This window comes from Crassostrea angulata, chromosome 8 (genome assembly GCF_025612915.1).
Source record: "Crassostrea angulata isolate pt1a10 chromosome 8, ASM2561291v2, whole genome shotgun sequence".
NCBI lineage: Eukaryota > Metazoa > Mollusca > Bivalvia > Ostreida > Ostreidae > Magallana > Magallana angulata.
The window spans coordinates 19,120,506-19,264,684 of NC_069118.1; the positions used below are offsets into that span (position 1 = coordinate 19,120,506).

At 34.0% G+C, this 144,179-nt stretch overlaps 10 protein-coding genes, 1 long non-coding RNA gene and 2 pseudogenes across 12 annotated transcripts; 8 read left to right on the top strand and 5 right to left on the bottom strand.

Moving 5' to 3' along the window:
* Nucleotides 1–592: 592 nt before the first annotated feature.
* LOC128160750 (uncharacterized) lies at nucleotides 593–21,736 on the top strand. The gene is made up of 14 exons (XM_052824091.1): nucleotides 593–637; nucleotides 13,268–13,400; nucleotides 13,569–13,649; nucleotides 13,755–14,023; nucleotides 15,342–15,485; nucleotides 15,593–15,664; nucleotides 16,242–16,328; nucleotides 16,808–16,894; nucleotides 17,004–17,141; nucleotides 17,307–17,359; nucleotides 18,869–19,757; nucleotides 20,069–20,678; nucleotides 20,909–20,965; nucleotides 21,271–21,736. Exons 1-11 carry the CDS (start codon nucleotides 593–595, stop codon nucleotides 18,882–18,884), a joined length of 1,125 nt encoding a protein of 374 aa, XP_052680051.1. The 3' UTR covers nucleotides 18,885–19,757; nucleotides 20,069–20,678; nucleotides 20,909–20,965; nucleotides 21,271–21,736.
* Nucleotides 21,737–25,368: 3,632 nt separating this feature from the next.
* LOC128161424 (coadhesin-like) lies at nucleotides 25,369–35,292 on the bottom strand. Its single transcript, XM_052824705.1, has 13 exons — nucleotides 34,917–35,292; nucleotides 33,362–33,498; nucleotides 33,007–33,109; nucleotides 31,891–32,037; nucleotides 31,404–31,574; nucleotides 30,745–30,915; nucleotides 30,439–30,612; nucleotides 30,055–30,231; nucleotides 27,727–27,858; nucleotides 26,868–26,939; nucleotides 26,176–26,246; nucleotides 25,859–25,902; nucleotides 25,369–25,738 (listed from the first exon to the last, which is right to left on the bottom strand). The coding sequence occupies exons 1-12, from the start codon at nucleotides 34,981–34,983 to the stop codon at nucleotides 25,879–25,881; spliced, it is 1,446 nt and encodes a 481-aa protein (XP_052680665.1). The 5' UTR covers nucleotides 34,984–35,292; the 3' UTR covers nucleotides 25,369–25,738; nucleotides 25,859–25,878.
* A 2,840-nt stretch (nucleotides 35,293–38,132) lies between these two features.
* LOC128161436 (zinc finger CCCH domain-containing protein 13-like) lies at nucleotides 38,133–63,509 on the bottom strand. The gene is made up of 23 exons (XM_052824717.1): nucleotides 63,361–63,509; nucleotides 61,320–61,372; nucleotides 60,355–60,380; nucleotides 59,753–59,794; nucleotides 57,242–57,551; nucleotides 55,368–55,563; nucleotides 54,842–54,919; nucleotides 54,049–54,534; nucleotides 52,788–53,314; nucleotides 52,461–52,561; nucleotides 52,052–52,063; nucleotides 47,980–48,177; nucleotides 46,157–46,229; nucleotides 45,485–45,716; nucleotides 44,845–44,932; nucleotides 44,361–44,522; nucleotides 43,807–43,951; nucleotides 43,361–43,390; nucleotides 42,405–42,458; nucleotides 41,608–41,883; nucleotides 39,316–40,241; nucleotides 38,587–38,673; nucleotides 38,133–38,275 (listed from the first exon to the last, which is right to left on the bottom strand). The coding sequence occupies exons 1-23, from the start codon at nucleotides 63,369–63,371 to the stop codon at nucleotides 38,219–38,221; spliced, it is 4,170 nt and encodes a 1,389-aa protein (XP_052680677.1). The 5' UTR covers nucleotides 63,372–63,509; the 3' UTR covers nucleotides 38,133–38,218.
* A 1,198-nt stretch (nucleotides 63,510–64,707) lies between these two features.
* LOC128161425 (uncharacterized) lies at nucleotides 64,708–70,472 on the top strand. 2 transcript variants are annotated; one of them, XM_052824706.1, is made up of 7 exons: nucleotides 64,708–64,986; nucleotides 65,249–65,392; nucleotides 67,210–67,436; nucleotides 67,649–67,705; nucleotides 67,943–67,988; nucleotides 69,080–69,316; nucleotides 69,764–70,472. In XM_052824706.1, the coding sequence occupies exons 1-7, from the start codon at nucleotides 64,881–64,883 to the stop codon at nucleotides 70,216–70,218; spliced, it is 1,272 nt and encodes a 423-aa protein (XP_052680666.1). In that variant the 5' UTR covers nucleotides 64,708–64,880; the 3' UTR covers nucleotides 70,219–70,472. The 2 variants fall into 2 exon arrangements, with proteins under 2 accessions (XP_052680666.1, XP_052680667.1); XM_052824707.1 differs by having other exon boundaries at nucleotides 64,709–64,986; nucleotides 69,080–69,310.
* A 961-nt stretch (nucleotides 70,473–71,433) lies between these two features.
* LOC128161428 (store-operated calcium entry regulator STIMATE-like) lies at nucleotides 71,434–79,215 on the bottom strand. The gene is made up of 7 exons (XM_052824711.1): nucleotides 78,867–79,215; nucleotides 77,052–77,100; nucleotides 76,699–76,794; nucleotides 75,985–76,106; nucleotides 75,590–75,702; nucleotides 75,035–75,118; nucleotides 71,434–74,611 (listed from the first exon to the last, which is right to left on the bottom strand). Exons 1-7 carry the CDS (start codon nucleotides 79,033–79,035, stop codon nucleotides 74,372–74,374), a joined length of 873 nt encoding a protein of 290 aa, XP_052680671.1. The 5' UTR covers nucleotides 79,036–79,215; the 3' UTR covers nucleotides 71,434–74,371.
* A 66-nt stretch (nucleotides 79,216–79,281) lies between these two features.
* Nucleotides 79,282–96,728, top strand: LOC128161415 (scm-like with four MBT domains protein 1). Its single transcript, XM_052824696.1, has 20 exons — nucleotides 79,282–79,302; nucleotides 79,499–79,606; nucleotides 80,787–80,863; nucleotides 84,069–84,532; nucleotides 84,751–84,948; nucleotides 85,297–85,617; nucleotides 85,706–85,803; nucleotides 87,041–87,281; nucleotides 87,487–87,575; nucleotides 87,867–88,107; nucleotides 88,333–88,433; nucleotides 91,188–91,437; nucleotides 91,929–92,005; nucleotides 92,190–92,461; nucleotides 92,584–92,636; nucleotides 92,762–92,999; nucleotides 93,477–93,652; nucleotides 94,209–94,645; nucleotides 94,933–95,082; nucleotides 95,635–96,728. The coding sequence occupies exons 3-20, from the start codon at nucleotides 80,841–80,843 to the stop codon at nucleotides 95,773–95,775; spliced, it is 3,570 nt and encodes a 1,189-aa protein (XP_052680656.1). The 5' UTR covers nucleotides 79,282–79,302; nucleotides 79,499–79,606; nucleotides 80,787–80,840; the 3' UTR covers nucleotides 95,776–96,728.
* On the bottom strand, nucleotides 86,080–86,938 carry LOC128161438 (uncharacterized). Its single transcript, XR_008240370.1, has 3 exons — nucleotides 86,503–86,938; nucleotides 86,274–86,387; nucleotides 86,080–86,167 (listed from the first exon to the last, which is right to left on the bottom strand). It is a non-coding gene; the product is annotated as an uncharacterized LOC128161438 (long non-coding RNA).
* A 396-nt stretch (nucleotides 96,729–97,124) lies between the features above and the next one.
* Nucleotides 97,125–101,333, top strand: LOC128161431 (cerebellin-3-like). The gene is made up of 2 exons (XM_052824713.1): nucleotides 97,125–97,522; nucleotides 100,858–101,333. The coding sequence occupies exons 1-2, from the start codon at nucleotides 97,174–97,176 to the stop codon at nucleotides 101,268–101,270; spliced, it is 762 nt and encodes a 253-aa protein (XP_052680673.1). The 5' UTR covers nucleotides 97,125–97,173; the 3' UTR covers nucleotides 101,271–101,333.
* A 1,858-nt stretch (nucleotides 101,334–103,191) lies between these two features.
* LOC128160751 (uncharacterized) lies at nucleotides 103,192–105,164 on the top strand (annotated as a pseudogene).
* Nucleotides 105,165–107,263: 2,099 nt separating this feature from the next.
* On the top strand, nucleotides 107,264–109,387 carry LOC128161417 (uncharacterized). The gene has a single exon (XM_052824699.1). It carries the CDS (start codon nucleotides 107,326–107,328, stop codon nucleotides 109,327–109,329), a length of 2,004 nt encoding a protein of 667 aa, XP_052680659.1. The 5' UTR covers nucleotides 107,264–107,325; the 3' UTR covers nucleotides 109,330–109,387.
* Nucleotides 109,388–120,476: 11,089 nt separating this feature from the next.
* On the top strand, nucleotides 120,477–122,150 carry LOC128161429 (uncharacterized; annotated as a pseudogene).
* A 5,178-nt stretch (nucleotides 122,151–127,328) lies between these two features.
* On the top strand, nucleotides 127,329–129,408 carry LOC128161419 (uncharacterized). Its single transcript, XM_052824701.1, has one exon. It carries the CDS (start codon nucleotides 127,402–127,404, stop codon nucleotides 129,388–129,390), a length of 1,989 nt encoding a protein of 662 aa, XP_052680661.1. The 5' UTR covers nucleotides 127,329–127,401; the 3' UTR covers nucleotides 129,391–129,408.
* Nucleotides 129,409–131,528: 2,120 nt separating this feature from the next.
* On the bottom strand, nucleotides 131,529–134,571 carry LOC128160752 (uncharacterized protein K02A2.6-like). Its single transcript, XM_052824093.1, has 3 exons — nucleotides 134,523–134,571; nucleotides 133,875–134,213; nucleotides 131,529–133,696 (listed from the first exon to the last, which is right to left on the bottom strand). The coding sequence occupies exons 1-3, from the start codon at nucleotides 134,569–134,571 to the stop codon at nucleotides 131,529–131,531; spliced, it is 2,556 nt and encodes an 851-aa protein (XP_052680053.1).
* Between the last annotated feature and the right edge of the window lie 9,608 nt (nucleotides 134,572–144,179).

A 144,179-nucleotide genomic window follows, 5' to 3' on the forward strand; every position in this document is an offset into this window, starting at 1 on the left:
AATTTTCGCCAAAGACCGACAGAGGATTTAAAGAAACAGTACGGCGCATCTAATAAAAAAAACCGACTTGAAAAAATTTTCCGATCGGGTTCGGTAATTTTGTACTACTCATGAATGTATAAACTTTCAGAAAATTACAAAGTTCTCCATTAAATAAATCTAATTATTTCATTAAAATTAATAATTACGTATAACCTGTCACATAAATACATCGCACGTGTTACGGGGTCAGCCTTCTATACTATTACGCATGCGTATTTACTGTAAACAAAACACATGCAGGGCTCGCGAAGATTCTCCTGTACATGTTTGTTGATAAAAATATGTCTTTTCTACTTCTCCGAGGTAATAGTTGTTCAAAGTTTTTAAAATAACCACAATTATAATTTTGTAAGCATGTATTCTGGGTGCTAATCATAGGAGTTGACTACAAGCTAAGTTTATTTTGGTAAGTGAGGCCCTTTGAGGGGTTATTTGACTCACTTATGTTTGAGCGTTTTAAAATGAACCGAAATTGGAAAACCATTAATAGATTATCGAGAAAGTGATCATGTGTTCCGTTTAGAGAGTCCTTTATACCTCGTATACCACGATGATCGCATTCGGCACACCTCGGCAGATTCGTACCTCATTTGATGTAGGATACCGGAATTGGCCGAGGTGCGCCGAATGGTAGGATACCGGAATCGGCCGAGGTGCGCCGAATGCGATGATCGGAGTCGGGTGAATATCTCGTGTCAATTACTGTCAATCAAAATCCACGTGGTACAAATAAACGATATAAGATTATTCCGGTTTGTACGACTCTTAAATTTCCGGAAGCTCATAATTACATTAATTAGGTACGTGAAAGGGATTTTTATTTATTTCAACTGTTACAATCAACGTTATTTCTTATTTCCTAACGGAACAATGGGTAAATCTGAAGTTATTCACGCATGTGTTTTCAGCTGAACTGTCTCTTTAAGCTATATAGTTCATTCAATAATATTTTTTGTTTTTCAATTATCTTTTTCTTTCTTTTTCTATCTTTTGATTTTTTTTATGAGGACATTATATACCGTGAAATTTCTTATTTTCATTAATAGCACTTCAAGAAATAACTATCATTAATTGAAAACTGCACTTTCACCTGGATTATTTACTTTATATTCATTTTCAGTTTCTGAAATAATATTTTTTTATTAGTAAAACATAATCATAATCCTTAAGGAGGGAATTATTAAATCGCCAAAAGCCCTTCCCTTTTTATTAAATCATCAATTTGTAATTCTAAAAATAGTAATGAGTGATCAGTCCTATATCCTGGGAGTATTTTACTTGAGATACAATGGACATAAGTTCCTCAGAAATTAAAAAAAAATCAAGCCGGGCCTGTTTTATTGGATTTCTCCTTTGTCATGTATACATTTTATCATTTGGGTTATAGATTCTCTATGGGTCGATTAAATTAAATTGCAAGTACATTCTTAATGTCAATTTGATTACAACAAATATCGATTTAAATTTGTAAAGTATTTTTTTTCTTGTGTTCAATTCTAAATTCGAAGTATTGGGATTTGTGATGTTTATATGGTTTTAAAATCAAACATTGTATTTTATAAAAAAAAACAAAAACATTCTTTTTAAGCCTGTTGTGGCAATAAAGAATTAATTGTGAAAAATATCCAAATGAGATAACGCATGCAATCAATCGCGGATCTATCATGGAGTGAAATTTGAGTAACTGTTATCTATTCATAAATATACCTTTCCCTTTGTACAAGACAATAATTTACTTTAGTTATAATTGCTTAATTATTTTATTAACTCTTACCCTCACCTTTGATTTAATTGACTCACTTATATTGAAGTTTTACTCAATGACATATGTCACTCGTGCTTAAGTGCTAATTTCTATTGTTTTCAATTCTTATTTATATTGTGTTATACACCATTGTCGAGAGAGAGGAATTAGGTTTCGGATTGTTCGGGTGTAGTTTTTGGATTCCCAGAAATCACCCATACCGACCTAAAGATCAAATAAAGTGCTTTTTACCATCTAAAGCATTTTAGTTTTATTGTCGCCGGATATATAGAAACACCATAATTTCCCCGGTGATAGATCTAAGGGATGGGGAATTCAAACTAATTAAGGTCACTTATTAAATTTACCTATTATAGGCCTCGGTCCCCCTTCCCATAAATATCCACGTACTCCCCCCAAATCCCGGATAAAATTTTCTAAATTCACGCATGTGATAAGATGTGCCTTTTTCAGACCAATGGTTAATAATTAATTTCTCATGGTGATAGAGACCGTGATGAATAATTTTCTATCTCCCATTAAAATTTACTGGTATCAATTTCTGTTTACAATTTTGTACGAGTTTTTTTTTCATTTAGATTGATATCGTTCCTATTCAGTCATGGTTAAACAATTCACTTTAATAAAAGAAATATATATCTTATCTTTTTTTATTTGAAAAATAAAAAAAAAAACCAGACTGAAATAATGATGATAGGCAATGACAAGTGATTAGAAAAGCGAACTCAAGTTGGTTATTCGTACAAGCTAGGTTATACGATAAAAAAATCTAAATACCAAGCAGGCAATTTAATCCCCCCCTCCCCCATCACCATCATCCCTGTATCCACCCTAAGAAAAAAGAATAGACCTGAAACAAGTAAACATAGAATATGAAAAAAATTTAGTCAATATTCTACGGGGTCATTTTTCTACAACCCACACGGAGAAAAATGACCCTAAGGCCATAATTTCTACGATGTAATCCATGTATTCTGCAACTGAGTGGGTCATTTTTGTACGTAGAATAATGACACTCGGTCAATATTTTATGGAAGTCACTTTTCGTCGTTACACCGGGCTCTTTTGTTGTGTCTTAAATTATGCATATTGTGTAGTAAAGACTGAAAAGAGCTCTCTCTCTCTCTCTCTCTCTCTCTCTCTCTCTCTCTCTCTCTCTCTCTCTCTCTCTCTCTCTCTCTCTCATGCTTTTAATGTCGGCAAAGCGTCAGAGAGCAACCAAATTTTGTAAGCGGCTATAAACAAAAATATGTCTGTCTAGTAGAAAAAAGTTCAACATTTGCTGCCTTGAATTTTGCAACAAGCATTATACAAATTTTTATCGTAATTAAAAAAAAGAAAGAAACAAAATGCCAACACTTTTGTTTGGTATAGCGAAAGCCTTTATTTTGACGCTGTTTTGTGTTTTTTGTTTACTTTTGAAGTTGTGCTCTTTATAGTAACATTGGCGATTTGCCTGCCCGGCTAAAAATGAAAGGTTTCATTCTGCAGTACGCCTCTGTTTTCCAGGGGAATTATTTCAATTACAGAATCATTTTAAGTATATCAACAACTCATTATTTAATGCCAGACATTCCAGGTCTCGTTGGTTTTACTATTAATCGGTTGCCTAAAATGAAAAAGTATTTACTTACATGTATCATCATGCCTGATAAAAAGATGAGTTATAAAATCAACGGAATATGGATATCTTATATACACTGAACATATCAATTTTTAGGGGTAATATTTATGATTTGTTATACTTTCATGTTAAATACTAAAATCTGATTGGTTAAGACGCAGTTAATAATATTTACTATTACCCTCAGCGTTAGCAACGCACTTGGCAACGGGTAACATTAAAAAATGTTACATGCGCGAAAATTATGCGCGTACGGTTCGCTGTAGAATTCACGTTATTCCTATATAAAAGCAGTAAAATTTTCTTGAAAATTTTAAAAAAGACATTCAGTATAACAAAATAAATAGTGCCTGTTTGGGAGGATAACAGTTGAAATTGACACCCCTCGAAAACCATTGTCAACCTCCGCTTCGCGTCGGTTGACAATGGTTTTCTCGGGGTGTCAATTTCAACTGTTACCCTCCCAAACAGGCACTATTTATATAGTAGTAAATAGTGATTCGATCTGTGTCTTTTACAGGGAAAGTACTATCATCTGCATGTTGTATGAAATATACACTATCAGAATTAGCTGCAGATCTGTAGCTCTCTGGTTGAAAAAATTCGGATAGACAAACCAGAGAGCTACAGTTCCAAGCGTTGTAAAAACCTCCGATTTACGCCGCCGTTTTTGTGTCGCTCGCTTCGGGAATTATATCCGACTTTAAAAGCATTCAACCGCCTAAAAAATTGGATTTATTAATTAAACATATAGTTTAACCTAACTCTGCTAACTTTGTTTTCCTTTCAATGGTTCACAACGGCCATCCTTCGCCTTGGAATGTCATCGTTTTAAAAAACTCGCCTTATGACAACCATGTTTACCTAGTAGCGAGATCTCGGGTGCGTCGATTTACCCAAATGGACCCAAATGGACCCAAATTCAAGCAGAAAACAATTATAATAAAATCCTAATAATTTAGGGAAATTTGGAAAACTAAAAGCTGAAGGTCCAAAACAATAATTAAAATTATTTCAGTATATCTTTAAAAATTGTTTTTGAAAAATAAAGATGAGCATTTTATCTCGATTTGTAAAAGTATATAATGTATGTAATTATATTCAAATAATATAAATACATATATTATATAAAAATAAAACAACTTTTTAAAATAATTTTAATTATTGTTATGGACCTTTGGCTTTTATTTTTCCAAATTTCCCTAAATTATTAGGATTTTATTATAACTGTTTTCCGCTTGAATTTGGGTCCATTTGGGTAAATCGACGCACCCGAGATCTCGCTACTAGGTAAACATGGTTGTCATAAGGCGAGTTTTTTAAAACGATGACATTCCAAGGCGAAGGATGGCCGTTGTGAACCATTGAAAGGAAAACAAAGTTAGCAGAGTTAGGGTAAACTATATGTTTAATTAATAAATCCAATTTTTTAGGCGGTTGAATGCTTTTAAAGTCGGATATAATTCCCGAAGCGAGCGACACAAAAACGGCGGCGTAAATCGGAGGTTTTTACAACGCTTGGAACTGTAGCTCTCTGGTTTGTCTATCCGAATTTTTTCAACCAGAGAGCTACAGATCTGCAGCTATATCAGAATCATTAGTTTTTGTTGATAAAATTTCCATTACAAATAGAAATAAAATAGCTGAGGCAGGAAATCCTTATAAATACCTCTAAACATCCTTCAATTTAATTCTCATGTTTTCTTTTTTATAGAAATAGAATATTTTTATAGCAATATGGATTTGTATACAAAATTTTGATCCATTTAACAAAGTTGTCGCGGAAATGAAATTTCCTCATTGACTGCAGCAGAAACTCCATTCAACAGAATCAAATGCCTTCTGAAAGTCAGCAAATAAGAGGATTCCTGATTCATTGCTTTTTCCCAAATAATCTAAAATAAGTCTAGCGTTGGTTCCTATATAACGCCCATTAATATATCCAGACTGTCCGGGGTTGATTAATTTGTCTATAATGTTTTTTAAACGTTGAGAAAAAACAAATGCAATAATTTTGTATTCACAATTTGTTTTATTATAACTCAATATGATTACTCTATATAACGCGACATCTGATTGGTTCTAGACAATCACGTGACAGGCGAACAAAACGTCGTGTCTCCCTGGGAATCGAATAATTATCGTGTCTTACTCTTCGGAAATCTCGGGTTTTTTCATCCCAAAGGTATGAAAAAGCCAATGAGCATGCGATAATGACAAATACTTAAATTCTCTTTATGATACAAAAAACAAATTTAACTACATTTCATTCGAATCAGAGATATACAAAATAATATTTATTTATGTCTCTGTTCGAACGTATGAAAACAAAGATAGACAATCAGAAAAAAACCCAAAATCACGACGTTATTGCTTTCGACAAGTCAAAAAATTATTAATTTTTTTTCCCGACGTATGTTAATCAGTGGCGTCGGAAGCATATTGGAAGTAGGGGGGGGGGGGGGGGGGGGGCAGACTAATCCTCAGAAATCTTGAGAAGCAAAACGTGTTTTCTATAACCGTGTTTTACTGTATTAGTAGTGCAGAATTTTTGAAACATGCCATTGATTTTTCTGTACTAGAATTTAGTAAGAAATAATCAGACATATTCACATTTTAAACTGTCTTTGTCTGTGATGGCATCACGAATCAATTTTGAAGCCTTTAGCACATTAATTTCAGAAAAGATGCGCAACACAAAAAAACGTGTCTATAAACATAACCGAAATTAAAACGGTGTTGGCTGCGCCGCATAATACATGCAGTACATAGCATGTGCTACATGAGAAAATATAGTGGTTTAAAATGTTGTTTTAAAGTGTACAAATTGGGAATAATATAGATAAAAGTATTAAGAAATCATTCTTTGAATGTTATAAGATGATAATTTCAGTCGGAGCGTGGTCAAATCTATCATAAAGGCCTTCGGGAATGTTTTACTGCTGACTTACAGCCTGTAAAAAAAAATCGAAAATTAAAACGATTATTTACAAAGTATAAGTCAATCATATCCCGGAGTACCCAAACTCCGTCACCATAAGCAGAAAACCTCCCGCGTTTCTCTGTGAATTATTTTTTGTGGTTTTTATCATTTGCATTCACTAAATATAATCTGAAATAATATAATTTATAAAATTATTTAAAAAAATATTTTTATTTTTTTCAAATAAGCCCTCCGAATACGACGTTTATCACGCGTGCTTATTATATCTTACGTACCTAACACCGTCACCCACATGCTCTATGATATGGCAGGGAATGAAGACACATTAACAATTTAGTTAAAACCCCATTTGTATCTTGGCCAAGTTATAATAAGTAAAAATGGTGCATACAATTTAAATTGTATTTAATTTCATCGAAATGAAAGGATCGCCAGAATAAAAAATGGGTCCATGTAACAACAATCACAATGGTCTTTTCAGAATGTATGGATGCTATTTGATTTATATCCTTACATATTTCAAATATTTTATATCATTAATTAATATAATATGTAAACGGTGTGACCGTTGGACCGAGCGCAGATTTAACACATTGCAGTTTGATTTTTGTATAATAAAATCTATTTAAAACGCACACAGTAGGATCCGCCAGCATGATTGCCTTCTCAAATCAACTAAATGTCGCGTGCTCAGTCTACATTATGACGTCATATTTCAGACGTAAAACGTCTTCAATCGGCAATCCTCGGCTGATGTGCGCGAGACATCCGAGTAGTTCCGAGTGAAAACGTCTTCGGAAATAGCCGAAGAGACTTACGTGATTCGGAATTTTTTAAAAATTCTTCTTTCATTGTTCATCAATTTAATTCATATGAATGCCAATGTAATAAAATTGAATACTTTATTCAGAATCTTAAAGATCAGTTCCTTGGCGTTAATGTTTTCATTTTCCATCTGATAATTTGATAAGACATACATAGAACAAGTCGTGTTTCTTGATTGAAGCACTATTAAAACTTATTTGTTTTCTTTTTTAATTTCTTTTAATTCAAATTACCTTCTATTGAAACATTGGAACTTATTAAAACGAGTTTAGGGGCAATAAACATCGATAACTACCAGTCAATCAATGATCGAACTAACTTTTTAAAAACAAAATGGCGGCCAATATGGCGGCGCCCATGGCTGGAAGAAAATTTTTTGGGCCTTAGTACCCCTGATTCAACTTTCATTTTTCACTGATTTTCTTATATATACGTGTTACCATTAATCCTCGCTTTTCGAGGCAGGCTTCGCCCGCCTCTCGCTGCGCTCGGTATTACTTATTATATTATTTATTTATTACATTTTTAGAAATGTAGCATATTCTAAATAGCGATATACCGGATATATCTATACTGTGAATAAGGCAAAAGTATCGGCATGAGCGATTTGACGTTATCATCAATAGTAGTGCATAAAGGCTATTGCGGACTGAAAAAAATGTATTAATTAACTTAATCAAAAATGTATTACATGTGAAATGTTTCATCTTGACCTCTCTAAAAATGGCTGACCACCGTAAATGATCGAATGGGCCCGCATGTCAGAAATATCGATATTTTAGTGCACCCGTGAAAAAGTTTTAGCTGATTTCACACAATTAATGGTGCATAAAATGAACAAGGTTTAATTCTGTTATTTTTTGACACATTCTTAAATTTAACCGTTGCAAATATGTTGACATTTGATTAAAAAATTTTGACATGTAAAAAATGACGTCATAATCGTACTTGATTTCAAACGGCGAAGAGTTTCCCGAAAGTGACGGAGTTAGGGTAGTGACGGAGTTAGGGGGCTATGCGATATTCAAGGAATAGATTCTTGAAAATGAACGTAAATATAAGAAAATCATGGAAAAAAGTATAAAACGGTAAAAAAAAAATGACAAAAATAAGAAAACTTAGGACCCGAAAATTTACCGGAAAATGATTTTTTATTAATTGAAATAAAAAGTCAATAATAAAAGTGTAACGGTAATATTAAGAATTATATACGAAGATTTTAAAAATATAATTGACACAGAAAGTTTTAAAGGATTTTTATAAGAAGTTACTAGAATGCCAGGCTGCCACGTTATGCATGTTTTAGACAGTATTCAGGCCTTTTCTTGTGATAACTAAAACTCTTTATAAAAACCATGGTCTTGATTTGCGGAACTCGTCATACCAATCAAAATATTAATGCTCTGATAGGAATAAACTTAAATTATGAATAAATCAATGGGGTGGAACTTCATAAAGTTATCAACACTGACTGTATTATCTCACATTCAGAATAAATCGAAAACACATCTACAGGCAATGTATAAGGGATCAAGGTATTAACACTTTAATCTAAACAGTAACTACTTTATTCTTGCTAATGCATGTACTGAATGCAAATTCAAATTATCGCGCCAAGTGACTTACTTGATGATGTCACACAACGGCAGCCTACATGCACTAAGTGTTGAAGCCATGATATTTATTGTGAGGATTTATCATCACTGAAATTACTGTAAGTACATTTTCATGCTGAATGACAATAGGTTCTTTTATCCATAATATGAAGAGTTTTCAGGAAATGTTGCTTAATACTTCATTAAGAGAGAAGCATACGACATGATAAAAATAGAGAGAAAAAAAACATGGGACCACCACGGGGATACCCACGGGTGATTGCGTCTTTTATGAGTAAAAGACGCGATCACCCGTGGGTATCCTACAATGGGTGTTATAATGCCAACGACAAACAGTGATATCAACGATCAAGATTCATGGCAAAATGTTGAAATAGTAAAATCCATCCCCTTATATAAAATCTCTTCAATGGCTATTTGGGCAAACGTGCACAGCCACTATAGCTATAGAACAAACTACTTTTTATAGACACGTTGATAACTGAATTGAGTTTTCAAGATCTATATAAAATAATGATGAGAATTTTCCTTTTAAAAATTGTGTGTGTGTGGGTATAAAGTGTGTGTGTTTGTGTGTGTACAAAGAAGAGAAAGCCCTTCCAACCCAACGAGCGCCCTCCGGTTCCGACGATATATACTTTTATTTAATTTTTTTTAAAAACGTTTGTTCATTTGTTCTCCTTTGCCAAAAAGGGTAGAACAGAGTTATCTCCCGCATCATTGTTCTACATCTATTCAGAACCCCTCTTATTTAAGCGAAGACTGTAGTGGTTCCAGTGTAGGGTAAGAGAGTTCCGAAATGTAAGTCTCTATGACGCATCCATGGTGACGTCATAATCAGCCATTTTATAAACACACAATGGTAAGTATTTTATACTTTTCCTTGTTTCGAAGCATATTGTTAAATAAGGATCGGTTTACATCAATTAAGCACTACTCATTAAGAACCAGTGAAAATAAAAGACGTTTTACATTCGTCATTAATGTCAAAATAATTTTTCAGTGACAAGAAAAATATCCTGTTCCTATAGTGATAAAAATCTTATAACTACGAGACCCTAACTGATTGTAATAAGGTGTTTTTTGAAGGATTTTTAAAAATTGTTTGATGGCAAATGTAGCTAACAGCGCCCGAATACCATGATGTTTTCTAGTGTTTGGGGTAAATTAACCCCCCCCCCCCCCCTCCCCATCCCGAACTGTAAAACAATCGTAATGAGTATAGTTTATATGGCTTTGTAAAGGTGTCGTTTTGTGTCGAGGTAAATTTACCTTAAGCAATTTCAACATAGGCATTATCTGTATATTTTTATGGTTCGACTTTGTTAATGCGTGGTCTTGTGTCATAGTGATTTACCCTAAATAATTGCAAGTTTGCAACACAGTCATTTTCTACATATATTTATGGCATGCGAAGGTGTGGTCTTGTGTTGGGGTATGTGCTTAACCCCCTACCCCCCCCCCCCCCCAAAAAAAAAAATTGCAATTGCAGCACAGTCATTTTCTGTTTAGTTTTAAAGCTTCGAGATTGTAAAGATGTTGTCTAGTGATAGGATAAATTTACCCCCCCCCCCCCCTCCCCGAATTACAAAACAATAGTGATCTGTATACTTTTAAGGTTTCGACTTTGTAAAGGTGTTGTCTTGTGTCGGAGTAAATAACTAAATTTACTCCTAAGAATTGCAACACAGTCTTTATACATGTATATATTGCAAGTTTTACTTGTATATTCTATTTACACCCTGTTCCAATTTGAAATTGAGATGCTTTGTTAGTTTTTGGGGTTCATTTCCACTCAAATGAGTTTTTTGATTTCTTGTTACGTGTGTTCTGCAGTAAATAAAGCTAAAAACTGTGTAATCGCTTTCATCGTTCAAAACAGAAAAACGGATTTTCTGTTATATTAATGAACGCATTATATATAAAAATCGATGTTAATATATTGGTACTTATTACCAAAAAAAAACTTGCAAAAATAATTTATTATGAGAGACTTCTGGTTGTATTTGATCACGCCCCAACCGGAATTATCACCTCATAATACTAAAAGAATGATTGCTTATTGAAACCAGCGTCATTTTTCACATGTTTTAATGCAACAACAAATAGTTACGTCCTACCGAAAGTCAAAGCTCTTGTTAAAATGGTTCTAAAATTGTATAGCACACCTGTCGATACTGATATTATGGATAAAAGTTATAATTTACCTTTTTAGAATTTTAAAATTTAACAATATTTAACCACAAAATATTTTTAAAATTATTTGAAAGGTGAAAGAATAATTAATAAAAGGCTCAGCGGAATTGGAACTTATAACTTACAGATCCTAATACTCAAACCCATTACGGTACGCTGTTTGGCGACAACTTTCCAGATATAAGGAATAAGGAATCATTCTTTGAGTATTATGAGATGATAATTTCGGTCGGGGCGTGATCAAATCCAATAAAGCCTGAAGGGCTTTATGATAGATTTGATCAGGCTCCGACCGAAATTATCACCTCATAATATTCAAAGAATAATTCCTTATTACTTATATTTATATTATTTTAAGCCATTGTACAATTAAATATTTAAATATAAATAGGCACACCCCGCTGGCGCCCCAATTTGAAGTTAACTTATGGGTAACATAGTACAAAATCGACATGTAGTGTTATCACAGGCAAAGACACTGGAAAATATTAATATAAACATCTCACAATTAATATGGAGATGTCCCATACCCCATAAAACTTGACGGAAATATCTTACATAATCATATCTACATAAATAGATCTATATCTAATTCTATCATTTATCATTCAGCGTTTATGGAATTTCAATTTAAAAAAATATATAATGTAATACTTATCTCAGAGTTTTTAAAAAAATATATATTTATATACATCTGTATGAAGTAGTATATAAAAGAGGCGTATAAAAAGTGTGCATGGCTTTGAGATGAAGATATAAAAAAAACCCTGAACAAACTATAAAACAATTCAGATAGGATCAAGTAATCAATTTGATACTTAAATTCAAGTTATAACCACTGTTCAAAAATTATAAGTGATAAACTACACTACATTTGTTTCTGTGGAATACCGGTATGCTACATAAATGTACTTGTAATATCGCAGACTACTTCAAAATTATGTTTTGTTTGGTGTGGTTTTTGGGAGTTAATTTTAATCAACTCTCCTATGCACCTACTCGGGCAAAGCGAAAGTGAAACAGTGTTTGGACCTAAGCACAAATCAATACCGCTGACAACACTTGGTTCTTGAAAATAATCGATGAATTCGATGCTATGTATTCTGAAGCATTGATTTTCAAGAAAAATTATTTATTAAATTGTACAAACAGTTTAGATATTTTTTAAAGTCGTATATATTCCTAAACTAAAGTTCAATGCAATCGCAACTTCTTGGGCATTTCCGGCAAGCTCGTTTTCCGAGCTTGCCGGAAAGGCCCGAGAAGTTGCGATTGAAGTTCAATGTAGTCTCGTTCAACCAGACGCTTGGCTGTCTCCGTTAATATGCACTCGGAACTACTCGGATGTCTCGCGCACTCGACATTAACTTGGAGCGTAGCGGAATCAGCCGAGGATTGCCGATTGGTTAATATGCGACAAAACAGTCTCTCTTGCTTGTCGGAGATATACGGAGACAACCGAGCGTTTGGTTGAACAAGACAAGAGTTCAATCTTGCCTGTATTCATACAATTTCTCAGAAATACTCGATTACTGATACTACTTGCCATGCAAAATCACATATCGTTGATTTTGAGTAAATAATAATCGATAAAATCAACTCCCGTCAGTACTTCAGTACTTTGATTTTAACGAGTGTGCGTTGACGGCGAGTGGAATAGCGCTATACGTGGCAATGGAAATAATTAACCATTGAATCGTTATTTTTTGAGAGATGTGGTCTCATAACTGCAACGGTGTGTGCAATAACGAAAAATTGTTTGCACACACCGTATCAGCCATTAGACCACATCTTTAAAAAAAATAATGATTCAAATTTTTGTTTGCTTTTCAAGATTTCTGATGATCAGTCTACCCCCCCCCCCCCCAAACTTTCAATTTGCTTTCGATGCCACTGTAACTGTTAAAATATATTTACACCAATAAAAATATTGTTCAGGCAGCGTAGGCATAATATCAGGTCGTGATCCGATTTGAAGTCGCGAGGAGAGTCAGACATGTTCCTCGAGAAAGACTGAAGAAAAATTGAATGTATCATGCAGTATAAGTATATATATATATATATATATATATATATATATATATATATATATATATATATATATATATATATAGGTGGATATACAATACTAGTATTACACAAACTCATTAGCTCACACCATCAGTCTTGACATAAATCATTTGGAATTGTTACATTATCTACCATTATAAGAAGAACAGTTGTGTGCTTATGTGAACCCAATTTGCAATTGTTAGGATGAACAAGTCAGTGAGAAAAGCAGAGAACCCGGCAACGGAGAAGCGACAAGCAAGGAGGAGGACAAGAGGGAAGACAATAGAGGCGGAGATGAAAGTAAAGATAATTGCAAGGAGGCAGTGATTGAGGAAGGTAAGAAGGCAGAACACATCCTAAACGACGCGATAAAGAGCAATTAGACAATATGTTTCATCAATTCAAACTTTATGGTTCAAGTCTTGATTAACAAATTTAAAATTTAAGTACATGTACATGTATAGTGGTTCTTTTGATCCTATATTTCATATTAATATGCCATAGGAGATGATCATCAACTCTCATCAGGAGATGATAGTTACGTCACCTGTGTAGAAGTTCTAAGCGATGATGAGAGCAAAACAGGTAAGCTTTCATTAAAAAAAGTTTGGTTTTCACTTTGCATAGAGTTTTTAATAATTAGGAATTTTAAAAAAAAAAAAAAACTTATTAACTATAATGTATATTTAGCAAAAGACAATGAAATCACTAGGGAGGAAAGTGCTGGCTCCACCGCTAGTTATGAGCTTGGTGAATCAAGCAAGGGAGAATGTGGAACCGGTGGTGAAAAGGGGGATGAGGACGGAACACAACCGAAAGAAATGCCCATAAAGGGAATTCTTGCAGTTAAACTAAAGACCGAAAAGAAGAATGTACAAAGCGATTTTCTCGAAGTACGACCTGAAAATATTGGTATGGTTACAAGGAACAAGAGCGTGACCCTTAATGTCAGAGAGAAGGTAAGAATCGAGCAGCCATTATGATGAAAAAAGGCGAGTCTTCTTCTTAGGCTTCTTAGACTTCTTAGTACAAAACTATTTAACATAAATTCTTATTGTGAGTCTAAACTAGTAAAGATTTTATATTTTACTTGCTTTAAACTAACTCATGATATCCAACAAACCACACATGTATACCATTGTCATATGTAATGTTTTGATACTGCAAAATATTGAATTCCGGTTCAGAATAGTATGCAAAATTCTGTACCTACAATACATTGAACCCCCTGTAAAATATTAAACCCGGAGTTCAAAATATTATGGCTACGAAATAATGAACGATTTTAGTTTATTTTTTGAAAGGGGGGGGGGGGCAAAATATTCAAATCACTTTAATTTCAGAACAGATTAAGGGGCCTCGAAGGGCAACAGGAAGATTGTAAAATAAACACACATGGTACCCCAAAAATTAAAATTCCCATACACACACCTCTATTTCTTACCGATATTGATTGTAGTTCATTGCTCTGTATAAAAATTGACAGGTTTATCTATTGTTCGAAATCTTCAGCGGCCTTAGAAAAATCACGGTCTGTACGAAATAATTACCACCCAAATTCCCATAACATACGATTTGGCTGTTTCTTTTATCTATTACGTACTGATGAACATTAGCAATAATTTAGTTGATTATACTTACTTTTTAAGATCAGTTTAATATTACTTTTTAAAAAGAAGGATGTCAATATAAAACAGGCAGGTACCATCGTTTTGGGGAGTTGGGGAGGGGGGCAGACTTATCGAGTAAAATTTAAAGCAAAAAAAAGAGGAAAAACAAGGAAATTTACATTTTTCAAAAATCGTGATTTCAAATCCTTATCCGTGGGAGGGAGAGTGAAGAGTGAATTGTTCCTGTATATATAACTTCAGTTTCTAATTTTAAGGCTAATTTCCTTGCTTTCACTTTAATTTTTTACATGCTTACCAAAAATGGGGAGGGGGGGGGGGGTAACTCCATGTTAGTTCACTTTTTTATAGTCAATTTAAGAACACTTTTTGCTGAGAGATAAAGTGGTGGGGGGGGGGGGGGCATGCTTCGTGCCTGTTAAACTTTCAATCTTTTTTCCCATGACAAATGAAAATCAGAAAATATTTGTTTGATATGTCACGACCATAATATATTGAACCCGGGGTGAGATATATATACAAAAATATGATGATGTTACACCGACACCACACATACATTTTATACGTTTTAGTCAAAATCTTAAAATGGCTTTTTCGCTTAATTCAACTCTCCTTAAACACATGTATACACTTGTCAAACTATGAAAAGGACTCAAAGAAAAAAGAGGAAGACGATGTCCCCCCAAAATCCTGCATGGTGGTCGAGTCTAAAAATAAAAAAGAAGAGCCAGAAACCGCCTCCCCCGGGAAAGAGTTCCTGAAAAATGTAGAGGCCGGCCTTCAAGAAGACATTGTAAGTATTGATAACAACAGTCATTTAGTTTAAGTGCCTTAACAAAAGGTTTAAATCAATTAAATTCTTTTCATAATTCAGTTGACTGGGGTTTTTTTTCGTTACAGAAATTCACACCAAAACGAGGCGACCAGCACAGGTCACATTTCCGACACCAGCAGACTGTGGGCCAGATAGCAGTATGTTGACTTTCGGTTTTCATTAAAAATATTGTCTGTTTTAACATTTGTTGTATAAATTGGATTACCGCGGAGTTTAAGGTGGCTGGATGGTCAACAGATTACCCATCAGATTTACCTCTAAATCCAAGCTATGGTTTGTTTAGGCAAACTTATATTTGGAGGAAGAAAAAAATCTATATATTTTACCTTTTAAATCTGGGCATTTTCAATATTTTTACATAAACACTACGGCCAACGCGGTTGGCTGTAGTGTAAATCTTCTTTAAAGGAGATCAATACTGTATATAAATGGCCACAGCTAGCGAACTCTCTTAATACTCCAAAAAAGCAACGTTATCTTTAGGTATCTCTCAACATTTAAGTTGTGCATCCATGAATTCCTGACCTAAGTATTCTTGAAATCATAAGTCAACATTTTAACATTTTAATCCACTGATATACCCATGTACAAATGCTTATAAAACCTCAATGTTGATCAATAAACAAATGAAATATTGGCTGAATGAAATAAAGAATGGTAAATTTCTGGAAAAAAAAATTAACAAATTGCTTTCACCAAAAATTCTTTTAACAGGAAACCAGAGAGTGGCAACTGGATACGGATGATATCCGGTACGGGGTTCACAGAACCTACTCGGACCAATCCCCACAAGAAGAACCGGTATGTAAAAATTTTAAAGTAATGAAAAATTATATATATATATATATATATATATATATATATATATATATATATATATATATATATATATGTATATATATGTATATATATATATATCCCCTAACATGTGGCGAATTTGAAAAAGTGTAAAATGCTTTATAAGATACTTAGCGGACAGGTGAAATGTGTTCATGTAATAAGTCAATATATACAAATAGATATAGAGTTATGTCCATCCAACCAAAGTTCCCAAGATAATTATTGGATTTGACTCGGTCTTTGTACCACGTGACCAACCAGCTAATCCACTGATGCAAAGTGATGCATGTATGATTATGTCCCTTTTTCACAACGAAAAAAAAACTATAAAAAAAATCTCTCATATTTATAGATAAAATTAAAGAAGTAGTCAGGAATACCTGACTCCAACTGTTAATTATGTTTATGTATGGTGCACCATTGTTGTGTTTTGTACTTAGGGTTGCTGGACCATATGCAAGGTGTTGGGAATGGACCTGTGCTGCTGTTGCCTCTGTACGTCGCCTCCAGATCCATATTTTATAGAGGTATTTAATTTTACTTTGGTATGTAAGCAACAGTCATATACCTTGATCTTGATACAAAAAAATAGACATCAGATGCCAGGTACTAGCATTTCTTCTTTATCGTGACCAGGAGGTAGAGGGTGATGAACAGGCAGCATGGCAAGAGGAGAGGAGAGAAAATGAAGAAGTGATACCAGATGACAAAGCCATGGACGATATCTCGTTCAATGCGACCACTGAAATAGAGAATAAACCAAAACGTGTTGGGGTACATCATTACTTCGCTATATATTCAATTCTATTATTCATATTACTATAATAGTTTCACATCAATTTAGTGATAGGTCCTACATGTATGATTCTAATAATAAACAGTGCACAGTTTTGGGAATGATTTTTGAAATTAATATTTAACATTTGATTTTGTTTTCAGAGGATGAAGAGAATAAGACGTTTTTTTCGACGTCTCTTCTGCTGCACATCAGGGTAAGGAAATGTTTCTTAGCAATTAAATCAAAGTACAATCATGAGCTCTGATGAGCTCGATTTTTTATTACCACCACCATTGAAACTTTATCTATCACCCCCCCCCCCCCCCCCCCCCCCCCAAAAAAATACATATATATATAATTTGTTTGAATTGCTTATGGGAGATGCCTTAATCCTAGTCAATCATGCCCACTCAATGCTCATGGCAGATTGAAGTCATAGTAATTAGATTGTGACTCCTTAAGTCCATGTAAACTCATATCCAGGCAACACAATGCCTGCATGGCCTGCATTGTCAACCTACATTGTATCTGTAAAGGTAGAGATAGGGGTTTATTGTCTTGCTCGCAAAGTAATTTGCCTCGCACGACTTCTACACATTACCCCTGGCGAGACATGTACAACCCGTAGCATCGTCAACTCCATTGGGAGTATACAAGCAGATCGAGCTGGCTAATTACGCACTATATATAGCCAGCTCGTCCGAGTCTCTGAGAAGCTAACCTGTCTGATCACTGTGTCCCATGCCACTTGATTACATATACTTGAAGGTCAACACACTTGTAACAGAATCAGAATTAAAATAGGCCAATTACTCTGGTTTCATTTATATTCGTGGCCATTCATTTTGGTGGATTCAATAAAAATCACGGTTTCAATGAGATGTAAATTTAAGGTCAATGGTCCTATCGATACAAAATGTTAATAAAAATTGCACTACAATAAACATTTAGTTTCGTCGATCATCTTATGACGAAATCGACCAACATTGATATTCAACGAATAATGATGAAACCACAGTACATTGTTTTGACGACTGGTTAGGAAAAACAAAGGTTTAAGTTTTTCCCCAATAGGTTGTAGCATTTGTTGCTGTCTTGTCCGATCATTCGTACACACCATCACGATATGTACCGGCAGTTGTAGAGTTGTAGAATAGCACCAGCCATGTAAACCAATGACAATACCGTACCTGAATTGTCAATGCGTATTAGAATTTCGTCCCAGCTCTTTCACTTTTGAAGGGATTGGGGAAAACAATACAGGTGGAACTATGTCTATGTAAACCCCCTCCTGACCAACAAGGTATAGACAGCTTCAGCTGTAGTAACCTTTAGCTAACACTAATTTGTGATAACCTTAATAGCATGTAACAGGAGCAACACTGCTGCCTGTCTTAGACAGAGGTACAGGGTCTGACTTGGCAGAATTTTAACTAGAGAGCATTTTACCAAAGTTCACTAAGGCAGCAGTGGACAGAGGCTGACCAATTCTGCTCCTTGCGAGTACTTGAGTTCTATAATAGAGCAGGCATCCTGTAGCATATAGAATACATCTTCTTGTGACCATCCTGAGCAAACAAGTTACATTTCATTGTGCTCATCCAAAAAAAAGTTTTTTTTTTGCCAAAATCACTGAGACAGGCCTTCTATGGAAAAAATGCTCTGTGTTAGATTATTTGAATAACAGTTGTTTATATGATTTTTCAATTTTTTAAAATTTCAGATGTCGGGAGGATTAAAAACACTCATTATAAAATCAACGGCGCATGTGTGATATAAACTATTACGTGAAAACAATGATTAATTTTTTTTGCTGCATTTTTTATGTTGATGAAAAATCGATGAATTCAATAGTGATTTATCTTATCATACCGGAGAAATTTGTTGAGAACAAAATTATACATCAAACTGCCATGGTGGATTCAGCTCCAAAGAAAAGCTTGAGATTGAGATTGGGGTGGAATGAAGATCAACAATACTTTTGAGGCAGCAACTGAAAACAACCGTGAAGAAGTGAACATTTGCAGATTGAAATTATTTGAATCAACAGATTTCCGTCTGGACTCCGTGTAAAAAATGTTGACCACAAATAAACCAGTGTTTATGTCAACACTGTTCATTGAAATATATCACACATGCGCCTGATAAATTATAATTGAAAATTCAACTATTGATAAAAAAAACATCTAAGGATAAAAATCAATGTCTTCAGTATCGCCTCAGTCTATTAAACCACCGATGTCATCATTAGTAAAGCATCCAAACAACCTCCAACTTCAAGAACAGAATTCTGTTCTACTCTTTGTATGGGATGTCCTTTCAAATGGACGTTCGAATGTTGAACGATGGCTTAATTAACCCTTAATTATGAGAGCTCCCAACATACAAATGTTATGATACATGTATATGATATAAAGACCACTCCATGATGAGAGATCAGGAGAACTGGTTTTTACAAAACGATCTACTGAACAAAACTACATGAAATCCAAAAGTCTGGATTGGATGAAAATCCTAACAAGTGCAGTAGCTGTCACTATGATGTGTACTTACACATGCATAAGACATACACATCTTAATGAATTCATCTCAGGAGACCTGATGTGTTTATGGTAAGAATTATATCCAACTGTAGCATTTAAGGTGGTTTTTTTTCAAACTGATCATCTGTCAAAGGCATGCATTTTAACAGATATTTTTCAAAAAAAATTGATGCGCATTATTTAATGAAGAATGAAGTCGTAGTAAATATATAATATCCCTCTTGTCTTTGCACCCATGTTACTTTATAGCATCATGAAAATTTAATAATAATGTATAATCATTAACGTATGTCAACAAGTTTTGTCTCTATTTTTTAAGCCTGGCACTGCTGATATGTATATTATAAGGACCTGAATCAAAAAAATGTTCAACCTTTCAGCCAGCACCATTCAAAGCCTGGAACTAGTTTCTGAGACCATCCCATGAAAAGTCCTTCTCCACAACTTGAATTTGATGAGCCTCTGACTAGCTGTAAGCTAGAATGGACTCTATTTCTTAAGGAATTCAAATTTTATTTATTTTAATGTTTGCATGAAAATCAAGATGATCCCATCTGATAGAGTTATTCAAAAAGGACCCTTTGACCGCTTTGCCATTAAGTTGTTTCTTGTTAATTAATTAGTTAATAACATGTAAATCGTTAACTAACAATTGTTATAAGTTTCTAATTTAGGCAGTACTTTGACCGTACGTGGAACAGGAGCCAAAGCAAGCACATCAGGCTGGTTCAGTGCTCAAACACTGAATAGAAAGAGATTACCATTACAATTATAGTATAGGGTGTTGGCTATTGATAGAAATAGGACGCGTGTTTATAGCATCAATTTTCATGAATGTTTGAGTACATTGTATTGATATTGCAACTATTTTTTCTCCAGGCACTCCATCATGCTGATGCAAACCATTTTTGTCCGTTTATTGTGCTCATACACATGATGAAATGCCACTTAGATAATAAAGGTGCTTGACGTCCATAAAAATCCCCAAAGGTACATAAAGCTACCACCCAGTCGTAATGTGGAGGTGGCTCCCTTACTCAGAAAAACGCCACTGCCACAATTTGGGTCACTATAAACGAACTGTTGACAAAGCTAAGGCAGTGAAATTATTGATGATGAAATATAATTATCATTATCAGTTGTGTGTGAATACTCTTAAATACTTCAGTAGATAGTTTTCTTCACAATTCTCTTACATATTGGACTTGATAATTTAACAGGAATGACAGCAGAAGAATCCACTAGATGGAGTTATAGCACTAATTAGAGATGCTGAGGTATTCATCATTATTAAGATTCAAATATTTTCAATATGCAAATATATATACATTATAATTAAACTACGATAAACTGTAATACTATTTTCAATGAAAGACGTGCTGATAACATGTAAATCCTTTACCATAATGCTAAGGGATTATCATTTTCGATACAATTTGATTTACTGTTACGCAAGATATAAAGCAAATTAAAATTACATATAGTAAAATTAAGAGAAACTTTGATACTATTTCAATGATAGAAGTGCAGAAAACATGTAACATTTATACAATTTATACTTCTTTTTTATTGTTTGCTGCAGTGATTGGGGGTCGGTCTGTCAAGATCAACATTGATGGGCGCCAGACAGAGATCTGTGAGAGTGGGGACTACACTAAATGAAGCAAAACCACTGCAGCGTGTTCAAGCTATACCGTTTATATATATTTATGTAAGATTTGTAATAATGCTGATGGTAGTGTTGATTTGGATGCGGTAATTGTCCGCTCCAATATATTTATGTTTAAACTGCAAATGTTATGTTGATGGGAGTGTTGATTCGGGTGCGGAAATTGTCCGCTCCAATATATTTATGTAAGTTTTGTAATTATGTATTTATGTAACTAATAGATTTGTAATGTTATTCTGTATTTATTAAATTTTATTTATATATTTATTAAAATTAATGATTCTCTTAAGAATTAAAGATTGTTTACGTAAAAGAAACCTTTTCTCATTGCATGTCAGAATCATTGGAAGTTGGACTGTTGGAAGTGTAATAGTTTGTATGTTAGGTCCGTGTAACTATTTAATAGGCTCAGTACTGCCATACACCTTCTTGCACAAGCTAGTGGTTAACCCTTTAGATCAATCTGTAGAGTGTTTTATAAACTGAAGGATCCTAGGTTCCAGCCTAACTCATTCCTCCTCCTTTATTTTATTGGGGCCCAGTAAAATAACCCACGTGAAGTGGCCAAGTGAGTCTTGTGTGAGATTTATAAGGGATAAAAATCTCAAAAGAAAAGTTGGGAGAGTGTAATAGTGTGTATGTCAAGTATATAAAAGGCTCAGTACTGCCACCCTCCTACTAGCATTAGCTTGTGGGTTAACCTGTAGAGAATTGGTTTTCACAGAAGGGTCTTGGGTTCGAACCTAGTTCATTCCTCCTCTCCTACAATTACAGTATAATTCTATGAAATTTACTTTCCATTTTTGACAATATATCAAATACAATACTGCATTATTAATAGAATATAATTTGATTTTATGAATTTTAACTGTTAACTTTGTTTGCATTGCAAAATACAGTGCATAGTAAAAAGTTGACAGAAGAAATTCGGACTAAGACCCTTTATCTTTTATATGGTCCACAACATTATGAATTTTGGTTCTCATTCAAAACATTATGGTAATCAATGTTTACATTCTTAATATCGGAAAATTGACAATGTTTTTTTTTAGTACACTTTTAATATATGTTTTTTGCAGATTGAAACTTTTCTCCTAATATGGGTATAAGGGCAATATATGAGTGTTATAAGGGAAAGTAAAATCTTTTAATATTTTGTAATGATAAGAATAACTAATTGTGTTCACATTATTATGTGGGTTTTATATAATATTCATTTGACACACTTTTTGAAGTTTTTAAACAATGGCATAAGTTATTTTATGGAAATGTCAACATCTTGCTTTCATGAAAACTGTACTACTTTTGGGGCCCCATATCTTACTTACATGGACCACATCCATATATAATTAAACCACTATATCTAATATTAGTAATAAAAATGATATGGGGAGATTGTCTTATTTTAAAACTCCAGGAGCCATCATCCTTAAGATAGTGATTGGAAAAGGACCCGGGCTATCAAATGAAATCACCCACTTCCTTAGAAATTTTTGATACTCTTTGTACATTTTACCAGTTCAGGAATAAAGTTTGAAAGATATATCACATTATAATTATGTATGATATCTTCTTTATGGACTATTTAAAATGCGTTCACGCACTGAGGTACATGCATTATATACAAAAATTAAAAACATGATTTGAACCAGAGAATATCTGGAATTAAAATAATATTCTGTAGTTTCATTGAAATTCTTAACCGTCAGTATTTAGTAAAACTCATAGTAAGAAGAAAGGTTAAGTTAATTTAAAGACATTTGGCCTAATAATGCATTATCAGATATAATATGTCATTGACCGTTTGATTTCATATATGAAACAAGCAACCGGTAATCCATAAAAATTTATTAGGTGTTTTCACATGATGAGATCACACTATGAATAATTTTGAGGAGGTCTTAAATGGACACGTCTCCTTTTGAAGTTCAGTAATTTGGCAGTTGGATAGCGATGGTCAAGGCGCTCGTACCACCGACTCCCCAACCTCGTAGAATATTGTTATAAGTTTGCGGAGTTTTTATAAATCTTATAAAACGGATAATGACTTAAGCATTTTCCGTGGGTCACAATTATCTTTTTTTCTACAATTTACAATGAAGAGTTTATGCTATACCGCCAATGTCAGCGTTCGCCTTTTTCATATTTTTAGCAGGTCACTTTTCTAAGTTAACACTGTTTCAAATTGAACAAACTTGCTTGGAATGTCCACAACTCTAAGTGTTTGGGTAAAGTCGCTGCAGACAGACAGACAAGCTGACAAACAGACACAGAGACAGACGGTGTGGAGATTTTACCGAAAACAAACATTAAATCTAATAAAAAACTAGTTATCACAATTAAAATAACCTCTTCAGTCACACAAACAAACCCTATATGACACGGAAGCCTTCCTGTATGGCGTTTCCTTACTATGTGTAAAATTGTTGTTGCCCCTAGTTTCCTTATAAATTTTAAATGAACGTCATGCTTGCGGAAATCATAGAAGGTGTACGTGATATTTTTCCATGCATAAAACATAATTAGTGTTTCATCATCTATTTTTTTTATATACATGTCTATGGCATCAAAAGAGAACAGTTTACAATAAATTACTCTGATTAAGCACGCATTTATAAATGGAAAACATAGTAACCGTTATTAAAAAAATACTACTTAAAATACTACTTAAAATTAAAATACTACTTAAAATACTACTTAAAATCTTTAGTAATAATTATTGTTTAAGCAATGAAAAATCACGAAATACTAACACAACATTTTTTTGCTAATTAGTTCTAAACGTAAAGTCATTTGTCCTTTCTACCATATCAAGTTCGTTAAGGTCGAGGTCTTTCAAAGGTTTGTTGGCAATATCCAACAAAGGGTTAAATCCCAATACGGTCTCGTAGCAGAGTTCCAGGTCCAGCAACACGCCGTAGACGGCAGGAGCCGGGAGTTCCTTGTCACTCTTTAGGTGGGCTATGAACCGCTTCAGAATATATCCAGAAATGTGAGGCAGACTTCTATTAACGAACCCGTACGTTCCACTCTTTCTCACGAACTCCGAATAAAGTTTTACGGAATGGCAGTTGGTTAAATTCATCCCGGATAATGTTTGTCCCCCCTTTTCTCTTGAAAACACAACAAACGCGGAATATTTACTCTAACCACCCCTGATATGGATGATTGGTAGGAACACGTGAAACCACGGAGATTCAAGTTATGTTGTTTATATTATAAACAGGCCACCTTCGGCGAGTTGCACCGTACAGGTCCTCTATAAGGATGTAAATATATTTACAAACCGGTACCTACATGCATTAACCACAAAGGGTATATCCTTTGGCTATAATATAAACAAGTTTCCTGTTTAAATTGCAGGTTGTATAACTAGAAGGATATTATTAATACTGATGTTTAAATAATTGTTTCCACGTCAGCTGTTTTGCAAAACAATGACAGAAAACCTTCCATTCAAGACTGAACGTCTAATTTTGAATTAATGTTTATGATATTATCGGATTGTTACATGTAGTAAAATTGATGTCCATTGTGAAATGGGGAAAACAATTAGGAATACGGGGATAATGCAAATAGCAAACGTTTTGAAAAGCATTATCATTGTAGCCTTTTTTCCTTTGTTTCTAAAAAGATAATTGTAAAGATGAGCATAAGAAATAGCATACTGCGTACTTTTAATATGAACCATTCTTTTTTCACGCGCACGACTTTTTGACATTGCGTGCATGTTTTATTTTGATATAAGTGTTCCGTTCCCATCGGTATTTGTATGACTAATGCAATAATCAAAAGAGACGGGCTCCTTAACTTTAGTTCGAAATTTTAAAAATACATGGGAATAAAGTCTCATCGGGATTTCCACTACGCCCTTAAAATATGCAATATGTTCCTTAATTGATATAGCTATAATTTCATTTTTTCCCCCTCTTCCTTATTTACATAATTAGTTATAATTAGGTTACAGTTTCTAACGAAGTGATATTAATTAAAATTAAAAATAATTTTTATAAAAAGGGTTTATTAGCAAAAACAGCATATAAAACACAATATAATAAACACGGAACGTATATATACAACCACGAACAAAATATGTACACCTCAATATATACGTACAAACACACAATACAATGTATTCATGATCTGATGAAGCATTATTTGTCGCGATTAAACTTTATTTGACACGGTATATATTTTATATACATTCATGAATCATTATAACAATTCGTACTTCTCCATGCAGCATGAATATAGGTCTTTTTGAAACCACCAGGAGTTTGTAGTGTTCACCAACATGGTCACTTATAATTTTCTGTCCCCAAAATGTTCTTTGAAACTTTCAAGTACACATTTTTCTTCTGTTTTGTCTTTTTCAATCAAACTGAAAAGGGCAAATGTAAATTGATTTTTTAAAAGGTTAGTGTTGCTCGGTTAAGAAACTTATGAGCATTGATAATAATTCTTTGATTAAAAATATTGACTCATATTTATTTTGGTTTACCTGTTGGTTGCCAGTTTCTCTCACGATATCACGACCTTCATATCCTTCAAAGCAAATTCGTCATATTTTAATCAAGATACTTTTTATTTTAAACCCATAATCATTCGGATATACATATGTTTAGCAATATGAGCCTCTTAATTTTACAAAGCCATTACACGTTGAAATACTAGCATTAGGTAGCAAAGATCCAACTATATTTTATTATTATGTTTAAGGAGGTTATTGTTGGATCTTTGGATGCAAGGAAATTGAATTGTGACTAATCGCTCTGTAAAGAAATTTGCTTAACCTCTGTCAACGCTTTAGGTCCTGACCTCATCATTTTTCCCGGCATCCTCTGTTGTGTTCACTGACGTACTGTAGGAATCTTCATCTTTTCTTCCTCCTTCAACAAAAACAACGGAACACATTAAAAATCACGAATTAAATTTTAAGCAATCTAATACACTGAAGCATCGGCTGTTGATCTACAAGTCATGAATTTTGAACTTAGTGTGCCCCCCCCCTTTTTTTACCGTATTAGGAATAATCAAAATGCTATTATTTTAAAATAGTGCACAATTTGTGGATATATTTTAAATATGATGTACTTTCCTTCACGTTAATATTCTAGGGTGTTACAGATCGAATCTTTTCCTCTCCAAGATCAGTGTTTAAATTTGGATTGTTAGGTAAGGAAATTAATAATTTTCAATATTTTCCAAAAAGTATTTATATTGTAATACATCTCTAATTAATTTCATTTTAAAAAATATGTACACATGTTCATGCATACATATCGCCTCCGTTGTTCATAAAATAATTGTAAAGGTAAACTTTCGTATCACGTTCGTGAGAGGTCCAAAAAAAATTATTTCCAGTATCCTAGTAACCAGTGCGCGGCTGTTTGGGCGACTATTTTTCTCATTTGCACTAAACTATATTAGTAGATATAGCTGTGCTTTGCATCATTCACGTTTTATGAGTATTCCATTAAAACTCACTGTTACATTAATACTTGACTTACTCTGACCCACGAAGGCGCCGTAAGGGTTACAGGGCTGAACATTCACGCACTCCCGGGCCTCGTACTTGCTTCCTACAAAAGGATAGAAAAAGTATACTCCAATCAATGTATACACTTACCAAAACTTCTAAGGGTTCACCCTGATAAATAAAATAATTTGAAAATAACTAGATAAAATTTTCTTTAAAAAATTAACATTTTGTACCCGATATGTCTTATCATTCATAGCACAGATGAAACACCAGCTTTAAAAGTGAAACACTTAAAATGGACAGAATGATCATTGAGGAAAGATCCAGAGCCGTTGGAATGTCGGTGCTTGGATAGTTCCTACATCAGATTGTACTCACTTTAAATCTGCTATTCATTCCGTCCTCATCGTTGTTTTAAATACAAGTATTTAGCAATAAAAAGTTATGTAGACATATTTTTTGGGTCTCTGTAAGTGTTTCTATCGGCAACCTAAAACAATCTGATGTCAACCAAGCAATGAATTGTTTGTGATAACAAGCAAAGGTCAAGGTATCGCGGGTCTCAACCAAAGGTCAAGGTCTCGGGTTGTCATTAGCGGTCAATATTGCTACATCGGTCTTATAATTTTGAGAGTTCGGTGGAAATCGGCCATCCCAACGGCATGACAACCAAATGTGTTTGTTCCATATAGTTAAAACATTTCATTGGGTGAACACTAAGAACCTTGGTTCATTGTACAATACATTCGAACACACCGTGTCGTACATATTCATTTATTTTTGGGATTGAGCACCCCTATAGCTATGCTCCTCTTATTAAAAAAGACCAAAATGAAATGGAGGATTCAAATAAAGACGGAAAGTATTATAAGTGGGAAACATCTCACCATCGCACTCGCTGCCACCTGCCTGGGGCCCCGGGCACTGACACGACCTCTGGCGCACCTGCATGGAGTTGAGGCCCGTGCACGTGGCCGTACACTGTGACCACTCGTTCCAATTACACCACTCACCAGACTCTATCAATAAATCAAACATAATAATTGAAGCATCAACTCCCTTTTAATATATTAACTTCAGGAAATTCAAAGATCTCCATTTCCTTTTCTCCACCATGTGATTTGGTGACAACACCAATAGGTATACCCTGATGTGGTGTGTTTAATTTACTTAGATTTTTAATCATCATTCTATATATTAGCTTTTAATCTTCTCTCAAAATATGATAATTGATATTTCTATTGAAAGCAAAATTAACCAAACATAAAAGAGAAACCCCGTTTGTCTGTCGCCAAAAGCAATGCTAGTAAATTGGAACAACGCGCACTGAGTATTTATGCTTTATGTATCAATGTATAATATATTGTTTACCATGTCATTAGTTGTACATGTGTAGTCGGAATGGTCTTTTAAAAAACCCTTTGACTCTGAAACATTATACTTTATATTGATTTTTCAGTTATTTTAAATTCGTAACTAGATTGAGGCCTATGGGCCAGAACGTTTACCTGAAACCACCATGGACGTTTCATATGTACCATATTTCCAAAGGTACGGTAATTTGTACATCCATCAAGTAAAATGGAGTCTTCTAAATTTTGGGTCTACTTGGTCAGTGTAAGACACGTAATGTCTTATATATATATATATATATATATATATATATATATATATATATATATATATATATATATTTTTATAACTAGACCTTTATTTAAGGAGTGACTTTGAAGACATGTGTATGATAAAGCATGTAGCTTAGCGTTTTTACAAGTAGATAAAATGCAGGTCTTAAATTGTCAACACTCAGGTGGGAAGGAACATAAAGATAAATTCAGACTGATCTTTTCGTCATGATATTAGCAATAGTTGTCATAGATACATATTACATGTACAGATAAGAAACATCACTATCAAAGATGTACATGTAACTATGGACAGAGTTATCTATTCTTTATCTTAAATGAAAGAGAAAACAAATTTTAACCATTTTTATTCATTTCATCATAAAAAATCACATAAAAATTTACATATTATGTACCACGATCGTTTATCATGTTATTTTTATTTTATATGGAATATTGTGCGTCAGATTGTGGAGTAAAATATTGAGCATATTCCAAAATGGAAAGGTTTGCAGGAGCTAGGTTAATTTCGTGAAATAGTTAATCGAATAGTAATTTTTCATGATTTGAGTTTTAGGGTATCCATAAAACTTATGAAAGTAATTCTACATAATAGTTAATCAGTCAATTAACTAATTAATTAATTATTTATTTATTAAAAAACAAATCGGTTTTATCTGAGTGGGTAAGGGATGGAACAAAGACCAAAATAATCCAGTATGGCTGATACAGGAATACTTTATAGAATGTGAAGACATCGTGTAGTTTTATTGCATATAAACATAGGCATCGGTATTATTATTCATATCCAAATTCAGGCACGTTGCATCTTTTTGAAAGTTTGGAGAGGGGGGGGGGGGGGGGGGGGGCGGGGGCAACCTCATTCAAAAAACTTTGACGAGCAAAAAGAAAAAAGGAAAAAAGAAAATTCCGAAATCTTGAAAAGTGGGGTAGGGGGGACTCCACTATAGTTCAATTTTATATGGGTAAAATTCAGATAAATGTTTGCACCAACAAAAAGGAAAGTGGAAAGCCAGGACCCCATCACCCCTCCCCCCGCCGCGATGCCACGTGCCTGAAGTCTACAATATTCAAAAAAATAATGTGAAGTTTGAAAACAGGTACCCCAATACAGTTGGTCCGAAAGGTTACAGTTAAATTGCATGTATGTATCAGTAGATAATGAATGCTCCAAAGAAGAAACTGTCATTTCGGGGTGGGGTGCAAACTAGATAGGATAAAAACAAACGGTTTATATAGCTTCAGTAAAGAAAATACATGCAAGGCACTTACCGATTTTTATTTAAAAATCAAAGTTCCCCTGACAGGGACTTTGGTATTTGTGAATGTGTTGGATAGTACACTGTATATAGTCTACAACATCCATGTTTGTTAGTGGTTAATTTTTTTTTAAAAAAATACTGAGAAAAAAATACTAAGAAATATATTACAATGAAATCAATAACAACAATAACAAACAACAACAAAAAAACAACAAACAGGCAGATAACTTAGCACTGACTAGTGCAAATATCAAGGTCAAAGATTGCAGCAGGTGGCACAACATCCAACACAACACTCATCGCTTACTGGGACAATTCTCGTCGTTCACACACGTTTCCCTGCTGTACGATCGACCGACACACGGCCGACCGCCATTTCTTGGCCGAGGATTCGTGCAGCTGCGCGATCGAATGGAAGTTCCGGTTTCACATCGAGGCGCGTTGCAACGTCCTTGTAGCGTCCAAGAGGTCCATCCGCCATGCACTGGAAAATTAAGATATTACATGTATAAACACAAAACACTTTTTAAGAAATTTTGGTTCTTTTTTTCCCCCTTTAACAACTTATAAAATTTGAGACTTAAAAATAACACATTATAGAAATCATATTTCATATGCTAAAAAAATAAACTTGTAACCGCTGAACCTAAATAAAGTGTGGTTGTATTTTTAGTAACTATATAGTTTCTACCTGGACATTGCTTGTTTGCTGTACAATCCCTGGTATCAGTGGCGGATCCCTCACACTCCCGGCCACCAAACAGGGGGCGGGGACTGTCACAAGTGCGCGTGCGCGTCACCACGCCTGTATCGCACGTGACGGAGCATTCACTCCAGGGTCCCCACATGGACCATCCGCCATGTACTGAGAAAAATATACACAACTAAAAGTTGAGATTTTCAATTATTACTGTCTCGTAAATATAATCCTAGTGCATTTCAAGACCTTACATCATCAATTTAAAATTATTTTTTAAGAAAAGATGTATTGACTTACATGGGCAGTTTTTATTTTTGCAGCGTTTTTCCTCGTAAGGAGGCCCATTGCATTGTTTTCCGCCAAACTGTGCCGGGGGGTTGTCGCACGTTCTGGTTCTCACCATGGTTCCTGACCCACAGGTGGCGCTACACAGCGTAAACTGTGACCACGTGCCCCAATGTCCATCAACTATCGTAAAGAAAATACAACAAATGAAAAATCAACAAAAATTGAAACCAATCATAAATACATCCTAAAACGCAAAACAAATGATCATAACCATTGTATACTCATTTTGTTACCGAACTTTGTTTTGTTAAAAAAATATCTACAAATAGATATCAGTAATCTAACAAAATTAGTGTACTATGTGACATGATATATAAACTCTTGAAAAGATAATTCAAAAATCAGTTCCCCGAACTTGGGTATTTGAAACCCATTCATGACATTTCGCTACCACTTTTAACATAATTGGCACATATAAGGGAAGCATGACAATAATTGACCTCTTATTGCTTTTCATAATATTGTGTGGGCAATTAATTTAGAGACCTAAATAAATTACAAAGAATAGAGGAAGTAGAGAGCTAAAATTTTGCACGAAATTGCTTCGTTTCCAAAAAAAAAAAAACAACCTATAGTCAACTCATGACGTCATTCAGAAAAATGGATACCTTTGCATGGCTCTTCGTTACAGGGTTCCTCCTTCACCCCTGGCCCCGGGCAGTTTTTGCCGCCGTGTGTGGGTGGGGGGTAATTACATCGGCGGACCCTGGTTCTTGTTCCTCCGCCACAGTCAGCCGAGCACTTGCTCCACCCCATCCAGTTACCCCAATTCCCGTCCACTGCAATAATAGATTTCATTCTTTATAAATCCAATAAAACTAGCTAAAATATAATATCATTATACATAGAAATTTCATAACGTTTTAAAAAAGGCAAGTTTATATCATTGGTGTACGTTCCTATATCCGGAAGATAATTAATGAAAAATGTAAAAAAAAAAAAAAAAAAAAAAAGAAAAAAAAAAAAAAAAAGAAGATATACATTTAAAACCCATTCATTAAGACTGTATGCAATGTTTTATAATGAGTTGACCATTCCCCGATATCTTAAATTATTATCGAGATTTAATCAGGGTCAGGGTGGGCTCGCACTCACTCGGGCAGTAGAAGTTGACCAGGCAGGGCTGGGACTGGACGTAGTTGAAGTGGTTCTTGTCACAGTCGTCACACAGCCTGTATCTGTTCCGCCAACCGTATCCACACGTCACGGTGCACGGGTTCCAGCGGCCCCACTCCGGCAGCCCTACAGGAATATACCAAACATATAATAATGATGTTCAATATTACTTATTAGGTTTGTTACTGGATGTTTAAAGAAATTTGTGGGGTCGGTAAAGTCCATAGAAGGCGAGGCGGAGCCGAGCCTTCTATGGACTTTAACGACCCCACAAATTTCTTTAAACAGTCAGTAACAAACCTAATAAGTGTTTTGTTTTGTCGAGGACCTAAAGTTTGATATGTAAACAAACGTTTGTGTAGAAAATCAGTTCAAATAACGTTACGTCCGCCATGTTGCGCTATAAATTTTGACGCTTGCCTTTTGAAGAAATTTGTAAGGCAGCCACGTGACGCGTTTCATCCAATGACGTCGAGACATTCTAGTCCGAGGCAAAACAATAACAGTTCTAGGTCCACATATGTTTATGGTATATTTGCAAACCAAAAGTATCGTTAGAACCGCTCAAAAATCTCTTGCTTTGAGAACATGGAACTTAAGAGGCCTAAGGGCTGGGTGTTTGTGGCCATTTTTAGACTGTATTGGTCTATTTTAAAAGAAGATCTCTGACTTTATAGAAATATAAGATAATACCCAAAATTGATTTCTATTGGTGACTGTTCTTTCAATATATTATTTTTTCTTTTTAACGACGGAATAATTACGAATCTTCGGCTCTACCATGGAATTATGACAAAAAATGTTACTGTGTTTTCATCAATATTCGTTGAATATTATTAATAGTTTTCGTGGATTTCTTTGTTGAGTTGTTCTACAAAACTTAACTGAAGTTCAACATCTTATTATATTGTTTTGATAGGATCAATGATCACAAATTTACATATCCTTAAAACTGTGATTTTGACTAAGCCCACTAAAATTGGTGCCTATATATTAATGACACCGCAGTATTCAATTTCAGATATTTCAAAGAATTTTTTTTAAATCGCTTCGATGGTACTGGCAGATTAAAAAGCTTGTAAACTTAGTGCGTACCTGTCGTCACTTCCGGCGTGGGCGGGAATGTCGGTGCCAAGGTTGTCTTTTTTAAAACGCTGCAGGACATGCATTGGAATTTGTTTTTTCCACCAAGTTTGACCTATGGATTCAAAGTAAAGGATTGTTAAAAGCTTTTTAAAGTACTCACTCACCATGCAGTACATTCAAAAGATTTTTGGGTTTTAAATCACCGAATTCGATAAATGGAATTCTCAGAAAGTGCATTCAAAAGATGTTTGGGTTTTAAATCACCGAATTCGATAAATGGAATTCTCAGAAAGTAATAACCGTCTATGATAAATGTTCAGGAAAAAAAATGATATTATTATGATGTATCAATAAAACGGCTTACCATTGACATGGCGAACCCTTTGCCCTTTTTAGCGCAGCAAGTTTCTGGTGAGTTGAATTTTTTCCTGTTCTTCAATGGACCTTTGCAAAATTCCTTACCCTTCCTCTCCCGATATTTTCGGAAACAAGTAAACTGTGCTGTTGAAACAATGAAATAAAAATTATTAAATATTATAAAATTTCCAATTTCAGGTTCGTATTTTCAGTTTACAACTGACTAATTTTTAAAGAATGCATAAATAAATTTTTCTCGTTCGTAAAGAAATTCACATTATTGGTCTCAAGTTCATTTTCCTACTTAATATGTAAGATTACATGTACATATCAAGAGTGCCAATATATTTTATGAGAAAAAAAATCTAAATTCAGGTTCCCATGTAAACTCTTAATTGTGAACAGCTATATCAAATCATGCATTGTCCCGGCTGATATTAACTATTGAAAAGTAACATGTCAAAAGCCAAGTTCTCAATCTATTGTCTACAAAATCTCAAAATGATTATCAAAACACTACTGGGACCGTTTTCGGAGGTTAGCAAAGTCTTCAATACAAATATCACATCGCTTGCACACGAACAAAACGGCAGCCATTAATGCGTGTTGAGTCACAACAGCGAGTCGCCAGTGTGATTGCAGGGAATGGTTAAGGGACCATTCTGACAGTTAGCACAATTGTCTACAATTACAAGGAATCGACCCCTGGAGCCTAATTCAGGAAATCTCAGACAATCAAGGATATAATGTCCCGTCAAAACTCGCCATCGATTTTACATTTATACAAATCGCTCGTCTTTGAGAAGTTTTGCCCCCGACAAATTGAATGATCTTGAGATGAAATGTTCCATGGATTTGATATATCGGAATAAAGTTTTCGTTCCTCAAATGTCTATCATTACCAAAGAATAATACTCCAATATGAAATTTGGATTTTATCATTTAAATACCTAAACTTATACCACAGATATGCAACCAATGTATTAATTATCTGCTATACTCCTGGTAAAGCTCACTGCATAAAAGCACTCTACAACCCTCCAAAGAGCACGCAAACTCCTTGCGCACTATTTTACGCCAAGAAGAAAATTGGCTTTGACAGAATCTTGTGTGTCCCTCTGACGTAATATAGGGCAGGGTTGAGACAGACGTTTGGATGCGTTTGTCTATTGTCTGTGCCAGACGTTGTACAGAACAACAGATGCCCCTTCGCGCTTTGATGTCAGACACTGTTGGGATTCACCAGACTAAACTACAGATTTTCAGAAATAAACATTTAGTGTGCGATATTTGGTTTCCAATGTCTTTTTTTTCTTCTTTCCTTCCGTTTCGCCCTTTTAATTATTTTTCTAGCACTATGATTTTTTCATCATAATGTTTGTGCCATTCCATTATATCTATATGATTTTGAAATAAAACAAATTTTGACGCTAGATATTTCATCTTTTCATAAGAAGCGGGTACGTTGAGATAGAGAGAGAGAGAGAGAGAGACAAAGAAAGAGAGGACAAAAAGATTTTTTTAACGAAGATACAGCTAGTATAACGTTTTCTTTTACTTACCATCAGTCGCAATAAGTTCCAAAGACACAAGTACCAGAGCGAACACATAAAACTCAAAATTCTTCATCTTTTTGGGAGAATATTTTTGGAACTACCGCAGTGTTTCAATATCTAGAGAAACTGAACAAACAGATCGATGCAACACGGACGGCATCAGCGATTATCGGAAACCGTTTTTCTATCCAAAACTTCCCCCTGGGAATTCTCGATTTCTGTGAAAAATATCTACGTGTTAATTTCCCTCCGCAACTAACAATGGTTATTATTTAAAATGCATGAATGGGGTAGATGGAGTCCGCGCTGTAAATAAATATATTCCATTTGCGTGCGGGGGCGGTGTATATACTTATATATTTGTCTACCACGTATTTACGATTTTCTCAGACCCCTTCAATGAATCATTTTACGAGATTACTATCCCCCAAGTGTTTGAGTTTTGGGTCAGTAATCGGTTGTTTTTCAATGTACGAATACATGTACCTGGGGACTATAGGTGCATTAACTGCCGGTTAAATACCACAGGTGTCAAATCTCTGAAAAATAATGTGCATATTGTCCTCTATCACCTCTCGCCAAACCAAGATATCACAACCATCATATTTTATGTAAATCAATTAGGTCATTTGTTTTGATCGAATAAACAAGCTTCATATAGTGCACTGCACGGAATTAAATTCCTCTCTGATCAGGATAACAATGAGATCAAATCTTGTTGAAATAGTTTGAATACGTGAAAAATGTTGTTGACCGTCGATCGGTGTATTATAGGACGATGCTCTCAATGATATTGTTCGTCATATATGGAAGTAAATCATCCAGTTTATCTATTTTTGAGTATGTTAATCAAGAGTTTGTTAAAAAAAAGTAGTTTGTAAAGTGAAATCTTGTCAGATTATAAAATCCACAGATGAACTGTAGAATAGTTAGGGTCATTAATTTAGACACAATTCTGTACGGTGACATGTAGTTACCAGCATCCTATACCATTTAATTAAACAATTTGCAACCCCCTTAACCTTTCAAAGGCCCATTAACACTCCTAGTAGAGAAGATGAATTGTTGAAGCTATATGGTGAAACCTCGTCTTGGTGCATGCATGGTGCAGGTTCAGTATCGAATGACAGACTGGGTGGGTTATAGGCAAGTCGTGTTTCTTTCATGCCCGTAGCATGCAAAGAGGGACGGCCTGTCCCCCTCCCTTTATGTGCAAATCGATAACAAGTCATTATCATTTTTAACATTTCAAAATGTTTCAAATTTAAAGGAAACTGGCTCATCTTCATTTTTATGGTGTGGAAATGGATATATTCATGTATGAAACAGAAAAGGAATCGACTAACGATCAAGGTTTCTGAGTTTTTGGCGAAATTGGCCTTTTGGTTTATTTTCTGTCAACCCCCCCCCCCCCCCCCCCCCGACTACCACTCTAAAACTGATTCTATAGGTACCTTTCTTTGACTGATGTCTCTACTCTGCAAATATGGGAAATATACTTGACATGCATGTGAAAGAAATTCAACAGAGACCAATTTTTTGCCAAAACTTAAGAACTATTTAAAATGAATTTTTACGAAATTATTAATAACATGCATACCGATAAACATATAAATATAACATATCTAGAATACGAAGTAACTATGAATGGTACATGTATCATCGTCTTTGCAATATTTACATACATGTATCTAATAACAAGTGTCTACTTTCTATCAGTTTGTCCCGAGGGCGTCGTAGATTTTCGTCTTTCTCAAGATTTATTCATATAGTATTCCATTAAAATACCTCGGTCGTTTGGAATTATACTTGATGGAGAATTTCAACTTTTAGGGTGGTAAATGTAATGACATTTGACAGGATTGCAAAGGGGAAAAAACCCATTCAAATGATATTTCAAACTTTTCAAATATTCTATTCCCACGAATGTCATTCACTATTGCGTGTGAGTTTTAAAGTGTATAAGGTATAACAATTACGGTAAGACTTCTCCATGTATTGCTGCGATTCTGCGGAACATCCACTTCCGATATCTGGGGACAGTTCGTGTCCCTTCAACACCGTACCCCAAACAAACGGGGACAAGAATACCAGTCTCGTGCAGGAAATACTCCATCACGCGAATTTAGACAGACACTGAAATCCGACGCCATATTGTGGGATGTGGTGACTGTCTGTTAATCAGTTAAGAGGCACACCGACTCTGTCTTACACATAGGACACTGACAACTGATATACACTCCTTATAAAGACGTAAATGGAGAGATGGATTATGGAAATATACATAAGGAAGATCTACAAGGGGGCGTGCGGTTTAAAAAGTTTAACCTTGTAATTTCAGATGCACCCAGAATTTTTTTTTTTACTGAAGTTTCAACTTTAGAGCATAAAAATAAACCGCAGGAAATGTGCCGATCCATGCATCGTAAAACATGTACCCTTGTGTAAAAAGCTTGGACAAAAAAGTATTTAATATATTGAGCAAATTATATCTTCATGAAAACTCATCTTATTTAGAATAAACTATTTTTGGGATTGACTTTCCTAGGATATATGTACCTATCAAATTTCAACTGGTATGGAGTCTGATATAGCTATAAAAACACCAAAAGACAATTATCTAGTGGAGAAATAATTTAATATCATACCTATATACAGTATGTAAACAAATTAGCTGACATTTCTCCAATAATGGAGAAAAAAATCTAACAAAAGAATTCTTTATATTACTCAACTAAATATAACAAAATATCATGCTTCTAATTGTCTCTTATCCACAGCCACATATAAATATATACATATCTGTAACTGTCTGTGTGGATCTGTTTGACTCATTTCTTTAAATGAACATCTGTGTTACAAAACACCTAACTCAAAAATATCAAAAAATCTAATTTTTACATTCCAGATGTGCATGTTATTTTAAAAAAAACACAATACAGGAAAATAAAAACAAAGTTAAATGCATTCTTATCTATACAGAAATCCAGTTTCACAAGAAGTTTAACCTATATTCAGACTCTCTGATATCAAAATATAAGTACATAAGTAAAAGTATTGTGTAATAATAATGATATAGATCAGTTTCTCAGATTTGGCACAAAGAAGCATTTGTTGAAAAAAAATGCTAACGGTAAATTATTTTGAAACAAAAGTTAAATGTTAAAGCTAGTTGGCAAGAGCATTTTCCTCTCTTTAAGACACTTAACATTTACACTCTTTAATGAAGTCACAATAAATACATTCTGTATAAAAGTATAAACTCTAGTCCTATTGTCCATTGTACGAGGATTCAGTTACAAGTGTCTCTATTCCAGATCTGTAGGGGAGAAGGTCTCCAGTTCTCGCTGTCTCTGCATTAAGTTCTATTAAAGTAAAAAAAAAATTAATGCATTAAATAATAGATTATAATTCCAATTATGTACTTTGAAAAAAATATTAACAAAGATTCCCTGAGTTCTAAAATCTGCAAAGCTCAATGATTAATCCTAGTAGAGTATCTACTAATGAAAACTTGAATACTATACAGTTGTCAGCTGCCATGAATGAGTATTGGACAATTCTAACTTTTGCTGCACAGAAGGATTTTCCAAATTGATTAAAAATTGAACAGTCCTTTTTGCTTGATCAGGACTGGATGCAGTAAATGTTGAACATTAAGGGCATTGACACTCACCTCCCTCATTGTTGAGAGTTGTTGTAGAATGGCGTCCTGCCTCTGGGTTGGATGATCTGTGACTAGTGAGGGGTCCAGGATGGGGTCCTGAAACCATACAGTAATAATTCAATATCCTAATGTTGCCTAGCTTCATCATCACCTCATATAATAAACATCCCCACTCTCCATCAACATGAAAGGACTATTCGTTCATATAAGTGAAATTAATGAATTTTTTCATTCAAGAGTTGCTACCTCAAAACACAAGCTGACTTAAAACACATAAACAACATTTAAATATAAAATAATATACATGTATATAGTTAATCAGAATAGGGGAATGACCACAAGTACCGTACATGTAGACTCAAACACAAGACCCTTCAGTTTGTTTAAAACTAAAGCTCTACTGACTGAGCTAAAAGGATTAACACATTGGCTAATGCTTGTAGGAGTGTGGCTGTACTAAGCCCATTACACACACTATAACACTCCTCCCTCTTTTCTTTTGAGATTTCTATTCCATTAGAAATCTCACAAGTGACTCTTCATTCTACTTTACATGGGTTATTTTGTTGGGCGCTATACAAACCTACTGACTGAACTGAAGGAATAACTCAATTGCTAGTGCTAGTGGGAGCATGAGTATAAACACTATCACCGTGACAGTAGAAAGAACTATATACATGTGTTAACTTTATTTTTGATAATTCACAGATTGTACCTACACATAACTACACTACTTACTTTTCGCCTCTGTTCGTTAGGCATCCTCATCCTGTCCTGGTAGTTGTCTACCCTGTTGCCATAGTTACCAGGCTTCATGCCCTTGATGTAAGCTTTCCTGGCATTGGCCACTTGGGTTGCCTCTCTCGAGAGAGGCATGGGAGAGGTGGCCTTCGCAGGGTCCAGAATATCGACCGTTCTGTGATATGCCACAAACTGACTGTTACCCACTGGGATTTCTAGTGGATCAGTATCATTATACTTGCTCACTATTCTAGTTCCCAATCCCGCTGGATCATAGTCTATGGGCAAATAGTTGGAATTCCTGTCGGAGCCCCTATACCTCAGTGCGGGGATAGGCGGAGATCTTCTCCCTGAGGGTGCGGGGGATATAGAATGATGGCTGACAGGGGACTTCCTGTTTATGGGGGACTCTGCCCTTTCGATTGTTCTAGTGGCAGTTCTAGATTCACTCCTGTCGGGGGAGTGGGACTTGGCCCTCCTCACACTGTAAGCACTGTATTCCTTCATCGTGCTCCTGGGCGTGCGGCCTCCGTCGGACACAGGGGAGTGATCTCGGGAATGTCCTGGGGTCCTGGTGTGCCTCTCTGTGGGTATAATGTCCCGATTTTTCTCCACCATTTCCCTTAGTTGCTGTTCCCGATGTTGTCGACGAATCCTACTCTCCTCTTTCTTCTTCTCATACAGTGGATCCCTCTCCGACTGCTTTATGGGTTTTTTCAGTGCCTTGTTCTGGTAGTTCCAGAGTTTCTTCCCTTTGTTTTTCTCAGCCTTTCTCTTCTTTGGATTTTCTGGCGGTTCCCGGTTTTTCTGGAGCTCCTCTTTGGGAGCACTCTTGACTCGGACTCTTTTGTTGTTTACAAACTTGTACAGTATGCCCGCATCTGTGACCTCCCTCTTGGTTTCTATGGGAATCCCAGGCCCCTCTAAAATGACAACAAGATATATGGACATGATTTGTGTGTCTCTAATATTCATTATTGAGCATTTTAAGAGGAAAAAATTCATACAATTTGAAAAATATATTAATTAACATTTATGTTTCAACACTGGATGCATTCATTTTAATTATGATTTTAATAAAGAATTTTATTTATCATTCTTCTACAAATCCAGATAGATGAATTCAAACATGTAATATTATATGTGTTATTTTAACCAATGGCAGTTTGATAGACACAAAAAACAAATACATAAACACCTGCACACTTCATTAATTGTGGAATATTACTTGTGCATGAAAAAACTACACTAAGTCTGGCCTTAACAATGAAAAATTCTGACAAATAGCCATGTTCTTACTTATTTCTTCACTTCAAAGTACTAGTAAGGTTTTCTTTTTTAAATGAATTATAATTTAACAGATCAAATTAACCACAACAAGTCAGCTTTTTTTTTTAAATCATCCATATGGTATGAAAACGGCCAAATAGATCACTTTTTAAGACAATTAAGACAGGTTTAAATGTTCATGCTAAATAACAGTATTGCAAGTGCAAGTTCTTTGATAAAGCAAAGAGAAATAACACAAAAAGCACTACTTGAATACAGTGAAGCTCATTCATTGCAAAGAGAAACTGAATTTTTCTTAACTATTACTAGTAAACACCTAGCGTTTTAAAAATATTTACCAGTACATGTATATATTTACCGGGTATTCATAAAGACTTACAGGAAATTCTTAATAAAATACATAAATTTTTTGTGCTTTTCCCTACCTCTATCTAGACAAATTCAATTCATACTACATGTGCTCATAAATTCCCATCAAAAAAAGTTTGTTATAATTATCTGACTGTTTAATTTTTTACAAGTCTTAGAAATTGTATAGAATGATGTTAGGGCCTATAAAATTTCTCTGTATCTGTTATGTATTATATCAAGCCTCAAGAATTGTAAAAATGAGGTTTACTGTTCATCCACACAAACACAAAACAGAAATTTCTAAAAGTCATGCATCAACACCTGTCTCTTTTAATCTATATTTCAAGCAAAACCCTTGTGCTATGTACACTTTTCCTATTTGCATGTTGTTTTCAACATCAGCAAACTTAAAACTTTTTGCCAATGTTTCATAATTATTGCAATAAATTTACACTCCAATACATTTCATGCAATAAAGGCTAACTGAAAGAAAAACTTAGGAGGGGAAAAAAAATAACTTCAGAGATGAATAATAATGTAAAAGAAAAAGAAGACTCAAGTATAGAAAATTTTTGAATAAAAATGGACACAGAAAAGCCTTTGTTTTGGTCAGAGAAAACAACATGCAGATGAGTAATCTATACACACCATCTCTGTCAGTGTCCACCTCATCACCAACTTTCATACCAGTTTGAGTGCCGAACTCTGCCGTGTGGCCGTGGTGCCTGTACTTGTTGGGGGTCAGCACCCGGTTCTCTGTGTAGTGAGGTTCATGGTACGAGTCCTTCTGTGTATACTGAGCCGTTGGGGGTCCTAACAGGCGGGGGGACAACTCTAGGTCTAAGCCGGGGACCTGAGAGGGTACGATATGGGTCGGGTCTCCTCTTGGGTCTCTAAATTCGCCCCCTCTTGGAGTGATTTTTGCTGGAAAAGTATAAAATTTTAATCAACGCTACAACATTAACACATTTATTCATCAAACTTATAAATTGCTAGGCATACTTTAATTGACTGCGGAGAATTCTGCTTTCGGGCGGGTGCATGGTTATGGGAGTCAAAAAGGGATTATAGTGAAGCTGCACACACAATTTCTCTTTTAACAAATGGGGAAGGCTTAAGATTTGAAACTTCAAGGATTAAGCAAGATATGACAGAAAGTACAGAGTAAGTGAAAGATATAATTGAGATTTCAGCATTGTCTCCAGAAAAGTTGGCTCAAAATAAACCAATCATGAAAATTATTTCAATAAACCTGGCCTTCCATGCAAAGTTCATTTATTAGGAGAAACACTCTGAAAAAAAATGATTAAATTGTGATCTGGGATTTTTTTCTGTGTAAAAACTTTACACTTTGTTTTGCATGCAGTGTCCTCAACTGGTTGAAATGGTAAACAGAGTGCTTTCAGCTCATAGGGTGAAATCATAACAAACCATGCAGTGTATACCTATAGATTGTGTATTCCGTAGTGTCTCATGACCTTGCCGATTTGTTGGAGCCTCTAGAACAAATAATGGGTCTACATGTTACAGCATAATAAGTTTTAGATTTTTTTATAGAAATCTAGTTACCATATAAAATCTGGAGCATTAAATTTTTTTTAATAACACCCTGTTTTGGGTTGACTATGAACTCAATCAAGATATCTCCTATAAAGCAAATTTGTATGTATGAATTTCACTAATAAATCTTTGAATCTGAAAACACTTCAAGCCTTAGTGATGCTCAAAGATTCCAAAATACAAACATGAAGTTCAATTACACAAAAAATAAATAAATAAATGTACAAGTCATGTACACATGTAAACAAACAGCATGCACATCACATGCACATGGCCAGCATCAACAAGACTATAAATCTATCTACTCATCAATCTGCAATGTTAACATCATACGCAATATCTATAACTATGCATGGGACCAAATTATGTTTTAACATTTCCATTTGTTAATTCCAATGTTACTGACATAAGCATATCTATAACTATGCATGGGGCCAAAAATAAATAGTTTCAATCTGATTCCAGAGATTAGTAGGTAAAGAGTACGTATAATATATACATCTAATACATGTACATGAATCTGTAAAAATGTATTTATAATTGACTGATTTCTGGGATGGGGCACTAACACACAGCATGACCAGTCTATATGACCCCTCAGTTCTATCAAGCATGCATTAGTGTGACTACTAGTCGTCAACTCTCCAGCCAATTCAATCGCTATTATCAAATGAACAAAACAGTGACTCAAAATCTAATTAAATGCTATAATTTGAAAATCTCTATAATTATAGTTTAAACGTTTCTACGTGTATACATATGAATATGAAAATGATTTAAGAATTTTGTAATAAATATCATGCAGATATATGTATATGTGCCAGCCATGCAGACTCTATACCTCTCTCTGTAGATTCTCCACCCAGAACAGCTGGAACGAACATCATTCAAATTCCAACTTAGTATTGTTAATGACTCAAATCACTTATCAATTGTTTATTTAAGGAAAACAATTTCTGGATTTAAGATTTCTGAATGAGTGTTAAAAAACTTTCTAGCCAAGGGATAACAAAATACAGCCTTTAAATACTTTCAAAACAAAAATAACAAATTCTGAATTTTTCTCTAAAAGAGTAACTTATTACTCTGAACATCTTTGTGTCCTTAAATTACAATACATTCTTCAAGTACAAATTTAAATCAACAAACAGTTGCAAAATACAAAAACATGTATATATCTTGCATGGAATACTATTTGGCCTCTTGGTCCATCATATTTCTCACTGAGGAATACCTGTCAACTACATGTATCACTACAGCCCAAGAACTACACTCCTCTATAATTACCTGCCAGGTGGGCCTTCAGTTGGGTGGTGTCATGGCCGCCCTGCTCCAGGTGCTGCATTTTGCGTGAGTATTTTTCCCTCATGGCCTTCTCATGCGCCTCATCCATGGCCGCCTTCAGCCTCTCTACCTCTTCCTGTCTCTTCATCTGATGAACAAATCAAAATCATATTATTTTCTTGATCACAAACCAATCAGCATTCTAGATATATGGAATATTAAAGGATAGGTTATGAACACATTTAAAATGCGCACTTATTGATATCAGACCAAAGGTTATATACTTAATGCCACAGTTATCTTGGGGTTTTTTTCATTTTTTTTTTTTATTTTTTTTTGGGGGGGGGGGGGGTGTTTATTCTTCAAAATAAATATACCAAAAATCCATGAATACATTTACTGTTATGAACATTACTAGAATTTACTGATATTTAATGAGCCCTGGTATGAATTTATGACATTACAAATTTTTTTCTTCTAAAGATTAACCCCAAAACTACAAATACACTCTCCATTGAATGATTTTTTTTAACAGTAAGAATTCTGCCTGGCCTTACCTCTCTGACTTTGAGCTTGCTCTGGTCCACTTCAAACTGTCTCTGGAGGCGGTCACGCTCCGCCTGAAGCTTGCGCTCCTCCTCAGCATCCTCCGCCATCTTGCGTTCACGCTCCAGTTGTTTTTGTCTTTGTTTCTCTTGAACCTGCTCCATTACAGCTTTCTATAAAAAACGCCAAATAGAAATATGTTGGATTATAAGAGTTATTTCCCTTTAAATAGTTTTTTTTTTTTGCTTACATTTAGATATTACTGGTACACATCTAGAAACCTCTCCAAAATTTACATAAAACAAAAATTATATTTTCATTTGGTATAAACATAAGCTCTGAATTTTATATTCTATCTTACACACTCATTGATCACTGATGGATAAATATTCTTTTTCAATTCAGAACTTAAATTGAGGATTATTTCCAATTCTATTAAACCAAAGAGATACTTTAATGAGAATGTCACACAAAAAAACTACAACAATGGTGTACCTGATGCTCTAACTGCCTCAGTCTCTTGTCCTCCAACTCTTTCTTTGTGACTGGATCCATGTAAACATTCTGGCCGCGGATGTAAGTTCTATAAAGTGACAAAAACAATTCAGATCATAAATTCATCTGTACATGAAATATCCATTTTACCAAAGATAATTTTCATATGTCCTTTCAAACCTCTTGTTTATCATTAAACTCACAATCAAAGTCTATTGCAATATACAAAAACATTTCAAATTTATGCTTTATTATGCGAGCAAAAATACTTTTCGGCAATGATAAATGAAGTTGTACATAGATACTGGGTAAAAAAAGAATAAAGATAAATGCATTTATATGAACAATAGTATTATGAACACATATTACCAATAAATTAAATCCCTAAAGACAACTATTAGTTACTGTTTAGGCCCCTTCTTCAAAATTCAGATAAAAACATTTAGACCAGCTTATTGGTGAGTTTATAATGTGAACTATTTAAAATAAGAATCAACTGTTACTTCAACCTGCAATTTGGACTTGTGTGCATTTCATTCATTTTATAAAGCCCTTCACCTGCTTAAATCCCTGATGAACATAAACTGTTGCTGAATTATGTACAATACGTTGAGGGGAGGTAACTGTCAGTTTTACATACTTGTCTTCGTCATCGTCGTCCTGTGACTGACCCACATTGACCGGGGCGCTACTGATACGGGCCGCCTCCACCCCGCCCCCCACATCATCCCGGTGGACGGACTCCGGGGGCTGTTCAGGTAGCCGCGCAGGTCTGTAGTCATTGCTAAACTTGTCCGCCCAGGTGTTGGTGCCCTTCAACGTGTTCTCATAGTCTTTGATCTGTTGTTCACGCTTTTCCTCTCTTTGTCTTTCTGTAGTTGAAGAATGTACAAGAGTTTAGAAGACAGATTAGATTGTTACAACATTAACAATTGCTTGTGGTAACAAAACTTTACAGTGATATATTTCCAGTCTCAGAAAATTCAATGTAAAGACTTGCTAATCAAACATTTCAGGGTTAAATGTGTGCCTATTCCATCTCAGTTGTCATATATAATGCAGGGTTGTCTCTAAGACCCGGGAGGCGGGGAATTTCCCCGCCTAAAGTGACGTAATGACCCGGCTATTATTGCATTTTAAACACAATCTAGCTATAAGCTAGACCCCTAGAACCCCTTCTACTTTTTTATTTCTCCCTTCTACTTCAATTTTTAGAGACAACCCTGATAATGCAAAGATAATTTATTGATCACTGATCTAACAAACAATTTTTTCCCCACTTTTACATGTTCAATGCCCACCAGGTACTTACCAAGATCCTTCAGCCATTGTTGGCGCTCCTGTTCTTTAGTATTCTCAAATCTATCAGAATCTGGAGCAATTTGCTGAAATACATAATACATATAGCTGATTGATACATGTAACTTACATTCAAGCAATCATCTTTAAATGCTATTAATAGCGAGCGCAGCTCGCCGGCGCGCAGCGCCGGCGCGAAGCGAGCTCTACCGGCAAGGCGTGTGTGAATAGAAAATTCGGACTAGTTGCACATTCATTCAACGGATTTTTTTGGCGTCAGTAAATCGGACCAGTAATGCATCGTTTTAATCGTCCCAGTAGTTCCCTGTAATCATGGCAATTTTTATCACTTCACACTCTCACGAGAATCAGCAAGACAAATTTAGACAGTAAAAACAATAACGATGTAAGCGACATACACAGTCAATGTTACCTCTAAAGTTCACCTCAGTACACTTTCAATCAAAAATAATCGTGTGACGTCACAAACGTTTACACATTGATCCGATATATTTTTTCGGAGTCAGTAAATTTTGACCCACAATTCATAGTACCAATGGTTTCCAACCTCACGTTCCAACATCACGTTCTCCCGAGAATCAAAGTAAAACCTTTGAAAAGCTTATAAGATGTGTAATTTTAAGAACATCATGCTTTTTAAGTAAATAAAACAGTATACTTCGCATACTTTTATTTCTCAGGGAGTTTTAAAGAGTAAGACGACACTTAGCCAACGTCAGCTTTGACGTCACAATAAGCACTGATAAGGGGAAATTACTCTAATTGAAGTTATTGTAAATCTGCTGAAATGACCAAAATCCTCTTAAAATCTTGCAAAGGCTAAGATAAAGAACAGCTGACGAATAAGGACATTTCTTCAGATACAGAAAACAGTTGTAAATTGCACTAATTTGGATGAATGCTCACAAATATTTTATTCACTATAATTACGGTAATTTCCTGAAACGTATAACGTCATACGTAGCAGCACCTTTTTTTAAAGGGGGTGGGTGGGTGGATGGCAGCCTCATCCAAAAAATCTTTGCAAGCAAAAAGAAAAATAAATCATGAAAATTCTAATCCTTCAGCTCTTTAGCAGTTCAATGGTTTCTTTATTTTCACTTCCATTTATTACATGCGGGGGGGGGGGCAACACCATGTTCTTTTAACATGGTAAGGAAATATTTTTAAGCGTAAATTAAAGATAAAATTAAACATTAATTATTTTTTTTTTAAGTGGAGGGGCAAATCCATGGTAAGTCGATTTTCTATGTATAAATTGACAAAAATGAAAAAAATTTTAGCATGGGGGGAGCTCTATGATGAGTCAAGTTTTATATGTAAGTTTAAGAAAAAATGTCTACTGCAAAAAAAAGGGGGAAATCAATCAATCCATCATAATCACAATCACTTTAAAAGAGGAGATGCAGTGCAATGAATATTTATATATTAAAATCTTTATTATTTAACAACATTGTATCTGAGATTAAACTATTGTTCTACATATAAATAAATAAATTATAACAAATCTTATAAACTATGAATAATGAAAATTTACTGAAAAATAGGTATGTTTTATTTTTTGGCATTCAAATTTCACGTTATTTATTTTATTTTATTAATTTATTATAATTCATTGTTTGATCACATGCTGTGCTCGCCCCAACGGTCGCACCGTAAAACATATTATTTGGGGGCAAAAATACAAGAAACCTACCAAACCATTAAATTCGACATTAATAATAAATAATTTCAGCAGTTGACAAAATACCTGTAAGCATTTAAAATCTATTATAAAAGATCTTAGAAACTACCCAAATACACTTTCCTACTAACCCCGAAAATAAAAGAACTTCTCATGGCCGCTGGAACATTACGATTGGACTGACTTGGAGCGAGCTGTTCATTCCTCTGGACCTCCTCCCTCTGACTCTCCTTTCTCTCCCGTCTGCTTTTGGTGGCCTCAGATGCATTCTGGGAACTATTTTGATTGATGGTGTCCAATTCTTCATTAATTGTATCTGGATAATTTTCCTGTTTGATGAAAAAGAATGACTTTTACTAAATGTTCAATAAAAGTACAAAATTGCTAACATCTTTATTAATCCAATCTATGTACAGTTTTCAACGTTTCTATTTAATGTACTTATGTCAAATTTCTTATAAATTTTCACAAATATCAATAAAAACGAAATTGAAGCACTGTTTTTTGTAGCTAAGACTTTTTACAGTACAAATGACCAAGTGTACAATTCAGTTATACATGCAACATGATTTTATACAAAAATGGTATGTGTCAACAACAAAAGATATTAATTTAAAAGCATATTTTCTGCAGCAATTTGTTAAAATGTTCTGATATTGCCTTGAAGGTTTTTTTTGGTACAACCGGTAAACAGCATTGTATTGATGCAAATTCTTTATGGTGTAGAAGTTTTGAATGAAAAGCTAATACTTGTATATGTGGCAATAATTTAATTCTGGTTGTAACGTGCTTTCTGATTGGCTAAAAAATTATTTTATATCGTATAAAGAATGTTGCCTATGTCATAGTAAGACAAACGTCAAAAATGTATCAATATGCCAATACATTACGTTTGAATTTTGTACAATTTTACGTCATTTTAAAGGTCAATTGACCGTTATTATCTACAATGAAGAGAAAAAAAATTAAATTATAAGCAATGAATTCAATATTTATTTGTTTTATATGATATAAAATGGTTTGGGGCAGTTTATGCTTTATAAATTCTTTATGGCATAGAAGTTTTGAATGAAAAGCTAATACTTGTATATGTGGCAAAGAATACATGCAAGCTTCTTTTATGGCAAGAAACACCAGTGTAATTCTTATATGTGTAAAATGTATGTAAACATCTATGAACCAAAAATAAGTTCAATTAAAATGAATAAAAGAAAATGCATATTGTATATGCCTATCAAAATGTCTCCAGCATTTCTATTCAAATACTTTCAACCTACATGTTTCAGGTACTTTAGAGAGTCTTCATACTTAGAACTCCACAAAGAGCAACTCTCAAATTAATAGGTTAATTGGCTTTTGTGTGATAAAGCAATCAATAATATCTATTAAACTGTGTTACAATGGTAGAATCTCTTTCCACAGGGGGAATGTTCCAAGTAGCAGATATGATTGTGCTGGCAAACATTTCATACTTCAAAGAACATGCACCACACATATGTGCAAAATAAATGCAAAATTGCTAATTGTGACTTGTAAATTATAGAAAACAGTCTCTGTAATACATGTTGGAATTATCAAGAGAGATCTTGGATATTGATCACCAAGTCAAAACCTGCCATGAGAGTTAATTATTTAATGTTTACTATTTCAATACTCTTTCATTATTTAAATGATACTTTGCAGGAGCACTGCATGCATGGAGTGTATTTCAGAAAGTCCAATATAATGATGCGATGCCAGCCCATTGTATATCAAAGAATGTACTATACACATTGATAGATTAACTCCAGTGCTACCTTCCATTAGGAAAAAGCACAGTATTGCTTACTTTTTTCCATACAAATGTTGAACAATCTTATAGTAAGCGAGTCAAAACTAATGTTGTGATGGATTATTAACTTTGAATTATATTTCTTCGTTATCTGCATCCATAAATATGCAGCTTCTGTGGAATAACTAGAATTCATTTACATCCTCGATGAAAACAAATTTTGAGAGGGTTACTGTAGAAGCAAAAATATTCGTTGGGGTAAAATTTTGTGGTTTTTAAACCAAATACAATTTCATTGGGAGATAATTCGTAACATCGTACTAGTATTCTCTAAAATGTATTCCATATCAACTCTGTATATATGAATACCTGGGTTAAAAATTTGTCATGGATTTAATTTTGTTGATAAATACTTCCAACAAAATTAAATCCTCAATGAATATTTCTGCTTCCACAGTATCTTTCTACTGAAACTAATAACTGTCGCATCCACGAATTACATCCCTACGAATGAGTACAGAAACCAAAACCCACAAAAATTGGCCCCCGCGAATTTAAATCATTCCACAGTATCATGTTGCCAGTACAGTCCATTCATAATATTCCTTTCAAATCTAAAAGTTCTCTTGACACAGATATTGACCCCTGGCTATCACTAATCTACTATATCCTTACTTGTACTCATTTTTAAAGGATGATTAAGGTACTAAACAAACTATCTTGGTGCGCTCATAAAAATGATAGCCAGAGTTCAACTACTGTCCAAAAAATGACACATAACAACGTATTAAAAGGTAGCAAATTTTATTTATTTACTTTCATATTGGATTTTTTACTAATGAATAACAATTAAAAACTGGATTTCATGATGTTCTTCTAATACTGAAGGTTTACATGAACACCAAACACAATTGACAAGCTTATATATAAAAAGATGTACAAAATAAATCCAGTGATACTGAACTCTGGCTATCAATACTCATGCACTGCAACAATTCCAATGCATATAAACACCGAAAATAATGAGAAATCACATAAAGCATCTAAAATAAAATACAAATAAAGTTCTTTATCTCGAATGTTGGAGGGAATATTTTATTACTTGTAGAAGAAGCTCAAAAGAAATGATATTCTTCAATATCCCACGACAATCACAGACAGCCCCTCAAATCAATATGCAGCCCAAACCATCACAACGATATCCAAGAATAAAGAACATTAAGTACATGGGTTTTTTTTCTTCAGATAGTCTCTTAAATGTCAAATAACAATATTCTCTACCAATAATGGCAGACAGCAAAGCATTTGCATCAAGACAAAACAGTTTCCCGAACGTTTAATAACATTCCTTCCCTATTATCTAAATTTAAATATAACCAACATGCCAAATGTACACCAAACTTTTCTGTACATTTTGCTTCCTATACCTTGAGCATTTTTAGTCTCTGACTGCATTTGCTGAGACATTTCTAAAGACTAAAGAGAGGCTGTATAAAAACTTACTATATATACCATAAAAAAATTCAGATATAAAGAAAAAAAATAATGAATAAATTATGCAAAACAATGATGAAGGTGCATAATATAAATAAGTGAATGTTTGATATATAAATGATATGAATGTACAACCAAGACAACTGACAGTCCATCTTATTGAACCATAAGAACATATTGAGCAAGCGGAAACCTCCTGATTAATAGGATATACCAATACATGTACATATACATGTAGGCTCTCTCCTACAAAACCACAGCATGTAAAACTACGGTACTTCGAAAGAAAAATCATCATACTGGAAGTTCACAAAAAAATAATACAGTACAATAAATCTTCTAAAGACTGAATATGTCTAAAAATTGTCTAAAAAGTGAACATTCAAATACAAGTAACATTATAAATGTCTTGTGATTTGTGCAAACTCATATTTTTTATTTTTTTAAATTATAACATTCGTGTTCTATAAGGATGTTTGTTTTTTACTGACTACGATTTACAACCTTGACACATACAAGAGTTTTTAAAAAGTTTATTCTTAATGAGAGCTTTTTTGTACGTTTCTACAATGTAAAAGTAGGGTTTTAATGATTGCATTTCAATTGTTTCCATCGCAATGTGTAATGTTCGGTATCTGGCTAAATGCTACGATAATAAACAAAAACTGATCAGGAACCTCAATCAAAAGACCTAATGGCACGTCAGGCTTTGTATTGTTAAGTAAAAAATGTCTTTGCAGTAGTTTCAATGCTGTATAAACTTCAAAATGACTACTACATCATTCACTGAGTGCAGAAAAAAAAACCTATTAGTTACTTAAAGAAAGACAGAGGCAAAAGCTTGAGAGATTGTAGTTGAACCACAATGAGGCACATCAATAAGCTCTTTAAGGCTGTAAACTAATAGGTTATAGACAGAATTACAGCATCAGGTTTACCTTGTTGACCACCTATTATCATAATAAGAAAAGTGCGTGAAAAAGAATTCCAAAAAGTTGCGGAGAAAAATGTTTTCACTAATCATTGATTATTTTTTTATAATTACATACTAGGGAATTGCTTGACAATAATTTTCCAACCAATAACACTTGTTTTCGCTTCTCGTAATCATTTTGACTACTATAACTACTAGCCAATCTACTGGTAATTTTTAGAAAATCAGCCCAAAATGTCAAAATTTTTAAGGGGGATAATCATCTTCATCAATACACAAATATTAAATGCATACTCCCCACTGCTCAACATTAACAATATTCCGTCCCTACTCTGAGATCATTCCAACACCTAACAGGTACAGGTACGTATTCAGTCCATGTACATCATACGACCATTAGAACATTTAAACACCTGTCTAGCTCTGTAGTCCGCTGCTAGTTTCCCAGACTTTGACCTCAGGGGTGCTCCTGCACCGGGCCTTCCCCACGGAGTGTATCCCACCTGTGACTCAGCTGTAAATGAATAAATTCCAATCATCAGATTCTCTAAGCAGAAAATTATCCACATGTATAATGTGCATCAAATCAAAATCAATCAATTTTTCAGTGAACCATATTGCTTATGAAATGAGCATGAGCATCAATACAATATTGTAAAGCTTTTATTAACTAGTTTTATTAACTACATTTACTAGTTTTCATAAATTCTATGTACAAAAAGACAATATCTGTATGTTACCTCTTTCTTTCTCCCACTGCAGCTTCTTTTTCTCTGCTAGTGTCATGTTAGTTGGCGGCCTTTTGCTAGCACCTGTTGCGACGCTGGTACTGCTGACCTTGTCTTCCTGTCGAGTGGGCGGAGAAGGTGACCTTCTGTGTGACCTGTGTCTCGACCTGTCAGCCGAGTCATCTCGAGACCTCTCCCTTGAGCTCCTCCTCTCTCTCGAGTGCGAGTCCCTATGATGTCTCCTCTCCCTTGAGCGTGAATCCCTGCGATCATCAGAGTGTGACCTACGTCGTCTGTCTCTTGACCTTGACCCATTTCTTTCATAAGACGGAGATCTCCTGTCATGTCGTCTGTCCCTTGACCTTTCTCTTCGATCTCGAGATCCACTACGTCTTCTATCTCGGGAACCATCCCTAGATCTGGGAGGGGAGTAGCTTGGACTACGGCGTCTGCTTTCCCTTTTCTTTGTTGTCTGTAACTTCTCTGTTTCTTCCTTCACCATTTCTCTCCATCTTGATTTTCCATCCTCCTCCTTTTTCCTTCAATGAAAATTCAAACTTATTGCTCAACGCTTTTTAAAATACAATTTTTTTTTATAACTTCTCAAACACTCATCAATTTAATCAAGTTTTTAAGCTTTTGAAAATCTTTCATGCATAGTTCCAATAAAATTATCTATTCCGTTTTGAGTTAGATTATAGACGTATTTCATCATTATCAATACAAGAAATAATAAACAGCAAGCCAAATATCTGCAGTGCTACACATGTGAAAACTACAAGTATAAATATTGTGTACAGTACAGTGTATATATATATAGAGATCAAAGATGTGCCTCCACCAATAAACAACACAGACTCTGTAGTAAAAAAAATACAGAAAGATAAAAATCAGAAAACATGCCCATATCCAAAAACACAGAAAAATAAATATGCTGAAATGAAGAAAAAGGCACAAAAGAAGCTAAAGTGCTTAGGGGGAAAATTACCATGAGAATGTGTACAGAGTCAGAAAGAGCTTGAACATAGCATAGCTATTTGTTACATGCAAAGAAATAGAAATAGATAATTCTAGCAAATAAAGTCTGCAGCTATGACAAAGGATGATCTATGAAGAATGACGAATCTCCACACTGATGACTGTCACACTGATGTAAGGGAACTAGTAGAGAAACACAGACTGCACAGCATACTAGTGACAACAGGTGCTACACAGGTGCTACAGCAAGGCAACTACACAAGGCTGTGGTATGATGCTGCAGAAACAGCCTTACTTTTCTGCCTCTGCAATAACCTTCTCCCTGGCGATCATTAACCTCCTGCGCTCCGCCTTAGTCATGTGCTTCCACGGCAAGGTCACTGGAATACCAGCCAGTTCTCGTGGTGAGACAGGATCAATGTTAGGGTCAGGGGAGAGGTGGTTGGTGGAGGGCTCAGACTTTTTAGTGTCCCTCGTTTCACTGTCTTTGACCTTCGCCTCCCTGAATTTGTCACTCTCACGGCTCTTTTGTAGCTGAGACTCTGCCTTGAGGCGCAAGTCCTTGAGAATTCTGTCTGTAGAGTCTTCCTGTTTCTTTTTACGATCGTAATCAGGGTCGAAGCTGGGATTTCGGTCCCGCTCGCGACCATGATTACGATCTCTGTTGTGTGAGCGTTTGTACCTTTCTCGAGAGTGGTCCCTGTCCTCGGAGTCTTCCCTTGATTTTTTGTTTCGTCGATGATTTCTTTCTTCTGATTGGTCGTGATCACTTCTTCTATCTCTGCAAACAGTATTTTCACATGAAGGAGAGATTGAAATAAGTAAGTGTTACCATCTAACACTGAAGCTTAAGAAGGGGTACATATGTGATAAACATTAAAAATAATTTTTCTATAGCAGACACTGTACACAAATGTTGTATCCAGAAAATGTTGTATTCAGAAAATTAATTGAACTTAAAAATTTTTTGCAACACAACATACTGTAAATGCATATTATACAGACAATTTTACTTAAAATAATTTGGACATAAAAAGCAGCACATGTACACAAAACCTGTCTAATTGCAAAAACCAAGCACTGTATACCGTTCTTGTGAGCTATCTCGAGACCTTCTGTGACGGTAATCTCGTTCATCTGAGGAATCTCGCTCTACTCTCTTCTCTCTGTGTGCAAAATTTGTCAACACAAACTACTCAATCAAGCCGATAAACAATAAGTGTGCATCAAAACTGTCTACTCAGTGTAAAAGGTTAATGATTACAGTGTAGGGACAACTGTACATTGAAAAATTACTGGGTTATCATTGGATCAGAAAATAGTGTTTTAGGTATCATGCATTAAAATCATTAAATATAAAAAGTCCCAATAACAAAGTGTGGGCTTGTTAAATCAAGACAGGTTAAAGAAATCACTTAAATATGACTTTCAAAATGAAATCAAATAATAATAAGGTATAGTTTGGTTTAATCAAGACTGGTTAAACAAATTATTTGAGTAACTAAGGCTTTTTAAAAAATGAAATCAAATTTGTTGGAGATGTTACTTTGTTGGTGATTAACAAAGGACATGCAGTGAGAGTTAAAGCTAGTTCCATTCTACAACATTATGTACCTGTCTTTCTTGGATCTATTGGTTGAATCTCCTCCCATCAGAGCATAAATACTGTCATCCTCCTTCTTTCGGCGGTCTTTGCGGGACTTGGAATGACCGTTTTCTTTCTCTGAGCGATCTCTGTGGTGTTTTTCTGTTTCGTCGTCATAATCCTTCCTCCTTGGCGATTCTATCAACACTTCATGATGCTTTGAATCTTTAAAAAACAAAATCAAAACAAACAAGTGAAAAGCTGTCAATGTGACAGCAAACCGGGTTTTCTTTTATGTAAACTGTATCCATAATCCATGTCAACCCTTATCCAGTGAAATGGAGTACCCTACATGAATATGCAACATTTTGCCAAAAAATGACTAAGTTCAAAAGCTAGCATTTTTTCGATAAATTATCGGAAATCAAAATCCTAGCAATATGCACACCTCTGATATATGTACAATTGATCTGCAAAAGAACAACTTCCTATCTTGAGAACTGTAGGAGGAGTTATCCGTACAATGAGGGTACCCTATATGCAACATTTTGCCAAAAAATGACTAAGTTCAAAAGCTGGTATTTTTTCGATAAATTATCAGAAATCAAAATCCTAGCAATATGCACACCTCTGATATATGTACAATTGATCTGCAAAAGAACAACTTCCTATCTTGAGAACTGTAGGAGGAATTATCCGTACAATGAGGGTACCCTATATGCAACATTTTGCCAAAAAATGACTAAGTTCAAAAGCTGGTATTTTTTCGATAAATTATCAGAAATCAAAATCCTAGCAATATGCACACCTCTGATATATGTACAATTGATCTGCAAAAGAACAACTTCCTATCTTGAGAACTGTAGGAGGAGTTATCCGTACAATGAGGGTACCCTATATGCAACATTTTGCCAAAAAATGACTAAGTTCAAAAGCTGGTATTTTTTCGATAAATTATCGGAAATCAAAATCCTAGCAATATGCACACCTCTGATATATGTACAATTGATCTGCAAAAGAACAACTTCCTTTCTTGAGAACTGTAGGAGGAGTTATCCGTACAATGAGGGTACCCTATATGCAACATTTTGCCAAAAAATGACTAAGTTCAAAAGCTGGTATTTTTTCGATAAATTATCGGAAATCAAAATCCTAGCAATATGCACACCTCTGATATATGTACAATTAATCTGCAAAAGAACAACTTCCTATCTTGAGAACTGTAGGAGGAGTTATCCGTACAATGAGGGTACCCTATATGCAACATTTTGCCAAAAAATGACTAAGTTCAAAAGCTGGTATTTTTTCGATAAATTATCGGAAATCAAAATCCTAGCAATATGCACACCTCTGTTATATGTACAATTGATCTGCAAAAGAACAACTTCCTATCTTGAAAACTGTAGGAGGAGTTATCCGTACAATGAGGGTACCCTTTTGGCAGCCGCCCGCCCGCCCGCCATTTTCACCATTTTAATAACCGGATTTTTCCGTTGGAAAACCCGGTTAATAAAACCACACATCATTTTCCTATTTGTCATCATGGATAATCATTGGAAATGAACACTTCCTAGCTGGGTTTTTTTTAATTTATAGCCATGCTTAGCTTACTGTTAACTTATTACATTTGGCAGCTTCCACTATAATCAAGTACACATATAAATGTCATGCAGATGTGCATAGATGCTAAATCAAATCTATGCTCACTTGTTGAAAAAATAAATTTGACCAAATATTGCACATCCTTGATATAATATGTTAACAGTATTTTAAATTGATTGCAAAATAATAATATACAGCAAGAAAATCTTTTTAAAATTCTCTATTTTTTTCCCCCCACACATAAATTAGTTCCCAAATTTCCGGTCAAACTACAGAATCAATAAAGTCTCCCCCAGCTTACCAAAAGATATCTTCAGTTCGTCCTCCTCTCCTGTCGCGACCTTCCCGACTGACGCCAAGATGGCATTGAGTTGATCCTGGGTCAAGGTCACTGTCCCATTCTTATCATCGTCCTTTCCCTTCTTGCCCCTGACGATTTTTTCTCGGTTCTTCTGAATGAAGTTTTTGACGGGCTTTTTCGGCTTCTCCGGTTCCTGTTGTTTATCGTCAGGGAGAGGTTTGAGGACGTTGTCCACTTCTGGTTCTACTCGGTCATAATTCTTGGGATGGTGGCGCAGTTCAAATGGCTGTTTCCTTGTTTTATAATCAACCTACAACATTTAAAAAAAAAAAATTTAAAGACTGTCAAAAAAGTTCATCTTGTCTTTTAGAAAAAAAGGTTTATATGCCAAATAAATCAAAACAAAGCGGCTACTACAAATGCCTTACATATAACATCAATTCAAAACACTTAATGTGATAATCAATATAAAGTTCTTTTACAATGCTCAATCTATTTAAACAATTTTTTTTTCTTACAATGCACAAGAAATTATTAAAAACCAAGCATCACGAAAAACAATTGCATGTGTTTATAGAGAGAACATAAATCTAAGAAACTGGTTTTTGTTGATATGGCCATGCAGTCAAACTGATTGATATCTGTTAGAAGTTCATGACATCATTTTGGACTATGAAATCACAGGTACATTACAGTTTAAAATCATGTGTCATTCAACAATAAAAAAGCACAGTGATCATGCTATTTCACTGCTAACTAAGCATGTGAATCTCCACAGAACCAGGCTACAGATTGTCATGCAGTGTCATCATTATCATAACAATGCTTCAGAGACAGGCAAAAAGTAAGAATTTGGCATTGCGTAGTGTACAATAAATCAAGCTTTTAAATTCATAAAAAAAATTTCACCCAACGCGTATAGATTGACTAAAGTCATTACAACTTTTCTGACAAAACTGATGCAAATTGATATGATATACCCGGTACACAAATCCATTTTAGACAGTACTAAAATTTATGCAGATAATCAATTCATTTTGAAATCAATTTGATCTTTTGTGATTACAACAACTGGTTTTGATTTTGAAAACCACAACACACCTCATGCTTTGATGGAAGAGAAGTTCATGCAAGACTTTCTTCCTGATCCCAATTTCTTTTTAATTTCTTACCATACACACGTTACACAGATCAATAAACTGCCGAATTACAGACATGAGATCAAATTTACCATACATGCACTTAATGCTAGTTATCATTATGAGAGCAGATTAAATGACACTGTTGTCAACTTGTGGTTTCATCTATTATTGGTGTTTAGTACATGTATTGAATTTTGGGCATTAGGAGCCTAGTAAAATTGGGGTGGATTCACAAACATATCCCACTTACTGGTTTGGATGAGACCTTGAAAATTGTGAAGGTAAAAGAAAATTAAAAAGTTAACTCTTTTTATCATAAATCATCTTGGCTGTATTTTTAATTAAGGAATAAGGAATCATTCTTTAAGTATTATGAGGTGATAATTTTGGTCGGGGCGTGATCACATCCATTTGATCATGCCCGACCAAAATTATCAACTTATAATATTCATAGATTTCTTATTACCAGTACTTGTATTTATATAATTTATATAATTTTCGAAATTGCATGATTTATCATTAAATATTAGAATACTGACATATTTATGTGATTTTCATTTTCTTTTAATCATGCAATACTGTGGAATCATTAATTTTCGTGGGGGTCAATTTTCGTGGATTGCTAGAATTTTATAGGCTTGTGGGGACGTAATTTCGTGTATTCTCTTATATCTACAAAAGGAAACATGACTTTATTACTTCAATTTATTAATTCGTGGAGGATGTAAATTCGTGGATAAGAAATACCCACGAATTCCACGAAAATTGAGCCACCACGAAATCTAATGATTCCACAGTACCTGCTTGCGCCCAACAATATGTCATATGAATTTATTCAATTTTATTGACCTGTACATTTCAAAATCGATTCGAAGTGTTATCACAGATAAAGACACTTGAATATATGTAAATATTTTTACATCTTCCAAGTAGATCTCTCATTAATGACTACAAAGATATAAACAAAGCAGTAAAAGATTCATAATAGACAGTTTTTGTCCATATATTCAGTCTGGCAGGGTTGTGTCTAAGACTTGGGGGGTGGGGAATTCCCCCGTTTATAATGCCTTAATTACATGGCTTTTATTGCATTTCAAACACAATCTAGCATTAAGCTAGACCCCCTAATACTTTTTTATTTCTTCCTTCTACTTCAATTCTTAGAGACAACACTGCAGTCCAAACACTCACATCTTTATAAAAATCAATGAATCTGAATGACGAGAGCTCCAAATGATATATGAATATTATTAACTAGGTGTGACAAGTCACACAGAGATTTTTAGGAAGAACATGCATGGACAGCATACACAGAATTGAAAAGATTGCAGACAGCAGGAAAATACACATCTGATGGACATAAACATACAACTGAATGACTGGGTGCTGACTTCACTCGTAAAGAATATTCCTGCAATTTAGAGTACGTATAATCTTCAAACAAAAGACCAACAGGCTATCATGAATTTTCCACCTATCAAAATTATTTTTTATATAAACATCAAAAGCATAAATAGTTGGGAAGGTGAACAAGAGACCCCACATATAGACCTGGTAACCTCCATGGAATATGGTGTATTTTAAATATGCCTGATTGCACACAAAGACAAATGCTTGTTATGGTTTGATCAATGGAGGTATATTCAGGAGTTGTGGTACTGATAAGTTCATTGAAAAAGCCAATTAAGTTATTGTGAGTGACAATGGAAACTACCAGGTAGCCATTCCAAATATTCTCAATTCAAGTTTAATCAATTCTATTATACGAATTTAGGATTAGCTTTCTAGATATCCTGATGGGTTCAGTTGCAATAATTACCACAAATATTTACCTATAGACAATCTGTGATAATTAACCCATATATGGAATAATTTTCATAGAAACACCTAGCTATGACAAAATTATTTTTAACAAAAAATCAATTGTAAAATACATTGATACCGGTAATTGTTCATTGACTTAGTGCTTACCTTCTTAGCTGTTTTCCTAGATTGTTCTGAAGGAGATAAAAATTAATCATTATTATTTATATGAGTATACAATATAATAAATGACAGAATCAATCATGGTCATGAATTTTTTGTGTGATTATATAGAGATAGATAGAATAAATACCTATGGATGAAAACCTATGAATTATATACTGTAACAATATATTATTTATACAATTGTATAACATTTTTTATCTGGTACTGTAACAGAAGCTGCACATTGCATGAATACATATTTCATTGTCGGAATACAAGTACATGTAATTGTCTCTAATACCTATCTACTAGCCAGATGAATTTTCTAATTTCTATATTGACATCTCCAATTTCTTAAGAAATCTTTTACAACTTTCAGAAAGAACAAATTGCCTTTTTTTCCAGCAATGAAATTTTGTCACAGCTCTATTGGATCTAGTCCAAAGGGTTCACTATAACATCCAAAAGGTAGCAGTGACTGGTGTTTTTTTTGCACAAAATGCAGGAACATAATTAATTAATCTGATATTTAATTCACATATTCTAGTTTTGCACAAAGGAGGTTCAATACCTTCAATATGTTACCCCACCTTTTCAGGTTAAGACAGAGACCAGTAAATTTCTTTAGTGTAGCAAATGTGCAGCCTTGAACATCGAAGGGCATCACAGACCTAGTATTATTAATGCTTAATCTCCTATATACAGAAGCCATATTTTCCTCAAAGAAATTTCACCATTATCAATAGATTGGTAAACTGTTTAGTTGGTTAGGCTCTCAACTGTGATTGGATCGAGTCTTAACTCTCTCCTTGTTTAAGTGTGTATATGTGAGAGAGAGAGAGAGAGAGAGAGAGAGAGAGAGAGAGAGAGAGAGAGAGAGAGAGAGAGAGAGAGAGAGAGAGAGAGAGAGAAAAGAGAGAGAGAGATAGAGAGAGAGTGGGTGGGTGGAAAGTGTCACGTGTACATACCATTTGTAAAAAATATTCCAGGTTTGCCATTTTGAGCCTTGAAGTTTAACAACCTGTAATTAAAATTAATGATACAGCACTGAAAAAAGAAGAGTCAACAGACAGTTGAAAGTCTTTGCATTTATCAATTTTGATCTTTATAATTTTAATCACAACTGCACATGCACTGCTGTATATATTCTTTTCCGAAAAGTGGACAGTCAAAACCTTCATCCCTGGGAGATGGACAGGCATAGCCTTCAACGGTTTGTTCCCGTTTTGCACACATTTGAAAATTAGGTATCAAAAAAATGTGTGCGAAACGGGAATTTGACCAGGTGAGATAATTGCTTAATTGCTATAGTCTATATCACAATTCCTGCGAGGGCAATTGACAATAAAATAAATAAAACATATCTACTCGCAATTGAAATTTACATGTATTTTATGTTACAATATAACTTGCATAAAAGCACATTTATATAATAATTGATATCCATATTAATGAGTTTGATCTCAAACATCAATTTGGTCATGAACAATTTCATTATTTGTTTAAACAAGAAAGATTGTTGCAAAAATGTTGAATATGTAGCGCCTTTGTTTAACTTACTGCCTATAGAAAGTACATGTACATGCTAAAAGTTTGGAGAGAAAATATCATATGTTAATATTTAATTATTGCTTTTGCTGACATAAATGGAAGAAATATGTCTAGTGAAAACGCCGCTAAATATTTTTAATTGATGTTGTGTTATATCTTGAATAATCGAAGAAAATAGACAAACTGTATGATGATAAATAGGCAATTTTATATGCATGCTTCAAAAACTGTAAAGATTATTTCACTAAACCTATCAAATGTAGACCTAATTCATGCATTTTCAACCTTTTTCAGTTTGAGATATATCGCATCAATATTAAAATAATATTTTTGTTTGATTTTTTATGTATTTAACCTCTGATTTGTAAAACTAGAAAGTGACCAGCCATATACTAAAGCGGCGATGTCATAAGAACTACTGTCAAGGTCGCTACTTCGAAGATTGAAATATTTTGTGATAAAGATCTGTTTTCTTTCATAATATTCTTTCTGTTGATACCAAACAATTAATTATAAACATGCGTTTTACATAATTTGCAACCTAATTGTAAAAAGATGCACGGAGTACCCCATATGACTGTCTATGTAGTTTTCCCCTTCATCATATAATTATCCATTGAATCAGCTTCCAATTGGCTTTGAACCAGCAATTTTTCCCAATTCATCTGGTTTAATTTATATTTAAGGTAAATGGACAAAAAATGTAAAAGTCAATTCATTTAATCTAATCATAATTTTTTTTATCAGACTTTTTAAATATATCATTATCTTTATTTTATCATATTTTATTTAGACATAAAACACAACAAAATATATGTATTCTTCTTGTTTTATCGTTAAGGCACTGATAAAACACAGGTAAAAATCCAGGTAAAATCTTTGACTGAAAGCAGACTATAATTGCTATCACAACACAAATCACACCTATTGTTCCATACCCAATTATCAAATGTGTGCAAAACGGGAACACACCCCTTCAACATGCCTGTCCACTTCTCAAAAGAGAATATCATATGCTGTACATTCACAGGCCAATAAACTGTTGAATGTTTGACATGGGAGATAAATACACACCCTCTCTTAATGTGAATACACAAGTGTACAGGGGGGGGGTGTTATATTTTTTTACCCTTGCTTAACACATTTCAGGCATTTTTGATTGAAATTTAGAGGCATATGCTGTTTCACAGTAAAAATGAAGCAAAGGCTTACATTACATGTTTTATGTCACAATCATTTTTTGTGCAATCAGTTACAAAATAATAGATAGCGTGTAAAAAAGATTGCCTTCATTTTATAAAACAAAATATAAAAGGAAAGTCCCATTGAGTGAACATTAACCACGCGTCTTTTAAAAACATGTGTTGACCACTGTCAGTGTCAGACATTGGGTCACCACTTCAAATAGAGAAAATGTCGACAGTAAACTGCTTCCACAATTTATAACAAAATATTTACCCGTAATTCATATTTAGTTAATGTTTGGTATAAATCCCGTGTCACATTGCTGCTATCCTCCTATTTTCTTTTCTTCAAAACACCTTGCCATTCTTGGTTAGTTTATTTTGTCGCCAGGAATTCGTGTTTACTGACATGCGCAGACTCGTTATCCGCGTTCCGAATGCAATTCTCCGATGATATACGGAAAAACACGAAGGCAGACGGAAGGGGGGGGGGGTATTTCATTTAGATACTGATATAGTTATTTCATTAATTTAAATCATAAGCTAAAACGGGCACGGGCTAGAATTAAATGATTAATTTAGTCATAGACATATGTACTGGTCTATAGATATAGTTGTATGTGCATCAGAGACATACATGCACATGCATTGCCTCTCCGCGAGTGCATCGATTTAGTTACTTACTCAGTATGCCCAGTGAGGTCAAATCTGGGACTCCATAATCTCTTATTATGAATTATCATTCAGCTCTAATTATTAATTATAAGACAAAGCTCGAAAATCCGCGGCACATTTCTAAAATATTATCGCCGTAACAAAAAATCAGACTTGGGGATGGGGGTTAGTACATATACATGCATCCATAATGATACATACCTGTATTTTATGTGTATGAGGATGTCAGTATATATACTACATGTTTGAGCTTATAAAACGCAATTCCATATTAACACCTGACATTTAATAAACATGCATAGGGAGGGGACACGGAGTATTCTTATAATTATGAACAGTCATATATTTCGATCATTATAAATGAATAGATTTATATACTTATTTTTATTTCTCTAGCACTTATTCATACATACAGTACCGTCAACGCGGATCCCGTATTTTCCGTATGTGTCAGTGTACTTTCAAGGTTAATTTGATTGGAAATGGGAAATACATATCATTCAAGTAGGTAGTACTACGGGGGGGGGGGGGGGGGGGGTGGGGCGGGGCGGGGGAAGGGGGGCTTAACGGAGCTCCCCCCCCCCGCCCCCGCCCCCCACTATCAAGAGACCAAGTAGAAAAGTGTGCAAGGTAATTGACAAAAATTAGTAGTTTGGGGTAATACGCACTCCTCTCACCCTACCCCCTTGCCCCAACCATCACGGGTTATAGGATTTTGACGAATGGTAGGTTTTTTTTTTCGCCTCTCAAGTTTTCAGATAAGCCTGTCCCCTTTAAAATGACGGCGCTGTTCTGTTCTGCATTTTAGACCATGCAGTCATGCATGTGGATTAACCAAATTCCGTGATCTACTTTTATTTAAATCACGCGTTGTATTAGAAATCACAGTCAAAATTTAAACAAAGTAAGGTTAAAGGTTAAAACCACCAAAAAAGATTTTGACAAAAGTATTTAAAGATCGAACTGGCGGTGTAAAAACAGGTTTGTTGTGTGCATGAAAGGCAGATTATTGGCAAAATGTAAACTATAGTTACTGCACTGTATCGAACATGCACGCACTGTTTGTATCAATGGTATAATCAAGTAATTTGAAAGATAAGAAGTGATGATGGTGAGGGGATGAGAAGTGTATTTTATGGTACATGTATATTCTGGAATATGAAGTTTATATTCACTTTACTTGTGATTTTCTTACCATTCCTGAGGCCTACAATTGAACTTACTAGTAAGTACTTTAATGAATGAAAAGTAACATCAAATGTCTCTAGACTTATAAAATTTTCAACACGAAGTATCGATTGTTTTAGTTTTGTTTAATATGACTTTTTAATATTTTTTTTTAAATTTAGTTTTCTGCGTTTTCTTCAGTTTGTTTTTGTTTCATTTTTCTTTTGTCTGTTTACTTTTTGTCTTCTGCAGTTATGTTTGACTGGGTTTTTTTAAATCAAATATGTTAACAATTACTCCCTCCGCCTTAATTCATTCAGATACAAGGTGTCCTATAGGACAACCTTTGGTCTCGGCCAAGAACAACTCTTTGGTCGAGTGCTACAAATTGAGCAAACACAGACGTTGTCCGTCGCCATATTACTGCTCTGGTGGCGTCCTTTCGAAAGGAGTTTGCTGCAAAGGTAACCCGATTTTTGAAACTATAAATTATCAATATAAAATTGACGTCACGTCGTTTGTACGTCATTTACGTCATTGAATTTCAACTGCTCCACCTTTGGATGCTTTTCTTCCAATGAGAGTCCCTTGAAAAATTTGAAGAGTTATAGTCTTTTCAGAATTCAATTGCAAGTAGCTACAATTTATGATAATATTTCTTGTGAGTAATATGATACTAGTATGTCGCAAAAGACAGATCCATCACCCATGGAAACTTAGCCGCAGTGATAGCAATTTTCCAAAATGAATATAAGTTTCAATCAAAATGTCCGTATTCTGTTTACCATGGGGGAAAACGAAGGATTTAGTCTTTTAACTTGACATTTTTATTAAAACTTTATATCGCTCTCATCAGGTGTCTTCAATTAAGTTTGAAATTGGTCAATTTAAAGCTGTGCGATAAGAAAACACTCGGTTTTCTTTTTAAATTACATATCAAATTTCTTTGCTTTTCAACAACTTTGGCACCATAACGTACACTCTGACATAGTAAATTCCTTAAGAAAAAAATCTTTTGAAATCAACTCAAGGGTTTACATTTATAATTATATCTAATCTATGTCTATGATATTTTGGTCTATTCAACTTCTTCTCTATCGAAACAATCCTGTTATTCACTACACAACATGTTACACGTAATTACACCCGGCAATGAAAATTACTATAGCATTGAATGATTTATTTTTGACGTCGTCGTGTCAATAACTGCCGTCAGGTGAGCAGACAAATTGAATAACGCGCGTTAGCGCGTTATGATAATTTGTCTGCTCACCTGACGGCAGTTATTGACACGACGACGTCAAAAATAAATCATTTAATGCTTATATTTACATTCTCTTACTGAAGAAATCAATTGTTTACTTAAATAAATCGACATAAAGTGCAGATAACGGAGGGAGTAAATTAGTAACAGCAAGAACAGCTGTTTTGTCAAACCGGTTTAAACTGGTTTTTACAAAGACTGTTGAGATGAGATCGGCGAGCATGAAAATATAATCCATGATAAATAACTCTTAAAATATTGCTTTTAACAATAAAGTCAACTTTTTTGTTGAAGAATTATAAAACATGGTGTTTATTCAACATTCATGAAATGCTTTTTTTAACCGATAACTTAGAAATCACTGTTTGAGAACTACTTATGTAAATTACTCGTAAATTCATACGCAGTGAATAGGTGTTGCATTTAGAGGCATTTAAACATCACGGAATTTAATGGAAAAACACAGTAGAATGTAAATATATTGGTTTTAGATCACTTGCAAAGTTGACTAAATATATGTTCGCGTTTTATATAGGCGTCGGTCACAATTGTTCGATTCGCGGCGGTTACATTTCACATTTACATTTTTTTATGCATTGAAATAACCATGTATAAAGCATCTTTAAAAAAAAAAAAACTAAGCTAGGTTTGTTTCATTTTATAATTTAATGAAAGCAAGACATTTTATCAAATGATAAAATTTGAATTTTATGCATATTCTGTATAATCCCAGGGACATATCAAGTGAAAATGCGTCCTTTTACATATAAAAAGTTGCTTAGGTGAGCGAAATGGTATACGGGACTCATAATGAATTGTCGTCCAGGGGTTGAGAATGGTTCGCCATGAATTAGGTTGAATGTATATTTGTAAATTTTATTATATATTCAAATAAGATATTTATTGTTTAATTACAGATGTGCATGATTGTATATTATAAATGTATTTTAGATGGCTCGGTCGGACTGAAATTTCTTACAACCTGTATACTAGTATACAAAAAATATTTTTTTGTAGATTCGCTCTCCTTGCTATGCCTGACATGTTTCAAGGCGGGTGACGTAAAATGGACTACTGACGACACAGGGACTATTTTTCACGTTAACATTTTCTTCCGCTGGAAGCGGGAGGACTGTAGTAAATCGGTTTTGCGCCACGGCTGGGACCCCTCCCTCACGGTGCTGGTCATTGGGGACGACAACCAAACCTGGCTGGAGCGGACACTGAACTGCAAAGCAACAGAGGTGGTTTGAATTGTAATGGATGATGATGTGAAAGGGGGTGGGGTGGATACGTAAATCCCTTAACAATCTGAATAATTCTAAAAGTTAATATCTCTGCGCCCCACTTCCCCCGCAAAGAGGCAGAGAATGAAATAAAATGAAACAAAATAAAAGTAAGAAAAACACCAGAAGCAAACAGAATAACCTTTCTCTCTTTATTGTTTATATTTCAGAAACCTTGCTCAAAGTATTTCACCTTCAATATTCCATTGAAGAGTTATCGTGTATTGGTATGTAAATTTGTTTCAGTATTGTGTAGTAGCCTTTAAAGACATGATTTTAGGTCAATGATTCATTTTTATTTCGAAGATAGGTTTATTTGGCATTTTGAATGATATTGATCAAAATTTGAACGTTGAAACCAGAGACATATATATAAAATAATGTTATATATGTCTCTGCATACTGTTATTGTGCAGGTAAATTAATAAAATTAAAACGTTTACCTGTGTTCTTTCTGTTTTTAGTACCAGGTAAATGGTCCAGGAATGTCTAGCCTGTGTCGTTTTATTGGTAAGTATTTTAAAAAAAGAAACTATTTCAAAGTTTATTAAAAGTATTTCATTTAAGAAGTCTGGATGGTCGTGGCCATTTTTAAGACTAAAATAATCTTTTAAATTGAAAAGCTCTGTATAAACATGATAAAGATAAAGCAATATTCAAAAATTAATTATATCTGAAGTACATGTATTTGGAATTTTTTTTTAACTATGTAATAGTTTATACATATGAAAATAAAGAAAGCATTTCTGAAAATTGAATTAAGGAAAATTTAATGGTTGATTTGTTGACCATGAACCCATCCTCCTTAAAAAATTACTGTATCCACAGTGAATGTGGAATCATTGATACATGCATTTGACTGTGGAAACAGGCAACTGCACCTTTCCACTCGTGCAATGCATAAATTTCGCATGAAAAGGGCAATTACCATGTATGTAAAAAGCGTATAATATATTTTTTTTAAACTTAGCACCCAAAAGAAATATAAATAGGACGTACATGGTATTCATGTGAAGAGAAATCCACGCGAAAGCTCTCTTCATGTTGATTGTGATACTATTTTTATAAAGCCAGAATTAAGTTTTTTGCGGGTGCAATTTTTTGGGATTAAATTTTATCGTTTCAGTTCAAAAGCAATTCATTCAATCCCAAGATATGTTTTATACATGTAGCTATCATTTTGCGAAACAAAACAACAAATCGCAAAACAGTATTACGTAGCACAAAATTTGCACACACAGAAAAAAGTTTCTCTTCTTTATGTCCAATATTTCGCTGATTGCCGACCGTTTTATTTATTTGATTTATATACTAGAAGTACTGTAGTAGGAGATTTCTTTGTATGAATAATGAATAAATATCGCGTTTCTTAATTCTATGATGATGTAATTTTGTTGGTAAGGGACACCAAGGAAATTTAAGAAAGCTAAGGATCCACGTCGAACACCACCCTCTCTATATATAGCAAAGGATTGTCGATCCACTCCCTTTCCCATGGCGGAGGCGAAGTGGACCGAAAACAGGATGGTCGAACTTTAATGATTTCACACATTTTGGATAACATGTACATTTGTACTTTTTAATTTTAATGCATTATACAGAAATAGTCAAAGTCTCGCCGCCACTGTCGCCACCATCTCTAGCATTGCCCAAACCGGTGCAGGACAACACAGCCCAGCCCCCTCTGTCGTCCTCTGTGGAGACAATAGCAAGCATACTGGTTGCCCTGTGTCTGTTGGCCATTGCTACAGCTGTTGTGTTTGTATACAGATGGAGGTTTGGGCACTCGGTGAAAAATAACCACGACGAGTCAGAAATCGCCCTCGTGCAAGGTACAGGTACATATTGATTGATTTTTGTTTTAAACATAACCAGTGATTTGGTTAACTATATCGCTAAAAATGGAGAGAAATAAATTTTGGTTTTATCAAAGGGATGAAATCTTTCATTGTGATATGAAACGATATCTCTCAATACTGCATACAGAGTTCTTATGTTGCGATCTAATCCAAATAACTAAATATGTACTTGTTGATGACGATATCGTCACGATATTCAGTGAACAAAATTGATTTGTTTAGATTAATTGATTGATTCATTATTGTTGTTTTTATCCCTTCTAGTTTTTTTTGGACAAACGTCAGTCCTACCTTTGGTAGTTATATCTCGCTAGCCACCGGAGATCCGCGGATCTATTGTAAAAATTCTAAACTACAGAATTACATGTATGTAGTTATATTTGTTTAATTTATGTTGTTTTTCGACAAAATATATTTCTTTTTCAGAGAATGTGGACATTTTCACAGTGGCTATGCCTGGAATCGGTGCAGAAGTGATTAAAGAACTGAAACAGATAAGCAGTCTACACTTTATAACGGTAGACCAATTCCAGGCAGAAATCTTTCAAAATAGCAAGGAATGGATGGATTCTGTGCAACATAAATATACGAACTTCTTGTTCCTTTTGACAAAGGAGTTGATTTGTGATGATGTTGAAGATTTTTCCCATCCATTGAACTCAATCGCAAAATCTTTATTTCATAACATACAAAATTCTCCTCGTGTGGAGAATCTGAATACTTTTTACGTTTATTTACAACAACCTTCTTCGTTTAAAAGCCATTTCCCAAACTCCCGCCATAAAAGAAATGATATTTATAATTTTTCAGGGAAAAACTTCCATAACAAGGACTTTCATCGTTTAGTTTCGGATTTAAAAGCAAACCACAGCAATGTCTAACAGAAAATAAATCCATCAATGACGTTTTCTCGTCAAAAAAAATGGAAACTGGCAAAGGGTTAATAAAAGATTCAAAATTTAGACAGAAAATCACGGTAATTGAATTTTGATTTCAAATATATCGGTGATTCTTGAGAGATATTGGTCCAGATATTTCCGTCCAAAGATTGTCATGGTAACATGAAAATAAAACTGTTTGAAAGTAAAAGCAGTTACTTGTGACTTACGCAATAAATCCGCTGAATCAAGCGACATAAATTCATTGCGTTTTGTGCGCTTTTATACACATGCATGATATCAATGAAACACTTTCTTGTAGCAGGGTTTCGTAAGATAATTTTTTTTAAATTCATCATTATGTTCACCATTGATCAAATTTACTGTGGAATCATCATTGTTCGTTGAGGACAAATGTTCGTGGCTTCGATCGTTGATAACTCTTGCACACAAATTTACATCCACACGAACGTATATACACGCATTTGTTTAGTATTTATTTACGAAAAAGAACTTGCTATACCGACGAAAATACGCCCCCACGAACAAGGAACATTTTGGCTACCCACAAACATTGACCCCCACGAATAAGAATAATTCCACGACAACTCCCACTGCTCCCTTAAGGTGGCTCACTACAACTTGAAATAGTTTCTCCAATGGGCAGAAAATCACTCGATTTTGATAGATAGCATAATGGATAAGAATTATCTAATCCAACTAGGCGAAAAATGTTCAATTTTATATAATAAAAATCATATTTCAGAAATTGAATTTAGTAAACGTGAACAAAAGCTCCAGGTGGATTCGAACTTGTGATCTGCGGTTGACAAGTTCGATACTTTAACCACTGAGCTATGACGATATACAACCAAATGGATAGAAAATGTTTAAATCGCCAGCTTGTGACATAGTGTCTAAAAAAGTATAAGTCTCAGTGTAGTGAGGTACCTTAAACATGTTAAAGCAAGAATAAATAATGGCTAAATACAGAGAGCAACATTTCTGATTTATATAGTTAGGCCTAAAAAAAGAAGTTGTGTGTTTAACACACAATTTTTTTTTTAGGCCTTACCATGATATTTCAACAAAAGATGCTTTTAAATTTAGTTTGTCTCCAATTGCATGGGAGAAATTCAATCTTTCCCACAAATATCTAAGAGTATTTAACATGCCTTAACATGGTATTGAATATCATTAAAAACAACACTGGACTAATCAACTTAACACAACTTTATTGATGGTTATCATTATTCAAAACAAGCACAGCATATTGAATATGTGCAATACATCAGTGTTAATGTAGCAAAATTCTATTCATTTTGAATTAAATGTATTTACCATTTTGAATAATGTTTGGTAATTATATACTGTATGTACCTGTAAATATTGAAAACTGATAGTGCAAGACTTAGTGTAAAATAAAATTACATTGTACATTTTAATAAGATAACAAAAACAATCTCAAAATACAAAAGATTTTTCAACTGAAATGTGAAGTATATTAAGTTGTTACAAGTGTATATGGTAGTTTAGTACAGAAAAAAACATAAATATTTTTTGATTATTAAAACATCCTTGTACTTGGCTAAATAAGTTAATATATTCATGTACCTTATTACATATTCTGAACATTTAATTTCCCTGTTTTCTTCCATTTTGGATTTCTAAGAAGTTTGAATTTTGACTAGATCATTAAACAAAGCAGTGTGTATTAATAACGAAATACAGCTGGTAAAATGATAATGATATGCGACACAGACCATTACACTTAAGTTATGTTACAATTTTGAAGAGTTCTTAGAAGAGAAGCAAATAGTGTAATAATAGTTTCACTAATCATGGGCTTAATTTTTGTGGATTTGATGAGAAAGTTTCAAAAATACATAAATTGGTGGCTAATAATCCCATCAAAACTATATGTTATTATAAATTGCAATTCACTGACCATTGATTACCGGTACATGGATCAACTCAAAAAACAGGTATTCATTTAATACTGATGAAACCATAGGATATGAATTTTTATTGCGAAAACAAATGCAAAAAATTCAGGATTTCAATACTACAAAAACTAAGAATTTAAATTAAGTAATTTCAATAGCAACTGGATGGAGTTCAAAGAGTTTAAAAACAGTTTTAAAAACAAACACACAATTAAAATTGAAAAATAAAAATAAAAGAAAAGAGTGGAAGTGGACAAATTTGCACTCAAACCTCAACAAAATGTTGGAAGTTTTGATAGCAATTTTTATATTCAATTAAGTACAACGAAATAAAAGTATAGATGGAGGGAATAATTGAAGAACTCAGTCAAGAATGTTAATTTAAATATAAGTTTAAAAAAAAATAAAAACAGCTAGATATGTACCAGTACAATAAAATTCAAAAATAAATAGTTAGAGGGTTTCCTTCTGATAGCCAACAAAGCCAAAGTTTCTAAAGTACCTTTGTTATCTTACACTGTATACCAGAAACTCATTACAATGTTTGCTTAAAAGTAACAGGAAAAGTTTAAGCATCATTTAAATTATTGCTAATTAATAAAATAAGTATCAGAGAAAGCACGGAGCAAAAATTGTGTCTTTACAAGAGAAATTCATAAAACAATAATTTTCCCCTGCCCCCTGAGAAAAATCTGACGTAAAAAAAAAACATACACTTTTTTTGTATACTGTTACAGCCAAAATTATATCCATATTAATTTCACTTTTTAACATAAGACGTGAAGGTATCATTTTTCACTAACACAGAATTCATATATGTATGAACTTCAAGCATTAGTTTCATCAACCTGTTTCATTACATGGGCCTGCATGTGTACCAGTATATGTATATTGTCTGTGTTTTGTTACTTTCAAAACTTCCAACCAAGATAATGTGTCACAAAAGTTATAAGAATGCCTCTTCAGTATATATCAATCTAGTACATGTACATCCATATTAAAGTAAATATAATAAATGAACATTAATCACAATTCTCATTAAAATAAATTGTAATCATGTCCATAGTTTTTTTTTATTTTTGTAATTTGGAAAAGTCCCTGAACTAAAAGACAAAATTGATGTGAGCTGTTTTTCAAATTTTGGCTACAATAAATCAAAGTTTTGGCAAAGAAATCGAAAGCAATTCATAAAAAATCTTCTTAATAATTCAACCTTGTGGCAGAGTCCATTCCATATACATCCTTATTAGATGAATGTCAATGCTTGTATAAAATGCCCAACAAGAAGAAAATTGATCCACAATTTATTAACCTGTATCGTGGTTTTTAAAAAATTTATTTCTGTATTATGCTGGACACAGACCAGTAATGTACCATGCTTGTGTATTTGTACAGTTTTCTGAGACATGGATGAATGGCACAAAATAAATCAAAATGTTACGACCATCAACATCAATATCACATCAAACATCAATGTACTCTACAAAGTATCCAATCATTCACAAAAACCACCACAAGCAATACATGAAACAGAGAGTGACAACATTTAATGATGAACTGTTTTTGGCAAAATGTAGCACTTCACAAAAATGGGGTAGATTAGTTTGTGCAAAATGGGAAGCTGTTATCCAACGTGGAGAAAAAATGCCATTGTAATCACAGGGATTGGTCAGAATGAGTTACCTAGTGCTTAGTATGGGACTTATGTGGACCTTCTGATGATAATGATGAAATTTTTAAAGTGGCTATTCAGTCTGAGGAACCAAATGAATCTTAATTTATCTCCAAACACACAAGAGTAATGGGAACAACTGACACAACACTACAAAACCAGGTGAATACCACTATTGTAATTTCCACCAAATAAACTAAAGAACCCCCTACATGCTGAATCAAGCACCCTTAAAAGAACCAAACCAAACTACTTAGCAATAGTCAGACTATACTTTCAACTAATGTAAAAGTGGTTATTTACCCTGGTAATAAAATAAGCATTTTTGTTAGTCAAACAATACACGTGGGTAATAAATATTATGTTGTGTGATTGACCAATTTTAAGTTTTTGTTGTTGTAAACAGGGATATTTTACACGGTTTTAAGCTTACTATGTTCTAGTGTAAATTAACACCATTCATAAATAACCACTTTCCCAATATAGAGATGTTAGCCCTCAGAATTTAACCAGGGACCACTTCTAAGAATGACCTCTCTCATGCTAGTAATTTCTCTGTACCGTCGGTACAACGAAATCGCAAGTCCGGTTCATCATCAGTGGAAGCCAAGATGTCCGATTCAAAATAATCCTCCGTCTTTTCGATTCTGTTATAGCACCTCGCCTCATCTTTGGTTTTGCTGTATTTCACAGTTGTGTCTATATCACTGACGTATATTGTCTTTGTGCCTTTAATTTTCCTCTTAAGGAAGTTGTCTACCACCCAAAAGATAAACGCCTGTTTGTAGAAAATTAGAGTTTATACTATAGTTTATTTGTATGCTGTATCCCAAACAATGCAAAATAAAAACCAACCAAATTTATATTAAGATTGTCAGGAGATTATTTCAAATTTCAATTCATACAATCAACAAGTCTGTTTATCTGACAAAAGCATCTTCATTTTTAAGAATGATTTTATAATTTGAAAACAATTTTTTTTTAATCTAGGTGGAAATGCTGAGTAAAGAGTACTTCAAACTTAGGAGATTTATTATAAACACTTTTCCAGATTTGTTTTTTTTAGTTTATAAAGATCTGTTACATGAAAAGCTGATACATGTAATAAAAAAATTATTAGGGCAATATCCTAGACCTCCATTACTTTAAAATAGCACAAATACACAGACAAGTAAAGATAAGATACAGATGTCTGACTTACATTTACAACTAGAGGTACAATGAACATCACAATCACCAGCTCCACTTTGGGGTCCTTAATGGGGGACATCAGAAACGTCCTCACCTACATCATATAACTCATAAAGTAAATACAGCATTCAAAACAAAATCCGTTTGTTATACACTGGGTCAACATGCATGCGCACATTGATATCTGACCAATCTTGCTCATGTTGACATCTGACAAATCTTGCACACATAGATATCGGACCAATCTCACTAACATTGATATTTGACCAATCTCACATTGATATCTGATCAATCTCACTTACATTTATATCTGATCAATCTCGCTATGTTGTGAAGTAAAATAAGAAAGGAATGTTGACGTTAATGAAAGATGGAACTGACATTCAATACGCCCACCAAATAGTAGATCTTTGGGGAAGAGAGGGGGTTAAATAACCAAGCACATTCACATGTGGAAAACATTGACAGATTGTTAGAATTTTTCAAATTTCTTAATGACTGCAAACTGGATGAAATTTTCTATAGGATATTTGATATCACAGATGTGAGAATGAATTTAAGTTACCTTTTTCCAGAAGTCAAACTGGATGAGAAGAGTCATGAGAATTTTCTCCAGGATCATCACCAGTATATAGAGGGCACACTGTCCCACCCAGGTACTGCAGGCAGGGGGGTTCCCTTAAAATATAAAGTTATATCAATTTATATATGCATGCAAACAACATGATCAACAGAGAGTAGTATAGATTGTTGGTTAAACAATTAAATTACGCAATTTTTTTTTATCAAAATTTAATAGCTGGTTTCATTTTCTTCTCAGTTAATTCAGACCATTAAGAAAATATTAGTTGGATATCAGATATGCTGGCAAGAGTATGAATGAAACACAAGTCAATATAATGACCTGGTGAAATGTCTAATAAAAGGGTGGGCTCAATATTCCCTATCAATATCACCTACCATATTCTCCAAACTTCAGCGAGTCCCACTTGAGCTTGCGGACGATAAGTTGAGTGAGCTTGAGGCCGATGTAGATTACAAACAGACCAATCGTGGAGTCCAGTACAAAGCTTACAAAATACCTGCGTAAAGAGAATACATTATATTATAATTAATATAAAATACTGTGACAATAAAAGCTATTAAATAATATATGATCTGAATTGTTCAGAATAAATTTGATACTGCAAACTAGTACATGGTACATGTATAAATAGCTGCAATAATGTAGCCCTCTCCGATTTTTTATATCAGATGTTTACTAAAAAAAAAAAAAAAAAAAAAAAAAAAAATCGGGAGAGGGCTACATTATTGCAGCTAATGTATAAATTAAGAAGATTTCATAATTCCTAAGGAATCAATGTAATACATTAACATGCTAGACTTGCTCAAGTTTCTAAGTTTATCGACGTTTTCCTTTTGTGATGAAATGTTAATTGTGTTTTAAAAATCTAAATACATGTATCAGCTCTTAACCTTAATTCTATGTAATTGTACAGAAATTTATTGCATATTTTTACAACTCTTTCAAGCAGGAATCATTTATCTTTTTAATAAAAAAAAAAGAAAATACAGCTAAAACTTCATCTTCCCTAAAAAAGTATAAATTAATTGATATGTTACTAAGGATTTCGTGATAAATAAAGATAACCACAAGACTCTAATAAATAGTACCATGTGCATGGGTCTCCTTGAAACATGTCTGCTAGGAAGACATTGGCAAAATGGATGACAGCAGCCCCAAATCCCTGCTTGGAAGTGTCAAAGAACCTACATAAGAAATCAAGTAAACTTTTTAATATTTACCTTGAGTGGGTGGAAGGTTTAACTTAATAGTTAGACTAACAGCAAATTAATCAAAAATGTAAATACATGTTTATACATGTATTCATTATTCAATTTAAAAGAATGCTTTTACAAATGAACTAGAATCTGATATTAAATGCATGCTATACTTTATTAATATTATTGTGATCATTGATGTAATGGCATTTAAAAGAAAATCATGGATCAAAGTTAAAATTTACCATATTTTCCAGGGTCGTCTTTCATATATTGGCTCACAGTATCTTTTAACTGTTAAGAAAGAGAAACAAAAGATGTGATTTGTGTTGCAATAACAATAATAGCCTGCCTTTCACTTGAGATTTAACAGTATTTTTCTTGCAGAAATTTAGAGAACGTACTACCAGTATTAACGCAAGTAATTAGCGCGGATCTAAAGGTGTGGATGACTTCATTACATCAGCTATCTGCTTTAACATTACAACCTGTGCTGCTCACATTCATATATCTTATGTTCGTAATTTTATCTAATTATCACTTGTCTTATCATTATCTGCTGAAGGCCACTCCATAAAAGGACGAAGAAGTGGTCTCATAATTCAGTCGATTTGTGTTGTCTATTAAGCTCCATGAAATAGTAAATGATGATTTATAATGATTTAAGTGGTTGTTTAATTCATTATATTATCGATTCATCATGTTGTTATATAAGGGATTATTTAATATGTACTTGAACTACTTCAATCAACAAATCCATGGAATTATTGTCTAATTAATGATAATATTAATAGAATACTCTGCTATGCACTTTAAATAATCTTTTTTAGTACATGGACAAAAACTCTTAAATATAAAAGGTGTATTATTAAAAATTTACATGATTTAGGTCTAAATACAATACATTTATATGTAGATCATCTTTCTTAAAGCATAGGTGCGAAACATCAAGGAGCCAACAATCTCAGGATGAAGCAGAATAGGAGCAAACCATCTCAAGGCAAAAAATGTTTAGGTGCGAAACATCCTGTTAACTTTCTGGTCTGGTGACCATGTGCCCCATCACTTAGCTAACCACTCTGATATTCACTGTCTATTCAACAACATTTACTAATTATTTTTTATCATACGCATACTGGTTGCTTAAAGTAAAACAGTGGGGGTAAGCTTATCTTGAGATTCTTCAGACTCTAACCCCCGCTTTTATATTCAATTATTGTGACATACTGGGTTACAGTATGAGGAATCTCAGATTAGGGGTAAGCATGTGTAGGAGTTGGGGCTATATGGACCGTGGATATCTGCCTGGATAGCTCAGTGGTAGAGCTCCTGACTAGAGTATGTTACAGGAGTCCTAGGTTCGATTCCTGGTCCAGCATGTTTTCAATATTTCTCCTTTCCTATTACATTTGGTGCCATGACCAACCCCAGGAACTGACAGGTTAACTCCTGCCAGGGGAAGAACCTGGGGTGGCCTTCATGGCGAAGATCAGGAGGGAGGACTGTAGTAGTTGGGGCTATATGGCATGTGGATATCGGTCTGGATAGCTCAGTGGTGAGTCTTGGTAAAATGGGTAGGCAAACCCAGCGCCGGGGCAAAATAAAAGCTGGGGCAGATCGATATTTTCAATTTTCAGTTTTTTCTTAAATATGTCCAGAAAACCGTAAAATGTCGACCTGGATTTGCCTACCCATTTTACCAACTTAGAAATCAGCAATCGTCGCTGTATTTCTAAATACACATTGTTTTGCAGAAATACTTATAGCGAATACAGTCATACTGATTGGTAACATATCCTGAAAATTTCAATGAGATTGGTAGATTTTTAACAAAGAAAATTGAAAAATATAGATCTGCCCCGGCTTTTATTTTGCCCCGGCCCGGGTTTGCCTACCCATTTTACCAAGACTCCTCAGTGGTAGAGCTCCTGACTAGAGAAACAGGGGTCCCCGGTTCGATTCCCGGTCCAGCCATGTTTTCAATATTCCTCCTTTCCTATTACACATGCACATCTTATATATTATATATATATAGTTTCTTGAACATTAATCTCACCTACCTATTAGAGATGTGAAAGCTAAGAATGCTAACACAGCTTGCACCACTAGCCCCAATCCTCCCATTAGGTCTCCACTATTGCAGTGGTACTCTTTCGTTCCCATTAGGTTAGTTTCGTCGACTAGATCACTGTGCGTATTGTTGTCCAAGACAACTGAAGAGGCTGCCATAGTTAGATCAAGTTTTTTCTACATCAAACTTATTTCTGAGCTATAAATGTTCGATTAAATCTAATAATAGGCAGATTCTTAATCATTTTTCTATATATTTAAATGCACATGACCGTTGATTGATCCATAACTTGAAATATCTTCAGTATTAGTTTTTGTCCACATTACTGTCAATATACCGGAAATATTAATATTACGCACGCGTACTGCAAAGTTTCAATTTGCGAACTCGGTTCACATGAATAAAGTCCGAGGAGCTACGGAGAGGTATGTGGCGTTTACATGAAATAACCAATTTTCGTTTATATTTTTCGTGTTTTTCTTTTATTTTCTATTGCAAAAGAAGAAAACTAAATTGTATACAATATACTTTTATCTTTCAATAAAAATATAATGTGTTTACACACTTATTTTTAAGAAACTTTCAGCGAAATTTATTTTATACATCATCCTTTTTTGGCAGTCGACGCGCGCAAGCGCAACTCGTATACTTCGTGTTGCCATCTTGACGTAGAAAGTTGAGGAAATCTACAATTTTTGACAGCGTTGAAAATATTGAAAAACGCTTCAGGTACATTTTTTCTTTTAAAAGGCATGTTTAAAAATATGTGGATTAACTTTTCCTGTATTTTTTTAATTGCAAACTTTATGTTTAGCAATAGAATAAGTTTGTCAAAATTTTACTGTCGGCGTTTCGAGAATGTAAATATTCATGACCCCTATCAATGCACCATGTTAGCTCTGAAAAATTTCTTTTCGATGATTCAAGAATGTATCCTATTATTAAAAAATCATTAACTGCAAAGATTTCTTCTATACAAAATTGACAAATAATTCAAGTTTATTAACTTTTGAAACATTAAAAAAATGCATTAACCTATATTTATATTTATTTCCAAGAAAAGATATTGATGTAATTTTGTCATTCGTATATTAACTGTTTCTGTTATATTCTTAAACAATATGAGTAATTTTTTTTTCATGATTTTTTGTTCATCCTATTGTAAGTAAACTGATACATCAAATCATTATTAGAATATTTTCGAATTTTTATGAAGTAAAAAAAAAAATCATATGATTAATTTAATCACATGATTAACAAAAAAATTCTGTAGAAACTAATCAGAACAGAAAAGCTATACAAATATAAATTAATGCAGATATTTTAAATGTAATTAACTCATAAATAATTTTTCATCATTCATTTGGTTAATCATGCATATATTTAATCATATATTATATCTTCTGATTACTTGGTTGCTGATGTTATTATTGCTGATGCGTTTGATATGATATGTTTAAATTTTTGATATGATTATGTGTTAGCCTATATATGTATACCCATGATATATTGAATAGTATGATTGCTTCTTTACATTCTAAATAAAATATCTTTGATAGTGAAATAATTATTTCAATTTTTTGAATAATAACATAAATGAGTTTGATAATGTAATTTAAAGTCTGCAAATTCCCAAAAAGCCTCTTCAGATGAATAATTCACCTCTTAAATAATGAACTTCAGATATATTTGACTGAAAGGAAGATAAATAATATCTGATTTACAGTATTCAATTTAATTATTGGCAGATACTGAATTAAAAATCTGAAAAATAAAGTTGATATATAAGTAAAATGTGTGTGTGTGAGAGAGAGAGAGAGAGAGAGAGAGAGAGAGAGAGAGAGAGAGAGAGAGAGAGAGAGATTAACTGGTAAAATGGATTTGTCATTTTCAATATATTTATTTTCAGATGATGTAATTAATTTGGCGATTGCATATCTGGAACATTTCCTATACAGTTGCAATGCAGTCTAGGCCAAGGGTTAGGTAGGAAAATATTTATTTGAAATGGGTATGTTATTTTAAAATCCTTGAAATCATCAGGAGAAAAGAATTAATAAATCCAATATGTATGTTTATAGTTTCAAACAATAAGGGGAGGAAAATATTTCAATTAATCTAGTGTCTGAGAAGAGATCAATATTTAATTATATAAATTTAGTCCACAGCCAAAGAGTTTGTGTTTATAGTATTATAGCTATGAATATCTGTAAGAAATCATCAGTGATTAACTTTTTGCAATATTTTCCATTTTAAGGAACATGTTCATCTTAATTTTTGAAAGGGAATTGGTTCATAATTGTAAAAAATTAATTTTATAGTTTATAGCTACCAAATGTACTAATAAAAAACATTGAAAAACTTTTGAAAACTATACCCCCATGCAGCAAATTCTTATTTGGCATTCTGAGTTTTTGTTGTTCTGTGTGTGTGTGTGTGTGTGTGTTGGGGGAGGGGGGGGGGGGTAAGAATATAAGTAAGAAATAACAATAATCTCTAAATTGAGCGAAAAATGTGTCATTTGTTAAAAAATGTGAGCTCAGGTTTATGTATTTACAGTTAATAAAATAGCATTTGGTAGTAAAATGACGTAGATCGTCTCTTCTAAAGTTCCAAATCAATAAACACTGAGGTATTGATTTTATTACTGGTATGCCCACTGTGCATTATGCATTAGATGTCACTATATACAGTCTTGTACATTAGTTAAAACCTGTATCAGCTTTGATTAAAAAAAGGGGGGGGGTGAAAGTTTTGGTAGAATATATTTAAGTTTTATGACTTAAGATTTTAAAACTTCTTGTATTGTTAAATGCTGCTTTTTACAGAAACATGCACATACATGTACCTTTATAATAACATGCTTAAGAGGCATATAAGAGTAAGAAATTACACTCTTAACTAGCGAGGATACTCGTAAAAGGAATGGGAAATGTATTTTCCATGGATGTTGAAGTAAACATTTCTTGTGTTTGATGTAAAAAAATACAAGAATTATATTACATGTATACGGAATATGTTTGTTGATTGAAATCAGTATTTAACAAAAAGAGGGTAAAAAAATTAATTCAATTAAGGTGGCTCTATACACCACTTTTTGATGACGCAGTACGCAAAAAAGTAAATCTGGAAACATGCATTTCCGGTACTGGCTGATTTAAACTGAGGTGAATTGTATGGGAACCGCTATTTTGAAAAATTTGTTAAATGGATAGATTTAATTTGATAATTGGAAAATTCATTACTTACAAGTAATGTGGTATGTGACACTTCACGCTGTGTGGTATTATTTATCGAAATAAACAATAAAATCAAGTATTAATTTTTAAAGAGTTTCTTTAACATCATCGATATGTTACACCGTAGCGCAGTGGGTTAGTGGGTTCACTACAAACCAGTAGGTCATGAGTTCGATTCCCATTGAGAACAATAAATTTTTTAACTTTCCAAAAATTTCTAAAACGTATTTTTTGGTCGAATACCGTGAAAGAAAATTCTAAACAGGTGAAAAATATTTCAATTATAATATACTTTAATGCACATTAATATCGACACCTAACGGGGATGAGAGGGTTGCTTTGAATTTCTCTCAGGTTGGAATACATAAATCCTATTAGCCTAGTCAATGTTCCCCTTTATTTATTTTACTTAGTTTTGCACTAAAGCGAATATATTAACTTATACAGGGCAAAGTCTATAATGATATATGCATGTATTTATCATTCCAACATTATATTTAGGAAATTTTCTTTAACTCAGAATTGAAAAGTCCCCAATGTGTTTGGGCCTTGGGACTTAGGAACGATAACCCTTACATGAGGAACTTTCATACCAAATAAAATTTAAAATATTTTTTGTGTTTATTTGCAATTGTTTTCATTCAATTTTTTATTTCACATTTATTAAAATACATTTTCTTATAATATCAAGCAACTTTTTCAGATGATTTGTCAACAGAGTAAGAAAATATGAAAAAATATGTTTTGGGGAAATACTAAAAAAAAATTGCAATAATAACATTTTTGAATGTTAAGAAGTGTTATATTTTTTTCATGTGTCCGAAGGAAATATCCATCATATGACAAAATAATTTCTCTCAATTTGTTGATAGCTGTCTTTTTAAAAAATATTTTACAAAAACACGAAAAAACATTAAAAAATTCTTTAAAAATACCTATAGTATCCCTATCGTCATTTTAATATTTGATAAGTATATGTTTTGTGGTCTTCTATTGAAAATTGGAATAAACTGTGGGTGTATAGAGCCACCTTAACACAGATACTCATTCTTGTTCCTCATAATTAATTAACTATATAGAAATTCGATAAACTCAAACATAATATGACAATAATTGTAAACTACATGTATATTCAATAAAAATTGGCAATATACATGTACCGGTACATGTATTTTTTCTCTGGCCACTAGCTAGCTACCACCAGGTTTGCCCATTTAAATATTGTATACAAACTTAACGTACACAGGTGAATCCCAATTATTAGATGTATAGATAAATTGAAGGGTTTATGTTGTTAGTAGATACTAGGGAAAAATATATTTAAATATTGATGAATATTGACTGTAAAAATATAAGTGGTTTTGGTTCTCTTTTATTAAAAAATTCTTTTACTTAATCATCATACATCATGCAAACATTTGAATATATTTGAATACACTGACAATTGGTAGCATTTTTTGACATTTTGAAGCTTAGCACTACAAAAAAAAAAGACCATTATCTGCTAATATCATTTCTAATACAATAATTAATTTAATAGTCTTTTCAGAAGAGCTGTTTTGAATATAAAGCATACATTTTAACATAAGTAAGAGATTTTCTCTCACATTGTCTCATCATTTAATAATCAAACGGTAATGCAAGCTATATAATTAATCATTGTAAAGGTTATAAAAGCTATTACCATAGAGTGTTTAAAAGAACCCTTTTTCACTTATTTCATTAAGATGTAATATTTGTTATTCCTTACCTGTATGTGACTGAATCATTTCACCAGATCCATAATTTTTTTTTTTAATGAATTATAATGGTAAAATTATACTTCAATGGATGTAAAGAGTTGTAAAGAATTTTTCCAATGACATACTACATGTAGATTAGACTTGTCACAATGTCACAATGTCACAATATGTTCATACTAAACAAGTTTTACTGCATTCTTCTTTTGACAGTGGTGAGAGGTCCATGGCCCCAATGCTGTTCCCTGGGACAAATCCCAGCCTCCCCTCCCATATCCCCATACAAATGGCTGCTGCGCCAGCACAAGGATATGCTTCATCGATTGTGTCCACTGGACCATTTCCAACTGCGGTCATCCAGAACACAGGAAGCAGGCCTATGGATCCCCAGAGTCTTGGCTCTCGTCCAAGTCAGAACTTATTCCCGATCTCCTCCCATTCTTTGGGGCTTCAGGCCAACCAGACAGTGTTTCCACCACCCCTGGTCAGCCAGTCCTGTGGTTCTGGGGGGATTTGCTCCACGTCTTCGGGGAACCGCATAACACATACCACTGTGTTTCCCACCCTGGGGACAGGCGGAGGAATACGGCAGACAATCCCCACTCACTATTACGCCTCAGGGAGTGGTTCTCCACACCTTACTCTGCCAATGAGCCCAAATCTTTTACATATGTCAGGTATGCTACATGCTTACATAAGTCATAAAGAAGTGCATTGAGATAGTCTCCCTTTCTCCATAGACATGTAGTTAGTTCTGATAAACTTTATTTATCAAAAGATTAAGAAGCAGATAATCCTATAGTGGCTTATCTTAACCAGTGACAGCTGTGGCTCTATCTATTTGATATCTTGGTAAGATATGCGTTAGTGTCACTGTGTCGTTTTTTACCATCAGGTGGAGGTATCCCCCAAAGTCCAGTCTTGGCATATCCAGGGACTCCATTTGTTATCAGTGGAGGAAGGAGCCCAGGAATTCCGGGAACACCCCACCCCCCAGGGCACATACAGCTCCTGCCAAGACCCTCAGGAACCCTGAGCCCGAGTACCCCTCACATGCTGAGCCCCACTGCAGGGAATCCAAATATCAATGCTAGTAAGTTTTTACAAAAATGACAGAGACTAAAATATTTATTTGGGTAGATAACCTGGGTCTATAACATTATTATCTTTTACTCTCACAATTTGTGGGTCTTACTTGCCAGAATTCTTAAAAAATGGTCAATATCTTTTTTTAAATCAAGGAAAATTCTGGTCAATACTTGCTACTGTACATGTAGTAGGTATATATTTGCAGGTGTTAATGCATAACAAAAAGAACTTAATATGATTAAATGAATACTAGCAGTTGTGTAATAGTAGTTTTCTGAAATGTTCAAAATGAAAGTATTGCGTATGTTTTGGATTTGTACATTTTTCATTATTCCTGTCGTACATATTACAGGTGCTATCAGTCCTTGTGGAAGCTTTCCAGTATCCATGGCTGGGGGGTTAATTTTCTGTTCTCCTATGGTAGCCAGTACTTTACCTGTGACAACCACTGTAAGTTCCCCCCATAATACAATGCAAATGAACCAGGTCAAAGGTCGAATGGAGGAGCAGGCCACTGACCTGTCAATCAAACCTGGTGAAGAAACAGAAGGGGAAACTAAAAAGACAGAAAATGTGAAAATTGAAGCAAAAGTTGAGGCAGAAAATGATAAACCGGTGGAAAAAGAGAAATATGTGAGATTTAAAAATATGGATTTTGGGAGCTACAATGAAGGTAGGTCGAAGGGAATTTCTACTATGATATATGGGAGCAGTATTTAGATACAAAGGAAAAGATGACATCTAGTTTTGCTTTTCTTTAGATGGAGTGGCAGTTGAATATGATGGCTCTGATTTTGTGTGGGAGGAATACCTAGAAGACACAGGATCAGTTGCTGTTCCTAATGAAGCCTTTAAACATGTGAGTGCTTGGCACAGCACTAGGTTAATAAGATAATAAACTTTAGCCAGATGTCAATTTGTTTAAGGGTTAAAAATTTTCTATACATACATGCCAACTTTTGAAAATCTTCATGGGGGATTTTTCGCGAACGACATTTTTCATGTCTACAAATTCGCGACATTTAGTCGTAAAAATATAATTTGTGTTTTTTGTTGTTATAAGAATTTATTCCATATATCCAAACAAGCTAACAACTATAAAACAAAAAGGTTTATTCTTTAACAACAAATGTAAAACTTTCAACAAGCGTGCTTAAAATTCAGGTCCATGGTAAAAGAATCTGCAGCCAGGAAACATATGCTCTCTTTCTTAAGACAATGGCCTACAAAAAATATGATACATATATATTATTAAATGCAGTGTTTGTCATACTGTTAATGTTATTATACAAATGGTTTACAATACACTTAACAATTTATTGTACTAACCTTTATCTTGGTCCACATTTTTTCCAATGCAAAACGTTTGCATTCCGACTTCTGATTGACATGAAGCGTGGATGCATTTACGTTTGCCATTCGCTGTAGCCACCATGGTTAACGCTAGAAAAATAGTTACGCTGAGCTTAATTTAATTCTTTAAACAGTTTAAAGACTAAAAAATTTTAAAGGAATTTTTTATCATAGTAAACTTTGAAGTGAAAATGTTTTTACTTACCATCACTCGGAAACATTTAGTGATTTACAAGCGATCGGTGCTGTCAGCATGGTCAGTTGCTTCATTCGTTCTTTATCTATAAAACAATTAACTTCGATCGCCTAGGTCGTTCTCTCTGTGTACAATACATGCCGATTAATTACTATCAACACACGCTCTCAGTTAACTCCAATTAATCTCCCAACACATGTTCACATATCCCAAATCACGACATGTGCCACAGGTAAACAATAATGGCAACCCTAAATCCCGATTTCTGATTGGCTGGCCAAACAGAAGTCGCGCGAGATATAAAATTCATGTCGGAAATCGGGATATCTTGTCGTAATATTTACGAAATCGGGATTTCTGTACAATTTACAAATCCCGATCGGGAAATCGGGATCGATGCTTCAAATCGGGAAAATCCCGACTAGATCGGGAAGGTTGGCATGTATGTCTATATACAATTTTTATAAAATATTTCCTTTACAACACATATGCTCTTTCAACATATATGTCACAATAGGACTAAATATAGTTTCATGTCTTGCTTTAGGTGGAGTATAGCTTAGAAAGTGGCTTTGTGAAGGGAATGAAGTTGGAGGTTCCAAACAAATGTAACATAGGGACTTATTGGGTGACCTCAGTCATCATGACGTGTGGACCATTACTACGGTTACGGTTTGATGGTTATGAAGAGGATTCCTCTGCTGATTTTTGGTGTGACCTGATTTCATCAGAAATTCACCCAATTGGATGGTGTGCCCAAAATAATCAAGTTCTGCAACCTCCTGAAGGTGAGGCAGGATTGTTACTTATATTTTATGAGTTGTATCCCATAGGCATTTTCTAGAGTCTTTTCCCTTTAGAATTTATAAAAGTAATGATAGACTTATCTGAGTTGCTTCTCTTAGATTTAATTAAATATATATATTTTGTTGTACCTTTTGAAGAATTTCTTGTTTTTTTTTTCCTTTATAATCTGATCTTGTGAAATTGCAGCTATTAAAGACAAGTTTGAAGACTGGCGGGAGTTCTTAGTGAAATCCTTGACAGGAGCAAGAACTGCCCCATCATTTCTCTTAGACAAAGTAAATAACTCAGTATTGAATATGATGGTGTTTTCTTAAAACTCTCATACATGTACATGTACCTTTAAAATGGTATTTTCAAAAAAAAATTGTCTGTTTCCTCTAAATCTTTTGTATAAATAATTCAAAAGAATTATTTCTATTATCCTGCATGAAATGTTAACATTTAAAACAAATGGATTAAAATGTTTATTTTCATTCTTCAGAATACTGAACATGAATATTTATCAATGTACGATTTTGTAAAAATAATTATCATTCGTATATTTACGTCTGAAAACCTCCTCTCAGTCAACAGGAACTACTCCGGTGGACCAGTTAAAGCGAGGAATGAGGTTAGAGCTGCAGCATGCCATCAATCCCGTGGATGTGTGGCTAGTCAAAGTCATTGAGAACGTGGGTGGACGTCTTTATCTGCGCTTAGAGGGGGCAGAGTCTGGGTTACATGACTTCTGGCTCTTCTATTTAAACCACAGGATTCACCCCATTGGCTGGGCTAAGGCCAATGGCTACAAGTACAGTCCTCCACCTGGTATGTTCCTAGTCTGCTGTCCATCTTGTCTGTATTTGAAAAAATATGTCATCTGTAAAAAGAACAGAAGCAGTAAAGTGTTTAAGCTAGCTTAGCTAGACTATCTGAAAAATTGTTAAAATTTATTTTGTGCTTACTCCCCTTTGTATGATAATGGAAAGTGTCTGAAGTGAATTAGGATTATTTACTACTTATGTACATGTACAATGTGTTTGGGCTTTGCAGAGCTGATAATGCAATTTCAAGAGGAAGTTGATTGGATGAAAGTTTTGGAAACAGCTTTAAGGGAATCAGAGAAAATGGTGCTACCTTTAGCCATATTTAAGGTACAAATTGCTTTGATACAAAAAGTGTTGGTTGTGCTTTAATATGACAATAAATATGTTAGTTTTTAATCCATTACAATAGTAAATAAATGAAATCCTGATAAAGAGACATGAAAACTTATATACTTGTTTATGTATAAAGTTTTGCATGTTTAAGATAGAACATGATTACAATCATGCGCGGATCTAGAGGGGGGGTCGGGGGGGGGTCCCGACCCCCCCTGGAAAATGAAAATTTATTAAATTTACATAGTAAAATTATCGCGAAAATATGCCTCGGACCCCCCCTGGCAAACACAATTATCCTTCGGACCCCCCCTGGAAAAATTTTCTGGATCCGCGCATGACAATTACATGTATATCAATGTTCACATTGGTAAAAAAATTTAAAAAATTGATTTCTAAGGCCAAAAAAAATTAATCATTAGTTTCTCAGGCCAAAATTTTGAAATGTTGATGAGGCAGGCAGGTTTTTTTTTTTTTTTTTTTTTTTTTAAGACAAAATTTACAATGACTGTACCCATATTTTATTTTATTTTATTTGTGTACTCATCAGCAGATATTCATCAAGCTGATACACTGGCAAAGTTTAATTATTTGTTTTAATTTGTTCTTTTTAGTTTAAACTAGCTGTTTCTGTTTCCTTTGCAAAGGTTGAGTTTTTGCAAATGAATAAACATGACAAATGGTTTGTGCCCCTGCTTTATTTTGCGGCCCATCTTTCCCTCCATAGTAATAACACAAGTCTGAACTGAAATAGGGGACTTCTTTTGGCATTTCACTAGTTGAATTTGCCATTTAAATATTTACCAAATAAAGCATTCATTTGGGGTGGGTTTTTTTTTTTATCAAACTTTAGTGCCTTGAGGACAGATATCAAGGAAAAGTAAATTAGTCATCATGAAATTCTCAAACAATACAATTGTCCTTTATTCCTGCTACTAGGCAATATCACAGAGGCTTCAATTTCTGAAGATAACAGAGAAATTTCAGTAATTGTCTGAACAGGGACCAACCTAGAGCAAACTTAGTTTAGGGAGACTTCACTTCTTAAGTTCTCCCTCTCAGAAAAATAGGGAGAAATTCAAGATATCAGGAAGATCTCCATTCTTTGACAATGGCATAATGCTAATGATGATACATGTATACACAGATTCAACCTTAATTTAAATTGGATTAGAACGAACGGACTAAGGCGAACAGGTGGATAGGGCGAACGAACCCGATACCGTCGGAATAGATTGGCTGTTCGTTCGCCCTAAAACGCGCTCGCCCTTGACGCCGTTCGCCCTAGGTCCGTTCGCTCTAGGTCCGTTCGCTCTAATTATCGTTCGCCCAAATTATCGTTCGCCCTAAACCTCGTTCGCCCCTTTATTTTTATTAATAAACCACATCATAAGTTATTTCATTTACCTTAATAACTGAAAACTTTTATCAATTATTCGTATAGTCTATGTTTTTTCTTCATCAAAAAAGACGTACCTGGTATAATTGTAAGATTTTATTGCCGTAAATTGTCGATAACCGTCTTGTTTTTATAATGATCCGCTTGGTGTTTTTTTTTAAACAATTAAAGAAATTGAGACCTTACTTGGCTCATTGAGAAGCTTAGCAGATGATTATCACCTATTCTACTATTTACGTAACGCAATCCTTTGATCTCTAAATGAGATACATAACGCGCCATAAGATATAAACATATATCGTGAGTAAATTAAGTTTAATAGCTATATATATATGTATACGTATTATTGATAAATAACATAAGACATAATGTGAATTAAATAGCTTGAACAATCATAAATTTGTGTATGATTTTATATGTAGTAGTAGTTTATCGGCGTATACATTACATACATTGTCATAGCATAGGAAAACTACACCTGGTTCTATTTGAATTCGTAATTTTATTCAAAGCTTCATTATTTTTCCAGAGCAATTATAACGGGCGGGTCTGCATACTTATTTATAACTGTGTGTGGGGAGACAAGCATGTAGCGGTATATCCTTTTTAAAGTAATATACAGCAACTGTACATGTTTTTTTTAATTGTAACTTTGCAAAGACTGCTCTCTGATATATAGGTCCCTCGTCGAAAACCACAAATTTCATAATTATGATACGGTTATATTACGAGGTAAACTTATTATAATTACAAAATAAATACATAAGAAAATTAGATTTAGTAACATTAAAAAAATAAAATAAATCAATTCACAAGTTTTCGTAACGATATAATATTGCCACCGTAAGTCAAATGGTCATTATTTATAGAAGTGGTATTATTTTCATTAATTTATATATATCTTCATAATGTTTAAATTGATCAGAATACACAACAAATATATAAATTAATCCTATATAAAAATAAGGCGAACGGACGCAGTGCGAACGGCGTCAAGAGCGAACGGACCTAGGGCGAACGGCAACTAGAGCGAACGGCGTCAAGGGCGAGCGCGTTTTAGGGCGAACGAACAGCCAATCTATTTAGCCCAAGTAGCCCCCTAGGTTGGTCACTCGGTAGATGTGTAAGATAAAATAACGTTTTTCACTGACAGAGACAAACCAAGCCTTTATTCTGAGCGTTTGTTAACATTGATTTTATAAAAGAGAAAACCGATAATGATAAGATATGAAAAATCCGGAAAAATGGCGATAAAAAAGATTGATGCGGCGATGATTTTACTGATGCGGCGGTGCCTGAGAAACAAATCATTAATTTTTTTTGGCCTAAACTTCTATGAACTTTTGCAGGACCAAGAAGAAATTCATGTCCACCGCTTTAAGAAAGGCTGGAAGCTTGAGGCGCTGAATCCTTTGACAACGAATCAGATCTGTCCAGCAACAGTGATTAAAGTGTTGGACTGTCGCTACTTTGTGGTGGAGATTGACAGTTTAACAGAGGACCCTTACCCAATTAGATTTTCATGCCACTCAAGGTCAAAGTTCATTTTTCCAAGTGGGTGGTGCAAGAAAAATGACATTGACCTTACCCCACCGAAAGGTAAATGTTTTATCTGCAATATGCACATTTCTTCTTGTATTTGTATAAATACTGTAAATTCCTTATATTACATAAGTACTTAATTATGCGATCCCACTGTTTCGTATAAAATAGCGAGAATATAAAATCGCAAACGCGGAATTTTATCCTTATTTCCAATAGTTTTCAACTCAAGAAAATAATGGTGAGATTTTAAAATCTGTGAAGGGTGCTTCTCTCAATTTTATGCAGAAATTAATTCCTTGCATTTAATTAGGAATCTTCAGTAGTGAATGACTTCATTTTCTAGGGTAAATCTCTACAGTTACAAGTACAGAATACATGCCATTGTATATTATCAATTATTTTATCCCATTTGGAATGTAAATCCATTGAAAATTGTATAAATATGCATTTGATTCATTCTTAAAAAGGATTTGAAATTCAATTAAATTGAATATTTTTTAATAAATGATCATTTTGAAATGAAATTTTATTGAAATATGATACAGGTTGGCGCAAGAATGACTTTGACTGGCAAGAATACTTGACATTCTGCAACGCAACAGCAGCCCCTGAATTTGTTGTGGTGTGTATCTTATATTTCATTGATATTACTTTGCTAATTTTGTGTATACAATGCTATAGGCTACTCATTTTGAAATTTAATGCATTTACCATGTAGTTTTTTTCTGCCATTGCAAGAAGAGATTTATCTACATCTGAATTAATTTCAGTTAGTAATGATGCATAATATTTTCTCTTGATTATAGCCGCAGAGTGAAAACTTATTTGAGGTTGGAATGAAATTAGAAGCAGTGAATCCTGAGAATCCGAATCAGATTTGTGCTGCCACGGTAACCAGGGTTGCTTGCCCTTTGCTTTGGATTCACCTAGACAATAAGAGGAAATCAGCAAGCAGCCATATTGAACACATGCACTCTCATAAACTTTTCCCGGTCGGATGGTGTGCCAGCAATAATTACCCATTACAACCTCCAAAGAAAGCCCATAAAGCTGTAAAGACTGTCAATACAACAGACAGGTAAGATTATGAACCATTGTCTTTTTAATGGTATTGGTGATGTTTGTTAAAGTTTAGTTGGTAGTAGCAGGTGGTTGAAATTCATTTTTGAAATGAACTCCTCTATATATTCTATTTATTAGGAAACAAGTTAATTTGACAGATGAAGCTTACTCACAGAGTCAGCAGAATGAAGGTTTGTCATTCATCCATGTATATTGAAATATATCATTAATATATTCTTAAATTAATTAAAAGTGTTATATGTTGACTTCTTTTGAGTAAATTGAAAAAAGTCATTGGTTTTCTTTTTTTCTTCAGAAAACTGCTGGTGTCCAAAGATTTATTATAACCACAAGTGTTTCTCCGGGCCCTACCTCAGTAAAGGGAGGATTGCCTCCCTCCCTAAGTGTGTTGGACCGGGCCCAGTGGGCCTCGTTATGAAGGAGGTTCTGACCAATCTCATCAACGTTGCCTACAAGTCTTTCAGGGTGCTCAAAGAACTACAGCTAGAAGGAAAACCAAACCCCAAAATGCAGCAACAGACAATTAAAGCCAAGTATGTAATTGCTGTCAACTAATGTGGAATATTTTTTATTCATGGGGGTCAATCAATGTTCGTGGGTAGCCAACATTTTCCTGGTTCGTGAGGACGTAATTTCGTTGGTAGTGTAATCAGCACAATTTTAATGAATATTTAGCAAATGCTTGTATATACATTTAGGGGGATGTAAAATCATGGGCAATGGTTACCCATGAATCTTGAGCACCAATATCTCAAATGCTAATGATACGCAAATTAGAAGTCCCAAACACTCATTGATTAACTTTGATATTCCGAATCTTTACTCTGATCAAAGGAGTTGATGATATCAATGATTGACTGTACTGTACAGTCAATCATTGATATCAGTCTGTACAGTATCTTTTTACAGTTTAGATTGTTGTTTTAACATTGATATGTATGGGCAATCATTGGAACTCGGTGCTTCCCTTAAAACTGATTTACTAATAGATTTTGGATTTTGACTTGTAGATATAAAGGCAAGAGTTACAGAGCTGTGGTAGAAATCTGTCGAGATATCAATGGGCTGGACAACTTTTGTCGACACATCTGTAAGAAGCTGGAGTGCTGTCCCAATTTGATAAGTCCGCATCACTACAACGAGAACTGCCCCGAGAACTGTGATCAACTCACCAAAACTAAATATAGTGAGTGTATAATGACATACTGCATCAGGAAAGGAGCTAGCTAAGATAAAACATCCTGAGTGAAATGGCATTAACTTTACATGAAAAACACAAGAATTGTACAAGAATAGAAAAAAAATTACTTGATAGTATGGAAGCTTTTCATAAAAATCTAATTTTTTCATGTTGAAGAAGATTTTTATTATTTAGCAGTGCTTATACAGTTGATAAAATGCAAGGAAGAAACAGTAAGATCACAGGAAATTCTAGGGAATGGGTGAAAGTTTAGAGAAATTGGGTATCATGATTTTTTTTTAAGCTAAGTATAAAGAAGAAACATGTATTGATATCAAAATAACAAGTCATAACATTCCACTCCATGAAATTTTCACATATTCTTGGTGTTATTTCTATATATTGATATGACTCTATTATAAATTGGTGTTATTAATCAGCCAGTTTACTTGTAGTTATTTATAAAGAAGTTGGGCTAGATATCCTTCTCACATATTTACCAGTGTAAATTATCCCCATATGGAAAACTGAGTTATACAGGAAAAAATACATTTCATTGCAGCTCAAATCTTTGGAAAGAAAGTTCCGGGAAGAGTGGGTCGGCCACCCGGAGGTCACAGCAACCTGGAGAATGGCCCAAAGAAGCCAGGCAAGCGGGGCCGCAAACGGAAGAAGCTGATGGTTCTTGACGAGCGTGGGGACAACAACGAGCGTGGGGACAACAACGAGCGTGAGGAGAACAGCGAGGAGGATCGGGAGAGTGTGGTCAGCGACACGCAGACCATAGCCAGCAACGACTCCAACGACCCTGAGAGCAGGAAGTTCAAACGCAAATATACTCACCACATTCCGCCCCCCTCAGAGATTAGGACACGCGGAGCTAAGCTCCCCAAGTACAGTTTCGAGAGGAAGACACATAAGAAGGTTCTTATGCCATTGTCAGAGATGGCTGAGGGGTCTGCAAGGCAGGCAGCTAGGAACCACAGCTTTTTGACACATGTGAGTGGTTCTTTAGGTTTTCTGTGCGGGCTAGAGTAAGCATTACCAGAAGCCACTTTATATAAAATGTAGGTTCTAAATTTACACATGGACATGAATTGTATTTCCTCACATGGTTTGAATATTTATTATAAACTTCTTGAATGCATGTTCAGGAGTAGAAACGTCTTAAAATTTTTAAAATATTTGCTTTTATAGAAATAATGTATCATGTATTGTTTGTATGTACCACTCGGTACCAGTATATGTTTACTGTTTTTTAAGTTTTTATATCTTTGAATGCTTAGAAACCTATGCATGTTCCATCACCTGAGAAGAAGGTAAAAGTAGACACCCTACACCTGACCAGCAACCCCCTGAAGTGGTCAGTGAATGAGGTGGTCAAGTTCCTGAAGACCACAGACTGTGCCAACCTTGCCAGAATATGCAAAGAACAGGTAAGTTTCAGTAATGGGTTGTCTCTAAAAATTGAAGTAGAAGGAGGAAATGAAAAAGTAGAAGGGGGTCTGGGGGTCTTGCTTATAGCTACATTGTGTTTGAAATGCAAAAATAGCCGGGTAATTAAGGCATTATAGGTTAGGGAATTCCCCGCCTCCCAGGTCTTAGAGACAACCCTGCATTATGTTTGCTTTAATATCAATTAATGTATTCATATTCAGAAAACTTGTAAAGGACTTCAGTTCATTTGTCATACATGTATTACAATTTTGTAAAATTAATTTGGTCATATTCATGGTATGCACTTTTTGCAGGAAAATATTTTGTAAATTTAATACATTGTACATGTACATTAAGCCATGGATATGTACTCGTGTTAAAATATTGCTGGATTATAAAAGTAAAGGATTCTTGGGTCCAAGATATAGAAAAAGTCATTGTTCTTATTACAACTACGTAAACATAATAAGATAACTGATTCTGCATTCTGAAAGTTTTGTGCATCATGTTGTTGGGTGATATCTTTACATGGATTCACCTGTATATTGTAGGACATAGATGGACAGGCATTGCTGTTACTGACCTTGCCTGCAGTTCAGGAGTTCATGGATCTCAAGCTTGGTCCAGCCGTCAAGTTCTGTCACCAAATTGAGCGAGTCAAACTCGCATTCTTCACTCAGTTTGCCAAATAGTCAATGCTCAGTGTTAGGGCTTTAGTTGTGATGTACAAATCATAAGGTACAGCTGTTATTATACTCATTACACGATCAGAATTAGAGATTCATGCATACAATCTGAGTGTTCATTAAAATGAGTGCTGTGGTAAGACTGACTTGTACATGAAGTCCGAAAACCTGTTTTTGAGTACTGACAGAATTGTGTTATAAATGGTTCAAATGCTCTTTATACAATCTATGTGTCATAATTGAAGACTGCACTTGTGGACTTGCAGATTCAGAAGTGTTCATTTCATTGAAACAAATTGAAATCCATGTGCTAATATTATAGAGAGATTCTGAAATTTTGTTGTTGTATTGTTATCAGCTATTAAGTCAAAATTTTTCATTTGAAACATCTTTTGAATTTTTTTTATCAGTATTTATGTTTTTACTATCATGATTTAATGTGTATAATAAATATTTGGGAACAATAAGGATAATCAATCTTTAAAATACATGCACCAGTAAATTCTTGATTTCAGATATGTAGAATCCCATTTATTAAAAAAAAAAATTGTTACCAGAATCAGACAATTTAATTTCTCAGTAAATACATGTATGTGTGTATGTAACACCCCATTGTTATTTTTAATTTTGCTTAAAGAAGCACAAAGTTCAGACGTATTGCATATTTATTTTAAGGTTTAAGAAGTAGAAACTTCCACTCTTTAGAAGAGGTGCTAAAAGGAGTGCATTATTACAGAGTTGATAAGGTACTCTGCTGTATGTATTGTTATCTTCTTACCAAACAAGTGTGATTTGTTCTCCTCTGTTTGTTTTACATTTCATTCTTTGTTAAATGGTGTTTAGAACAAGGTTCTTTGATTGTGAATTTTAAGAATTATTGAAACTGTTTTATTTCTTATTTGTACAATGTAATCATGTTCATGATTTTTTTTCTCGTTTTTTAAATATGAATAAATTTGTTATGAAAAGTTAACAATTTTTAACGATTTTCTTTCTATTTACCGCTGTCCACAAAAAAACGTAGATTATATTAAATTATGATATAAAATTGAATTGAAAAGAAATTAAACTACGTTATCCGAGCGTTTTACAGTTACAGTTAAAAAAAAATTAAGCTAAGCTTTTCTTTGTGAAATCATTGAAGATTTTTACATGTTTATCTTCACAAAAGACAATTTCATTATATGAATAAAATATATCCGATTTTTTAGAACTATGGAACATATCTGAAGATTTCAGTTGAACGTCGTTAAATGTATACCCTAATACTGTGAAGGTATTTCCGTGTGTAAAAAGATAAGAGGTCATGCAATGCTGACTTGCGTGAGGAGATAATTATAAGTACGGTATATAAACCATATACCGGTACTCTTTGACCGTGCTAAACCAAACGACGTGGCAACAATGCAGGGTTTCCTCATTATTGTTGGTATTTTGCTGGGATTGTTAGGTATTGTGGAAAGCGGAAGATGCATCTCCGAAGACGAGATTGATAAACTTATCGAGAGAAAAATGGAAACCGCCATGAAAAAATATGACAGAAAAATTGCTCTCTTGGAAGAAAAAATTCATTCCCATGAAAAGAAAATTCGAACCCTTGAAGAGAAACGTTCAAGTCTAGGTGCGGAAGAAGAAGGAAAGAACTCTATACGCTTTCACACAGTAAACAAACAAGATACTAACACCATCCTACAGAAAAATCCTGAACAGAAACCAACCAACGGACATGTTGCCATGAAAAGAATAGTCCCAGGTATTTATGTCAGATATTTATTTAACTTTCTAAAAAGAAATTGAAATTGTCGGTGACAATTCTTTTGATAAATGACTTTGAATTAATATTGAAATGTAACTAAAAGAAATTTCAACTTGTCCCATCTTCGCAAGCCACGAAAAATTTGTTTTACACTTTCTTTTTGTCACACAACACGCCATCGCGCAACGCGAAACATTAAAATCGTGACAACACAAGGACGAACTGTATGAAGTTGTTATAGCACAATAGCGGGTTATGTAATGATGCATTTGCGTAATGTGTAACTGTTATGCGAATTTTTGTTTGCGCGAAGCAAGCTGTATTAAATTACATCTGCGCGATTGTGTATTATGAAAAGTTAGTTAGTGCGACGGCGTGTTTTATGACGTGATTTTTAGCTCACGGAGACGTAGTCAAGGGGAGCTTATGCTATACCCTCGGCGTCGGCGTCCGGACCTGGTTAAAGTTTATGTTGGAGGTCCTGTATCTAAGTTATTACTTGTCCTATCTTCACCAAACTTGCATGGATGATGCATCTGGACCTACTTATGGACTTGAAAGACTTGAATGCTGAATCTGGGTCCTAAATTTCAGATGCTGGAGGAGGTTAAGGTTTTTGGAGCAGGTTAAAGTTTTTGTTGCAGGTGCCCTTTGATAGCAATATCTAAGTAACTGCTGGCCCTAACTTCACCAAACTTGCATCGATGATGTGTCTTATGATACTGATTCACCAGACAAGCTTGGATGCTGAATCTGATCTGATGCTAGAGGAGGTTAAGGTTTTTAGTGCTGGTTAAAGTTTTTGAAACAGGTGCCCTCTGATGATTATATCTTAGTTACTACTGGTCTTAACTTCACCAAACCTGCATGGATGGTACGTCTTATGATACTGATATGCTCCAGACAGGCTTGAATGCTGAATCTGAGCCTTAGGTTTCGGATGCTGAAGGAGGTTTAGGTTATTAGAGCTGGTTAAAGTTTTTGGAGCAGGTGCCCTTTGATGATTATATCTTAGTTACTACTGGTCCTAACCATCAAACTTGCACGGATGGTGCATCTTATGATACTTATGCACTTGACAGGTTTGAATGATGAATCTGAGCCAAAGGTTTCAGATGCTGGATGAGGTTAAGGTTTAAAGAGCTGGTTAAAGTTTTTGGTGCATGTGCCCTTTTATAAGCTAAATGTATTATAAGAAAAACATTTCAAACTTACTTCTAGTCCTAACATCATCAAACTTGCATGGATGATGCCTTTGATACTGATGCACATGACAGGCTTGAATGCTGAATCTAAGCCATAGGTTTCGGATGCTGGAGGAGGTTAAGTTTTTTTTTATGGCTGTATAAAGTTTTTGGAGCAGGTGCCTTCTGATGATTATATCTTAGTTACTACTGGTCCTAACTTCATCAAATTTGCATGGATGGTGCTTATGATACTTATGCACTTGACAGGTTTGAATGATGAATCTGAGCCAAAGGTTTCGGATGTTGGATGAGGTGAAGTTTTTTGGAGCAAGTGCCCTTTGATAGACAAATCTTACTTATTATTGGTTCAGTCTTCATCAAATTTGAATAGATGATGCATCGTGTGATTCTGATGCACTTCCACAGGCAAGGATGCTGAATCAGAGCCATAGGTTTCAGATGCTGGAGGGTTTTTTTTTGGAACAGATCACATGTTTGATAGATAATAGTACTATTTCAAACTTGCATGGTTGATTTTTACTATAATATTAATGAATCGCAGAGGTAGCTTCAGAGCCTGATCTCCATTATCAAGGATGCCAAGAAAATCATACCTAACTCAAACTTGTTTGATAGATGTGTTTATTGTTTATAAAATGATATAACACTTTTTTATAATAATGTAATGTAATACCGTATCAAACTTTTTGTATACTAGTATTATTAAAGGATATTGTATTATAAGATATTGTAATATGTAATATTGTATATTATGATACAATATTGTATAATTTAATATTGTATCATATAATGTAGTATAGTATAACATGATAATGCAATATGTAATATTGAAACACATGATACATGATATAATACAATATGGTATAATATGATATTGTATTATAAAATGTATTATTGTGTCACATAAAATTGTATCAAATGATAATGAAAAATATAAAATTGTATCATATAATATTATTTGACATTTACTATCAATATATGATTTCAAAAATAGAAGTTCTTGATATCATCAAATCATTTTCTATTAAACTATTGATATCAAAAATGTATCAGAGGCGGCAGTGCAAGTTTATAAATCAAATCGTTACTTTTGTCCTTACTTAGGAGTTGAAAAAAATAAGAAGCGTAAGCTAAAGCAAAGAATGATTTAATCTTTAAACACGGATTAATTTTCTATAGGTATCTTATATTGGGAAGTTCTTTATGTGAAAAATATTTGACGTATAAATTCCATTTTTATACTCCCGCTCCCAAGGAGAAGGGGGTATACTCTTTTTCCCTTGTGTGTCTATCTGTCCGTCTGTCTTACTGTCCGTCTATCCTTCTGTCTGTCAGTCGGTAACAAAAATTTCTGTCGCATTTTTCTCAGCAGCTATTTACTGCAAATGCTTGAAATTTTAACACACTCTTTGTTTAGGCATGCCATATCGTGTGATATATTTTTGTACCAATCGGAGCCCAACTTCCTGTTAAATGACGACTTTGTTTATTTTTAGCCTAAATTTTCAAACAAATTTTCGTCAAAGATTTCTTAGAAACTTTTTATAGCAGATGCTTAAAATTTAAACACACTTTTTGTTTAAGCTTGCCATATTGTGGGATATATTTTTGTACCAAATCAGACGTCAACTTCCTATTTAATGACAATTTTGTTTATTTTTAGCCCAAATTTTCAAACAAATTTTCGTCAGAGATTTCTCAGCAACTTTTTATTGCAGATGCTTGAAATTTTAACACACTATTTGTATAGGCATGATATATCATTGGATATATTTTTGTACCAATTGGACTTCAACTTCCTGGTAAATGTTGACTTTGTTTATTCGTAGCCTAAATTTTCAAACAAATTTTCGTTAAGGATTTCTCAGCAACTCGCAGATGCTTAAAATTTAAACACACTACATGTATTTGTTTAGGCATGTTATATTGTGGGATATATGTTTGTACCTATCAGATGCCAACTTCCTGTTAAATGTTGACTTTGCTTTTTTTTTGCATATTCACATCATAGCGGGGGTATCACTAGTGAGCACTGGCTCACAGATATTTTGTTTTGAATCAGGAAATGCTCCAAAATACTTATTAAACAGTGACCCATATTAACACCAGGTGTTTCTGTCCTAGGTACTTCCGACATTGTTGCATTTTGTGCTTACATGAGTACGTCAGAAGCTAATCCAAGTCTACACCACGTATTAGTGTTCGACAACGTACAAACAAACATTGGATCCGCCTACGATAGGATTTCTGGGATGTTCACAGCACCGGCTGATGGAGTATATGTGTTTACTTGCACCATTTTTTCAGATAGACATTCCTTTATTTACTCACAGATGGTAGTAAACACTCAACCATTTACAAACATGATTACAGACAGTGATGAAGTGAGTGACTTCCACTCTTCCACCGGGGTAATTGTTGTAAGTCTGAACCGTGGTGATAAGGTGTATATTCGAACACACCCAACTTACCTATCTCATGGAAGTGTGCATAGTGGTGTTTTCGGCAATACTTTGTTTAATGGTTGGAAATTGTAATCTTATTGCTGGAAAATAAAATAAAATGTATACGCAAGAAAGTTTAAAATAAAGAGGAGAACTCTAAAATAACCGAGACTTCTGTTGTAATGAAATCTTATATAACTAAATAACTGTATTTAAAATTCAAACAAGTTCTACATATTACTTGTGTTTAGAGCAAGGCACTTCCTTTGATAATGAATTTTAAGAATTATTAGTTTGGTTTTTTTGTCCATTTTTAATTTAACGTTGTAATTTTAATTATTTCTTTGATTGCCCTTTTTATCAGAAAAAAAATATTTATCGAATATGCGTGTATTGACACTTTATAAAAAAAAATACCCCCCCCCCCCCCCAAAAAAAAAAGAAGAAGAAGAAGGTGTGTTGTGAATACACCCACCCCTTAAATCTCAAAATAATCACTTGATTAAATGAAAATATTTGTTATACCTTTTTAAATAGTCTTTCTATATAGTTCTTTTTAACTTGATAATATCTGGTAACCGGTGTACCAGGGAAACCTGTCGTTAATTTGGTCGCTCTTAAACAGGTCGAGACCACTAGATTTTGTGACGTCGGCATAAATTTGCATACTAGTACTTAATTAGCTATCTCTTACTTTCATCGACAGACCAATCAGATGAATGAGTTGAAGACAACAAGTTTAAGTGTATACAGAGCGTATTAAAAATATATGCTATTTTGAATTGTCCTTTGGAAACTCAATTTAAATTTTTTTAAAGAATTTATAAAATAAATATAGAAAATTATGTCTCATCTTTCATTTTTATGCTCACATTTAAAAAATATTGCCTATGAGGCCTTATATCAACCTATTTAAATACCCCATTGTCAAAGTTCAAAAGAGAGGTACGTCCTATTGAATTAGAAGCAGTGAGTACGTTTTTCACGTGATACCCTAAATTTGGGACAATATTAGTAGAATTCGCATGAATTGTCTTTAGGGACCCCATCAGAATGCTTAGCGTACAGAATACTACATGTCACATAACCTGTACTTCTGTATTTGTATATTTGTGCATTTCTATTATCGTGGCTATTTACCTGTATTTATTTCTGGTGTACAATGATTAAGTCACCAATAAACAACTATGCATTTTTTTTCTTCTCAAGATATGTTTGTACCTGTATACGTATGTTTGCCAGTCTTTTAATACTGATTGATTTTTGAAGCAGCAATTGATAAACTTAAACAGCACTATTTTTGAATGTGAGCACGAAAAAAAGTATACCGTACGTAATCTTTCATTTTTTACCCTTTTAAGTAAAAATCAAGTTGTACAATTTTTCCGGCAAGCAATTCAATATTAAGTAGACCGTCATGCTTTGCGACTGATTCACTGGATTGGAGAACCTGGTTGACGCAAACATTGTCACGTGTTAAAATGCTATCCATATAAGGCATTGTACCCGACCTGTTAAAAAAGAATTGGGTTCGGGCAAAATTTGACTTGTTCGACCTTGAAATTGAAATCAAAGAATTTGTATGACAGTATCCAGGCTTTTTACAATTAGTTATCGCATGTTAGTTCAGTTATTTGTAATCGGAACTTCTTGTATTTGAAACTATATAATTATAATGAAAACTATTAATTTACGTAAAACTTTTGTTTCATGATTTCGAGGGTCTAACACACTTTCTTCATATAAACATCATGCGTAGTTCATTGAAGAAAATACATGAATATAGATTAAAATCATACACTGACTAAGCAAAATCAATTATATGAACAATTATTTCAGGATAATAAAGAGTTATCCCACATTGGACATCAATAAGATTGTACTGTAAAATTATTAAAGTATTTACGTGTGAAAGATAAGAGATCATACTATGCTGACTTGCTTGCGGAGATAAGTATAAACCAGGTATTAGATCATTACAGTTTTTTACCGTGCTGAACCAGACGTGGCTATAATGCAGGGTTTCTTTATTGCTGTTGGCATTTTTTTTGGATTGTTGGGTATTGTGGAAAGCAGATCGGGAATTTCCGAATAAGAGATTGATAAGCTTATAGAGTGGAAAATTGACACTGTCATAAAAAAATATGACAGAAAAATTGCACTTTTGGAAAAGAAAATCCATTCGCAGGGAAAGAAAATTCAGATTCTGGAAGAGAAATATTTCGGTCTAGGTGCCACAGAGAAAAGAAAGAACTATGTACGTTTTCACACAGCATCCAATCATGGCATCAACACTACCCTACTGAGAAATCCCGAAGAGAAAACAATCTACGGAAATGTTGACCAGAAAAGAATAGGCCCAGGTATATGCCCGAATAGCTATAAATAATCTTCTTTTTTTTTTTTTTTTTTTTTTTTTTTTTTTTTTTTTACAGTTTTAGTGACGTCTTGCGACCCGTCGTCCTAAATTAAAATTATATTAATATTTTTGCACTTCTGCACACCCCAAAGGTAAATCTTTCTCGGAGTCACGACACGCAAAATCGAAACAGCGTGAAGATTTCAGTCTGGCTGTTTCGATAGAACTATCGTAATGAATTTGCTATAAGTTTCCGTATGAAATAGAAGGAAACATACTTGGTAGATGTAAATATATAACAACAACTCAGGTGACTTTTGGGGCCCATGAGCCTCTTGTCAAATGTTCGTTATAGTACAGAACCGATTAATTTGGATGTTAATCGACGCAGTTAAAGGCTCAAAGTGCGTTTGAGTTTGAACTTTTTTTTAGTTATCACAAAAGACCCGTGATACAGCCTTAAGTTTAATTAAAGTCATCTAAGTATACAATACAATACTGCAAAGACTCCACTAGAACATTATAAAAGATGATTATCAAAGAATTTTAAAGAATTTAATTAAAATGCATTTCTGCTATATGATTAGAGAGACGCTTCACAACATCAAAACACCAGCTCAATGATAATTTATTTCAAAATAACGATATCATGCAGCATCATTGCAAATAAATATGGTGTACTTAGGTTTGGGTCAGGGTTCTTAGATCTACACATTTATGCCACCTTCCACTCAGACCAACAATTGCTAAAAATTGGTAAAGCAGCCTGTTCTTAAGACTTTTAAACTTTTGGGCTAAGACCATTCAGATAGAAAAATTACAATACACGAGATTTCTCTTTGTTTTGATTGAAAGTTTTTAATTTGCTATGTACATGTCATATTCGAATAAGCTGTCCCAAAAGAGAATAAGTCATTCAAAGGTTGCCAAAGTTTCGTGAATCCATCTGCCATAGCTATATAGTAAAAGGGATTAAATTAATGTAACAGTTAAATGGACTGCTATGCCATTGACATTACTAGTGGCAATTCATTCAAACTGGAAAATCACAGTTTTAAAAACATTAAAATATCAAAATATGGCTCGAGGTACTAAAAGGAGTAATACAAGTTCTTTAATTCTTCTCAGAACTCTCCTACTGCTATAATGCAACACATGATACATGTACATGGTTTTCTACGTTTTTGTCTTTTTTATCCTTAGATGCCTACGATGTAGTTGCATTTTGTGCGTATATGAGTACAACAGAAGTCAGTTCAAGTCGTCCCCATATTTTAGTCTTTGATGATGTGAAAACAAACATCGGATCCGCCTTTAAAAGGATCTCAGGAATGTTCATAGCTCCAATATTGATGGGGCATTTGTGTTCACTTGGACAATTTTCTCAGATAGAAATAGCTATATTAACTCGCAGATTGTCGTAAATACTGAGGCTTTTACCAGAATGATTATGTACAGACAATGATGAATTCGAAGTGAATGACTTCCTCTCTTCAACAGGTGTAATAGTTGTAAATCTAAACCGCGGGGATTCGGTGTACAAGTATATTCGAGCACATCCAACAGAACTGTCACATGGAAACATTTTTAGCGGAAGTATTCGCGGACGTCCGTCGTTTAATTGGTGAAAATTGTGATTTCATGCATGGATGTACATGGAAATAACATAGAAGTTGACAACCTTTTACACTATCGAAAATCAAAACCGCTTTCTTTCAACAGTTTGATCTAATTATAATGCAATTATGTCTAAAACAACAAAATTGAGATTTCCCAATGTCTTTGTGATAACACTACAATCAAATTTGCAACGTATATGTCACTAAAGGTTATCATAGACCCAAAATGACTTTCTATCTGGTGCAAGAGGGGTTAGCAAAATCATACAACATGAACGTAAAAATGCCAATTAAAAAAAATTCATTGATTAAATTGTATTGATTAAACAATATCATGATTAAATTATACAATGATTAAATCATATGATAAAAAATATAATTTTCACAAAGTGTTAATTTAAATCTTAATCTGATAATTATATTATTATAAGTAGTGATGAATTACATGAACATTTTCACTTTATAATACTTAAAGAATGATTCTTTATTCCTAAATAATAGTTTGTAAGGACATCACATAATTGACAGAATGATTGTTAACTTTTATTTACTAATAATGTTTCCAATATGTTCCAAGAAAAATTATTGCTGAGTGTGACAATATATATCTTTTCAAAAACATAATTTTTGGTACCTTAGTTTGTCTTTTTTGAATATGTACCTAAATTCTTGATATCAATTTGGTAGTTTCAGATAAAATTGTTCTTAACCCATTCCCCAAAAGTTCTTTCTGTACCAAGGTCAAAATCTAGCTGAATTGACCACTTATTCAAAATTAATTTTCAAAATAAAATACATGTATATTCTAAACTTCTGATACACTATAGGACTAAGATTCTCATATACGATGATGAAGTTAGATCTAAACATTGTAAAATGTACATGTATGTCTTATTAATACTGAGGGTTCTATTAGGACCCATAGGTCTCTAAACGTAATGTTTTCCATGTAAATGTTACGGTTTTAGATTTAATTCAACATTTTTTCTTTGTACAAAACTCAAGACACTTTCATGTGGACAAAATCCCTTTGAAAGTAGTCATTGCTATTCATCCGGCAATAGGATACAGAGGTGTAAACTATCCAAAAAATGTGTGAACGTATTTTTTCTGACATGTGGTAGCCATCTCTTTGTGATATAAGAATTGAATAATGTTCAAACATAAATAAGCAGAGCAGTTTAAGACCTGTAGGTTGAAAAGTAGGGCAAGCAGTATCAAAACGTCAAATGCTATTTGTGTTTGTGATGTTGGTCTAACTATGCCGTAACTTCCAGAGGGACAGATTTTGTGTACATGACCGTACAATCGCCATTTATTGACATTAAGTGAGTAGGAGGCATCTCCTATATGTTATTGTTATCTATTCATATGGTATTTCAATCCATGCAATCATTATTGAAGAATTACTTAAAAGACAGATATGGTTTTTTTTAAATATAAAATATCATGTAAAATAATTTTTTTGCCTTGGCGGTCACCATATTGTAAATTCCTTATTTTTACGCGAGCACTTAATTCCACAATTCCGCTGTTTTGTATCAAATCGCAAGCACCTTTTTTTTTTGTTTGTAATTTAATATATTTTTAAATTGTCTTAAAAAATGAACTGGAGTTTTCAAAAACCGCGAGGGTTGGTTCTCGCGATATTAACTCCTCCCGTTTAAAAAGGAATCTAAAGTATTTGTTTCTTGTGGAGTATCTCCTAATAAATAAGTGGAATAATTTTGTTTTATATAGTATTTTAAAGAATGCGTTCATTATTTAAGAATCGCCAAGAAGATTCTAAATCTAAATCATGGTGATGTGGTGTATATTCGAACACACCTAATATAACTGGCCCATAGAAAATTCTATAAAAACCTTATGATTTGTAGCCGATCGTATAGCGAGTGGAAATTTTTGATTTTTGAACGGTATACACAAAAATAAAAAAAAGATCTGAAAACAATCAAACGAGTCTTCATTTGATATATACAAGAATACGATTTCAGTATTCATTATAAAGATATCAGTGACGATATTATTTGTACATAATAACCCAGTGAGGTAAAGGATGTGAGTAATATGTCCGTTCACCGCTCCATACATCTGTTGTGAAACGGAAGAAGAATGATGGGGTCGTGAAGGGTTACTGTCACTAAAACTGTTTATTGCAAAAAAATCTTCAATGTGCGACGCTAAATTGGAAAGTCTATCAAAAGACAGTGACAAATTCCGTTGTCCTATATGTCTGGAGAAGGTAAGGAACCCCAAGTATTTGCCATGTTATCATACGTTTTGTAAATCCTGCATTCAGACCTACATATCAAGTACGGCGGCGTGTAGCGGTGATAATTCTCCTAAAACTATCCAGTGTCCTGTCTGTCGGAAGTCCATCCAAGCTCCAAGTGATGACGCCTCCAGTGAAGAATGGGCCTGTAGTTTACCCAAAGATAAACTGATTCTGAGTATGTCTGTAGACTCTGATAGAAGTGAAAACAAGTATTGCATGTTTTGTAAGAGAAATGACAAAACTGTTCCAGCAAAACATTGGTGTAAAACTTGTACGGAAACGATTTGTGATGACTGCAAGTCATTTCACTCCCATGTCCCATTGCTCCAGTGTCACAAAATAGTGCGTCTTTCAGATGTCGAGAATTTGAGAAAAGAGACAGAAATAGATGAACCTTGTGTAATACATAAGGGGAAGTATGTTGAGGTATTCTGCCATGATCATGATCAGCTTTGTTGCAGCACATGTTTTTTCACCAAGCATAGATTTTGTAAAAAGGTGGAGTCTATTGAAGATGTTACAATGGAACTTGAAGAATCCTACGGTCAAATAACACCAAAGTGTTTCGAAGATGTTCTAAAGAACCTCGATCACGAACGAAAAATGTACAGGGAAACAGTTGCACACCTCAATGCCAAAAAACAAGAAATCTGTAAGAACACTGAAACAAAGATAGAAGAAATAAAGTCTCTTCTAGACAAGGCCCAAAACCAATGGATGAAGCAATTTGAACAGAAGCATTCTGATGCTGTTGAAAATATTGAAATAGTGTCAGATGAAGTGAAACGGTTTGCCACAGCGGTGCAGGAGGCAAAAACCATGCTGCAAAGGGTGCTAGAGAATGGGTCTACAAAGCAGATATTTGTTAGCCGATACAAAGTTCGCCATCAAATCTTGGATCATGTTGATCGTTTGCGTGGTTTGAACATTTGGGGTGTTGTGTATGATTACAACCAACCTGATACGGATTTCCTTCGTCAAGTCTTTAAAAACCGAAATTTTCAAGATGTTAGTGTTCTTGAAATGCCTACTGAAACATTGGATACAGTGTCAACATTAGCTGTTCAACTACAAAGCACTACCATGTTGTACAGACGAAAAATAATGTCACAGAAGGACTGGATGAAAATAGGATTTGAAAAACTCGCTGAATCTGAGCTAAATTCAGATGTTAATTATGGCTTATTTGTAGATGACACGAACGTTCTTCTGTCTGTGAAAAATCCACCATCTCTACAGATTTATGACATCACAGATACAAAAGCAAGATGTGTACTCGCGTATCCATGTTCGACCACTCCGTATGGCCTTTGTCAATCAGGGAAGAGCATGGATAAAGTGTACGTGTCTTTTGAAACCCATGTTGATTATTATAAGGTTGAAATCTCCCATAGTGTATCACTTAAGAAGATCAAAACCATCGAGCTGAAAGGATGCATGAAAGCGCTTTCCTGTGGGCCAGAAATGTTTTTCACACGAAATGACAAGATGAGAATGATTTGTACACCAGATTTTTCAGTCAAATACAGTTCACCGGGGTCATCAGGTGGAAATCCACCATTTATTTCGGCGTCATTCCATTCTGATAAGCATGCCGTTATTGTAGGCAATGATTTACTAGTTGTAGACAAAAACAATGAAGAGTTATTCAAGAAGAATCTACAAGATTGTTCTCCACGTGGATTAGCGTTTGATCTGCAGGAAAATATTTTTGTTTGTCTGAAGAGTAATAAACTAATACAGATCAAATATGGAGGAGGTGAGAGTAGATACATTGAATTACCGAATATCAAAGAATCGTACAATGTAGTATTTCATCCAACAGGGGAGAAAATGCTCGTTCTGGACTTTCGTAAAAGATTTAGTGTATACAGAGTATTAGATAAACATAAAGATTAACTGGATAGTCTTAAGTAACAACATGCTTCTTTAAAGTACTTTGATGTATATTTGCATCTTTCTGGTTTTAGAATACATATCAAATAAATTGACTACTAGAGGTCAGTGAGAAGTGTTTTCCCAATTCTGTTCTGCACTCTTCGTAACAGTTTCAAGATATTACTTTTATGCAGTACCAACCATCGTAGCTACCATTGTATTCAGTGTCCATTCTTCATTCACAAACTTGTGGCTGCGTGATCTATGTACTGACTCCATCATCTTCATGAATTTTAGTATTTATAAGTACAGTCAAAACTGCCGAAGCGGTCACCCCTATTAAGCAGTCACCTTTCGTATGCGGTCATTTTATTTCCTCCTGATGAAAAATCCTATATAATTGCCCTTTAAAGGGGCATGGTCACGATTTTGGTCAAAATTTATATTTTCGATTTAAAGTTTACAATGCTTCAGTAAGGCATTTTTAATAGGCAACCAAAATTTGAGTGTCATTTGATGAGTTATAAAGCGAGTTACAGAGCTTACAATTCTTCGCTTTGTAAACAAAACGTTTGTTTACATTTTGAATGTTGAACAGGTCGGGTACACTACCTTATATAGATAGCAATATTTAACACGTGACAGTATTTACGTCAAGCAGATTCTCCAATCCATTGAATGAGTTGCAATGCATGACGGTCTACAACGTGTTTACGATTCAACAAACGCACGTGGTTTTTGTCTGTTTTATTCACAATATTTAATTGCTTGCCGGAATGTTTGTACATCTTGATTTTTACTTTAGAAGGTAAAAAAGGAAAGATTACGTACCATTAACTTTGCTCACATTGAAAAATACTGTTGTTTTAGTTGATCAATTGTTGCTTCAAAAATGATCAGTATCAAACGACTGACAAACATACGCATACAAGTACAAACAGATCTTAATAAGAAAAAGCGCACAATTGTGTTTTGGTGACTTTATCATTGTGCACTAGAAATAAATACAAGTAACTGTACACTTTTAACATACGTGAATAGCCACGGTACTAGAAATGCACACATATACAAACGCAGAAGCGCAAGCTATGCAGCATATAGTATTTTGTCCGTTAAGCATTCTGATGCATGTCCCTGAAGAAAATATCAACGCGGATTCAAGTATTGTTGTCTTAAATATGGGATATCACGTGAAAAAACGGTACTCACTGCTTCTAATTCTATAGGACGTACCTCTCTTTTGAACATTGACAATGGGGTATTTAAATAGGTTGATATAAGTCCTCATATGCAATATTTTTTAAATGTGAGCATAGAAATTGAAGTTCAGACATAATTGTCCATATTAATTTCATAAATTCTGAAAAATCATTCAAAATGAGTTTCCAAACGACAATTCCAAATGGTATATATTTTCAATACGCTTTGTATACACTGAAACTTGTAGTAGCCCACAAAAAAAGATTTTTAATGGTATATTGAACCTATGTAAACAAATACAGGGCACGAGCCTGTATCTTGCTTAAAACTCAACAACTTGCACCCAGATTTCGTTTGATCATTAGAAATGCATCCCTAAAGCATTGCAAATGATAAGAACAGAAAAATAAAATTTGACCAAAATCGTGACCATGCCCCTTTAAAGAGTGGTCACCTGTCTAACGCGGTCAGCGGTCATCGTATTTTGACCCGAAACTGTACAGTCGACTTGCATTAGGCGGCCATTTTGGCCGGTCACATGATTTACACCCGGGGATTTTAAACATGGCTTCCGAATGTGGGGTAGTAAATGTAAACAATAATTATACGCTTGAGGCGAGAGAAACCAAATAAATCGATGTATTTATAATACATAATTGGCAGATCAGATACGAATGGGAATCAAGTGAATTGTTTAAACATGTATTAACAATAGTTGTTTTATAAACATGGATGAAATAGGTGTGAAAAATATCCGCGGCGAGGCAAGAGAAAATTGCTTGATTTCATAATATGATTTAAGGTATCCCACTCCTCAATGTTGTTGTATCAAGATTTTCTTGAGAAGTATATCATTGAAATCTGTAGACAAAACAAACTTAAAAAATACAAAGATAATGAGGGATCAGTATCCATCCCTCTGAGTTATGGCCCATTTAATTTGACCTTTTTGCACCTAAAATGCAATTTCATCCTGATTAGGATTTGTTGTCAGTATTTTTGATTAAGCAAACTTATTTCTTCATATATTGTTTTTAATTATGCACAATGGTCACACTGAATAGAGGGATTATGAAAAAAAATTGTACAAAGCTGCATAAATTTTTGTGTGACCTTTTTGCACTTAAAATAGACAATTTCTATAATAGTTACAATTTGATTTGAAATAAAAACTTTTTGATTATCAAGAATTTTATAAGATTAATCCAGTTTGCCTAAATATGTATTCAGTATCATTTTGACATAATATAACATGGGGGTCAGTGATGTCAAATCTTAGATATAGGGCTTCAAAGGTAAAATTCTCGCAAAATTTGGCTTAAAAAAATTCAGACGTTCTATATATATATGCATGATTTTATGCGGAACGGCTATCACATTCTCAAGATTTGATTTTGAACATGTCACACAGAACCTATAAAATATGTTACAAACCTATCAAATGTTAAAAACGTGAATAATGAATAAAGTATAATAAAAAGAAAAGTATATTGAAAATTCATAAAATTGCTTGTTTCTGTCATTTTCGTCTAAAAAACCTTCCGCACGAAAAAATAGTTACCCAAAAAACTTGTTTGTTTCTTGAATTCAAATGGATTTTCTTTATGAATGTTGTGTAATTATGAAATAATAATCTATCTGTGATGATTAAATAAATAAAAGCATATTCATTTTAAATATAATGATCATCTGCGCAATGAAATCAAAACATGAGGAGTGAAATACCTTAAGTTCAGATACGATCGGTTAAAAACTTAATTGTTGATTTGTATTAAAAGTGTTTGTTATCTACATATACGGTGCTCATGAAAATAGTTAATGTTATAATTGTGAAGATGTCAGTGACAAGGTTTTACCACGTTATGACTTTTTTCAATAATTTTAAAAAATACAAAAATTGCATGTACAATACATTGTTATGAATTTGTACTTATTTGTAAATATAATAGATACTATAAAACTTTTAATCAATTACCTTATCATTTTGATACATTTTGTTTTATTGTGATAATTGTTTTAATAAGATATTTGATGTTGGCAAATTCACAAGTCACTATTCAAAGGTCATCTCTGTTAAAGGAAGGGAACATGAAAAAATTATCAAGGGCTTAAATTTGTCAGTTTGATGTATATAATGATTTTGTAAAGCCAATTAGGCATAGCTTTCCTCAGTAAGAAGATATTCCATTAAAAGTAACTATTTCTTGCAATCCATGGGAGCCGCCATATTGATAAAATCATTACCTCCCTGCTGGGTTATCTCTAAGCATCTAAGAGAGGGCAGCACTGATGCCAACGTCAGTGAGACACATTGCATTTTGGCATATTGGTTAATCAACACTCAGTTACGCAGTTAAAATATCATCGTCAGAAAGTGAATTAAACAATGAAATTGAAGTTGAGGGCTATCAATTTGAACCAGAGTTTACAGAGGAAGAAATTGAAGCCCAGAATGATGCCCCTCCACCTGCAGTTAATGTGAATGAGAGAGGAGCATCATTGGATTGGTGTACTTGTGAAAACTGTACAATTCTGCCTACATTTAAAGAATGTCTTTGTTGCTATGAATTTGAACATTATGTGGCGGACTACATTAACGAGCACATAAAGTGCATATCCCAGCATCCAGATTTTGATACCGTATGTCTTAGTCCTGTCATCCTCGAGACAGCTTATATTATCTATCTAAGATATACTGGTAAAAGCCAGAGAGGAAGAGCCCCAGAGCACTTAAATAACAAGTAAGACTCCCAAAGAATGATTTCAAATACAATCAATATTTATTTGAAATATTTTAACAACATCTCATTTGTGTATAATCACTTGCACATACATCTGATTCAATCTAATTCTGTTACAGACAATCAAGATTTATGGCCTACAGACAGTTTATAAATTGGGTAAGACGAGGTCAGCCTCTTGGGAAAATGTTCAGAGTTGTTATTCCATCATGTGTAGTGACAAAAATAAGGAATTCATTTCCCGATGAGCATGGAAATTATGAAGGATTTCATGAAGCCTCAGACACTGATTCAGATTCTGAATAAGTACACATATTTATCAGTGTAAAAAGACTGTAAATAAAAATACAGATATTTACCTAATGTATACCTATATACTTGAATGCATGTATTCATTGTAAAAATGACATGACAGTATCAAATACCATTTGATAAAATCTTGAAATATGGGCTTCAACAAGCTGAGAAGTTGGGGGAGCTGGAATTTTAGCTATATTCTGTGGTAGTGTTTTCTTTTTTGTCTGATGCATTGTTGTTAAGTTTGATTTTAATTCTTTTTGCTCCAGAACCATATCCATCAAGTCTAATCTTTTTCTTCATAGAGTCTCTTGGCAGGTCATCTTCCAGTAATTTTGAGAAAGCTCTGTAAAATTTTGGTTGACCCTCATCATCACTTTTTTGATTTCTCCAAATATTGAAGTTATGGTCAATAGCTGACAATTGTGTACGGGCTACCATTTGCTCATATTTGAATTCTTGACGCTTTGGAATGTACTTCAGCATCATTGAATGATATACCTCAAGTTCACCAGTATGACAAAACAGATTCAACTGGCGAATATCTTTTAGAAGTCTTTAGTGAAAAATAACAGTCAATAGGGCTTTGTGGGCCTTGCTACCTTTCTGCAGCCATTTTTTCTTTCTTGTTTCCTCTGTTGAGAGTTGTGGGTGACCACATTTTGTATAATTGTTACCAGGAAATTCGTGCACATTACAAATATGATGTTCTAAAGACCTCCACGTTTCAACAAGCAAATCAGGATCACCTCTACATCGACATGCACAATACCAAATATGAATGTTTACACTCCTTATCCAAGGAGCTAAATCTTCATATCCTTTCTTTTGTTATGCTACCAGAAGCTTTTTACATATACTTTTTGCTAAATGCCAAATATCAAACTGATGCTTAATACCAGGGTGTTCTTTTCTAAGAAAACTCCTTATTTGTACATGTCTGTCAGTTGCTAAAGCTTTTATAGATATATTGGATTGTTTTAATTTTGACAAGCATCTTTTAAATCCTTCTAACTCCATTGTAGAAGATGACCCCGTTTCACTTACTTGAACAACATTAAAATCTAAAATTGCAGAAGTCATGGCCTCCATTACTGTATATGTACAGTATTTAGCATTGAAACTTACCATCTCCACAAATTACTAGGGGTTTTCTTTTCATTTTTTTAAGAATATCATTTTGTTGTTTTCTGTAGTACATATCTATGACAGGTAACACTAATGTTCTGCTGTTATTGATAAAAGTTGTTCTAGATATTATTTGTAAATTCATGCACTTAGCAAAGTTTGAAATGCCTGAGAAAGTTAATCCACTAAATTATGTGGCTGCTAATAACATAATGTTACCAATGGGTTGTTTCCCTACAAAGGGTAGTGATTTCCAAGTAAATTTATGGTTGTTCATGCAATTAAACTCCACAGACAATCCTGTCCCATTGACATAATGGTTTGTAGCATTGGCATCAAACGGTTGTTTGCAAACTTGGCACAATAACATACAGAAAAGAGATTTGATACATGACCAAAAGACAATAAATTTTGAATCCTCAGTAGGATTAACATCTTGCTCTTCATCACTTGATAAATTTGATAACTCATTTGTTGACTCATCTGAGGGAATGAAAGAGAAATCTGGGCTGGGTCAGCTTTGGTAGTAATTGATTTGACAGGTGATAATTCATCCGATTCAAATGTGTGCGAGAAGCACTGTGCAGATTTCACAGGTGTATAGGAGAGAAAAATAGTGTCAGTTTCTGATGTTGAAGGAATATCCTGGAATATTTTTGAATATCCGTGATCAGATGTTGCTAGACCAGGGTTTTCTCTTGATCTACAGTTGACACAGAATTCTGTTGATTTTTCAGTTCTTATGTCACATTGTGTTCCCATATCTTTCATAGTTCTTTCATCCATGTATTCAAACTGAATTCCAACATCAACAGTGTTCTTTGAATTCTACAAAACAGTATGATTTTAAATGCAAAATGCCTTTGCTTTTACTTTACAAAATAGATATATACATTAAACTTTTAAATTTCTTACCTTTGGTTTTTTTGATTTTCCCACAGGAATTGTTTCTCCTTTCCTTTTCTGTCCCGATCTCCCAGTATCATAAGAACACCCTGGCTCATCTATATTGTCATCATCTTCAGCATTGACAAGAATATTTTCAAGTAGCTGTGAATTCAAGAATGATACAAATTAAGGCTTTTATCTAATGCACAGATTCATTGTTCATGAATTTGACTGTATCAACGTTAGTTATTAAAATTACCCTGTACTCCTGAAAATAGTAGGAACTGCCCCCTTTTTCAGTTTTTTTCTTGGTTTGAAATTCATCAGGCGTGCCTTTATTAAAGAAATATGCTATTTATTGAAGATTGTTTATCACAATATTTATATTTTGTCTGTATTTGAAAATCATTCGTATATCAAATGCATATTTAACTTAAATTGAAAACATAAAAGCAAATTCCTACCTCAAGATCATCTTCAAAGCAATCCTCTTCAAAGTGTTTTTCACACACAATTTTATGATATGCAAACAGAAAAGTCTTAATGTTTAATTTCTCATCCCCCAAATTATGATCTTTTGCACAATTCATAGTCACGCTTAGGGTTAGGAATAGAAAATGTATTAAATCCTTGTCCCCTTCTGACAGTGCAAAATTTTGCTTGACATTCAGGCATGTTTTCCCGTAGTGCGATCAGTTTGTAACACTGACCCAGTCAGCAGCAGCAATGTGTCTCATCTACGTCAGAGCACAGATGCATGCTGGGAAATAATTGATGGCCTCCATAAACCTTTCACTGAGAGTGTTTAATTGATAAAATCTCTCAAAATAAATATATTTAATAGCTACAACTTTCATTATCAAGTTTCAGAGGACTTTTCAAGTTAATTGCAAAAGAGTTATTTTTTTCATGTTCACTTCCTTTAAGAGGTCACTTTGGGTGCCTCCCGCAGGTGACTGCTTAATACAAGTTTGACTGTACTTTAAATAAAAAAAGTAAACATTTGCAAATATTTGTTGGAAATCTGTAGCCATTTATAATGTTACACAAATTTGGAAATCAATTTAACAACATGTCAAGACTTTGAAAAATTTGGATTAAATGAAGCTATTTCTAATATTGAAAATTTTAATGCTATAAAAATCAGAATTTTTCAAGCGTCATATTTGTATGAAATTTTTTTTTCAAAAGTGCGTTAAAGTATCAAAATCTCCTATTTATTATGCATTGTTACCACATCTGTACTGCTATTTTAAGATAATAGACGCAATTTTTTGGCCTCTAATACCGATTATTGGAAGAGTACTCTTTTATTTTAAATATTTTAAACATCATTGGCACTTGAAGATTACCAATTTGTTTTTATATTTTCTCATTTAAGCTTTGCTTATTAATATTCAACGAAAATTCCTCAAAAAAATTCCGGAAATCATCTGGATTTTTTTGATTTTACAATCTTGCGCGTGCGCATTACATTCACGCTTAATCACGAGAGGATCTTTAGTTTATGTTTCCACGTGCACAATCTCACATTTGCACGAAAAAAACTCAGAATAGATAATATAAATGCGTCTAAAATTTCATTGGAAAGAGGTAAAGCGCCTTTTCCCATTATTTCGCCTACACCTGTGTTTGGACGGAAAATACCTGTTACCAAAAATAGCTGCAGGCACCTAGCTGTTGCAATATAATTTTAGAAACCTGGATACACTGTACTGATTTTATAATGGTGTCTGTAACAACTGATTTGTCATAAATTCGGGAATCTCTGAGTATAACAGTAGTTGATATTCTGAACCGTGATAAGTTCAAGCAAAATGCAATGGATCCAAGTGTAAATAAGGTGCATGTATATATTTGGTGTGCTTATACTCGGACTGAATTAAACCAGATATTTTTTTTTAAACCAGTAGAATAGATAAAGAGGTATAGCGCACTTAATATACGATTTGGCCTCAAATATAGCCTTTTGCAAACTTCAAACATTTTCAATATTACACAATATTTAGTTTAAATATATTCAAAGAAACGCAAATTACACAATCACCATGCTCTAGTAGTCTTAATTAACTTACACGACATCATTAAAATATTCAGGTTTTGTTAGGGATATATAGGAAATTAGTTAATATATGATAAAAAATTGGATATAACTATTTGAACCACTCTAAACCAAAGACATCCGATTAAAATTATGTTCTACAGGTATTGAAGTACATGTTTACATTGAATTCGTTTTGGTTTAACGTGGTCTTCGTACTGAAAATTAGAAAAATATTTCAATTAGTGTCTTTTCTAATACAATCGTGTTTATAGCCATATATATTGAAAATGCATCTGTTGAAAATGTTAGATGCGTTGCCTAGTGGTAACGCGGAGATTTTTTTGATTTTGTGGTCGCTGGATCGATTCCACTTAAATTGAAACATAAACAGAATAGATAGAATAAGTTACGATTATCTAATCTTCTGTGTTTTTTAAAATTATCTTGTTTAATTCAGTTTGAGTATGAGCACACCCAATATATACAGATCTCTTCATTAACACTGTACATGTACTCTAGTTACACTTAGATCCATTGCACTTAGCTGAAACTTGTACGTACCATTCGGTACCAGTGTATGTTTACTGTTTTTATTAAGTTTTTATATCTTTGAATGCTTAGAAACCTATGCATGTTCCATCACCTGAGAAGAAGGTAAAAGTAGACACCCTACACCTGACCAGCAACCCCCTGAAGTGGTCAGTGAATGAGGTGGTCAAGTTCCTGAAGACCACAGACTGTGCCAACCTTGCCAGAATATGCAAAGAACAGGTAAGTTTCAGTAATGGGTTGTCTCTAAAAATTGAAGTAGAAGGACGAAATGAAAAAGTAGAAGGGGGTCTGGGGGTCTTGCTTATAGCTACATTGTGTTTGAAATGCAAAAATAGCCGGGTAATTAAGGCATTATAGTTTAGGGAATTCCCCACCTCCCAGGTCTTCGAGACAACCCTTCAGTATGTTTGCTTTAATATCAATTAATGTATTTATATTCAGAAAACTTGTAAAGGACTTCAGTTCATTTGTCATACATGTATTACAATTTTGTAAAATTAATTTGGTCATATTCATGGTATGCACTTTTTGCAGGAAAGTATTTTGTAAATTTAATACATTGTACATTAAGCCATGGTTATGTACTCGTATTAAAATATTGTTGGATTATAAATGTAAAGACTGCTTGGGTCCAAGATATAGAAAAAGTCATTATTCTTATTTCAACTACGTAAACATTGTAAGATAACTAATTCTGCATTCTTAAAGTTTTGTGCATCATGTTGTTGGATGATATCTTTACATGGATTCACCTGTATATTGTAGGACATTGATGGACTGCAGGCATTGCTGTTACTGACCTTGCCTGCAGTTCAGGAGTTCATGGATCTCAAGCTTGGTCCGGCCGTCAAATTCTGTCACCAAATTGAGCGAGTCAAACTCGCATTCTTCACTCAGTTTGCCAAATAGTCGATGCTCATTGTTAGGGCTTTAGTTGTGATGTACAAATCATAAGGTACAGCTGTTATTATACTCATTACACGATCAGAATTAGAGATTCATGCATACAATCTGAGTGTACATTAAAATGAGTGCTGTGGTAAGACTGACTTGTACATGAAGTCCGAAAACCTGTTTTTGAGAACTGACAGAATTGTGTTAAAAATGGTTCAAATGCTCTTTATACAATCTATGTGTCATAATTGAAGACTGCACTTGTGGACTTGCAGATTCAAAAGTGTTCATTTCATTAAAACAAATTGAAATCCATGTGCTAATATTATAGAGAGATTCTGAAATTTTGTCGTTGTATTGTTATCAGCTATTAAGTCAAAATTTTTCATTTGAAACATCTTTAGAATTTTTTATCAGTATGTTCTTACTATCATGAATTAATGTGTATAATAAATATTTGGGAACAATAAGGATAATCAATCTTTAAAATACATGCACCAGTAAATTCTTGATTTCAGATATGTAGAATCCCATTTATTAAAAAAAAATTGTTACCAGAATCTGACAATTTAATTTCTCAGTAAATAAATGCATGTATATATGTAACACCCCATTGTTATTTTTAATTTTGCTTAAAGAAGCACAAATTTCAGACGTATTGCATATTCATTTTAAGGTTGAAGAAGTAGAAACTTCCACTCTTTAGAAGAGGTGCTAAAATGAGTGCATTATGACTTGATGTGGTACTCTGCTGTATATATTGTTACCAAACAAGTGTGATTTGTTCTCCTCTGTTTGTTTTACATTTTATTCTTTGTTAAATGGTGTTTAGAACAAGGTTCTTTGATTGTGAATTTTAAGAATTATTAGTTCAAACTGTTTTATTTCTTATTTGTACAATGTAATTATGTTCATGATTTTTTCTCTCGTTTTTTTTTAAATATGAATAAATTTGTTAAGAAAAGTTAACAATTTTTAATGATTTTCTTTCTATTTACCCCCGCTCTTACAAAAAATATAATTAATTATAAACTTGAAAAGATATTAAACTACGATATCCAAGCGTTTTACAGTTACAGTTAAAACATTTTAGTTCGCTGGTTTAATGTTAAAGCATAAATGTGTAAGCCTAATCTAAGGGTCAAACCTTTTTTTTCATACAATAAGCGTAGTTTTCTTGTGTGAAATCATTAACGTTCACTTTCTCAACATAAACGAATAAAGAAGAAGATTTTTACTTGTTCACTTCACAAAAGCTAAATTAATGATGTGAAAAAAAAAATATATTAAAGAACTATCGAACATAGCTAAGAATTGTAACTGAACAACGCTTTGTACTCTAGTACTTCGAAGGTTCCGTGTATAAGAAGATAAGAGATCATGCAATGGTGACTTGCGTGCGGCGATAGTACAGTATACTTTGACGTGCTAAACCGAACCACGTGGCAACAATGCAGGGTTTCCTCATCGTTGTTGGTATTTTTCTTGGATTGTCAGGTATTGTGGAAAGCAGAAGATGCATCTCCGAAGACGAGATTGATAAGCTTATTGAGAGAAAAATGGAAACCGTCATGAAAAAATATGACAGAAAAAATGCTCTCTTGGAAAAGAAAATTCATTTCCAGGCAAACCAAATTCAATCTCAGGAAAAGAAAATTCATTCCCAGAAGGACAAAATTCGGATTCTGGAAAAGAAGTTTTCCAGTTTGGCAGGTGCTGAAAAAGAAAGAGAGAACCTAAGTTTTCCTACAGTGTTGAATCATGGCACCAACTCCACCCTAGAACGAAGAAATCCTGGACAGAAAAGCACCAACAATGTTGCCAAGAAACGAATAGTCCCAGGTTATTTTTTGATGCGTCCTAAATTAAAATATTCTGATTTTTACATATTATGATGATTTTATGTAAAGATATATAAACTGACAGAAAATCTAATTTGTTGACCATTTGATTAGAGAGAAAATCCGATTTTTGTGATTTTTCGCACAAATCTATTTATAGAATGAGCGCCTTAAAAGCTAATAAAAATGTAATTTGAAAGACAAATCATATTTTAAAAACATTTTCTGAAACCCAAGTATCTTATTATTAGTTCACATTAGTTGAAAAAATCCAACACTAATATTATTGTTTTAATAATGCTAAATAGTCTCATGAATCTACATCAATTCTAAATTGCAAAAACATGCGATATTCTCCTACATTAATGATCCGCCGAAAATGCAGCCCTTGTAAAATTCTAAACTTTGATTATTATTTCTATGCCAAGTTGTATTAAAGTAAAAAAGAAAGAAAAATATGATATTTTAATTTCCTTTTATCTTGATTTAATGAACATTTAATCAAATTTATGATATTTTAATTTCCTTTTATCTTGATTTAATGAACATTTAATCAAATTTACTTTTGACTGGTCGAAAACCCTAAAAGACTTCTTCCTTAAAAATGGTTCTATCCGAACACTTTATGAATTGGCTTTTATGGCTCTAGACTTTTAAACATGAAAGAAATTTTAAAGTTGACCGAATTTGAATCTTTTATCATTTTCATTCATTATCCATCAAACTCAGAGGCAAAACATACAAACCACAGCTAAGCAATAATTATTATGTTCCAGGTGCCTCCGATATGGTTGCATTTTGTGCTTACATGAGTACGACAGAACACAGTCCCAGTCTACACCACACTTTTGTGTTCGACGATGTAAGAACAAACATTGGATCCGCCTACGATAGGATTTCTGGGATGTTCTCAGCACCAGTGGACGGAGTCTATGTGCTCACTTGGACAATGATCTCAGATTTCCACGCCTATGTTTACTCACAGATACTCACAGATTGTCGTAAACACTGAAGTGTTTACTGGATTGATTACAAATAGCGATGAAGTAGGCGACCGCCATTCTTCCACAGGAGTGATAGTGGTACACCTTAGTCACAATGATAAGGTGTATATTCGAACAAATCCAACGACACACGGTTACGGAAATGTTCATAGCGGAAATCTTGACGGCAAACCATCGTTTAGTGGGTGGAAATTGTAATTCTACCACTTGAATATACATGTACAACTACATGTCTTTAAACATAAAAAATAATTATGACAACTCTAAAACTAGTTACGTTACTCATCATTGCTATTAAAATTTTTAGCTCACCGTGACGATGTCACGGGGAGCTAATGCTTTACCCCGGCGTCGGCGTCCGGAACTGGTTAAAGTTGGAGGTCCTGTATATGAGTTATAAATTGTCCTATCATCGCCAAACTTGCATGGATTGCGCATCTTGCGTGTATTGTGCGTTTAATGATACTCATGCACTTGAGAGGTATGAATGATGAGTCTAAGCTATAGGTTTCGAATATTGAATAAGGTTCAGATTTTTGGAGCTAGTTAAAGTTTTTGGAGCAGGTGCCCTTTGATTTGAACATACCTTATTATGCAAATTTATATTAACATAAATGGATTATGCAGCAGGCAAAGCCTATGTACGCCTTCTCCATAATGTGCAAGGTAATAAAAAGAATGTAAGTTATATAAATGACAAATTAAATGATACACTTTTTATGAAATATTATGATATAGTATAAGAATATATATTCTGATGGAAAAAAGCAAAAACCGCTTTGTGGAAAAGGAAGAAATAAAGCAACTCAAATTAATCAAAACTTAAAATAGTACGATTACTGCATAAATACACTACTTTAGCGTACATATTTTTATATATATATATATATAGCGATAGCTATGACAAAGTGACCTCTGATGAATAAATCTAAGTTATTACTGGTCCTAACTTCACCAAACATGCATAGATGGTGCGTCTTATGATACTGATGCACTTGACGGGCTTGAATGCTGAATCTGAGCCCTAGGTTTCGGATGCTGAATGAGGTTAAGTTTTTTGGAGCTGGTTAAAGTTTATAGACCAGGTGCCCTCTGAAGACTATATCCTAGTTATTACTGGTCCTAACTTCACCAAACCTGCATGGCTGGTGCGTCCTATGATAATTATGCAATTGACTGGCTTGAATGCCAAAGTTTCGGATGCTTAATGAGGTTAAGATTTATGGAGCTGGTAAAAGTTTTTGGAGCAGGTGCCCTTTGATAGGCAGTTTTTAGTTATTATTGATTCACATTTACCCAAATTAGGATATATGATTATCTTGTGATATTGATGCACTCCACTGGCCTGGATACTGAATCTGAGCTATAGGTTTAGGATGCTAGTGAAGGTTATATTTTTATGCAGTAGGTCACATGTTTATATAAATAATAGTATAATCATCTTTATGAATAAATCACAGAGGTACATATATGTAGCTTCAGATACAGAGAGTGGTTTTAAATATCTATATGCTTAGACAGGTTAAAGATTCAGAACAACTCAAAATGTGTTTTGCTTTTTGAGCTGGTTATGAAATACAGTAAGTGCTGCCTATGTCTAGTCACACTTAATAAGGTAAATATATAATTTTGGTAAAAAAAAAAGGTAGTTTTAGATACAGAAATTGATCTTCATTATCTTGATATTAGAGATTTTTTAATTAAAAAAAAAGCAGTCCTGGCTCACTTTCATGGTTCTGATTTTGGATTTGAAACATAAGGCTAGCTTCAGATTATGTTACATTATCATATTGTATCATCGTATTATGCAGTACTTTATTGTACCACATGATATATAAATATACATAATTATATTGTATAATAATTATATAGTTATATTGTTTAATATCATAAATATACAAAATTCTAATATTTAGTAGTGTACTGGTAAATATTGTATTATACAATACAGTATAAAATTTATATATATAATTAAATTATTTCACAATATTGTATCATACTTTTTTTTTTATGTCAAATCACACCTCAGTATCCGATATTTTATTAAAGGTCATTAACAATGAATTTCATTAAAAAAAAAGTTAAGGTGGTCTCTTGAGGTTGATGCCTCGATGAGCATTGTAATCTGTGATTACTTACAATATGTATGCCTTGGGTTTTTTTCAGTTATTTTCGTTGGTAATTTTCAAATTCAGAGATTTTCTTTGGTATCTTTGTTTGATAAAATTGTACGATTATCAAGAGATTTAATAATTATTTATTACTCAACCTTTAGTTGTAATGTGTTATCGAAATGGCTGAAAGTACTTCTACAGGATAGAAGTATAAACTTAGGTCGGGCAGTTTACAAACCTCGAACAGAGTTTGTGAAAGCGTAATATGGTCAGCCCAGTTTATATAGGAGTAATGTTTGTAACTATTTATAATTCAATTCTCCACCCTTAAGTACAGACATTCACTTTCATAAATTATACTACATTATAGGAAATTCAAACGAAACGGCATACCGATTTATACAGTTGTTTTGGCGCAAGCCATGTAGGCGACATAATTAAATGTGTAAACTTTTTTAATAAGCAACTGCAGTAGCACCTTACCAACAACCAAAGGACCAGGGGCAAAATTGCTCACCTCAGCTATAACTCTGAACAAATCAGTTTATGGTATCAGATACAAATTACCAAGACAATTGATAATATCTCTAAGTAAGTGATAACTTGATATAGCTTTTCTAATGTCTCCAAAATTTACCTATTTTGTTATTTCAGTTTCAGAATTGTACATTGTCTCATTTAAATTAACAGTATTAAAGGGTATTAAATTGGTACCAGTAATTCAAATCGCACTCGAGTAACATGCAAAACAAACCACTCTTTTGTGTAAGTTATAACAAATTATATCAATCAGAATGCATTGCTAAGCGTCATCACTCTCTGTTTCTATATAGTAACATGTATTACTGAACAGTAAATATATTTATTGAGCGATACAAATCATTTGCAGGAATACTCTAAGTGCAACGAACAGTACGAATCATAACATAACACGTGTAGTACAAACCCTGACATTGTCCACTTTTAAAACAATAAACCTGTTATACTCTGTCCCGAGTTTTTGCTTCCACCACTTTTTGATTGATATTTCGATAATCTTAAGTACCTTTGTGCTGAAACTACGTTCATCCACTAATATGAAAAATGTCCAGATTATCTGTTTTGAAACGCCCCCTCTACCGCTTAAGGTTTCAATACACATCTCAAAATAGAAAGTCTACGGGGATTTTGTATTGCATTAGCCATAAATAAGCCCGCGGATGATAACGTTAAAAAATTGCGCGAGGTGTCCCGAGTACTTCCGAATGGAGAAAATATGTAAACATTTCCCATTATAAATCTCCGTAAGAAATTTGTTTTCGTTCCTGTAAAATTTTATGAGTGAAAAAGGGATAATTTGTCAATGAAGATATCTAGGATATTGTCCATTTCCTCGATTTCAATTGTACTTTTTTTTCACAGATATGTGTATTTTTAATAATAATTATCAAAAAGTGATAGAAGCAATAACTTGGGACAGACTATAGTTAAGTCATTGCATGTGTTGTCGTTTTTAAAGTAAAGAGCAAATATTAACGAAAAACCAAGCAAGCACATGCTGACTAGCTTCATTATTGGATTAAAAATTTGCCGGGATGAATTAATTTTAGGCAACGCCTCCTCCAATTAACTAAAAAAGTAAATACATGCATGCAACACTCATTGCGTGGACCCTGAGGTCCACGCAGAAAATATATAAGCGAGGTTAAACCGGATGCTATGGGGAAAATTCAGCCTGCGCATGAGCTAGCCTGGTTCCTGTGCGTAATGGGTAGCTCAGGGAACCAGGCTAGCACACGTTTATCTGAATAGGGATCGGGATTCCGTGCCATATGCACACATAAGTTCAAAGGCGCTGTAATTGTAAAGTTGTCGGTAAACAGTACAGAAACAAAGTATTCCTTTTAAAGAAATGATTGGCATGTGATATGAACTATCAGAATTACGAAATAAGTTAATGTTATGCCGAAACTACAACATGCAACAAATAGCATAATTTGCAATGTTTTTTTGTTTTCCGAATACACAAAAAACTTAACTTTACTTTTATAGTATGCGAGGCTAAAGAACTTCCCGATTAAATTTTTTAAGCATTTAAGTATGATTGAATAATTATGTCACTGTATAAAAGTTTAAATCTCAAGAAAAATGCATCATATGAAATTTTTAATTTACACAACACTGTCACTGCATAGTTAACAAAGTAGTGCGAATCGTAATGTGTGCGCAAATAGTAGAATTCACCGAATGCCTGATACTGTACATGCAAACTTCATTCATAGATAGATCATAATTATTTTAGAAGTATGAATCCTTTAAATTCTGAGATAAAAAGTCAGGGCTATACATACATGTATACGTAATACAACGTACACATTTAGTGGTTAAAAGCACAGGGCTAGAGTCGGTGAAATCTCTGATAATCTTAAGGCTTTCACTTTTTCGTTGGAAACACATACAAATGGTCCACGTATTGTAGTCCTTTTTTAAAGGACAGCAACTTGTATTTAACATTGGTAAACTGTGCGTCTATGCATAGACATATATTTTGCTGGTTGGTGATTTGGTATATCAGCGAGACAATTTTAAAAACTTGACCAAATAAGTGAATTATGTCTGGTGTTGAAAGCATAAGACATATAATTAAGGTAGTCCATCCATAACTATCATATTTCATATCTAATAGATTGTAAGTTTGATCACTAGAATCTTGGTGTGATTTAAAGGAGTTTATTAAATAATAAAGATTCACTTTTGAAATCTAAAAAAAAAAAAAAAATTTTTCATATGTTGAATTTTACATTGAAGTCTATGGGAAAAATGCATTTTTGAATATATTTCTTTAGTATAAGTTATTTTCTCACACATTTCTTTCGGTAAAAGTTGCAAAAGCTTCCCCTTTCTCCAAATATGCTAAAATAATTCATAGTTTACCATATAGTACATATTTTCAGAAAATGATTTTTTAAACTTTTCCTAAAGGGCAGACAACTCTTTAAAAAAGTTTTTAAGTGCAAAAAGTTCATATAATTTACTACAAACATTCACCCGAGTTTGGTTTATGTCAGCCTCATAATAGCTTTAAAATACGTATTTGATATAGTATAGATCATTCAAAATTGTTAAATTAAATTAGTTATGGATTGACCTACCTTAATGAAAGGGAATTAAAAAAACTACACTTAAGCGCCTAACGTTATATATATGAAATTATTCAACAATCATGAACCCACTAGTCCAGGAAAGAAGGGGCAAATATATTTGTACTAATAACCCAGTGAGGTAAAGGATGTGAGTGATATGTCCGTTCACCGCTCCATACATTTGTCGTGAAAACGAAAGAAGAAGGACGGCGTCACGCGTGGTGAAGGGTTATTGTCAATAAAACTGTTTATTGAAAACAATTCATTCATGGCCGACTCAAAACTGGAAAATCTTCCAGGTTCCGATGACAAATTCCGTTGTCCTATATGTCTGGAGGAGGTAAGGAACCCCAAATATTTGACATGTTATCATACGTTTTGTAAATCCTGTATTCAGACCTACATATCAAGTACGGCGGCGTGTAGCGGTGATAATTCTCCTAAAACTATCCAGTGTCCCGTCTGTCGGAAGTCCATCCAAGCTCCAAGTAATGACGCCTCCAGTGAAGAATGGGCCTGTAGTTTACCGGAAGATAAACTGATTCTGAGTATGTCTATAGACTCGGATAGAAGTGAAAACCAGTATTGCATGTTTTGTCAGCGAAATGACAAAACCGTCCAAGCAAAACATTGGTGTAAAACTTGTACGGAAACGATTTGTGATGACTGCAAGTCATTTCACTCCCATGTCCCATTGCTCCAGGGTCACAAAATAGTGCGTCTTGCGGATGTCGAAGATTTGAGAAAAGAGACAGAAATAGATGAACCTTGTGTAATACATAAGGGGAAGTATGTTGAGGTATTCTGCCATGATCATGATCAGCTTTGTTGCAGCACATGTTTTTTCACCAAGCATAGATTTTGTAAAAAGGTGGAGTCATTTGAAGATGTTACAATGGAACTTGAAGAAGCCCATGGTCAAATAACACCGACGTGTTTCGAAGATGTCCTAAAGAAACTCAATCACATACAGGAAGAATACAGGAAAACAGTCATAAATCTCAATACCAAAAAACAGGAGATCTGTACTAACACTGACACAAAAATTGAAGAAATAAAGGCACTTCTAGACAAAGCCCACAGCCAATGGATGAAGCAGTTTGAACAGAAGCATTCTGACGCTGTTGGAAATATTGAAATAGTGTCTGATGAAGTAAAACGGCTTTCCATAACAATGCAAGAGGCAAAAACCATGCTCCATAGGGTTCTAGAAAACGGATCTACAAAGCAGATCTTTGTTAGCCGATACAAAATACGCCGTCAAATTTTGGATCATGTTGATCGTCTGCATGATTTGAAAATCATGGATGCCGTGCATGATTACAATCAACCTGATACAGACTTCCTTCGTCAAGTCTGTGATGATCGAAGTTTTCGAGATGTAAGTGTTTTTGAGATGCCTACTGAAACACTGGCAACATTGTCAGAATTTGCTGCTCAACTGCAAAACAATCAAATATTGTATAGACAAAAAATTATGTCCCAGAAGGACTGGATGAAAATAGGATTTGAAAAACTTTCTGAATCTGAGCTTAAAACAATAGTGTGTTATGGCTTATTTGTAGATGACATAAACGTACTTCTATCCGTAGAAAATCCACCATCTCTTCAGATTTATGACATCACGGACACCAATGCAAAATGTGTTCTCACGTATCCATGTTCTACCACTCCATATGACCTCTGTCACGAAAGGAATAGTATGCATAACGTGTTCGTGTCTTTTACGACCCATGTTGATCAATTTAGGGTCGAAATATCTAATAGTGTAACACTTAGGAAGATCAAAACCATTGAATTGAAGACACAAATGAAAGCGCTTTCTTGTGGACCAGAAATGTTTTTCACAAAAAATAATGAGATGAGAATGATTTGTACACCAGATTTTTCAGTCAAGTACAATTCACCGGTGCCATGTAGGTTAAATCCACCATTTATTTCGGCGTCATTCCATTCTGATCTGCATGCCGTTATTGTAGGCAATGATTTACTAGTTGTAGACAGAAACAATGAAAAGTTGTTCAAGAAGAATCTACGAACTTGTTTTGCACGTGGATTAGCGTTTGATTTACAAGAGAATATTTTTGTTTGCCTGATGAATAATAATCTAATACAGATCAAAAATGGAGGCGGTGAGAGTAGATACATTGAATTACCGGATATCAAAGAATCGTACAATGCAGTACTTCATCCAACTGGGGAGAAGGTGCTTATTCTGGACTATTGGAAAAGATTTTGTGTTTACAGAGTATCATAGATTCACAAATAAATGAGATTATTTGCTGGGTTTTACATAAAACTTGGTTGAAAATCGGGCTGTTTATTAAGTTTATTTTAATATATTGATTTTTGTCAAAAGATAAACCTCTTTTCAATACTAAATTAAACAGCATAACTGATTATCCTTTACAGTAAATTAGGGTGATATTGTTACAACATATGGTGATTCATATAACCACAATCAAATAGGCTAATTCAAAAGGTTAATTTATTCGATCAGTGCTCTCTATCTATCCAAGATATATTACTATAATTTAATTCTGGTTGTAACGCGGCATTTGATCGGACAAAATAATTAATATGATTTCTTTCGTTTGAGGGACGAATTAGACAGAAATCAATTGCTACTTGGTATAATAATGAATTAATTATCCGGATATATAAGGTTTTCATTCGAATACCTGTTTGTGTCACCTGGTTCATAAGAACCGGGGGCCCGTTTCACAAAGATTTCCTAAGATGTTTCCTAAGATAGAACTTAAGATATGCCTAAGTTATAACTTAGGAAGTTCCTAAGATTTGTCATAACTGTTTCACAAAACTTTCTTAGCGTATCGCAGTTGACTTATCTTAAGATACAATGTAAGCCACTTTCATATCATATTGGTAATTCTAAATTGATATCGTTTATTTAAATTCTTTAAAGAATCTAGGGGAATAAGCCGGTGCAAATGCCCACGACCTTCTCATACCTCTAATAAGAAGTAATAAACGTACGAATTAACTGGGCATTTAAACGGTGGACAGTATTGTCCACATTATTGTCCAAATGAAAATGTCCAAAAGGGCGTAACTGTGCTTTAATTTTATAGTATTTACAGATACTTTAAACTGGTAAATTTGAAATGACAATCACGTACTCATTTAAAGACGAGTTTAAATACAAAAATGTTGATTACTTTCTAAAAGTATTTTATTTAATGATTTACCTCAGTTATCATATTCAACCCTTAACGCAGGGGAGTCGACAAAGAGTATGGGGGAGTCGATTCCACCATTTGTAGTAGTCGATTTTTTCCGCTTCGGAAACAGGAGGAATTTAGGTAGCACCTTTTGTAGGTATTTAAAACAAGTTTTTCCAAAAAAAAATGAGTGGCGTCGGAATCAAATTGAAAGGGGGGGGGCTAGACTTGTACAAAATATTGACAAGCAAAAAAAGGTCTTTGGTGTGTATAAATTTGCAAAAAAAAAAAGTAAGCGCCCCCTCCCCTCCCCCCCGGTTCCGACGCCTATGATATATACCACACGGAAGACAGCGGTAGTCAAACCACTAACGTATAACAAGGGGACTTGTTATTCGTCACTGGTCATACTTTATGTTGGTCATTGGTCCAAGTGGTCTATGTGTCTACAACTACTTTGCTTTTTCACAACAAAACACACATTTGTAATGTGATTTTTCTGCCGATACAATTGGAAGTGAAATACATGCCTAGTTAATCGTTGAATTTTCATTAGGCGCACACTGTACGTTTGACTTAGCTTGCACTCTGCATTTTGAGCACAATTACATGCTTTTGTTCAGCGTATGTCCCTGTTGTGTTAACAAGACTCTCAAGGATTCAGAGATGGAATGTTTTATCTTGCTATTTAATAGTTTCTTGCATGCACAAGAACCATCTGTTTACAATATGAAATCGTGCAATCTAAAAGAGAATAACATACATTTCATATTTTATAAAAGTAGTAGAAAACGCATATCAAATAATTTCAATTTATTATTGGCAAATTTTTAATTATTAAGAAAATAAAAGAAAAAAACATTTTAACAATGTATATTATTAAGTTTAAAAAGAAAATTACATCTTAACAATGTAAACAAAAAGATAAAAAAGACCAAAAAAATCAAAACGCGTACGATTCGAACACCCGCTTTTACAGTGACATTTGTTCAAAGAACTCCTCGCTTACCACTACACCACCGATTCGCTTGTAAAGTGGATATAATATAGCTGATTGTATTGTTATCAGTATTACGCAAACAACTGGACTTAGCCATCTAAAGAAGGCACGGTAAAGGATTTTTTTAAATTAAAAAAATCAGATTTTTTGTTACAAATAGTGTTAATTGTGGTGTATTCCGGATTTATAATAACTACAGTATGGGGTTCACTGTTATATTGTACTGCGTATTGAGATAATAAAAAGTAGTTCTACAATGGCGATCACACGTGTTGGCTGAGTTCTGAGTATAACACAACATAATTGGCGACGAGGATGGGATTCTTCTGAAACAAACTGAGGCCCATTATCAGACACAATCACCTTAGGAAGTCCAAGTTGAGAAAATAAAATACGCAGTTTCTCAATGGTATTTGTTGTAGTAGTACTGTTTATTGGGAAAATTTCTACCCATTTTGAATGTGCATCTATGATGAGTAGAAACACTGAGTTCATAAAGGGCCCAGCAAAGTCTATATGTAAGCGGTCCCAGGGTTCCTTTGGCCAGTCCCAAGGATGTACAGGTGCAGATTTTGGCATGTTGCTATGTCTCTGGCAACCACTACAGGTAAAACATAACTTTTCAATATCTTGATCCATCTTAGGCCACCATACAAATGATCTTGCAATAGACTTCATTTTCACAATCCCAATATGCCCCTCGTGTAACTCTTGTAAAACAAGGTTTCGAAGTTTCTCGGGCACAACAACACGATTTCCCCACATCAAGCAATTCTGGTGACAGGTCAGTTCCTTAAATCTGTAACTGTATGGACGAAATCTCTCATCGTCTGTAGGTAAAGCATTGTGTCCTGTTCGAACACTGTCCAACACATGTGATAAGATCGTATCTCGTTGAGTTCCCAGTTTAACTTGTGCACTGGTAACTGGTAGGTTCTCCATCTGAGTATTGTAAAATACTGCTGCTGTGTCTTCATAATCTGTGGTTATGGAGAGAGGTAGTCTACTCAGGCCATCTGCATTACAATGCGATTTGGTGTTTCGGTATTCAATGTTGTAAGTATGTCCAGCCAGATACAGTGCATATCTCTGTAATCTTGCAGCTGTCATGGCAGGTATTCCAGCACTCGGATTCAGGATGCTAACCAAAGGTTTGTGGTCGGTTACTAATGTGAATCGACGGCCATAAAGGTAAGTGTGAAATTTGACTACTCCCCAATATAAAGCTAAGGCTTCCTTGTCGATTTGAGAATATGCCTTTTCAGCCTTTGTAAGTGATCTTGAAGCGAATGCTATGGGTCTTTCTGTACCATCATCCATGACATGTGAAAGTACACTACCAAGCCCATATGGAGAAGCGTCACAGGCTAGCTTGACAGGCTTGTGTGGGTCATAATGACAAAGAACTTGCTCTGACGTCATCAACTCCTTAACTTCAGCGAAGGCTTGTTCACACTGTTTTGTCCATTTCCATGTTTTCTCTCCTTGCAAAAGTTCATTCAGTGGACCTAGGACTGTTGACAGGTTTGGTAAAAAGGAACGGTAGTAATTGACTAATTCCAAGAATGACCGTAGTTGCTGTAGGTTCTCTGGTCTAGGTGCTTTAAGTACTGCATTGACTTTGTCTGGTGACTTCTTTAATCCTTCTTCGGAGATCATGTGACCGCAGTAGGACACTTGTTCTTGAAAGAAGTCGCATTTGTTAAGGTTTGCTCGTAGACCAAACTTCTCTAGGCGCTTTAAAACCGCGTCAAGATTTGCAAGGTGTTCTTCATCTGTTTTACCACTAATGATCATGTCATCTAAAACACAAGATGTAAATGGTACTCCTTGTAACACTTGTTCTATTGCACGTTGCCATATTGCAGGGGCTGCCGCTACTCCGAACTGCAAGCGTGTATACTGGTACAAGCCCTTCTGTGTGTTTATTGTCATCAATTCTCTTGTCGCCTCATCAACTTCCATCTGGTTGTAAGCTTGTGTCAAGTCTATCTTTGAAAATTTCGTTCCTCCCGCGAGTGAGGCGAATATGTCTTGGATTCGAGGTAATGGATACTGGTCGACTTTCATGACTGGGTTTATGGTTACCTTGTAGTCCCCACAAAGACGTACTTGTCCATTCTTTTTTACTACTGGCACCACTGGTGAAGCCCATTTACTGTGAGTAACAGGCTTAATAATGCCTTCTTTTTCCAGACGCTGAAGTTCTTCCTCAACCTTTGGCTTCAGTGAATAGGGCACGAGTCTAGCTTTACAGAATTTTGGTTGGGCATTGTCTTCCAGGTACAATGTAGCTGTGATTCCTTTCAATTTTCCGATCTCTGATCCAAATACAGCTTTATGTTTGTCGAGAATCTCCTTCAATACCGTGTCTGGGCGTGCTGGACTTTTACAGTTTCAAGTGAACTGGCATGAAATCAAAGTACTGAAGCTGCAACAATCTACACGCCCAAATAGTGCTGGTCCTTTCTGAGCAACAACTATCAAGTCCATGTTTTTCTGTTGTTTATTCAACGTCACCGGTACAAATACTGTGCAAGTGTTTACAAGATTTCACACTGTGATCATATCCACACATCCAACATGGTCTATGACTGTCCCTATGTTGCTGTGAAGCAGGTGAATGTTTCTGCATCTGTGGTTTAGGTTTCGATTTCTGACTTCCGACTTTGTGTACTGTGGCACTGGTGTTCCGCTGTTCGCGTGGTTCCGTGGCATCCCGTCCTGCTGTTTCCATCGCATGCGCGATTTTTATTGCTCCATCCAGGGTAAGTGCTGATTCAGCCAGCAGTCTCTTCTGTACCGATTCATTTTTTATCCCACAAACAAATCTGTCTCTTATAGTATCATTCAAAGTCTCTCCGAAGTTACAGTGAATGGACAGTTTTCTGAGTTCAGCTACAAATATAAGAACAGTCTCATTAGATCTTTGTTCACGCTTGTGAAACCGAAATCGCTCCGCGATAACGGACGGTTTTGGGCAGAGGTGTCTGTTTAAATGTTGCAGAATTTGTTCGTATGTAAGATCTGCAGGTTTAGTTGGTGCAACAATGTTCTTTAATAGTCCGTACGTTTTAGCTCCTATTACTGCTAAGAATGAAGGTACTAATAAATCTGCTGATACCCCGTTAGCTCTGAAGTAGAGGTCAACACGTTCCGTGTAAACATCCCATGTTTCGATTGATTCGTCGAATGATTCAATCTTACCGATGGATGACGATCTCATCTGTATGAATTGTTGTCCTTCCTCACCCATTCTGTGTCAGTGTGTGTCTTTCACCGTCCTCGTCGCCAATTATGTTGTGTTATACTCAGAACTCAGCCAACACGTGTGATCGCCATTGTAGAACAGCTATTTGTAACTTATTTGAGCTTCATATCTCGTAAAGTAAAAAAGTTACAGCGTTTGGTAAGACCACCCCCCTGCCAATTTACACTGTTAGAAAAGTAGAAAAATGTCCATGGGGTATTGGATTATAAAAAACCCAGAAAAAGTTTTTCTGAAACAAATTATTCATTAAAACACCATGTAAGACTTGAGAAATATGCATTAAATATCATGTGCAATTAATTAAATGTATGATGTTCAGTGCTCATCTGATAAATCTGAGCTATAATTAAAATGGTAATACAAATTACGTAACTTGTTATTACCAAGTCAACTGAAAAATAGGAAACTTCAAGACAATTAATACAATTTTTAATTAAGGAATGTTATATAATACATTTTTGGTACACGTATTTTCAACTCCATGTCCTCTGCGTCTGATCCGATTCTGTTGAAATCTGAAATTAAAAAAAATTCAATAATATTACCAAGTGCATATCATTTTCAAAATGCTAGAATGAATAAGCTAATTATGTACAGTTGAGAATCTAAAGATATTTTTCTATAAAATTTATAAGAAGTGAGCATATAAATTCAAAAGCATGTAATATTGTGCATATACAATATAAAATTTCAGTAATATAAAATGAAATTATGATTAATCTTAAATTGATGTAGACCAATCAATCTGAGGGCAAGCAGTCAATGTTACCGGTAAAAATGGATACAAATTTTACAGTTTTACTCAAATTATATCTTCTTCAGGGCATTAGATTGTTAAATATGATAGTTTAAGAAAAGCTAGGCATATGTAAAGTGTTAAAATAAATGCAAAATTAGTGTAATTTTGTAGTTAGTATTTTGGTGCGATGTTCAAGACAAATTCATTCTGTGTACGTGTATTTGGTGCACCTCTGAAACAAATTGTCTGTGCTAAATTGTGCATTTCCCAGAGTGTTTCAACTTGTGTATTAGCTCCAGCAATTAAATTTTTTTTCTTCCTCACCTCCGGAACAATTCTCAAATTCCCTTCTTTATAATCATCTTTTAACTTGTATGCGTAAATAGCCACTAGGTTAGACTGATCATTAAAGTCACAATCATATACAACATTATAAAAGTCAGGAAAACCTTTTACAACACTAAAAACCCTTCCAGGCCATTCTCCTTCATTGAACTTGTGAATTATTTTTTTCCAACAAATAGATGATTTGTCCTTTCCTCCAATGGTCCTTCTGCAGCATCCTGAATTAACTTTTTTATGTTTTCTGTAAGTTTTTCCAATGAATAGGCTTTATTTTTTTCACTCATTTGAAATAATTTTTTGTCATTGACATTCTTAAGTTACAAAGTTTAAAAATGTTTTAATTAAAAATACGCAAGCTGTAATGCTTTTTCTTAATTTACCGCTTTATTAAAAAGCAGTTCGTCCAGTATTGGCTGCGAAATTCGCCGTTGTACGTGACCTACTTTCACTTTGTCCGCCATAGAAAAATACGAAAATATTGAGACACTTTCATCATAACAAAACAGAGTTATTCGCCCTTTGCTTTACCGTGCCTATCTAAAGACCAATAGAAGAAAACTTACTTTTTAACATAGAGTGGGGTTTCGTACCATTTTTTGGAAAATCGAAAAAGATAGACGTTAATATGTGTTATCAATATTCGTTCTTTAAAAAATGGTACCATCACCCACACTATGAAAAAATATAATTTGAACATCCGATTTCTATATCATTTTGTTGCCAAATTAGCATATAACTATATATATTTTGTTGTCTTAATAGCAATTAAATGTGAAGTTACTTTTTGTGGGTTATGGCAGCACTAAATGTATATGATTACATATGTTTAATAATGTAACAAAAGTGAAATTTGTTAGAAAAAAAATGTTAGTTTTTTTAATGGACCTATGTGGTTTTTTGCCTCGGCTTATTCCCCCAGATTCTTTCAATATGACACGAATGTAAACCTTTTAAATGAATGTAAAAAAATCTTAGAAAAAAAGTAAAACGTGTAAATAGAGTGTTAATAGTGTAGTGTCTATGAACATGTACTAAAATTTTGTATGATATTTTTACATTCACATGCATACAAGAGTAGATCAAAATTACGTAAGGAATTCGTATAGTTATTTTTTTAATTTGAGAGAATGGATATATCGTACTATATTTTTTTAGCTATATATATTTCGCTATTTATATTTTAATATTATTTTTTGGACCGCATAAATTAATGGAAAACATTGGTCACTGCTATAATTTCTGGGGGATTTTTATCAATGTTTGAGTGTGTGTTTTTTGTTTTTGTTTATTTGGTCCATTTTAAAAAGCATGTGTTAACGTATACTAGGCCTAGCTGATATGCTTATTCCAAGATCTAAAAACGATCGTTGAAATATCCAAATGATTTTACTATTTCATACGGTATGTTCAAAATGGAATACAATAATTATATATGCAGTGACAAGTAGGATTTGGAATGGGCAGATGTGGAACTTTTAAACTAAGTTTTTTTAATAATGCTAGTTTTTTTGTGATGATTGATACAAAATTGCGTGTTTTGTTTTGTTTTTACAAAAAGAAAAAATGGAATTTCGCAAAAAAATGCATCTCGGCTGATAGAAGAAACGAGGGTATAAGGCAAGATTTTCAGTTACTGTATTAAACAGCATTCCTATGGAGGATTTAGCGTCGACATTCCTAAAACACTTTCCGGTCATTCCTACCCCCATCCCCCAACAAAAAAATCATTTAAAAATATAAAAAAAAAACCCACACACACACATCTAGCACCTCAATTTTCTCCCGTAAAAAAAGGCTTACTTCTAGGAGGGATAGGATAATTCATTAAGTCAATCGGTAATTGAGTATTTATTTAGTATTTATTCCCGATTTTATCAAAATATTTAAGAGATCAGTGCATGATTCCCGGGCGTGAATAATTTAATTAACATCAGTGCACTATCTATAACTATACCCGCTATCAATCTGCGTGTGCGATCAGATAATCTAAAAAAAATGTAAAAATTAGAAGTCTACACAAAAATATGAACTGATCATGAAGAAATATAGGTATATTTTGATAATTTTTACGTTTTCAGTTTAGAGTAATGTATCTCTATCGCCGGAGCTTTGAAATGAATAATTTGGACCATATAAACCTCGCATTTTTAGGGCAGGTCATTCATTTTTACATTATAAGGAACATATATTTGCGTCTTTTTGAAAAGATTAAAAATCTTAATAATAGCCCTTTAATGATACGTGTATTCTAGTATTTTTGTTCAACTTTAATATGCATATAATTCATAAGATAGACAGTCGCCATATTTAGTTTGTTCCTAAGACATCGATATACCTGTCTTAAAGTTAAGACATAACTTAGGAAATTCATAAGATTGGAATAGTGAAACGGATAAGTAATGAACTTAGGAAAAAGTTCTTTCCTAAGATACAACTTAGTCCTAAGTATGCTAAGTGAAACGGGCCCCGCTTTATTAGCAAGGCTATATAAAGAATTGCTCAGGTGTTAAATACCAGTTTAGGACGACACGTACAGCGGAAGGTTTAAATTTTCAGAACTGTTTTATTAAAATAGATAAATCATGTGGTCCAACTTTATGCCATAATTATGTGTGTGTACATTTAATATGCCAAATATTAAATAGCTGCAGCGTGTCGTTTCTAATTCCACACAATGTGTTGTTATTTACTATAGTATCATAGGATTCAGCTTTCTTTTGGAAAGTAATGAATGGATTTAACCTGGTTTGCACGTCACAACTGAAGACACTTCACAATGCACCAACGTCAAAAACGTACTAATCCACTTACGTTACGTTTAAATTTTGAACAGATTAATAATATTTTTAAAAGTAAAACGGACTCAATTTGAACAGCAAATTACAGAAAATTAAATTTTAAGGAATAAACTCAATATCTACCCAAGTTATACTCGTAACCTGGATAAGAGCAATTTACGTTTTTTTATATTCTGCTTCGTGGATTATAAAGCGTAAATTGCCCCAACCCTGGTTATACGAGTATAACTTGGGTAGACATTGAGTTCATTTCTTAAATAGTCAGGAACTCTTTACACAGTTGCACTGAAAAATATACTAGTAGTTCCATTCATGATGTTCAGAATATCGATGCAAAGTGCGTGATAGAAAACAAAAGAAAATTTTTTAACTAATGAATATTGCTGTTATTATTGCAATAGTAATATATTACTTCAATTGATAATTTTTCGTTAGTTAGTTTGTGTATGAGAGTTTCTTTTTTTAGTCGGCTTGCGAAGCAAGCGAGTCCTTCTTATCATAGCCGTTTCTGCGAAAATTTTGTACTACATTATTAATGCACTATAGAAAATAGTACATGTATTTACAGCTTTTGTTTGCGTGATTGCTAATTTGAAATTGGTAAACAATCTCAGCTTTATTTATATATACATTTTTTCAGGTTTTCTTGATGTTAAAAAAATACAACAAATCAAAGTAGTTTAGGGTGGCAGATGATAGTTGTTTTGGTCGAGGAAATGTAAGGCAGATAGTGCTCATATACATATGTGATTTAGTTTTTCAGTGGATTTTTAAATTTGCTAATTTGGCTTGCATGTAGGGGACACATGGTCCCGACTCTTGAGAATTTTTAAACATCTCAGAATAAAACAAGTACAACTTACATATAGCACTATATAGAATAGCCAGGGACGGTCTCAAAATTTTCTGAAAAATTGCCCTTTTCACATTTTCACGGGTCCAGCATCACGCTCCAGTCCCGAGCAACTGCCATAAACTACCATAGGATTGGTAGCTTAATGTATACCCATGGAAATACTCACCAATTAATGGAAGGGGGGGGTGGAGTCAATCACCTTCTTTTCGAGTGACATTTTGTGTTCTGAACCCACCCTAAATACGAAAGTGAAAATTTTGGCCACAGTTTCGCATTTTCATTTCATATCTGACGAAAAGTGCTATCAGTATTAAAGTGTCATATATATCAATGAAATTGACATGAGGTCCTCTATCCACAAAATGAATGTAATAAATATTCTAGCAATTAATCCCCCTCAAATAACCAGCCAAACCTCAGGTTCTCCTTTTATTTCAAAATTTTGAACGGGTCTTTCCTTCGAAACTATCCCCTGCCACCTTTGTTCAATCGCTGCCCATGAATTCGACAACTTGGTGTCAATTTTAACAGTTACCCTTCCAAACAGGCACTATTCATTTTATTATACTGAATATCTTATTTTTAAAGAAAATTATACTGGTTTTATATAGAAATGAAGTGAATTCTACGGCAAACTGTAAGCGCATAATTTACGCGCATGTAACAATTCGTTGTGTAACCCGTTGCCAAGTGTGTTGCTAACGCTGAGGGTAATGGAACAGATTACCAACTGCGTCTAAACCAATCAGATTTCAGTATTTAACACGAAAGTATAATAAAATATAATATGATAAAGATGGTCTCATTAAGGTGATGTCCACCACAATCAATGAGCCTTGTAATCTTTGTTTACCTATGTTTAATGTATTTACAAAAGACAGAAAAGATATTTTATGTAATACTAACAATGTAATAAAAAAATCCATTAAAATATTGACAACATGTTCAGAACGCGTCGACTCTTAGGCCCTTCAGGCCTTTGATTTAAAATGACGGAATAGTTATGCAACACATGCACCATATTTTTGATCGTACTCATGTAGATTTTGTTTCAACACAGATGTGTGCACTGTTTTCTAGTGACACAAGACTGGTGACAATATATAGTTACGGACATGAAGAACTGCCGGTATGAACGCGAGTTTCTTAGCAAGTTATGCGATTTTAACTCAAAGATCGTATAAGCACAGTGAAAATTTAAGTATAATTTAAAAGTCGAATATCTTAAACATCGGGTAACCCATATCAATTCTTGTTATAATATGAATTATGACTAAATTAATTTAGTGGATTAAATTCAAAGATTCTAGATTATTTCAAAGTGTTCCTTTTATGTTTATATAGATCTCAAGTGTTTCAAAATATTACAGCTTGCGTTTCACTCTCAATAAAATGCAAATTCATTCTGAATGTATACATCTTGGCTCAATTCGAACAAAAGACACATTCTCTTGAATGGACGATCTGTACAGTCATATGTTTCAAAATGATACACGTATACTCTTAATTTTAAAATGATGCATTTTAAAGTTTTTTTTTAAAACGTTTAATGTATTGAATCTATAATTATTATGTAAGTATCTCTCTAGTTAAAAATAATCAAGAAATATATATTAAGTTTACCTTAATGTAAGAAATATTCATTATTGCAACCAAAGCTCCAGAAGTTGCAATTATTTTATCTAAGACAGGCCTTCCAAAGACCACTATTGCACGCTTTAAAACAAATAGGATAGGAGAGGGACTTCATCATATGAGTAACTAAAGCATCACAAACGTACGTTAATTAAAAATGCTATTTTGGGATGGGAAAAAACCACATATTAATTTGGGGGGAAATAAATTGTTAAAAACTTACAATAGTTTTCCTCGTATAGATGTATGTTGTGATTAAACGTGTGACTGTAGAGGGGATAATTGCAACTCGTCTGATATCGTGTAACTATAAGTCCTGTCACCTATTTCACCTTTTGTCACCAATATAGTTGTAAACATATGCATTGTAACCAAATTAAAGACCCCCTGCTAACAGGAAAAGGCTCGTCACCTATGTTACTTTTTGACAACAAGAGAATACAGCTATAACCATTGTTACCAAGTTAAATAAGACCCCCTGCTAAAAAGGTACATGTATGTCACTCCTGTTACCCTTTGTCATCTAGAAAATATAGCTGTAACCATTATTACTCACGGGATACTGGTTACAAATGAAATGGGGTAAATGTCAGAACTAATTTTTGACCATATCTAGCCTAACTAGCTTATTGGGGAGATTGCTTTCACAAAACAATATCTATACATGTATATAGTAAATAATTTATTTATTTAAAGTGACATGTGTATACATTTCCAAGTGTAATATCAACAACAGTCAGCATAGTTTAAACACCCGGCCCGTCGGGCCTATATGCCACTTTGAACACATAATAAATGAAAAAAGAAAAGAAAATAACACAGCATCAAGCGGTAAGCAAAGATATGATTGAAAATATACATGTATGAGTATAAAAATTTCTTCAGAACCTTGAGTTTGCACAGTTTATATAATATAGTGTATGTTTATTTTCTGAACAATAAAGATTGTCTACGTGTAAAAGAATGATATAAGTATTTGGCAACCTGCCGAGGATAATTTGAATATATATATATATATATATATATATATATATATATATATATATATATATATATATATATATATATATATATATATATATATTTTGTTTCCATATATTTTCAAAGTAGTTTTTTATACCTACAATAAAAAGTTTTCCGCGAACAAAAAGAGATAAGACAAACGTTAATGCCATGCTGGTTTTATAAGGGCGGTACACACGATTAGGCTTGCCTTACAAGTCATAAAACTTAAGTTCTTGCCTTACAATGTGTACACTCTTAATATATACGTTTTTGCAAGCCTTACAAGTCAAACTTACGAATAGACCACTGCTCTATATTCTAGTACAAGACTTAGCTGACCAGTGAAAATCATTTACCCTAATATCAATTTAATTATATCAAACCGTACACGTGGGTATATCTGAGTGACATCATGCTATAATAATGTAAATGAAGACGTGTCCATACGTGTCCAACATCGAAAAAGCTTTTTTATTATAAAGGAGAAGTTATTGAAATTGTTAAAGAATTCAAATACCTGGGTATCGTTCTGTCAAGAACTGGTTCATTTATTAAAGCAAAAAAGCGTGAACAGGCTCAAAAGGCTATGTATGGTGTTAAAAGAAAAATTATAAATTTTAATTTACCAGTAAATTGTCAATTTGATTTGTTTGATAAGGTTGTTTTACCAGTTTTATTGTACGGCTGCGAAATTTGGGGCTTTGAAAATCTAGATATCATTGAACGTGTACATCTGAAATTTTTGAAAACAGTACTTAGTTTAAGAAGCACAACACCGAATTTTATGATATATGTAAAAACAGGGCGCTACTCATTGTATATTAATGTTTATACAAGAATAATTACATATTGGGGGAAAATGCTAATAAGCCATGAGAACAACATTGTATATACAATGTATATACAATTTAATATAAGACCAATTTATGCATATATGGCCCAATGATATAAATTGTTCTTCCAGAGGTCATGTGTATAAAATTTTAAAACCATATTTTGACTTTGAGAAGTATCTTGATATTTTACCTGTAAAACTAAGAAAAAAAAATCATTAAATTTCGTACATCAAACCATCGTTTTCCTGTAGAGACAGGCAGATGGTATAACGTTCCTTTGAATGAGAGGTTATGTCTTTTGTGCAATAAAGGTCTCATTGGTGATGAATTTCATTATATTTTAGAATGTTCGGCACTAGAAGAAATAAGGAAAAAATACTTAAAACACAAAATATTGGAAAAGACCAAATTTTTTTTAAGTTTTCTGAACTCATGACTAATTGCAATTGTAAATTGCTAAGAAAATTATGTGTATTTATTTCAAATACTTTTGATGCTGTCTGCTCCTCTTAGTTGTTTTCCTATTATGATCCTTTATACCAAAATCTTACACAAGTAGTGATTCTATAGTCTGTCTCTATATTTTTTCCTTGTATGAAAATGGACCTGTTTGTATGTACCTCTGACGATTTGTATTTGTGTGTATCATATATTTGTTCCTCTTGTACCAAATTATTTGGTTTGAGCGAATAAACTGAACTTGAACTTGTATACCCGTTTCCTCTTTTTAATTATTTCAATTGCTGTAGCCAATAAATAACTGCTGCTACAATAATAATATCGTCCTCCATTTTTTTGTCATGTTTAGAAAAAAACACGTGAGAATTATGGAAATGATCTTTATAATCATGTAAGGCTCGCCTTGGCGTGTGGACACTAGAGAAAAACGTAAGTTTTAGACTTGTAAGGCAGGACTTATCGTGTGTACCGGCCCTTACAGAGATAAGTGCATATAAAAGCAAGGTATAGAATTAATTCGCAAAAATTGAAGTTGTTCACTTCAGGAAAAACAGATCGAAAATAAGCAACTTTAACTTTCATTAAGAAGAAAATAATCTGAACTACGAGGCGTCTATCCAATATCTAGGCGTGATTTTCGACGAAGAACGTGGTTTAAAAGTGCACGCTGAAAACCTAGCCATGTCCGGATCGAGGACGTGCCCTGGGATATGTCATCTCAAAAATCAACGCAATCAAATCAGTTGGATTCCGAACCTACGAAAAATTATTTAATATTTGTGTAGTCCCAGTCCTTGATTACAGCAGTGGGGTATGGGGGCACAAGAAGCATCACTGTATTGAAATGGTGCAAAATCGAGCCCTCCGATATTTCCTTGGTGTCCATCAGTTTGCTTCGTTGCTAGCAATCCAAGGGGAAA

Coding starts and splice junctions, on each gene's coding strand:
- LOC128161436 (XM_052824717.1), bottom strand. Junction 55,564..57,241: donor CGAACTGAAGATATCTTTTG/GTAAGCTGGGGG, acceptor TGTTTTTTAAAG/ATTCAAAGCATCATGAAGTG. Junction 54,920..55,367: donor AATAGATCCAAGAAAGACAG/GTACATAATGTT, acceptor TTTTGCACACAG/AGAGAAGAGAGTAGAGCGAG.
- LOC128161419 (XM_052824701.1), top strand. CDS start 127,402: ATGGCCGACTCAAAACTGGAAAATCTTCCAGGTTCCGATGACAAATTC.
- LOC128161431 (XM_052824713.1), top strand. CDS start 97,174: ATGCAGGGTTTCCTCATTATTGTTGGTATTTTGCTGGGATTGTTAGGT. Junction 97,523..100,857: donor CATGAAAAGAATAGTCCCAG/GTATTTATGTCA, acceptor TTTCTGTCCTAG/GTACTTCCGACATTGTTGCA.
- LOC128160752 (XM_052824093.1), bottom strand. CDS start 134,571: ATGGGTGAGGAAGGACAACAATTCATACAGATGAGATCGTCATCCATC. Junction 134,214..134,522: donor GATGAGATCGTCATCCATCG/GTAAGATTGAAT, acceptor TTATATTTGTAG/CTGAACTCAGAAAACTGTCC. Junction 133,697..133,874: donor GATGTGTGGATATGATCACA/GTGTGAAATCTT, acceptor GTAAAAGTCCAG/CACGCCCAGACACGGTATTG.
- LOC128160750 (XM_052824091.1), top strand. CDS start 593: ATGATCGCATTCGGCACACCTCGGCAGATTCGTACCTCATTTGAT. Junction 15,486..15,592: donor CCGGCCTTCAAGAAGACATT/GTAAGTATTGAT, acceptor TTTTCGTTACAG/AAATTCACACCAAAACGAGG. Junction 16,329..16,807: donor AATCCCCACAAGAAGAACCG/GTATGTAAAAAT, acceptor TTTTGTACTTAG/GGTTGCTGGACCATATGCAA.
- LOC128161428 (XM_052824711.1), bottom strand. CDS start 79,035: ATGGCAGCCTCTTCAGTTGTCTTGGACAACAATACGCACAGTGATCTA. Junction 76,107..76,698: donor CAAGGAGACCCATGCACATG/GTACTATTTATT, acceptor CTCTTTACGCAG/GTATTTTGTAAGCTTTGTAC. Junction 75,703..75,984: donor GCTGAAGTTTGGAGAATATG/GTAGGTGATATT, acceptor TTATATTTTAAG/GGAACCCCCCTGCCTGCAGT.
- LOC128161415 (XM_052824696.1), top strand. CDS start 80,841: ATGCAGTCTAGGCCAAGGGTTAG. Junction 92,006..92,189: donor CAGCCCCTGAATTTGTTGTG/GTGTGTATCTTA, acceptor TCTTGATTATAG/CCGCAGAGTGAAAACTTATT. Junction 93,653..94,208: donor ACTCACCAAAACTAAATATA/GTGAGTGTATAA, acceptor ATTTCATTGCAG/CTCAAATCTTTGGAAAGAAA.
- LOC128161424 (XM_052824705.1), bottom strand. CDS start 34,983: ATGAAGAATTTTGAGTTTTATGTGTTCGCTCTGGTACTTGTGTCTTTG. Junction 30,232..30,438: donor AGCAAACAAGCAATGTCCAG/GTAGAAACTATA, acceptor TTAATTTTCCAG/TGCATGGCGGATGGACCTCT. Junction 25,903..26,175: donor ATGCCGGGAAAAATGATGAG/GTCAGGACCTAA, acceptor TTTGCTTTGAAG/GATATGAAGGTCGTGATATC.
- LOC128161417 (XM_052824699.1), top strand. CDS start 107,326: ATGTGCGACGCTAAATTGGAAAGTCTATCAAAAGACAGTGACAAATTC.
- LOC128161425 (XM_052824706.1), top strand. CDS start 64,881: ATGAGAAGTGTATTTTATGGTACATGTATATTCTGGAATATGAAGTTT. Junction 67,706..67,942: donor TGAAGAGTTATCGTGTATTG/GTATGTAAATTT, acceptor TTCTGTTTTTAG/TACCAGGTAAATGGTCCAGG. Junction 67,989..69,079: donor TAGCCTGTGTCGTTTTATTG/GTAAGTATTTTA, acceptor TGCATTATACAG/AAATAGTCAAAGTCTCGCCG.